Source organism: Malus sylvestris, chromosome 8, assembly GCF_916048215.2.
Source record: "Malus sylvestris chromosome 8, drMalSylv7.2, whole genome shotgun sequence".
NCBI classification, from domain to species: domain Eukaryota; kingdom Viridiplantae; phylum Streptophyta; class Magnoliopsida; order Rosales; family Rosaceae; genus Malus; species Malus sylvestris.
The window spans coordinates 12,976,282-13,119,470 of record NC_062267.1 but is presented as its reverse complement, the minus strand read 5'-3'; the positions used below and the strand labels follow the sequence as shown (position 1 = coordinate 13,119,470).

At 38.7% G+C, this 143,189-nt stretch overlaps 10 protein-coding genes and 1 long non-coding RNA gene across 13 annotated transcripts; 6 read left to right on the top strand and 5 right to left on the bottom strand.

The window, feature by feature from the left end:
* Nucleotides 1-3,711: 3,711 nt before the first annotated feature.
* Nucleotides 3,712-6,093, top strand: LOC126632077 (uncharacterized). The gene is made up of 3 exons (XM_050302304.1): nt 3,712-3,951; nt 5,108-5,230; nt 5,446-6,093. The coding sequence occupies exons 1-3, from the start codon at nt 3,798-3,800 to the stop codon at nt 5,655-5,657; spliced, it is 489 nt and encodes a 162-aa protein (XP_050158261.1). The 5' UTR covers nt 3,712-3,797; the 3' UTR covers nt 5,658-6,093.
* A 204-nt stretch (nt 6,094-6,297) lies between these two features.
* Nucleotides 6,298-8,393, bottom strand: LOC126632076 (uncharacterized). 2 transcript variants are annotated; one of them, XM_050302302.1, is made up of 7 exons: nt 8,059-8,380; nt 7,901-7,943; nt 7,715-7,807; nt 7,540-7,602; nt 7,221-7,316; nt 6,982-7,059; nt 6,298-6,631 (listed from the first exon to the last, which is right to left on the bottom strand). In XM_050302302.1, the coding sequence occupies exons 1-7, from the start codon at nt 8,178-8,180 to the stop codon at nt 6,545-6,547; spliced, it is 582 nt and encodes a 193-aa protein (XP_050158259.1). In that variant the 5' UTR covers nt 8,181-8,380; the 3' UTR covers nt 6,298-6,544. The 2 variants fall into 2 exon arrangements, with proteins under 2 accessions (XP_050158259.1, XP_050158260.1); XM_050302303.1 differs by lacking the exon at nt 7,540-7,602 and having other exon boundaries at nt 8,059-8,393.
* Nucleotides 8,394-8,515: 122 nt separating this feature from the next.
* LOC126632075 (uncharacterized) lies at nt 8,516-10,212 on the top strand. The gene is made up of 3 exons (XM_050302301.1): nt 8,516-8,841; nt 9,003-9,307; nt 9,405-10,212. The coding sequence occupies exons 1-3, from the start codon at nt 8,596-8,598 to the stop codon at nt 10,114-10,116; spliced, it is 1,263 nt and encodes a 420-aa protein (XP_050158258.1). The 5' UTR covers nt 8,516-8,595; the 3' UTR covers nt 10,117-10,212.
* Nucleotides 10,213-10,273: 61 nt separating this feature from the next.
* On the bottom strand, nt 10,274-12,226 carry LOC126632079 (V-type proton ATPase subunit c''1). Its single transcript, XM_050302305.1, has 4 exons — nt 11,897-12,226; nt 11,724-11,801; nt 10,849-11,019; nt 10,274-10,748 (listed from the first exon to the last, which is right to left on the bottom strand). The coding sequence occupies exons 1-4, from the start codon at nt 12,025-12,027 to the stop codon at nt 10,583-10,585; spliced, it is 546 nt and encodes a 181-aa protein (XP_050158262.1). The 5' UTR covers nt 12,028-12,226; the 3' UTR covers nt 10,274-10,582.
* Nucleotides 12,227-14,021: 1,795 nt separating this feature from the next.
* Nucleotides 14,022-15,823, top strand: LOC126633230 (protein ECERIFERUM 26-like). The gene is made up of 2 exons (XM_050303805.1): nt 14,022-14,512; nt 14,844-15,823. Exons 1-2 carry the CDS (start codon nt 14,090-14,092, stop codon nt 15,765-15,767), a joined length of 1,347 nt encoding a protein of 448 aa, XP_050159762.1. The 5' UTR covers nt 14,022-14,089; the 3' UTR covers nt 15,768-15,823.
* A 20,096-nt stretch (nt 15,824-35,919) lies between these two features.
* On the bottom strand, nt 35,920-134,351 carry LOC126631253 (uncharacterized). The gene is made up of 2 exons (XM_050301431.1): nt 134,034-134,351; nt 35,920-36,325 (listed from the first exon to the last, which is right to left on the bottom strand). The coding sequence occupies exons 1-2, from the start codon at nt 134,290-134,292 to the stop codon at nt 36,207-36,209; spliced, it is 378 nt and encodes a 125-aa protein (XP_050157388.1). The 5' UTR covers nt 134,293-134,351; the 3' UTR covers nt 35,920-36,206.
* On the top strand, nt 48,255-55,645 carry LOC126631248 (pleiotropic drug resistance protein 1-like). Its single transcript, XM_050301421.1, has 24 exons — nt 48,255-48,800; nt 48,945-49,065; nt 49,158-49,246; nt 49,335-49,419; nt 49,512-49,671; nt 49,765-49,841; nt 49,952-50,005; nt 50,102-50,192; nt 50,283-50,584; nt 50,690-50,971; nt 51,128-51,444; nt 51,532-51,692; nt 51,786-51,889; nt 51,967-52,123; nt 52,202-52,309; nt 52,395-52,558; nt 52,753-53,085; nt 53,183-53,473; nt 53,568-53,651; nt 53,768-53,901; nt 54,029-54,256; nt 54,352-54,523; nt 54,748-55,002; nt 55,107-55,645. The coding sequence occupies exons 1-24, from the start codon at nt 48,472-48,474 to the stop codon at nt 55,362-55,364; spliced, it is 4,356 nt and encodes a 1,451-aa protein (XP_050157378.1). The 5' UTR covers nt 48,255-48,471; the 3' UTR covers nt 55,365-55,645.
* Nucleotides 58,914-66,121, top strand: LOC126631249 (pleiotropic drug resistance protein 1-like). 2 transcript variants are annotated; one of them, XM_050301422.1, is made up of 25 exons: nt 58,914-59,389; nt 59,568-59,811; nt 59,910-60,030; nt 60,130-60,218; nt 60,308-60,392; nt 60,479-60,638; nt 60,726-60,806; nt 60,906-60,955; nt 61,050-61,140; nt 61,225-61,526; nt 61,635-61,916; nt 62,011-62,327; nt 62,393-62,553; nt 62,629-62,732; nt 62,844-63,000; nt 63,081-63,188; nt 63,281-63,402; nt 63,467-63,799; nt 63,892-64,182; nt 64,264-64,347; nt 64,497-64,630; nt 64,762-64,989; nt 65,085-65,256; nt 65,365-65,619; nt 65,710-66,121. In XM_050301422.1, the coding sequence occupies exons 1-25, from the start codon at nt 59,362-59,364 to the stop codon at nt 65,965-65,967; spliced, it is 4,257 nt and encodes a 1,418-aa protein (XP_050157379.1). In that variant the 5' UTR covers nt 58,914-59,361; the 3' UTR covers nt 65,968-66,121. The 2 variants fall into 2 exon arrangements, with proteins under 2 accessions (XP_050157379.1, XP_050157380.1); XM_050301423.1 differs by having other exon boundaries at nt 59,469-59,811.
* Nucleotides 71,293-74,253, bottom strand: LOC126631251 (probable protein phosphatase 2C 22). Its single transcript, XM_050301428.1, has 4 exons — nt 73,615-74,253; nt 73,158-73,364; nt 72,707-72,918; nt 71,293-72,075 (listed from the first exon to the last, which is right to left on the bottom strand). Exons 1-4 carry the CDS (start codon nt 73,762-73,764, stop codon nt 71,511-71,513), a joined length of 1,134 nt encoding a protein of 377 aa, XP_050157385.1. The 5' UTR covers nt 73,765-74,253; the 3' UTR covers nt 71,293-71,510.
* On the top strand, nt 75,933-76,905 carry LOC126631252 (protein CHLOROPLAST VESICULATION). Its single transcript, XM_050301429.1, has 2 exons — nt 75,933-76,132; nt 76,400-76,905. The coding sequence occupies exons 1-2, from the start codon at nt 76,029-76,031 to the stop codon at nt 76,722-76,724; spliced, it is 429 nt and encodes a 142-aa protein (XP_050157386.1). The 5' UTR covers nt 75,933-76,028; the 3' UTR covers nt 76,725-76,905.
* LOC126631259 (uncharacterized) lies at nt 103,486-104,548 on the bottom strand. The gene is made up of 2 exons (XR_007626341.1): nt 104,200-104,548; nt 103,486-104,096 (listed from the first exon to the last, which is right to left on the bottom strand). It is a non-coding gene; the product is annotated as an uncharacterized LOC126631259 (long non-coding RNA).
* Nucleotides 134,352-143,189: the final 8,838 nt, after the last annotated feature.

Below are 143,189 nucleotides of genomic sequence, written 5' to 3'. Positions count from 1 at the left end.
GATTCACCTCCGCTCAGACCAAGCTCATTAGTCGCGTCGTCCGATTGGGCTCCTTCCTCCTATACCTCAATTTTCGACCGCAAAGACTTCGAGTTCCGTCCTCCTTGACCTCTTCCACTGCTACCTCTACTCCGCTTTGCCCTTCACATCTCCTTCTTCCCTGCTTCTCACAACCAGAAAAACCATAAAAATTGAACTCAGAAAACCCAGAAAAATTGAACCTAGAAAACCCAGAAAAAGGAAAGGGGAAAGAGACAATGGCACAAATAAAATGGCAGAGAAAGAGGAGAGAGGAGAGAAGCAATGGGCGGACAAAACAAAAGAGAAATGAAGATGAAATGGCAGAAAAAGATGAGAGGGGAGGGATGCAATGGGCAGACAAAAAAATGAGAGAGGAATATGACTCTAGAAAGGAAGATAAAATGGCAGAGAAATAGGATAGGGGAGGGATGAAGTGGGCGGACAAAAAAATGAGAGAACAAGATGATTCTAGAAAGGAAATGATAATTTAATAATAAAATGTTAGTATATATAGATTAAATTAATGATAAAATATTGAAAATATAAATTTACTAATATAATATATGAGTCTTGCTTTTTAGTCTGACACTGCACCAAACGTTTCACTAAGTCAGTCCAACTTAGTCTAGTTTAAGTCAGTCCAGCTTAGTCCTTAAAGCTAGTCCCGTCCGAGATAATCCGGTGCAACAAACACACCTTAAGTTTACTACACCAATTAGACTATTACTGTTGTAAACTCAATTTTTAAAAGGGGTGCGAGGGGGCAACAAGAAAAAGAAAACTCAGGTTTAAGAGAAATTGTGTTTTCACCTCATGTGGTTGCACCTTTATTTATATTAATTATGATGACCTTCTTTGCTTTGCAATTAATACAAAGCCTATGAGGATTTGATCTCCAAATTCCATTGGGATCTTTTTTTTAGAGTATACACAATCACATACCTAATTAACAGGGCCGATCCTAAGACTTGAGGCCCGGGGCAACCCTAAAAATGTGTCCTAACTTCAATAAGAAAAATTATTTGTTTTCATACGTAAGACTTTGATAAAATTATGCTTAGAAAAGCACTTCAAACTCAATAATTTAGACCCAAATTTTTTTTAATTTATTTTGTATTGAGATGAGGGAACCAAAAGACCCCAGGCTTACAAATAGATAGATGATGAGTTTTGTTTCCATTTTAAAGTGTTTTTATATAACTCGTGAGATGTTTTTTCTTATTTACTAACCTTGTCAATAGGGGACTAAAAAAATAATCATATTTTTGAATCTTTAGTTGATATATATATGCAATGAATGAGACATGCATCCATTATTTTCTTCATGCTAATACTAGGGATACCAAATTTTTAAATCAAATTTTGTAAACTGTATAATGTGATAGTTGATAATTGGATTATTACTTAAGTGTTGATTAACGTGCTTATTTCTTATTAGTGGCAAGTCATATGTGTTGCAAATTTGGTCTAAAAATTTGGTCTACACATTACTCTTTGTTGAAGGTGGTTAGATCTTGAATTGGAATGAATGTCTAAAAATTGCAACCCACACAGCTACTAGTTAGCAATTAAAAATAAATTAACAACCAAACAGAAATTGGTAAAAATAGGAAAGAATGAAAAAAAGCACATAACATTTCAAACTTAAGACCTTTCGTTTATTTTAAACAACAAAAATAATTGGTTTTGATTAAACTTCTCGATCATTTAACCAAAATTTTAAAAATTTATACTCTTATGAAAAGAAATTCCAAAATTTGAATTTTTTTATACTCTTATGAAAAGAAATTCATAAAAAATGGAAAATAAAAAAACACACATAATGTTTTGAATCCGAGACCTCTTTGTTAATTTCAAACATAATGAACCACCACTTCTAGTTAAACTTTTTAATCATTTGACCAAATTTTTTAAATTTATACCCTTATAAAAAAAATTCGTAAACATTAGAAAGTAAATAAACCTATAATAATTTGAACCTAGGATCTCTTTGTTAAATTTAAACAACATACACCACTAGTTTTAGTTAAACTTCTTGATACAACAACAACAACAAAGCCTTTTCCCATTAAGTGGGGTCGGCTATATGAATCCTAGAACACCATTGCACTCGGTTTTGTGTCACGTCTTCCGTTAGATCCAAGTACTCTAAGTCTTTCCTTAGAGTCTCTTCTTTGAATGTGTACAACTTAAGAAGTAGCTGCATCAAGTCTTCATGATTAGAAGATGGCGGTTGTTGTCATTAGTTCTCATTAGGTACAAATAGTTGCTAACAAGAGTCTCTTAGTAGCGGCACATATCAAAAGCAAATCTCACAAAACCTGGCTATGGTAAACCCAGTGAGACAAATCCATAGTCTAAGGAGAAAACTAAGTTAATGTAGGATCTCGATATTGTTTCACATCTCCAAGATGATCATTAACATACAAAAGGGTATGACCAACCCAAAGTAGATGTCTCGTCAAAACTTCGTCAGATTACCAAAAATCCTGTTAGGAAAAGTGCTCCTAATTGTAGGGATATAGTATATTAAGATCATGTGAGTATTCATTAGGATACTCCCCCTGAGTTTGACAAAACTCCCCAAGAGAATACCGGTGATGCAAATCTAAAAGTTTATAGAATCCAATTTCATGAACAACCTTCTAAAAGGTTGACTTCGGCAGTGATTTTGTGAAAAGGTAGGAAACATTCCTGGGATTGGATATGCTTGACTTCAATCTTCTGAACTTGTTATTGCTGATGAATGAAGAACTTCATAGCAATAAGTTTGGCATTGTCTTCTTTGATGTATCATTTCTTTAATTTGTCAATACAAGCATCGTTGTCTTCATGAATCATTGTTGGAACGTCAATGATAGAAAAGCCACATGAGTTTCTTTTGTGATCAATCACGTCCCTCAACCAAAAATATTTGCGCGATGCTTCAGGTAGGGCTAGAACACGAATGTTATTTGAAGACGTACCAATCAACTCTTGTTTGATTGATCTCGAGATATTGTAGCATCTTCAACGGTACAGACATAACCAGTTTAAGAACACACCTTGTGTTGGTCAAGTGCATTGAGCCAAGTACAATAAAGTGCTGATTGCACTTAAGTATGGAACTATAGGTTCCAATATCCCTTTATCCTCGTATGTAGAACAAAATAGGTCTCATTTTGCATTTAGAGCTCGAACAACCATGTGAGTACTCAAAAGCTTCGCTTTATCCTCATTAAAGCAGCGTAACACATTTTAGGTGTCGTTCAATTGGTGGACTTGTATACCAAAGAATGCTTTACTCCTTGCAATTGGTCGAAGACAAAACTATCTCATCCATCAAACACCCCCTTTAATAATTTTATGAAAATCATAACTAAATTTCGGATTTGTTTTCAGTAGTCTAAACTACTAGTAGTCCAACTTTTTATCCATTAGATTGATAAGTTAAAAAAATAGTATTTCATCAATTCAATCATGACTGTACATTTCTGAACTACTAATTGGTTCGGACTATTGCTGTAAAATTGTTGAATACCACTAGAACTTTATAAACGTTTTAATAGTTCACTCTAATTAACCGCATTTATTATTAATGGGCCTAATCTCAAACTTTTACAAGCATGGGCCAAACCATCAACACTATTACTTTCATGACCCGACCCGAATCGTCCCGACCACCCACCGCATAAACCAAAGACGCTATGTCAAAATTACAATCCCAACCCTCCCCCTTCCCCTCTCTCCTTCTCTCTCTGCTCGTCGTCCCTGCAAGCAAAACTCTCGGTGGAGAAATGGGGGCTGGGCGCGAAGTCCAAAGCTCGCTGGACGGGCTGAGAGACAAGAACGTGATGCAGCTGAAGAAGCTCAACACTGCCCTCTTCCCAGTTCGCTACAACGACAAGTACTACGCCGATGCCCTCGCTTCCGGCGATTTCACCAAGCTAGGTTAAGCTTCGATTCTGGGTCTTCCTTATTTTTGCATAATATATCTGGGTTTTGTTTAATCTTGCATCATGTTTTACGGCTTTTGTTTAATTTTGCATAAAATTTTTTGGGTTTTGTCTAATTTTGCACAACATTTTCTGGGTTTGCTTATTTTGTGTTACTAGTGTAGATTTTGTGCAAATTCCCTGAAATGTCTTGTGGTTCCTGCTTATTTTGTAAAATGTTTGATGGGATATAAAATTTGAGCTTCTAATTAAGTTCTAATTACTGTTGTCTTTGTGTATTTCGAGGTTTCTGTTCGTTCTGCGTATTTCATAGTCTTTCTTGTTGTTTGTTTGCTTCGGGTCATCCGAAATGGAATTTGTTTATGGGTCGTGCTGGGAAATATTGGGCTTTAGCTCATTGCATTTGGAAATGCTGGGTTTGGTCACTTGGATTTGGATACACTTTTGAAGAATGTCGACAACACAAATGTACAAGTAAATTGGGGATGAAAACTTATTGGTATGTCATGGATTTGGGTAGTTTTAGTTCTGATAGTAATGATTGGTTCGATTGTTATGTGTTTTAAGTCAATTTTTCTCCTTTTTGGTGTTCCAAAAAAAAAAAAAAAAAAAAAAAAAACGAGAGTAACTACATATTTTTAAAGATAAATGACGATGTTCTGGTGCAGCATCAGTGAGGTACTTAAATGATTAGCTATCCCCTGGATTTTTATCGGTTCTTCAACAACAAAATTAGATGTCTTCTTTGATGAGTTATGTTCTATTAGGCATGCAAAGAGGGTCATTATGAATGGAGAAGTGGGTGGGACAGTGGCTTGGGCATTTTTGAAGGTATCCTGTTATGAATTGTATGTGCTGAATGCTCGTGAGAGGACCAAATTGAGACTATTATTTAACAAACTTATTCGCTGAGCCATCAAAGTCCATTTCTTATGATTTCTAGATGAATCTGCATATATTGTCTAAAACTAGATTGATAATCGTATGTAAACACGATTACAAACTTATTGTGTAGGTATACCCTTGATTTATCATCCTTTGGATTTTTTTTCCTTCTTTAGCACTCGTGTCTATGCTGGAGTTGACTACTTGCCAAAGTGACAAACAGTATGAAAGTTTAAAGTTTAATTCCTGCTATTATTTGTATACAGCATATTTCAGTGATATATGCGTTGGTGCAATTGCATGCCGGCTTGAGAAAAAGGAAAATGGAGCTGTCCGCGTGTACATCATGACATTGGGAGTTTTAGCACCATACCGTGGACTAGGCATTGGTAAGCAAGCAATGTTCTTCATATTATAACTTTGGTGTGGCATTGTGGTCGAAATACATGATCCATGCTTTGATTAAGTTTGCCTTCTGAATACAAACTTGAGTTGTCAAGAAGTCTCCTGCTTTGTGGTGGTTCTGTTGACTGGTAAATATTGGCTTAATCTGGATATTTGCAACTGTGCAAATTTTCTGATCTAAGTTCTGGGATTTTTGCAGGTAAAAAACTGTTGAACCATTCTCTTGATCTGTGCGCCAAGCAAAATATTTCCGAAATTTACTTGCATGTTCAGACAAACAATGAGGACGCCATAAACTTCTATAAGAAATTTGGGTTCGAAATCACGGAAACCATCCAGAATTATTACACGAACATTACCCCTCCAGACTGCTATGTGCTCACCAAGTATATTACTCAGACAAAGAAATAACATGTCCAAGCTATCAAATGGGGTGCTGTTCAATTAAATTTTGGTCTGTTTTATTTCTCAATTATGCTGGATATTGTCTAGTTGTTAAGAGTTATAAAAAGGTCGTACCCAGTGCATAAGGCTCCCGCTTTACGCAGGGTTTGGGAGAGGTGAATGTCGGCTAGCCTTACCCTCATTTATGGAGAGGCTGCTCCCAAGTCTCAAACCCGAGACCTACAGCTCATGGGCGAAGACACTTGCCATCGCACCAAGTGCGACCTCTTAGTTGTTAAGAGTTATAAACTAACTAAAATTTATTGGAAGCTGAGTTATGTGATGGTTCATATGCGATGTTTCCGGTGAAACGATTGTTGGTTTTTTATTGGATTAGCTTATGATCATATGGAAAATTTTATAATTTCGGGGCCAAGTAAGGGTTTCCGGCACGTTAACAAAACCCTTTCCGGCTTTTCTTTATGAAGTGTGTTGATATTTTGGAAATGCAATTCTGTAAGCAGGCAGCATGCATACAGGGATGAATGGACATCACTCTTTTGATGATTTATTTTCTGCTTTGTTCTCTCTATTTTTGCACTCGGTATTACAGGTGGAAGAAACGTAAACTGAATGAATAACGTAAAATCTCTTCGGTTACAATGCATTACTATGAATCATCTGAAGTTCCTTTATTACTTCAACTATTTCTCAAGAGTTGGGGCAGACCAGACGTACGAGAAGGAAAGATACATGCTGCTTCCGGACTTTACAATACTTGATATACGAACTACATCATATTAGACATTACAACAACTTTGCTTATTTTTCCATATGTACAAATTGGAAGGTTGGCAGTGCGTGAGCAAATGTCTCTGTTAGAGTGATCGTCGATCGATAGCTGCCTTGAATGTTCAATAAGCCAAACCACCGGCAAAAGCATCTCCGTCGTGAAGTACACTCTCTGTCAGCCAATAACCATCCCATGACCCTCCAACCCTCTGCCAACAAGAAGCTACAGATCAATACAGGTATAACTATGGTTCCCATAGTTCAATCGTATAAAACGCATATAAGGCTACCGACTATACAGTTCCATATTACGCTTTACAGACCGTGCCTGCCGTGAAGCATTGCAGACGGCAGACATTATTTTTCGGTTAGATACAGCAACCAGTGGATTCCTATACTTTTTCCGTTTCGGCGGGGTGTGAAATCCGGTATTCAGAATATGTCCGTAGGTTTTACAACACAACTTATATGCATGTTTTGTTGCCTCGTAAATATGACATGTTCATCATTCATCTATTCCCCTTAAGAAACTATGCAAAGCGAAAACATCTTCACTAACCTGAACCATTGTGAATTGAAATATTTCTTCTTCCTCCGGCCGACATCCTCGTATCCAAACCCGCTGCTTGAATAGGTTCTAGTTCCCAGTCGCAATTCATTCAACAAAGACATCGAATTAGAAACGCAATTAAACGTGTAACAACACCAGAGGACTCGGGTCTAGTATGGCAACTCTAAGTTAGCTCAAAGTTACATCACATATAAGTTAGTTAGTGGAATCAATCAACGTACTCATACCTCCTCCACATATAAACTGCTCAACATCTTCCTCTCTTTATGACCTAACAACACTCTATATGTTGAATGGTGAAAAATTCGCCTAAATCGTTCAAACTGCACACATAGCGAATCACCCAACCAAAGAGAAAACCATTAGCTACAAATATCAGTAGGGGGAGTAATTTCCGCAGATTTTTCCTTCCCATGCACACCCCTGTTTACCTGGACTTTGGAATGAATAAATCCAAGGAGAACTAGGCGACAAGAATTAACAGGGTTATGCAGAAGGAGAAAAAAGGCGTGCGGAAATCATTTGATAAATACAGCTTGCACCAACCTGCCCCAAATCAAAGAATGGCCCGAAATAGGTGGACCTCTCAAAAGGATCAAACCCAGCAAACTATGAACACAATAAACCAGGAAACAAAACATTAAGAATCCAAAGCCAACCCATTTCTTCGTGTCAAAAATAAATCCAACCCAAAAAAGTAGAAGAAATTGAGAAAGTTTACCCTGTACATGACCTCGATGCCATAATCCGGGCGGGGTTGATCGTTGTACTTGAGGGCATCCAGCTGATGCTGAACAGCTTCTTCTGCGCTAAACTAGAACACAAGTCAACAAATTATATCACATAAGCAGAGAGAGGAACTTCAACGAATGAAATCATTTAGTTTTCCATACGATCAGATGATTACATTTAATCTGGGGCCAAAGGGCCTCTTCTTCCGGGATTCCAGCCTGCAAATTCCAAGATCGTCATCAGCTATGTATCAATCAATAGGAGTGAGAGATATATATATATATATATATATATATATATATAGAGAGAGAGAGAGAGAGAGAGAGAGCGAACCAATCGGCTGAGAGGAAATCAGGAACATCAGCAGCGCAAGCTCTGAATCGAGAGCTTGGAGATTTGGTTTTGGAAAGGAGAAACAGAGAGTGCGGAGATGACAGGGAGGAGCAAAACGACATGCTTTAAGCCGAGATAGATACTCTCTCTATCTCTCTCTCTCTCTCTCTCAAGTCTAATCTCTACAGTAGTAATGAGAATGGTGGAAATTTGGGAAAGCGGAGAGAGGATGGAGACTCCAATGGAGAGGGCGAAAATTCAGTGTTTGAGGATGAGGATGTTGGATGTTGGATGTTCGTAACCGCTGATTTGATGTCCACCGTTGGATTGACCAAAATACTTTTAAATTTGACAAATTAAAGCAAAATTCCAGATTTAAAAAAAAAAATGTTTGCTGGCGTACCCGTTATTTGTCTTCATACCATATGTCCGATTGTCTTCTGCTGACTACCCATCTTTCTTAAGTTCACAAGCAACAGAAGAAAAAAGGGAACTCTCTTCACCTCTAGAGAGAGAGAGAGAGAGAGAGATAGAGAGATGAGTCTGAAGAAAAAACCCAAGGCAGTAATAGTGGGAGGGAGCATAGCAGGGGTATCATGCGCCCATACGCTCGTATTAACAGGGTGGAACGTTTTGGTGGTGGAGAAATCATGTGCTCCCCCAACTGGAAGCCAAACTGGGGCAGGACTTGGCCTTGACCCTCTCTCTCTCAGACTCATCCAGTCATGGATTCAAGACCCTGAGCTTCTTCACCAGACCACTCTACCCTTTACAATTGATCAGGTACAAAACACAATTCCTCATTTCTATTTTGTTGGTCTGTGATTAGAATGCTGCTGATGCGTATGAAAAAGTAACTCGTAAATTTTTTTTAAAAAAATGTATACACATGTTAATCTGTGATTTGTTAGTTTTCTGACAAGCTCGAAAATTTTTGTTGCTAGAATGATGCCATAGATGGTGAGAAAAAGGTGAAATGGACACTAACTAGAGATGAGAAGTTGAACTGTAGAGCAGGACATTGGGGTGACCTACATGCTCTTCTATACAATGCACTTCCACCAAACCTATTTCTTTGGGGTCACCGTTTCCTATCTTTCTCCATTTCTAGTGACAAGTCTTCAGTTATAGTGAAGGCTTCATCCCATGAAACCAATGAAGGCATTGAAATCATCGGTGATTTGCTCATTGCAGCGGATGGATGTCTCTCTTCGATCCGCCAAAGTTTTGTTCCTGACCATAAACTGAGGTTTGTTACTGTCAAGTGTCAACCATTTTCATGAAAGCTTTCATATTTTGAGCTTGTAGTGTGTAGTGATCTTTTGATATTGTCTGTGCTGCTTTAGGTATTCGGGTTATTGCGCATGGAGAGGGGTGCTTGATTTTGCAGGAAATGAGAATTCAGAAACCATAATCGGCATCCGAAAGGAATACCCTGAGCTTGGAAAATGCTTGTACTTTGGCTTAGGTTCTGGGACTCACACTGTGCTGTATGAGCTTCCGAACCAAAGGCTGAATTGGATTTGGTATGTCCATCAACCCGAACCTGATCTGAAGCCTAACTCGATGACCATGAAGGCGAGCAGCGACATGATCCAGAGTATGCACAAAGAAGCAGAGAAAATGTGGCTTCCGGAGTTTGTGAGAGTGATCAGAGAAACAAAAGAGCCCTTCATCAATCCTATATATGACAGCGACCCCTTGGAAAAAATCTACTGGGACATTGTGGTACTAGTTGGAGATGCAGCACACCCCACAACTCCTCATGCCTTAAGAAGCACGAACATGTCGGTGCTAGATGCTGCGGTGTTAGGTCAATGCTTGAAGAAGTGGGGAGCAGAAGATTTACAATTTGCTCTTGAAGAATATCAATCAATTCGATTACCAGTCGTGCGTAAACAAGTCTTGCACGCAAGGCGAATGGGTCGGATTAAACAAGGCCTTGTTCTTCCTGATCGCCAGCTTTTCAACCCCGAGACCGCTAACCCAGAAGAGTGTCACGAGCTTCAGCAGAAACTCATGCCCTTTTTCACCGATGTTCCATCCATACTACTTTAATTCAAATGTTATGCACCGGATAATCGTCAAGACAGATCGTCCTGATTCCGATTCCGTTGCTCTGTAGCCAATAAAGCATGATATCCGTTCTGAGTATTGTTCGATCTTTGTATATGCACGTATTAACGTTTGAACCTGAAACTATTTGAACACAATATTGAGCATTCGAAACAAAGCTGTATAGAAACCGACCTTAATCGATGCATACAAAGATCATTCTGTTATTCGTTCAAAACTAAGATAAAATTGTTTACCACCATGAATGAGGAAATGCCTAACTTCCCACAACTCGCTCCCAACAGATTAAATACAGCCTAAGATTGATACAATAGGGCAAGATGGTATCTCCACGGCAGTTTTAACATTCCTATCACTAATGATGAAAAGAACAAATTACAGAATTCATTTGCGCATGCACGTAACACTGTCGTAATGTGATGCCAAGTTTTACCGAGCAACGGAATCATCATTTTGAAGGCCATGTTGCTTGAGCTGACATTATGATTCCCACGATGACTCCGAACAATCCAAGTGCGCTGCCGAAGATCTCAATCACAAGGATCTTCACAAAAAGTGAGGAGTTTTGGGCATCAGACAATGCACAGCTGCTTCCAATAATTCCCACACATAACCTGTCACAAAATCACAACAAAATCATCATATTGTATAGTCATCAAAATTTTTCAAAACTCCATATACAGGAACGTGATAGAGAAGGATAAAGATATTAACCCGCAGACAAGGTTGGCAAAGCCCACGATAATCCCTGAGGCAAAGATTGCATATCCAGCTCTAAGAGACTCGGGCGCATATATCTTTGACGTTGGAACACTCTCCAACTTTGTTTGTAGAATAATTGCAACAATAACACCATATATAGCAACAGCTTCACAAAAAATAACACTGCAACAGAAAATGCATCCATTCCAAGTCAGTCCCAAATCAGATCATCTTAATGTCACACTTCAAAATTTACAACCAGCAGTGCTACATTAAAGTAGAGAAATTCAAGGTCCATCGTTAACAATAAGCAAATTTCCTACATTTGTGTTAAGAAACAGGTTTTACGAGGGTTTAAATATATAGCATAATTCTCCATCCATCAATCAATTAACACAGCTAGTTTTAAGAATTTCCGTTCACAAAAGATAAAACTGAGACAACCAATGCATCCAGTCCAAGTCAGTCGTGAAACATCATCATCTTGATCTCACACTAAGTAATTCACAATCAGCAGAGTTACGTTAAAGTTCAAATATTCAAGGTGCATCGTTGAGACAAGCAAAAATCCCACATTGGTGTTAACTGTTAAGAAACAGTTTTGGGCGTGTTCGAATAGACAGCACAATTCTCCATCCATCAATCAATTAAACAAGATAGTTATTAGTGCATTTGCGAATAAAAACACGACCCAATTTTCAATTAAGATTTTTAATCAACTATCGATTTCAATTACTGGGATGCTACTCCAGACCATCGAGATAATCCCAATTGTCTGGGATTCACATTTACTATAAGTTTGCTATATTACTCCAAATCTAATAGCAGAAGCTAAAATTTAACGAAAATGCATGCAAAATTGCAGTAAATTCCGGAAATTTCATCACCTAATGAGATTCTTAGAAGTGATTCGAGGAGCCTTGATTGCTGCACCGATCAAACTGCTCCCAGTTATATAAATCCCCCTAATTTCCATCCAATAATATTCATCATCAGTAATTAATCCAAAGATTAGAACTTTAATTAAGAAATGGAGAGGAAACAAGGAAAAGGGAAAAACCAGGCGGCGCCGAGGACAGAAACGCCGATGGCGACGGCGATGCCGATAGCGGAGAAAGTGTAGGGAGAGATCTGGACGAGGGCGCGTGCCCAGGAGCTCGAGTAACCCACCGCTACTGCTGCACCAGACATTTTCAGAAACCCTAATCGTAGACGTGAAATTGTGGGGGAAGATTTGGGGAGGGGAGGAGAGAGTCGGGAGGGTGTCCGATCTGATTCGTGTGATGTGATGAGATGTGGAGGACGGAGATTGCTGCTTGACACGTGCTCGATGAGTGCGTGTTTTCTGCCAGCCGCTTATCTTTGGGCTGTATTTTTGGGTGTCTGGTCTGCTAGCTGAATGGGACTTACTTACCATCCCATGAGGATTCTCTCCATTCTTTTTTTGTCTTATTTCCTCTTTTTCTATTTGAATAGTTATAATTAAGTCACGTTAATATTTTATGTTAACTTGTTTATATAAAAAGGACAAAATGAAGAGTGTGAAAGGAGTGGAGGAAACGGGATGGAAATAGAGGAGAAAAGAATCCTAGACCCTTACCAACATGAATGTAAATCTTGAAAGTTTTGATAGGATGAGTCATCCATATTTCATTGGGTAGAAGACAAGTTGAAAACTAAGAAGTGGGAACCAAGTGAAAAGAGAAATAGAAAATAAAAACGTTGTTCAAACAAACAAAATCAATACATTTACTGACAAATTTCAATAGAGATGAGACTTCCTATAGCATGATTAGTTTTATGTGTTTAAATAGCAGTACTTAACAAAAACTCAGGTTGAGTTAAGCATACTCAAGCTCGAAGTGATGACTTCCACTGCATTTAGGTGTCAATCTATCGCTAATTTATGTCCCTCCCCTTGCCCTATATCTTAAGCTAAAGGGTAGTCATAGACCACTTAAAACATAAGTGAGAATTGAGATTTTGCATTTGCACTTTGGAGCACAATTATAGGAGTGTTAAGGTTTATATGGAGTTTTGTTGAGTTTTTAATTAAATTCATACACTTTCGCGGATTTAGTAGGCTTTTACTAACTATTATAAACTCTATAAAATTTTGTAGACTTTTATAAATAGACTTTTAGGGTAAAAACGAGTAAAATGAATGACTTATGCATAACTCTAAAGAGATAAAAAAAAAATTAAACTTTGTGGATTTTCATGGAATTTTTATCATTTGTTGTAAATATCTTTTTTTTTTTTTGAGTTTTTATTATTGAAGTAGTGATCATGACCATGACAAAGTAGTCTTATCAAGTGATAGTGTGGCTATGATGGTGGTGGAAGTGTCGCGTGGTGATTTTGGCAAGATGGTAGTAGTAAAAATGGTGTCTTTGGTGGCGGTAATAATATTAGGGGTGGTGATTGTGTGAGTGTCGGGGTGGTGGAAGAGTAGGGATGGGGGTGGTGATGATGGTTGTGACATGGTGGTAGAAGTGGTGATAGTGACAACCATAACGTTACGCTGGGTGGTGGATTATCATTAGAGAATTGAGAAAAAAGTGAAATCCACCAAAATTTTGGGGAGAGATTGGATTTGCTAGGACAAAAAACTTACTATAAAGCCACTAAAAGTTTATCAAAATCCATAACTTTTTAAAATCATTTAAAGTACTTAATTTTGGATACACCTGCATTTTTGTACTCACAAAGTGTCATAATTGAATACCACAAGATTTTCATGTACTTTTTAGAAGTCATAAAAAGTCTATATTCAATACAGGCTAACTTTTGTTAACTCAAGTCTAAATAAATCATTTTGGTGAACATTAATACAAGTTTACTTAATGACAAACTATTAATTTTTAAACATGAATGACAAATTAATCATTAGTTAGGGAATGAAATCTCTCTCAAGAACAAATAGCTGCAAGGTTTAGCAGAAAACGAAAAGAAACTATACAGCATAAGAGTTTTCTATATATGCTAAGGTAACCCCAATCTAGTAACCCTGTAAATCAATGGGGAAACAATTTCAAACGAACAGATCGTAGAAAACATAAGAATAATTTAATGGATCATGAGATTTTCATTTTCCTCAATATAGAAGAATTAGTTTTTCTGGTGCCTGTAAACATGGACACCCTTTCTCTTACTTACTACAAGGAACACACGTAACACAAAACCAACCAATAAATAATAGTACTCATCGTTATCAAACATCCCAATTTCTGTAATCTTACATCCTAACAATATGGCCGAGCTTATCACATTCATCTGCAAACGAACCGTGGTGAGCACGAAGCCTGTCCAAGCCGGAAAAACCTACCCCCTATCCGTTCTTGACCGCCACATGGAAGTGAACCACCTTAGGATGGTGTTGTACTATCCATCAACTGGATTGCCAACAAAGCCTGGTGAAATCACAACAAAGCTCAGAGAGTCCCTCGCGGTAACGCTTACTAATTATCCGATAATCACAGGCCGGTTGCAGAAGAATGACAAAGAGCAGTGGATGATAAAGTGCAATGATGCGGGCGTGAGAATGATTGAGGCTAAGGCCAGAGGGAGTTTGGAGGAGTGGTTAAGAAATGTGGATAGGGAGAAGGAGCTTATGCTTGTTTATTGGGAGGACATGTACCATAAGCCTTATTTTTGGTCTACATTTTATGTTCAGGTAATCATGTTAGTACTCCTCTGCAATTGAGAATAGCTTCTCTATCTCCGTTTGTACACAATTACGTGTATTTCTTTTTCAGCATGTAGATTAATCACGTGATGAGATAGATACGTAGTTGTGTACAATTGATTACACTTAAGATTTTCTTCTTGTCACAGAAAAATATTCTCTTAGTAAGTAGTTCGATATGCTATGTAATCTAATTGAACATTAGTAGGATCGGTTTCTTGCTACATAGTGTTCAGATTGATAGCCGGACAATATATCATTTTCTTCGTAATAACATGTAGAAGCATTGTCTCTTTTTCGTGTGTTTTCTTGTGTGCAGCTTACTGAATTTGAGGATGGTGGACTAGCAATTGGGCTAAGTTGCACTCATCTCCTTGCAGATCAAACTTGTGCAACCATGTTCATCAAAGCTTGGGCCAACACAACACTCTTCAGCAAAATGATGCACCCTCCATTTTTTTACCCGTTGCCTCAGCGGAGGCCGGGAAACAGAAAGCTGAACCAAAAGCCCTACACTGCCTTGATCAACCACTACAAAACCTCCATCAGCAAGTCAATTCACATCGTAGATGCAAAACACACGACTGTTACTCTCGTTTTTTCGGACGACATGGTTCGGGCTTGCATTGCCATGGCCCAGCCCATTGATGGAACTGACAAATCAAGCCCAACACCGTTTGAGGCCCTTTCTGGGCTCTTTTGGGTTTGTATTAGCAAGGTAAAAGGAGTGAGAAATGGGCTTGTTGACATGTCTATACGCATGGATATGAGAAAAGTTTTGGGGTTAGATAAAGGCTTCTTTGGAAATTGCATGGTTTATAATAAGGTTCATCTAGAGGGTTTCCAAGAAGATAATTTGTCACAAGCTGCAAGTTCTATAGGTGAAGTAGTGGCAAAAATGGACCGTGAGGGAATCATGGATTTGATCGAGTGGCTTGTATGTAAGGATGATCGATCTCAGTCCTTCATGAACGGTTGTGATCTCATCTGTGCTAGCCTAGAGGGCGTAGACCCATTCTCGATTATTTTTGAAGATGTGATAGTACCAATTCGTGTGTCGTGTTATGTTGAGCCGGTGTCCGGATTAGGGCAAGTTTTGATCCTTCCGGCGAAGCCAGGCGATGGTGAGCTAAGTAGGGTGGTAATGGTTACGCTTCCACGTGATGAGGCCATAAAAATGTGTGAACACGATCTTATTTTACGCCTCTCACCGACCATCTTGATGGATGTGAATAAACCCTAGCTGGGTTTAGTACAAGGGTCGCACTGTTTCCCAATAAACATTGACAATTGCTAGTCTTTAAGTAGAATCCCAATACATAATGTCGCTAAAATGATAATCCATGGTCATAATTTGATTTAGTAGTCAGTACAATTTATCTGAGTGTCAAATAATACACATTTATGACAAACCGTTCAACTTTTTATTTTTTTATGTTTTTATTTATTTTTTAAAATTTTGTAGGCCGTATTTCGTATACACTAAAAACAACTGAAGTATAATACATACCACGAGACTATATTTCAGATACACCCAAAAATTCCTCTCCATAAGATGCTTATGATCGTAAAGATTGTGACAAGCAGTATAAAGCAGTATAAGTTAACCCATGAAAATGACACATTTCATGCTGCTACTAAATTAGTGCAATTGGAATATATTGTTTTACCTGCTCCTCACAATTAATTAAAGGATAGCCGTAGCATGGAAAGCATGCAATATTTTATCAAATCCGCCCACCAATTTCGTTATTTTTCTTGTAACATATTGTGTAATTTCTCCTTAGAATATATACCACCTCACAATTCATCGTTCTATTCCACATTTCCACAGCATGACGTGTTATATATTTCTACCACAGCAGGCTACATGCAATGTATTTGTAAATTAAACTGGTATTTATTTATATTTTTTGTTATAAAGAAAGGTTTCGAATGCTGGTTTTCTAGTATTTCTGTTAGTTGTTTTTATTTTTCTCTTTATTTTATTATGTATGGCGACTAAACTATATACCTAACCCTAAACTAACTGCGATCATTTGGGCAATCTAATCAATCTAATAACATTTAGCATCACTATTTTAAAGGATGTTTAAAATTCAAATCTACGGATGTTATTAAACAAGAATAAATCCAAGTATTGAGGCATTCAGTTCACCAATCATCCGGCCATACTCATATACTTTTAGAACTAGAAGAGAATAGTTTATAGAAAGCAAAAGCCCATACAAAAGAATTAAACTTAATTAACGAGTTAATTAATGCCCCTGATTCAAAAGGAAAATTGATTATATAATACCATATTAAGACAGAGTTTCCTGAAATTACTAATATTTTGAACGAGACATGCAGACAGCACCTGCAACTGCAACTATGATGTGCCACTTCTCCAAACACAGCTTAAATAATCTAGTTGGTGTTGCAGTTGAAGGAACATCTACTTGTTTGGAAATTAGGAGTTTTGAATATGCCATCTTCTCTCCATATCCTGAGCTTAATTTACGCCTTCCAAATCCAAAGACAAATGAATAAGACATGAAGCTAAGTTAAACAGACTGACCTATATATATTGACCTAAAAAAAGTTTAAAAAAGAAGGCTGATCTTATGATATTTATATAACTAGAGGTGGAAAAACTTTAAAGCCGCAAACTTGATGAGCCGTATCTTCAGGAGTACTAGCTAGGACCACTTACTTTGAATTTCTATCGACGAAATTTATATTTTAAACTACTTTAATATATTTACGAAATGAGTTATTAAACTCGTGCGTAGAAGGCATACAAACTCATTTGACCTAGCTAACACACATTTGCAGACATTATTCTTTTTATTTATCTTACATCTTACATAATCTCTTGTTTTAATCAAAACATCTTGCTAAATCTAATATAAAGAACTTTAACTATATATATGAACCAGAAAGGTATAGTTATTAGTCAGCAGCTCGCTAAGAAATTGCTTATTTACTAATTTGTTATATTTTCTGGGTTCATCAACCAGCTCCATATATAGTGGCCTGAAAAAGAGTAAGCAATTTAAATTAAATGAAATGTTAAATGAAAAAATTGCATCAACCGTTGGACTACTGACGCAACTGCATCTTTGAGCCCCGATTGCAGAGTTTAATAACCTAAATGATCATAGGGATAAGATGAGGTGTAACTAGTAGGATTACTCTCATAGCTGCTTTCTGTGTACCCATCAATAACAACGTTTAATGGTGGCCACTTTTGTTTAGAAGCGACGTCATTTTGGTGATGAACAGTCTATTTCTACCGCTAACAAAACTTGACTAAACACTTAATCATCGCGATTACCTCATATTAAATGGCAGTTATATTGAATCAATCAAATTCTGTTTGTAATACAAACAGCCAGCTGGCTGAGTATTCAAGTTGGTCAATTCTGTAGCCAGTAAGAATAATTGAGCTCTATATTAATCGAAAACTTACTTAATTCACTAATTGAACCTCAAACAATGTCTCTAATCGTGAACAAAGCGACCACGCCTATGACAACAATGATAAATTATCGTCCGGCTAATGAATAACGAATTCAATATCTATATTAAAGTCTTGATTTCCGTAGTATTGTGTCATCCATGATAACTCATGAGCATAATGTAGGTTCTGTAAAACAACTAACTTTCCCACGACAAGAAGATTCCATGGTTTGTCGTGTATATAAGTTTGCAGCTGTATACAATGCGCAAATTAATCACACAAGTTGTAGTTAAAGATAATTTCAAATTGAAGAAGCATGAAACTGTATGCAAGTGTAGACTCTAAAAACTACAAGACTTACGTGGTGCACAAGCCGAGTAATCAATGAGCTAACTATGTTCTTCTATGGATGGTTGTTGATGAGGGCGTGCCAATTTGCCATCGAGCTCGGTTGGGTGAATGAGATGGATGTGGTAGTGTGGTGATAAGACGCGATGCTAACTTCTACACCGAGAGACTTTGGCCGAGGAAGGAATACTCTCGGCCTAGGGTTTTGGAACCTGAAGATAATGTTATGCCTTCGGTTGCGAAGTTCAATATTATGCACTGAATTTGACTGCTTCAACTATATTTGTGAAAATATTATAAGTTTGCCAAACAATAATCAAACTAAAGGGACATATATACTCAAAAGAAATGAGTGGCTCTACGGAAAAAGTGGTTCGGCCGTCTAAATGCCGAACTATGGAATGAACTTGTGAGTAATCGATTATAGAACACCTCACTTAATTGGGGAGGCTGATGAAGTGACCTCTTTCGGCAAAAGAATCGAAGACTCTTCGCTGGCTGAGAATTGGGACAGATAACCAACCGAACTAGAACTAAGGTTGTTTAACCAAATTGAAGGTATTCCAAGCTGAGTGATTACACCGTTCCAGTGATGTTCACTCAAACTGAATATGTTACTAGTTTGTCAACCTAATGATTTTTATCCAAACTAAATATGTGTTGACAAATGAATTAATGAAATATTTTTACAGAGTATGAGAGGGTTTCACATAAAGGGTTTGTTTGTGTGTTCAGTTGAATGTCCCTTTACGTTGCAAAACCAGTTAGATTCATAGGGGTGAGTTTCGTGATAACCAAGTCTACCGAAGTAGAGTCTCAATATAATTGTGACACTTCAGCATGCACTTGGATATTCTTTACATTATGTCATCAGATGCAACAAAGTGAGCTCAGCATGATACAATACATGGGACGGTTGGCATTTGTGGCCATTAAGTTTGTGCGACGAACATATGGCATAGGACACTAGTTGACGTAAACTTTGCGCGATGAAAGTTTCGTTGCCCGAGGTCAATTTTTTAAATTAATTATAACATAAAAAATATTAAGCAATTGTCGATATTACTTTATGCGATGAAAATTTTGTCGTGTAAGGATCAATTTTTAATTAATTTTTTATTCATTTTTTTTGGTTCTGGTTACATAATTTATTTAATTAAAATTGCAACTATAATGAATGAAGGAAAAAAATAACATTTATATATCAAAGAGAAATGTATGTACAAGTAAAAAGTTTAAAACTAAGGAAAAAGAAACCTATAATATATTTGGTCATTAAATGGGGTTGTTTACGGGTTGGGGTGCAGGTCGGGCTGGAAGTGGGTCCGGAAGTCGGGCTGTTGGACAGGTTGCAAATCGGGCGGCGAGTCGGTATGCTGGGAAGGATGGTGGACATACTCGGAGGTCGACGAGTTCTGTTGCTCGGAGGTGGAGGGGACAACAACGTGGGTGGGAGACGGATGCCATTCAAGCTGAGGGTGATCAACGCGAGCTTACTCCTCAGTTCGGGCACCTCATGCTTCAGTTCAGTGGCGCCGGGACCCTGTGGTTGTGTTTATGAGGCCCCATTAGCATGTTGACGAGTCTGCCCCATCCCCTGACAATACTTCTCTGGCCTCTGCCCAAGGGTCGCATCCAAGGTCTTAGTCAATATCTGAAACCCCACATCCTCGAGCAGAGCCAAGGACTCAATAAGAGTGTCTAGGGGAAGCTGGGAGGCAGACTCTTAAAGTACGATATGGCTCCTCTCCACCATCGTCGCCTATGACAATAAGACAAGAAGTGTATAAGTAGAATTAATATTAAATTAAATTTTGTAACATTTGGAAGCATAAAATACTAATTTCAAATGAAGTTGTACTTATGTGTAGTTGCTTGGTGAGCTCATCCCCGGGGCGAACATAAATGTACTTAAAGACGTCTATCTCAGGGAATTTAAAATCCCCCTGAAAAAAAAAACATAAAGACAATGTTGGACGTCTAACTTGGAAGCACGAATATTAAACACTCATTACCTATCGTCACACCTCCATCCTATAGAAGAAGGGTCTTGAACCAGAATGGTGGAGAAAAGTCTTCTTCTCCTAGTTGATCTTGTTCGCATTCGCCTTCTTCTGTGAATATAAAATAAATGTATTAGTGTAATATTTAAAGAAAATGAAACAAACGCATAACCTAAAGTAGCAATAATTAAAAAAAAAAATTTAAATAAGTAATACATATATAAAAACGTCTTCTTCTCCTGGTTGATCTTGTTCGCATTCGCCTTCTTCTGTGAATATAAAATAAATGTATTTGTGTAATATTTAAAGAAAATGAAACAAACGCATAACCTAAAGTAGCAATAAATAAAAAATAAAAAAAAATTAAATAAGTAATACATATATAAAAACGTCTTCTTCTCTTGGTTGATCTTGTTCGCATTTGCCTTCTTCTGTGAATATAAAATAAATGTATTAGTGTAATATTTAAAGAAAATGAAACAAACGCATAACCTAAAGTAGCAATAATTTAAAAAAAAATTAAAATTAAATAAGTAATACATATATAAAAACGTACCACATAGGCGGGCCCATGAAAATGGCCACATAGCCACGCCCACTCGTCCGGCCGATCCTCCAACTTCAGCGAGCAACCCTCCTCTAGAGCGATCGCTGGATCATCAAACAACTCAAAATGTCTATGGAGGTCGCTCTTCCACTGCTTGTATCGCTTGTAAAACAACCTGTCTAGGTAGCTGTCCATCGACTCGTTTATGTCGTCAAAATTGTAATTTGTCTACAATTTACTGAGTATTAAATTAAAATAATAAAAAAACCAAAAATAAAATTAAAGTTAAAGTTGAAAAAAAATAATATAAAAATATGAACTTGATATATAATTGAATAAAACAAAGTTACGAACTTACCGATAAATAGTTACGGACCAGGGTCTTCGTTTCCACTAGGATCTCGAGCCATGATTTCCACAACATAGGGCACTTGGACCTAACAACATGTCCCACGTCGTGCACTGATGCACTATGCTACTTCGCTATAGGTGCATCTTGATGCCTTTCATCGTATAGGATCGTTTGTCACTCAGGTGACCTGCCCCGTCTTCGGTTGTTGGCAGGGTCCCCAGGTGTTTTTCTTAGCTGCAAAAAAAAAAAAAAAAAAAAAAAAAAAAAAAAAAACAAGCGTCAAACATACAATTAAAAATTTACGAAATTTCGGCAAAACCTCCCCAACATTTATACCATTTCCCAAAACCTACAAACAATAACAAATAATAAAGCACAGTCAAGCAACATTGTGAACAATTTTATAAGGGACGAAAATTAGATTTAAATCTTACTCAAGGTTATAATCTAAAACTCATATTTTTTAAGATAAAAATCAAGTTTTGTAAATATATTTAACGAGTCATTTAGCTAGGTTCAGATTTTTCTTCTCCATATTTTTTTGTTAAAGTAGCAAAAAGCTTCATTTTGTTTAGACGTGTCGGGAGCCTAGGCACGCCGGTGAGTACGACGTGCACTAGGCGGAAGCGCCATCGAAGTTATCGATGATGCCAGCACCTATGCCACGTCGAGTCTTCCTGACGCAACCACTGGATGCTCCACTGTTGGTGAAACGCTTCACACAGTAGGAGGTGGTGGAGGAGGTGTGGGGGACCCACTACTCGCAGCACTCCGGGTAGATATAAGGTGAGACATCTACAAAATTAAAAATGAAATAAAATTAAAATTGAAATAATAATTCAAAAATAATTAAAACGAACAACTTTGTGCGACGCAGTCTTCGTTGCGCACTCGTCGCTTTTCCTTACACGTGAAGCAAAACTTTGCCACGCAAACCATATATTCGTCGTGCGTTTTTTTTTAAATTTTGAAGAAAAATTTAACAATGTGCCAAATATTAGATATTGCATGACGAAACAGGGATACTTGTCGCGCAAGTAGGCTTTGTGTGACGATTTATTTGTATTCATCGCGCAAGAATGTGTATTACTTAAAAAAATTCGAACTTTTTCCTAAAAATATTTTTAGGAAAAAAATGAATTTGTTATGGTGTCCCCGCAAAAATTAAAACCCTTACATGAGTGTCTGAACTTATATATTTCGTCGCGCAAGGGCCTGAATTAAAAAAAAATTGAATTTTTTTGGAAAACCCGGCATTAAATAAAAGGAAAACTAATGAAAAGGGCTTGCAAACTTTGAGTTTTAATGATAAGGACAAAATAAAGGGTAAAGTGAATAGTACCAGAATTGACTTTTTAGTGTAAAAATGTGGTTTTTCGTTAAAGTGAACAGTACCGGGTGCTTTTCGTTAAAGTTCCCTTAAATAAAAGGTAAACTAACGAAAAATTCAAAAAATCTTCTCTTTTAATGTAAAGCCCTTTTTAAAGGTATAGTGAATAGTGCCAGTTAAAGGTAAAAATATGGTTTTTTGTTAAAAGTGAATAGTACCGGGAGTATTTTGTTAAAACTCCTTTAAATAAATACATAAAATTACATATATTTCATTAAAATTATTTTATGATAAATACAATTGCATTTAATTTACAAAGCAATTCAAAATTATATTACATTAATATTAATCCTCATCTGAACTAAAATAACTTTCACTATCGTCGCTATCATCATCTTCAGTGTCCCATTACCAAATCCCCCTTTACTTTAGAGTGTCTAATTAGTTAGAATCTGTCCTAGTTGTGTTTTTAAGTGTTTTGAGTTAAGATAAAACCAATTTTCGTCCAAAATTGTGTTTAGTGTCAGAAACTGCCTAGTTTGTGTTTTTAGGCAGTTTTGAGTGTTTTTAGCTTATTTTGAGTCTTGTGAACTTGTTTTGAATCTTTACGTTTTTAGTTTGTTTTTGTGTCTTTGAGTCAGTTTAGAGTGTTTTAGCAATCCCTCTTAATCCCCAGTTTAAGAACGATCCCTACTTACATATATACTACAATTGTCAAAAGAGGGTTTAATTTGTGTGTTAAGTTAATTTTCGCATCATGGTTTCGCAGCCATGGCCTAAGGGTGGATGACAATGAACGTTTATCTCTCATCCAATGGTTAGCAAATTTAAAACTACAGGTATCAACTGTTAGGTTTGAATTTTGTTTGATGATGATTTGGGCATTATGGAATCATAGGAATGAGGTTCTTTGGGAAGGCAAGGTGATACACCTGCAAGAAATTATGCTTCGAACAGAAGGATGGATGTAGGAATTTCATAAATGGCATAAGCCAGTAGTAATGAGGGCTGCCCCAGAGTTGCAAAAGTGGAGAAATCCAAATGAGGGGTGGGTTAAGTGTAATTTTGATGGGGCCTGGAATCAAAGTGGTCGACGGGGTGGTTATGGGGTGGTGTTGCTTAACCATCTGGGGGAGTTTCTAGTTGCTGCCGCCGATCCAATTGTGAGCCCACAATCTGCACTACGCATAGTGCTCACTACAGCTCGCCAAGCAATGGTGTTGGCAAGACACCATTTCCCTGAGGGGCTAAAGGTTATCTTTGAAGGTGATGCCACATTGGTTTTAGCGGCCATGAAGGGGCAAGGAACTGATTGCTCGGGGTTTGGACCAATAATAAATGATTTAAGGTGGTTCATGGCAAGTTGGTCGGATTCTATGGTTAATCATACTCCGTACGAAGGCAACTCGACGGCACACTAGTTAGCTCGAATGGGGATTAGCTGTGATCAGAAGGTGTTGTGGTTTAAGGAGCCACCATATTTAATTCAAGATATTTTTTTTGAGGATGGTTTGTAAGTTTATATATTGTTCATTTGAGGATAGGTTTTCTGTTGTGTGGGACTCTCTTTTCCTTAGACCGGGTTGAAAGCCCTAATAAGGTTTTTATCGAGGCCTATTATGCACACTATCCTCAGTTTGTACGTATTCTACTTTTGCTTAATGAATATCGTACCTTTGTTTAAAAAAAAAAATGGGGATTGGTTGTGGGGTCCACTGACACACCCCGACCCGGATTGTCCACTAAGGCTCCGAATCGAGCTGTGTTGGCTGACACCTGGAAGGTGACGAAGCCATAAAGTGTAGTGATGTGGAAAATGTGAATAAATTTAAACCTAAAAATGCCTAAATATGAGAGTGCATTGTGAGCGGGAATGAACCCATTTCACACGTGACGTCAAAACATAAGTAAAGTACAGTAGAGTGGATTGAAAATCATACCATCGAAGGTAATCTCCAATACCAAGTTTTTCCATGAATCCTCATCGATACGAAAACTCTACTTCTAGAACCTGGAGGGATAAAAACAAGAGTGAGTGGGTTTGAAAATAAAACTTTAATAAAGACCTTCTAAAATATATAATCCCTCCCTGTAATACCTGTATAGGGTCCAGGAAATCATACTACATATAAGTATGAAATCAAATGTAAATCAACAGTAAATCCAAGAATATTCCAATCACTACATATCGGCAATATCATAATAATCAAGTGCTCATCAATCTATAGTAACCTATGAGTCAGAGTTGCCTAACGCAACCTGTACTACTCATAAATCAATCTATGATAACAAATGATTCGGAGTTGCCTAATGCAACCTGTACGACAGTGTCAGAGTTACCTATTATTGCAACCTGAACGACAGTGCCGGAGTTTCCTATTATTGCAACCTGTACGACAATGTCGGAGTTGCCTATCATTGCAACATGTACAACAATGTCGGAGTTGCCTGTCATTGCAACCTGTACAACAGTGTCGGAGTTGCCTATCATTACAACCTGTATGACAGTGTCGAAGTTGCATAAAACATAAATATAGTCATGCCATCAATCAATCATTTCAAATAACACTATAAACTCACCTGAACTTACCTGTACGTCCCGCGTTCACCTTGGCACTTCAAGGCATTCACAACATTGATATGTAGGTAATATGCATATGGTTATACCATAATGCAATCTAAAACTCAACCATATCATAGTATTTTATAATATGCAAATATATATATATATATATATATATATATATATATATATATATATGACATGGCATAAAATGCATAAATCAATTTAAAAGCGTTTGTGGAATTATCAATGATATACATATGATAAAAAGGAAAAGACCCACTCACTTAAGGTCTGAGCTACGACTTCCTAGCACGAACATCGAGATGTCACGAACAATCCTCACCTAGAACAATTATTCAATCCTAGGACAATTATTCAATCACGTCTTAGAACGCTTATCAATAGAACACATAACCTACATAAAACACATCCCAATGACGTTCTAGAATGATTTGAGACCCATTGACCAAAAGTCAACCGTCGGTCAAAGATCAACGGTAGGGTCTTGATAGGAATTTTAACGTCTATGCAAATAAGGTCAAAATCACATGAGATACTTGCAAGAATACAAGGATGTTGTAGTATAGATGCTCATGCAAGGTCGTTTTCCTCAAGGACTATTTGGATAATTTGTGTAGAAACAATTCCTAATTAAATACTTAGAATTAAAACTTGAGAAAAGAGAGTTTGAGATTAGGTAATATTAAAAACGAATTTTAAACAAAAACTAATATAATCAAAGAAAAGGGTTTTAAATACCAATTTATAAAGGCACTAGGGTTCCACCATCACCTATCAATCCTATGAATTTATACCAATTACTTATGATTTACACATGCCACTTCGAAGGTTAGGTTTTCCTAATATACATTCTCCTCGTGATATTAAAGCAAGAACGTGTATCTAACATACAATCCGTCTATGATATTCAGATCAAATATGAACATGCAAGACTCATTAAGTTTTATGAAAACCTTTTGAAGAACCATGCAACCCCTAAGAACGTGATGTTCGCCTTAGATGAAATTACAATTATTAATCACAAGAAGCAATACTCAATCCTCCGGTGATATTCCGATCGAATTGCATCCAATTACTTGTCTAAACATCCTAATGGTGGCCAGTCATCAAGACAATTAGATAGTTTAAAAAAAAAGTGATCAATAATTCAAAGTGTGCATGCAATCAATCATAAGCAATTAAATAAAAATTACATATTCATGCTGTTTGTACCATACTTAACCAATCCCGAAACTAATGAGCACCTGTCAACGTTATACCGTCAAGGACCCAGAAGAGTTTCCCTCCAACCAAGAGGCCAATCACAGCGCGACATGTGTCAACATCAGAAGCCAATCATAGCACGACACGTGTTAACATTAGAAGCCAATCACAACACGACATGTGTCAATGTCAGAATGAAACTAGAAACTCTCTTCTATAAATAGAGATCATTATCTCACAATATTTCCTAATGTCATTTGTACTAAATCATTCACTAGTACTCACTAAATGAGAGCTTGAACCAATGTACTTGTGTAAACCCTTCACAATTAATGAGAACTCCTCTACTCTATGAACGTAGCCAATATGGGTGAACCACGTACATCTTGTGTTTGCTTCCCTGTCTCTATCCATTTGCATTCTTATCCACACTAGTGACCGGAGCAATCTAGCGAAGGTCACAAACTTGACACTTTCTGTTGTACCAAAGTCTTCACTGATTTTGTGCATCAACATTTGGCGCCGTCTTTGGGAACGACACTTATTCCCACTCTCTTCAGCTTTGTTAAGCTGGTTTCCACCATTCATACACTCTCTTTTGACCAGGCATCCATTTCCAACATGGGGAGCGAAGGAAGCCACAACACACAGAATGACACCCCTCTTGCACCTGGTGCGAAGTAACGAAAGAAGGAACAAAAGAAGTTTTCTCTTAAGGTTAAAGTTGATGAGCTGGAGGCTCAGAACAACAAGATGGCGATAAAGAATGAGATCCTCCAAAAGCAATATGAGAAGGTCTTCGAAATGCTCAACGAGGCTAGATATACTAAAACACACGAGCTCATCACCCCGGTGGAAGTCAACCATCAACTGGGTGCCCCCAACATGGAGGGTCATTTGCCATCGACATGGGTATTCCCGTTGAGGAGTGAGCTACTCATCAAAATGGCGACCAACATGAGACTTCTTTCAACCCAGCTGCTTTGACGCGAAGCAGGAGGAGTGGAGGAAGGCATCTCCTTACAGAAGGAGTGGAAGGATCGAAAGCCGTCTTTCGCGATTGTCGAGACTTCCTAAAGCAACGTCAAGACAATCCCATCCATGTAAGCTCGAAGATCAATGACCCAAGGGTCCTTGAAAGACTCAGTCATCTCCCATGTCCCATACCGGTTACCAATTTAGGGAAGGGGCAATAAGTCCTAGAGAAACACGAAGGTATAGGGGACTCAGAGATGTACCGACAAACATACCTTAGAAGTCAGTATGACGAGTCCAGGGAAAAATCACATGCTCTTGATCAAACCTTCCTACTTCCAAGAGGAGATGGAGATTTACAAAAGAAAGCTCCAGTGGTACATGACTCCACTCAGGACCCTCTTGTCCTACAGCTCCTTAAGGAAGTAAATAATTTGAAGGCCGAATGACAAGCTGAGATACCTGATTGGAACCAACCTAGGCCTGGCCCTCTTATAAGGAGGATCCTCGACACCCTTTCCAAGCAAAGACAAAGCAGAAGCTTGGCTTGCAACTCTGTACTGGAAATGAGGACTCGATTGAACACCTTAACCTCTTTGAGTCCATAATGGCATACCAGATGCGCACCGACGAAAAACGATTATTCTCTTCCCCTCTACCCTCTCTGGCGAAGCTCTAAACTGGTATTGTTGTCTTCCATCTAAGACGGTAGACTCATTTGAGGAATTGAGGAAACTGTTTGTTTCTCAACACATTTTCCAGACCGATCGCTTTCACTCTGCGGATGACTTGTACACTATTCCCCAGAAGCCAGACAAGTCATTACGTATGTATGCTGGGTGCTTCAGCCATAAGTATTCCCGTTGTGCCGAGGCAGACAATAAGATTGCCTTCAAAGCTTTCACGGCAGGCCTACGTGATTGTTTCTTCAAGTACATGATCAATGCCAACACTTGGAAGACTTACTCTGAGGTGATGGCACAAGCTTACAACTATGCCTCCGCTGAGGCAAAGACATATCAAGGGAAACCCCTCACAGCCACCCCTTATCAGCAAGTAGGGAATGGAAGCCAGATCCAACCAAATAAGAAGACCTCGACCTTCCAAACGGCAGTGGTGCCTCCCCCTGCCTTACTTAATACTTCGCCAAGTCAACAGACATATCAACCTTAGAGCAAAAGGAAATATTTCTATCCTCACCAGTCTCATTTTAGTAAAAGGAGTAAGAGACACTATTGCGATAACCAAGGGTATTGCCACGATAATGCCCGCCCCCTGGCAGTCAACACAGTGGGCCAAGCACGTGTTAGGACAGCCCTACCCCGAGGTATGAGACATACACACCTTTAAACGCCACATGCGTGGCCATTTACCCCAGCATAACACACCTAATATCGAAGCCAATACCTAGGCAGTCGGGTTACAAGCCCACGAATAACACGGGCACATTTTGCTACTACCACGAGCATAATGGCCATGACAGTGAGAAGTGTATCACCCTTCCTGATCATATTAAAGCTTTGACGCGTGAAGGAGAAATTGATCAATTCATCCTTCATCCTTCAAGGGATAACCATAACCAACGCCAAGTGAATGTGATTTATTCCATAAGCGGCGGCATACCTATATCTGAATCTTTCAACAGAGCCATGAAAAATAGCGAACGAGCTTTAAGGCCTGGTCACCAAGTGTTTCACGTGGAAGACATCAGGGGAGGCAAGTATCAAAAGCTTAACTAGGATCCAATATGTTTCTACCCTGAGGAAGAAAGAGGTATCATCTACCCTCACAATGACCCACTGATTGTGGAAGGTCACATAGCCAACTTTGAAGTACGACGAATCCTGGTAGACATGGGGGCTTCGGTCAATATCATGTTTGTTGAAGTTTTCAGGGCACTTAATGTAGCTGAACACTTGCTCGATCGCTCGATTTCTCCTCTGATAAGCTTTTTTGGTGATATCGTGCAACCCTTAGGGAGCATACACTTACCTTTCACCATTGGTATAGGCCCTTACACAGCTACCATTATCACTAACTTCCTGGTGGTTGATTGCCTAATGGCATACAATGTCATATTTGGGCACACAGGCATCAATGATCTCAAGGCCATGGTATCCACACATATGTTATTGATGAAATTTCCAACCCCTTATGGCAATGGTTACATTATAGGAGATCAACTTAGTGCACGGTCAAGTTACAACACTTTGGTCAAGCAACAACACATGCCTGTGCCCAAGGAAACCCTTTCTATACATGACCAAGTCATAAAGACCAGCTCGAACGAAGCCAACTTGGATCTTCATGGTGGCAACAGTCAACCTGACGATCCTTGAGATGACTTTTTCACCCAGCAAGCACAACCCGCTGAAGAGTTGGAGAAGGTTTCGATCTCAAAAGATTATCCAGATCGCATGGTAAAGATTGGCACCACCTTGTCACCACCCATTCGGTTGACATTGATCTCTTTTTTGCAAGAGAACACTGAGGTCTTCGCCTGTTCATACGAGGACATGACAATCATCTCTTCTGATATCATATGTCATCGCTTGAGTATTGACCCCAAGACCAAGCCGGTGAGACATAAGCGAAGATCTTATGACGTTGAACGATATGAAACAATAAAGGCAGAAGTTGAAAAAGTCAAAGGTATAAGCTTATTCCGCGAAGTCAATTACCCAACATAGGTAGCAAATGTGGTCCTTGTTAAGAAAAATCCTACCAAAGAAAGTCTCATGCTCCAAAAGGTCTTGTGGAGAATGTGTGTCGATTACACCGACCTAAACAAAGGATGCCCAAAGGATAGCTTTCCTCTTCCTCTCATAGACAGACTTATAGACTCTACGGCAGGGTGTGAACTCTTGAGCTTCATGGATGCTTACTCAGGATACAACTAAATCCTCATGAACCCTCCGGACCAAGAACACACAGCCTTCACTACTGATAGGGGACTATATTGCTATAAAGTCATGCCTTTCGGCCTAAAGCATGCAAGAGTAACTTATCAGAGACTGGTCAATTCAATGTTCACCGAACAGATTGGGAAGAACATGAAAGTTTACGTTGATGATATGTTAGTCAAGAGTAAACATGTTGACTAACACATCACCAACCTATCTGAAACTTTCACCATTCTGAAAAGGTATCGAATGAGGTTGAACCCCAACAAATGTGCATTCGGCGTAGGCTTTGGCAAATTCTTAGGCTTCATGATAAGCCAATGAGGTATTGAGGCTAATCCCGAGAAGATCAAAGCAATCCTCGACATGAAGGAACCGATAACTTCAAAAGACATCCAGAGCCTTATTGGCAAGGTGGCAGCCTTAACTAGGTTCATCTCTAAGGCCACAGATAGATGTGCTCATTTCTTTAAAGCACTTAAGGGAAGTAAGAAGTACATTACATGGACTGATGAATGTGCCAAGGCATTCAAGAACCTCAAAGACTACATGAGTAAAGCCTCTCTGCTTTCCAAACCTGAGGTTGGTGACACTCTCATTATCTATCTGTCGGTATCAGCTTCAGCAGTAAGTTCCGTTCTCATTCGAAATGATGGTAATGTCAAACGGCCTGTCAACTACGCTAGCAAGGCCTTACAAGATGCGGAGACATGATACTCTAACATTGAGAAATTAGCTTTAGCATTGGTCATGTCTGCTCGAAAACTTCGCCCTTACTTCCAAGCACACTCCATCATTGTGCTTACCAATCATCATTTTCGACAGATACTCCAAAGTCCTGACACTTCTAGGCGAATGATCAAATGGGCGATAGCATTGGGTGAGTTTTACATCTCCTACCAACCAAAGCCAGTTGAGAAGGGCCAAGCAGTGGCAGACTTCATCGCCGACTTCACATATCCTGTTAACATTGTTTCTACGCCTAAAGAAGTGGTTTCAATTACCCTCGGAAGCTCAGAAAATAGAACCAATAGCCTCAGCATGGAGTCTATATGTTGATGGCTTGTCCAACCAATAAGGTTGTAGAGCAGGACTAGTCCTTACGACCCCTGACAAAGTGGCGATGGAGTATGCTCTTCGTTTCAAATTCAAGGCGTCGAACAATGAGGCTGAATATGAAGCCCTCTTAGCAGGCTTACGTTTGGCCAAACACCTTGGGGTTAAACGAATTGATATCTTCAGTGACTCCCAATTGGTGGTTAACCAGGTCACCAACAACTTTGACGCTAAGGATAGCTTCATGGCTGCATATCTAGCACAAACACAATTGTTGCTCAAGCACTTCCACTACTAGATCACCCAAATTCCTCGAGCGGCAAACAATCATGCAAATGCTTTGGCTCGCCTCGCCTCAGCAGTGGAAGACAAGATTGGGAGAAAAATTCAGGTCAAATTGTTGGCAACACCAAGCACCATGGCTGCGGAAGTGTGCAACTTACAATAGGGGGATAGTTGGATTACCCAGATTTATAGATTCCTTGCTCATGGCACCCTTCCAAATGACAAAGTCCAAGCTAAGCAGATTCGATACAATGCTACCCGTTACTTGATCATTAATGACCAACTCTACAAGCAGGGTTTCAACCTACCATACCTAAGATATCTTACGCCCGCAGAGGCAGAAACTGTCATTCGGGAAATACATGAAGGAGTCTGCGGAGATTATGCTGGATCTCGATCCCTAGCACACAAGGCTTTTTGCCAAGGATATTACTGGCCAATACTCTACTAAGATGCCATCAGAATATCTCGCTCATGTGATAAGTGTCAACACTACGCAACTATTCCTCACTCCCCTCCTGAGTTGCTCACTGCTATGATCAGCCCTTGGCCGTTCGCCCAATGGGGACTTGATTTGATCGACCTAATGCCTACAGGGAAGGGCAAGGTTTGATATGCAATCGTTGCAGTTAACTACTTCACAAAGTGGGCCGAAGTATAACCCTTAGCAACCATTACTGAGGCAAAAATAGAAGACTTCGTATGGAAGAACATCCTTTGCAGATTCGGCATTCCCAATGCGATAGTCACTGACAACGGGCGACAGTTCGACAACAATAAGTTCATGATGTTCTGCTCTAAGTTAAACATCAACTTATGTTTTGCCTCCCCAGCTCATCCCCAGTCTAATGGACAAGTTAAAGCCATCAACAAAATAATCAAGCGAACTTTGAAAACCAGCTTGGACAAAGCTAAAGGTTGTTGGCCAGAATTTGTACCCCAAGTTCTTTGGTCATACCACACTTCATATCGGACATCAACAGGAGAAAGCCCATTCTCACTTGCCTTTGGTACAGAGGTAGTTGTCCCAGTTGAGCTTGAGCAAGCAACGTTCAGAGTCCAGAACTACATGCAAAGCGAAAATGACAAACAACTTACCCTCAACTTAGATTTAGTCGAGAAACACAGAAACCAGGCTCACTTGAGGAATGTCGCCTATAAGTAGTGCATCTCCAACTACTATGACTTAATGGTCAAACCTCGTTCTTTCAAAGTGGGGGACTGGGTATTGAAGAAAAGATTACTCTGCGACAGAGTCCCGAGTGAAGGAACATTTAGTCTAAACTAGGATGGACTGTTTGAAGTTGTTGGCATCAATCGCCCTGGCTCCTACAAGCTTAGAAGCTCCGATAGCGAGACCCTTGGCCATCCATGGAACACTGATCACTTGAAGTACTATGACAAGTAAACTCACATTGTACAAGTGTTAAGTTTTAGCCGTTCGACATCCTATGTAACGAAGACTATTTGGCATGAATTCAATAAAAAGGTGATTTAGACAACTCGGTCCTAATCCTCTTACATTCCTAGCAATGAAACACTTGGGTTCAAAGCTTCAACATGAATGCTTCCAACATGAAACAAAGTCTATGTCAACAAGACTATACAAATAAACGAACAGCTTCACAGTATATTCGTTCAATCATACATTCCAACACATTCATACATATGCCAACTGTGCTTCGAAAGGGTTCAACATACTTTGTGTCAGTCGACACTTGCTACAATGTGCCTTGACACTTGCTACTATGTGCCTCGACACCTTGCCCTTATTCTCACCAACTAGGTGATGAAATGTGAAAAAGAAACTTATCTTCATGCCACCAACCAGGTGATGAAATGTACAACCCGTACTCTAATATCATTTGGCAACTTACCATTCATGCCACCAACCAGGTGATGAAATTTACAACCCGTACTCTCCTTTATGCCACCAACCAGGTGAAGAAGGAACTCATCTTCATGCCACCAACCAGGTGATTAAATGTACAACCCGTACTCTCTTTCATGCCACCAACCAGGTGATGAAATGTACAACCTGTACTCTAATATCATTTGGAAACTTGCCATTCATGCCACCAACTAGGTGAAGAAGGAACTTATCCTCGTGCCACCAACCAGGTGATGAAATGTGGTGAAAAGTGATGAAAGAACTCACCTTCGTACCACCAACCAAGTGATGAAAGCAACTCACTATTTATTCCACCTAACAGAAGACGAGTGGTACAACTTGTACATATGAACTCCTAGCATTCACAAATAATCAAAAACCTTCAAGCTTAACAACTCAACTAGGGGAGCACTTATGCCCAACAATAGTTATAGTTACCAACAAAGTCTTATTGCAAGCCAACAACAACTTCAGTGCATAACATACGAAGATTAAGCTATTCAGCCTTCTTGCATCTGCTTCAGACATTTCCCCTCTGTAAACAATGCAAACACTACAACTCGTAGAAAGCTTCACACACTCTTGATCAAGACAGTGTGAAGCAAAACCAATTTATGGTGCCAACAAGAGCTTCATCAATGGAGGGCAACCACAATTCTCAAAAGCTTCACACACTCTTGATCAAGACAGTGTAAAGTAAAACCAATTTATGGTGCCAACAAGAGCTTCATCAATGGAGGGCCATCACAATTCTCAAAAGCTTCACACACTCTTGATCAAGACAGTGTGAAGCAAAACCAATTTATGGTGTCAACAAGAGCTTCATCAAAGGAGGGCAACCACAATTCTCAAAAGCTTCACACACTCTTGATCAAGACAGTGTGAAGCAAAACCAATTTATGGTGCCAACAAAAGCTTCATCAATGAAGGGCCACTGCAACTCGTAGAAAGCTTCACACACTCTTGAACAAGACTGTTCGAAGCAAATTCATTTTATATGGTTCGTCTAAACCTTCGACTACTACAAGGTGTGGCTTGCATCACAATCTCTTGCTCAACAATGTGGAAGCAAAATTTGTATATGTTGTCTCTCCCACATTTTCAAATTTCTAGTTTCCCCAAAAAAAAAAGAAAAGGGAAATTCAACAAAACTTCATCAATGGAGGACAACTACAAATTCTCAAAAGCTTCACATTATCTTGATCAAGATAGTGTGAAGCAAAATCAATTCATGGTACCCAACAAAAGCTTCAACTTCAAAGATTCACCAACAAAGCTTCAACTCCAAAGCTTCACCTACAAAACCTTCAACACAAAAGCTTCACCTATAAAGCTTCAACTCCAAAGCTTCACCTACAAAGCTTCAACACAAAAGCTTCACCCACAAAAGCTTCAACTTCAAAACTTCACTACAAAGCTTCAACTCCAAAGCTTCACCACAAAAGCTTCACCAACAAAAGCTTCATCAATGGAGGACAACTACAAATTCTCAAAAGCTTCACACTATCTTGATCAAGATAGTGTGAAGCAAAATCAATTTATAGTACCCAACAAAAGCTTCAACTCCAAAGCACCTACAAAGCTTCAACACAAAAGCTTCACCCACAAAAGCTTCACCCATAAAAGCTTCACCAACAAAAGCTTCACCCACAAAAGCTTCACCCACCACAAAAGCTTCACCTACAAAAGCTTCACCAATAAAAGCTTCACCTACAAAAGCTTCACCCACCACAAAAGCTTCACCTACAAAAGCTTCACCTTTAAAAGCTTCACCTACAAAAAGCTTCATCAACAAAAGCTTCACCCACAAAAGCTTCAACACAAAAGCTTCACACTATCTTGATCAAGATAGTGTGAAGCAAAATCAATTCATGGTACCCACTAAAGATTCAACCTTAAAGCTTCACCTACAAAGCTTCAACACCAAAGCTTAAATATATATATATATATATATTTTCGGAAATTCAAAAATTCCAAAAAAAAATTCAAAAAAAAAAAAATTCGAAAAAAAAAATCGCCTAGGCCTCATCTTCTTTGGGCCTAACAACTTTCATAACAAATATATATGAAAGATGAGTTTTGGGCTACCACTTAGAAAGGAAATGCTTCCTTCATCAACTCCATCGACCGGAGACTTGGGGGACTCCTACCATATGCTACTGCACCTTGATACTCGGAAGTCTCATGACCACTCAGTGACTTGTAGTTTTCAAGTCTCCAACCGAGAAGTTTTCCTCACTAGGGAAATTAAAGGAGCACTACCTCAACATACATGCTTCACTCACAAGGCTTCAACATACAAGTTTCAACAAAAGAAAAATTCAAAGAACTTAGTGAAGAAGGATTTGGTGTATTTAACACAATACGTTGAAATGAAGCAAAGCTTATTTATTGATATCTCTGATAAGTTACAAATATGTACATATACATGAATCAAAATAAACAAACAAGAGGGAGCCTCCACAAAGGTTGCTCAGAAGAAGTCTCAGCAGTCTGCAAAGCCCCAGAAAGAGGAGGCACCGGAGGGTGATTATTCGGAGCCTCAGTACTAGGCAGAACCCCAGAAGGAGGAGGCACCAAAGGTTTATCATTTGGAGCTTCATTACGCGGTACAGCCCCAGAAGACGAAGGCAATAAATGCCTTTGGAACAAACCCACAAACGTCTGATGATCAAGTAAAATCTAACCATCAGATTCCTGCAGCTAGTCGAGCTTCCTCTTCATGTTTGTAGCATAGTCATGTGCGAGCCTGTGCAACTATTTATTCTCATGCTTGAGCCCTCTGATCTCCTGTTTGAAACTTATCACTTCAGCCGCCAATGATTCAACTTGGCGGGTTCGAGCAAATAGGCGTTGGGCCATATTAGACACAGAACCTGCACACTGAACACTGAGAGCTAGAGAATCCTTAACAGCCAACTCATCAGACCATTTGGAAAGTAGTCTGTTATCTTTGGGAGTGAGAAGGTTTTTAGCCACCACCGCAGCTGTCATATCATTCTTCATCACAGAGTCCCCAACGGTAAGAAGACCAGTAAGGGATAAGAAGGATGGGCGTCATATGTTGTCTTAAGAGGGCATGGCTGCCTTTTCACCAATGTTCAAGTCAAAACGACGGTCGGACGGGCCAGACATTCTCAGAAATGATGAAAGAGAAATGAGGTGCAATAAATCTCTGAAGTATAAAAATAAGGGGAAAATTCCTACAAGCAATAACTCTCTGAACGTACTTCTTGCACACAATTGGTGCCCCTATAAAAAAAAGGGCAACAGGGCCGTTGGTTCAAAAATCGAAGAGGCACCACTCTCCGGATTTCGAGAAGTAGATTTTCCTGAGTAAAATATGTCGACAATCCACACACGCAACATTAGCTCTTCAGGTACCATAGATAACTTTGTCAAAGATATCTGACAAAGTTTAGACATATAAATTTTGAAGGTCCAGCTACCCTACTATTACCCACAAGGGTAAAGGAATAGCACCACTGCTTGATAACTGAAAAGTCCCTATATGTGTCAACCTCCATGCTTCATGGCAAGGCAGACTGGCAAAAAATGCCCAACCTTTACTCACATTCGAGAAAACACTCCCAATAAGATTGCTTGCTCAAAAATCGAAGAGGCACAGCTCTTCGAATCTTGAGAGCCAGACTCCCAACAGGATTACTTGCTCAAAAAATCAAAGAGGCACTGCCCTCCGAATCTCGGGAGTCAGACTCTCAATAGGATTACTTGCTCAAAAATCAAAGAGGCACATCACTCCGAATCTCGAGAGCCAGACTCCCAACAGGATTACTTGCTCAAAAATCGAAGAGGCACTGCTCTCCGAATCTCAAGAGCCAGACTCCCAAAAAGATTACTTGCTTAAAAATCGAAGAGGCACCGCCCTCCGAATCTCGAGAGCCAGACTCTCAACAGGATTACTTGCTTAAAAATCAAAGAGGCACATCTCTCCGAATCTCGAAAGCCAAACTCCCAACAGGATTACTTGCTCAAAAATCGAAGAGGCACTCATCTCCGAATCTCAAGAGCCAGACTCCCAACATGATTTCTTTCTTAAAAATTGAAGAGCCACCGTTCTTCGAATCTCAAGAGCCAAATCCCTGACAGAATTGCTTGTTCAAAAACCAAAGAGGCACCGCTCTCCGAACTTCGAGAGCTAGATTTCCTTGGATAAAGCTTGTCTGCAATCTTCACACGCAACATCAGCTTTCCAAATACCACAGACCACTTTTTCAAAGTGCTTTGACAAAGTTAAAACACGTGAATCTTGCAGCTCTCACTACATTGCTATGACCGAGAAGGGTAAAAGAACAACATTACCACTCGCTGTTAGGACAATTCCTATATATGTCGACCTTCATCCTCCACAGCCAGGCAGACCTACAAATAAAAAAAATGCTCAACTTTTCTTCACATTAGAGAGGGCACTCTCAGCAGAGTCTCTCGAAATACTCAGCTTCTTTTTCCCCCGATAATACCTCTGCAAACAAGCCACACCAGAGCAAGAGTATCTCATATCATCAGGGTTAAAAGCAAGAGTATCTCATATCATGCTTTTTCTCTGTCTTTTCCTTTGACCTTGTTCTTACCTGCAAGACAAATAGAAAGAAAGCAATCAGTCAACACTTGGAATCAAGCTTCCAGTCAAGAACTGACTGCCTGGAACCCCTTGCTTGATTACTTACCTGGTATTGCTCTCTAATACTCATCTTCACCATCTTATGCTTCTAGAGAAGATACCACATCTGCCTGAGGAACATATAGGGCAAGTGAGAAGGATACAAGGAAACATGTGGATACAAGCATAACAGAACATGTGCCGATACATCTGATACTTTGTCAACAGCAAAAGTATCCCCTATCATCAGGGTCGAATGTACTCTAGATTTGATGGACTTGTTTTGACCCTCAAATTCTTGAGTCGGCCTTATACTCTAGAGGAAACCAGAAAACCCTCCAGCCCAGTTCAAGAATAAACCTGTGGAAAGTTACTTCTTCAAAAGCAAAAGTATCTCATATCATCTTTTCTCCATTTGCTTATCCTTATCCTTGTTGCTGTTTACGACACAAAGAGAAAGAGAACAATCAACCGGAAGCTGAAGTCGAACCTCCGATCCAGGTTGCTTGCTTGGAAGTCTGATTGCTTACCTTGTCTGTTACCTCATTCGACAAATCTCCTAGCTCGGCAACTTGGGGGACTCCTACTATAGTGTTTGTATTGCACTTGACCAAGCCCGAAACTACAAGTAAGCTTCAAGTGAAATTGATACATTACCTTGTGCATCTTCATCGGTTAAAGATACCACCCAAAGATGCCACATCTACATATGAGACAGATAAGGCAAGTGAAAATGATACCACACTTCGGTACTTAGAAGTTTCATGATTACTCAATGGCTTGGATCTTGCATGTCCCCAACCGAGGAGTTTCCCTCACTCGGGAACTTAGGGGAGCACTGTTTATACCATACTTAACCAATCCCGAAACTACTGAGCACCGATCAACATTATACGATCAAGGACCCAAAAGAGTTTCCTTCCAACCAGGAGGCCAATCACAGCGCAACACGTGTCGACATCAGAAGCCAATCATAGCGCGACATGTGTCAACATCAGAAGCCAATCACAACACGACATGTGTCAATGTCAGAATGAAACTAGAAACTCTCTTCTATAAATAGAGATCATTCTCTCACAATATTTCCTAATGTCATTTGTACTAAATCATTCACTAGTACTCACTAAAGGAAAGCTTGAACCTATGTACTTGTGTAAACCCTTCACAATTAATGAGAACTCCTTTACTCTGTGGACGTAACCAATCTGGGTGAACCACGTACATCTTGTGTTTGCTTCCTTGTCTCTATCCATTTGCATACTTATCCACACTAGTGACCGGAGCAATTTAGCGAAGGTCACAAACTTGACACTTTTTGTTGTACCAAAGTCCTCACTGATTTTGTGCATCAACACATGCTAAGGCTCAAGGTTTCGTCCTAGCAAGAGGAATTAGTTACTCATATTCATAATTGAAATCATAGAAAATATTATTAAAAATAAAAGGCATGAAAGCACCTTAAAGTAGAACATCTCTAAGAACCCTAGCCAAGTTCTTTGTCTCTGAAGTTGAATAATGATAAGCGTAGAGAAAAACTGTAGATGGCCAAAGCAATATATTTGCTCAGACCTTACAAACCCTAAGACTTAGGTTTCTTATTCCAATTAGGGAACTAAAAAAAAAAAAATCTTAGAAAATAAAACCCTAATTAACTAGGAGAATCTGCCAAGTACTTGTCCAGCCACGTTTTAGTCTCATATCTCCTCCAAATCCGGCCCAAGATAGCTTGTTTTAAAGATAAGGACGTTCTGAACACATCTCCAGAAGGCCACGAAACCATCCGAGGTCATCTTGGGCTCTAAAAACGTAATCTAAGTCCAGAAACATCATTTTCTAGTATTGCACATTACTCCTTTATTTTATCGCCAGAAAATAACCGCTTGATGGAAAAATCCCAATTTTTGTTACGATCAAGCTAAGTGACTCACGAACGTCTTCCAACTAGAATTACTCCAAAATTCATCCATTTGACCACGTTTTTCTCTAGAGGAAGTCAAAAGTCCTATATTGAAAATACAATTCAAAGTATCAAAATTCTTCCAAAATATTAACCAAAATATACTAAAAATATGGTTAAATATATAATATAAAATTCACTTATCAGGTCTACAAACCTACGTAACTCAATCCGAAAGATCTGCATCTCGGATTTCTGATCCGTAACTTCCAAAGATCCACATTGTGCTTGTAAAACATCATACTAAAGTTTAACTACGATCCAACAATTGGATCTCCGCCAATTGCCAATTCAAATGGCGGACAACGTTTTATTTTGCGAACTTACAAATCCAATTCGGGAAGATCCGTATGTCATATTCCCAATCCGTAAGTTTCTGGTATCCTTAAATATTACATAATATAATGTATTAAAGTTTGGTGACGATCCAACTGTCAAATCATCAACTCACATAATGTTCAAGTAGCGGTCTTTATAAAAACTATGTTCAAACGATCAGATTTTATCAATTGGACTTCACCTATGGAATTGGGGTGTTGAACTTAGCTTAGAAAGGTCAGAGGGTGACTCGGCTCATGTGCTGCCGCACACGGCGGTCGGCTGCCCCGATTCGCCGGAAAATACAACTATTTCCAAAAATTCTCAAATTTTATAGAAATGAATATCTCAAAGGGTAGAGCAAGTTTTATACATGTGTCCAAGTCCAATTTGGCCGGGAAAGGCTCCAATTCCAGTCAAACCCGCCGGAACCTTAAAATGGGTGAACTTCAATTCTCATTCCTCGGTGTTCCAACGTCTCTACCATTGGTTGGGTCTTGTTCCTGGGTCCAAGGGCAGTTGAATAAGTGTAGTTTTAGGTGGTGGAATTCACCGGATCGGAGGAATCACTGTCAAGCACCTCTGGTGCTTCGATGGGGTTCCTCACGGTTTTGGACCTAAAAATCCTCAAATATGGGTGGAGATGGTAGAGGGAAGGTCACTGAGTGTTTTGCAAGTTTTGGATAGTAGTGGTTCAATGAAAAAAATGACGAAAATCACCGGAGTTTGATCAGTTTGGGTGTGGGGGTGCATTGCCCGACGGGAAGGTTTCTTTTTTTTTTCTTTTTTTTTTCCTTCTCCCTTCCTATTTGGTTCTCCTTTATCTATCCTTGAAGCTGATTGGCTTCTTTCCCACAAGGTGGGAGTTCAAATAATTTATAAACTAAAATATAAATAACCACTTTCAAACGTCTGTAACTACACCGTTATAATCCGGACTTGCGAACGGTCTTCGCCTATGCGTTCGTACCAACGAGTACTACACAAATACGCCAAAAGAATAAGTCATATGTTTCTCTAGACGATGGTCAACAGAAGTCAAAATCCTTGCCTTTAGGGCATTTTCGTCAATTCCCTCAATTAAAATAAATAAAAATGTAATTTTAGGGACGGGTTGTCACATCCACACCATATCGAACTTTAGCGATCTGAACTGTTTATTTTTTAAGTTGCACCTCATAAATCATCCGTACAAAATATTAGCCAAATCGGAAATATTTAAAACATCTAATTAGATTAAAAAAAATTAACAAATACTTCGTTATATAAGAAACAATGAAATTTTATCTTGATAATTAAATAGACAAATGGTTTTGGATTGAATTGAATTTTTGCAAGGATGATCTATGAATCGAGACTTACAAAATAGACGGTTTGGATCGTTAAAGTTCGATGTAGAGTGAGCCTCACACCTAATACCCATTTAAAACAAAAAAAAAGGAATCCCTTTGCATAAATGACCTATATATATGGCTAACAATAATGTGGTTTGCCTTTGGAGAGAATCAAATCTAAGATCTCTCACTTACGAGTGAAGAGGAATACCACTAAACCGTAAAACTAAGTGGCTAAAGAGTTTCTTGTTGAATCTTGACTTTTTTTTTTTTATTAGTTTGAAGATTTATAAAATGCTTAAATAATCTTTTGTTTATCCATCTATTGAGAATAGGTAAACGTTTAAGTAAGCAATGACGTCAAGTATTGCTCAATCGCTTGTTGATCAAGGAACTACTAAACAAAATCTTTAATTAAGCAACCGTTCTCTGTTAATTTAATTCAGACAATAACATACCGGAAAAAAATAATGCACACAATGAATTGAAAATGTTCAAGAAAGTGTTGGTGGAAGTTGGAATTCCCCTATAGCATCACCAACGGCCTTGCCAAAAGAGATTGTTTTGGTTAATTTTAACGCAAAAGGTAGCAAAACAGAGAAAAATAAGTTTCCAACATACTAGCTATCATAGGTTTTGGAACAGTGCCTCGCCAAAATTTGAGAAGAAATTAACTGGCTAGCTAAACGTTTAATATTATTATCATTTACACTGTACGAGCTCCTATTCCAATCCTTGCATTGAGTTCTCGAACATATGAGGGAGTAACGAGGTCTGATGGTAGGGCAACAAATCAACGTGGCGGAGCGATGAGATCTGAATTCTAAGATTGCACACTGGCGGATGTGATGGCAACACGGAATTCTTCAACAGAGAGATAGGGAGATGGTCTGAGAAAGAAACCACACAGAGTTTGAGAAAGCGAGTCTTGGTCTGTTCTGCTTCAGGTGGATTTCATTTTTCTTGGTGAAGCTTATGGACTTCTATGGCAGGAAAATTGAAATAGATGGGCAGGGCACGGAGAGGAGAGAAAGGGTAAAGTGGATATGTCAAAAAAAAAAAAATAAATAAATAAATAAAGGGATTAAATTGTTAATTAATAAAATATTATAGTGTTTGTTAAAATAGAGAAGTTAAATTGGCTAGCTATTTTAACTTTTCAACACTGTTCACTAGTTAAAAGTAACAAAAAATTTAACATGGGTAACGCTAGAGAGATCAAATTTGAAACTAATTTTGTAAACCAAATGGTGTGCTAAAAGAAAAAGTAGTTTATAAAAATCATTTATCAAAGCAATATTAAATTTACCAAGAGAAATTATATTCACACACCCCAATTTACTTTTCTCCGACTTTTTTAATTTTTTATTAAAAATGTGTGGGAGAAGTTGTCACATCCCGACCTGAGCCCCAACCACACTGAGCTCGACTTCACCATAGCACAATATTGTCCGTTTTGGGCCCCGACCACGCCCTCACGGTTTTGTTTTTGGGAACTCACATGAGAACTTCCCAGTGGGTCACCCATCATAGGATTGCTCTCACGCGAACTTGCTTAACTTCGAAGTTCCAAAGGAACCCGAAGTTGGTGAGCTCTCAAAAGGTCTCGTGTTAGGTAGAGATGAGAATATACATATAAGGCTTACAGGATCCACCCCCTGGGCAATGTGGGATGTAACAGAAGTAATTTGGAATGTGTGAATATAATCTCCCAATTACCAAATGATGTGCTATAAGAAAAAATAGTGTATAAAAATCATTTCTCAAAGCAATGTTAAAATTTCTTTGTAGCTTTTTCTTATTCCGAAATTTATAGCTTCAATCATCATGTTTGCATATTTTTTCTTTAATACAGCTCTATATTTATACTAAAGAGTGCGATAATTTATGTTAAGTTACATAAAACTTGTCATATACAGGAGTTGAATATAAAACTTTTCATTTACAAATAAAGAGGAATATTATTATGTTGTAAGTAGTACCCACCATTCCTTGTTGGAATTGCTATGCTATCAAATTAAAATTCAACATTTTGGTACTCCTATATCATCCCCTCTGTTTACAAATGTAGGCATAATAACCACCATTCCTTGCCACTTGGACCCCAAGAAATTATGTTCAGCAAGTTTTTAACGTATGCCAAAGAGTCAAGGACCATCACAGATTCTATTTATTTTGTCCAAGTGGAAAGCCACATGAAAAACATGCATTGCAATTTGCAAGTAAACGCATGATCTTTTTCAAGATTTAGATTCCCTTGCTGGGATGATCCGAACCCTTGATCTGCATATATACTCCATACAAACGTCCAGGTAAATTTTGATCCAACACCGTTAACAACGAGAGAGATTTTAATTCGTTTGTCATGATTTTCTTTTGACTTCATGTTATGTTTTTCTCCTATTTTGAAACAGATGGAAGAGATTTTCTGTTCCATTTAATTTATTTTCTCTAAATGGGAATTACTCAACTCTCCTTTATTTTCTAGCACATGATGAGTAATTGAACTATTTTGATTTTCTTACTTCTCTTGCATTTAACTAACACAAAAAGAATTAAAAATGATGTGGCTCTCACATTAAAATTTGTAATTCAATACCACAAAAGTCAAGTTTTAGATTGATTAGGAGGTTAGAGGAATTGATCTCTTCTCTTACGATGAAATTACTCAAAATTATGGATTTTAGAGTACGTGCTATTTGCTAATTTATATCCTTGTTCAGTCACAAAGTGCTATTTGCTAATCTATGCGGCACCTTGACATGAATTTTAAATAGCTATTTTTAGAAGGATGTTCTAATTTATCTTTTTATTACAAATTATAGCATTAATCGGTTAAATTGTTAAATGTTAGGAGTGGAAAAGCAACTTTTAAATAGCTAATATCCTAATAAAGTTACCGTTTAATCATTGGTGGACATTTATTACCTCAAAAAAAAAAAAAAAAATTGGGTGGACATTTATTTATGTGTCAAATTTTTTTTTTTTTTTTGCTTTTGGTCAATTGGATTTTATGGATACTACATGACACAATTTTTGCGTATGCACTTGCCTCATCCCTGTGAAGTGCTTTGAACCTATATTCCACACCTTTTTCAGCTTGATACGTGGATCGAAGCATGCCTTGGAGGTGGTCAAAGTTTGATTGTTTTCCAAGAAATAGGAACAAACTTCCACTTTCCTGGAAATTAGAAGACTGCCAGAAACTGTTGTTAAAGGAGTGGAAACCCTTTTTGGGGCTTTGAGTGTCTGCCAAGAAATAATGACTATATAATAAGAAGAGAAATGCTAAAGATACTATTTCAAAGTGAGATTTTTCATGGATTATCTGATACCTCATAGTTTAACGTTAATTTTCGTGCCAACTTTATAAAACATTGTGCAAAAAAATGAAGGGTTGAGAGTCTATGAAGAGTTCCACTTTTAAGAGAATATCCTTAGTATTTCCCATAATATATAGGAAATAGGTGGCATAAGATTTACAGTCTCTAACCTAGGCCTAAGTTGACAATAAAACTTGGGGAATTGTTATTAGCACTAAAAAAATTTTATAACTAGAAAGAAAAATACTTACAAGGATTGTAGAATGAGATTTTTTGAGTACTAAGAGCAAATCCACCCCTAAGGACTTTGCGCCAGCACCCAGCGCATTTATCTACTCAAGTGAACAGTAATAGACTGGAGTGAACAGTAATAGGCCAAGGCATCTCCACCCCTAAAAAAATGCGCTAGCACCCAGCACATTTATTTGGTGTGTTTTTTTTTTTTTAAGTTTATTTCGGATAAGATTTTTAATCAATTTCGGATAAAATTTCAAATAAACTTAAAAAAAAATACACACTAAAATAAAATTACATACTCATCAAATAAACTTAAAAAAAAAAACACTAAAATAAAATTACATAAACTCATCAAATAAACTATAAAAAAACACACTAAAATGAAATTACATAAACTCATCAAATACACTTTATTCTTCAACCACAAACCTTATTATTTATAGAGAAAAAAATAACATTTTTAAAAATTTTCTGTATTTTTTTATAATTTTTCTGTATTTTTTTTATAATTTTTAATAAATTTTAATATAGTTAATTAATCTGGACCGTTGGATTTGAAAAATATTCAAATCCAAGAGCCAGCAAGTTGCCACGTGGCCACTTGCCCAGCTTCTTGGTCAGTCAATTTTGAGCTGGCCCAGAGACCAGCATGGGCTGGGCCCCAGGCTGTTGCGCGGGCTGGAGGTAATGGACAGGGTGCTGGGCTGTTTTTTGGACTGTGTGCTGGGCAATGTCCACTCCGGTGGACTTGCTCTAATAACAGTTCCTTAAAACTTAGGGAATTATTATTAGCACTCAAAAAATCTTATTTTACACTTCTCACAAGTGTATTATTATTATTTTTTAATTATAGAAAGTTTGGAATGCCAAATGAATTTTTTGAAATGCTAATAATAATTCCCAAAACTTATTCTATTTAGTGCTGTCTGGGAATTAGTGTGAAGAAGAAACAATACTTTTGGCCCAATCATTTCTAATGTTTTTGTTTGCTGGATAGTATCTTTCCTCTTCCTTACCTATTGATTATTTTTCTTATTAATTCTCATTGGTTATTAAAAAAAGTCGGCTAGTCATACCATATATAGTAGGTTTGGATTCTTGGACAGCTCAAGTAAAATGCCACTTCATTAATGATTTTAAAACTCCATTGTCAAGGGTTCTCAAAGAAATACATAGCCCATCATAAAGATTTAACCAATTTAATTAGATCTAGAACAATGTACTCTCATGTTCGTACATAATTCGAAACTTACTCCTCATAATTTAAATAAATTCAATGTAAAGTATTACTTGTATATAAAACACAATCACTCATATTAATATTTCGCAACCGAAATCCAATTAAAGTAACTTCCACCCATTTTGTTGGATAATCTTTCCACAAATTCTGACATGCCCTGATCCTGATGTCTGTGGGACATCGGAATGGTCACGTGCTAGCCAACATCCGAGAGTGATGAAAGCCATTTATTGAATACAAATGCTGAGAACAAGAATAAATAAGACTTATAAATATAGGAACGTGTTTAAAGCATACAACTAATTTAGAACACTAAAAGAAATAATATAAAATTGAATGAACTAAGGAGTGGGTCCTATACCAAGATGACTCGAAGATGCCGATGCGAGAGTGCCCTGACGCCGGGATTGTACGCATCGATTCTAAATCCTGAAGGGGTGCAAAACAAACATGAGTGGACCAAGTTGATATATATATATATATATATATATATATATATATATATATATATATAATATTAAAATAGTTATTCAACATACTAACCCCTAAAGTTTTATGAAAGGGAGACTTTGGATGTGGTCTCTAGCTATGAATATTCTTTGATTGAAATTTTGTTGGTTTTCAATTTTTGATCGAAGTTCCTGAAATTAATGTGATAATTTATTTCTATGTACGTTACTATATTTTTTAAATTAAAAATTAAAAATTATAGTTGTTTATATAAATGAGATTTTAAATAAAAAACCATAATTTGTGGGATTAAAAATATTAAAATATAAATATACTATTGTGTATGTGTGTGTGTCGCATGCTCCTCACGGGCCGGCCACACGCGGTTGGGCTGGGGTTTAGACCGGGTTTAGGCCTGGGTCTAGGTTCTCTGGGCTTGGGCCTAGGTTCACATGGCCCGAAGGCCAAAGCCTCTAAGGGTTTTGGGTTGGGTTTAAACGGGCTTAGGGCCCGAGTTCTATATACGGCCCAAATGGCCTAGGTTCACTCGACTTGGGTCACTGACCCATTCCTCACCGGGGAAGGAGTCCGGAGCCTTCCGTGCTCCGGTTGTCGGCAAAACTCCCATATACCCTACTATCTAACTAGGAAATTGAAGGTAAAGACAAAATGAAGAGGTTGCTACCTGTGATTAGTAGTGAAACGGCCGGAGGTGGCCGGACCTGAGCTCGCATACCCATGGTTTGCCGAACCTAGGTTGGGTGTCCTCTGGGTGCCCCGGAACTTCATAGATGGGAGGGAGGAAGTGAGAGAGAGAGTCCCCGGTGGTAGTGGTGGTGCTGCGCTGTCGTCGGGGTGAACGGATTTGGGTTGGTGTGTTGATCGACAAAATGAGTGAAAGGGAGAGTTTCGAGATAGTGAGAGTTGAGAGCTGAGAGAGTGAGAGACCCGAGAGAGACTCAGGAAAAGAAAGAGAGAGGGATAAGTGAGTTAGGAGGTTGCCATGTGGCAGCGTAGATGGAGGGTCTGGATTAGATAGGAATAAAGGGACCAAAATGAAAACTTCAAATACTTTTAGAGAAAAAATAAAATTACAAACTAAATTTGGAGAGGGGTTTTACAACTTCTATTTTCCTTTTAAATTTTACTTCAAGTTGAGCCATGTATGTGTGTGTATACATATATGATGTATGCTCTTACATCATATTACAACAACAATATACAGTACTATACATGTTGACTATTCATTTAGTTTGTGTATACCGCTAAAGCTATATAAATACCCTTGTCTCAGTTCAAACTCAAAAATTCAAAAAGCCCCCACAAAATCCTCTCAATGCAGGAACACAGAAACCCGCTTCATGCATTATTAATGTTAACTCTGCTGTCTGTTCATCCATAAATATTCAGTCCCATCTGGGATACCGAGCTGCTTTCTTCTCAGAAATCCACGAATACGTGTTTTTTTGCATGAGATTTACACAAGGCCTTGTGGGTTGTTGTGCTTGATTGTATTGGAAGTGAAAAAAGAAAGTCGTAAAAATGGATAACGGTAGTGGTGATATAATTAGAGTGAGTAGTGCTCGTTTGAGCAGTTCTAATATTTGGAGGAACAGCACCATGGATGTTTTCTCCAAGTCTTCACACGATGAAGATGATGAGGAAGCTCTGAAATGGGCAGCCATTGAGAAGCTGCCTACTTATTTGCGCATTCGGCGCGGAATTCTCACCGAGGAAGAAGGCAAAGGAAGAGAGATTGACGTCAAGAATCTTGGGTTGCTTGAAAGAAAGAATGTGCTGGAGAGGCTGGTGAAAACTGCAGAAGAAGACAATGAGAAGTTCTTGTTGAAGCTCAAGGACCGGATTAATCGGTAAGTTTTGCATCTTAATTAACTTTGTATTGTGAAACAAGATGGAACTTTTGTGCAATAGATTTTCATAGCTTTTCTAAAGAAATTTGTGGTCAGATTTTTGTTTTGGAAAAAAATTGATGTATGTGGTTTGGTTTGTCTCAGGGTTGGACTTGATATGCCAACAATTGAAGTGCGTTATGAGCATTTAAATGTTGAAGCAGAAGCTTATGTGGGAGGCAGGGCTTTACCTACAATATTCAATTTTGTTGCGAATATTTTGGAGGTAATTCAACAATTCCTTCTTTCTTTAAAATCATGCAATTGAAACAATTTATACTTTTGAAACTTAATGTGGATGATATTTTCTGTTTGAAGGGGTGCCTGAATTTTGTTCACATTCTTCCAAGTAGAAAGCATCCGCTACCAATGCTTACTGATGTTAGTGGAATTATCAAGCCTAGAAGGTAACTGGATTGGACTAAGTACTGGTGTAAATCATCACACACACCTTTTAACTGTCCACTTCTGATTTTTCGGATTCGGCTTCTGCAGAATGACGCTGCTTTTAGGACCCCCAGGCTCTGGGAAAACCACATTACTATTGGCTTTGGCTGGAAAACTTGCTAAAGATCTAAAAGTAAGGATATAAGATTTCCAATCCTGTGTCCAACCCTTATTAACATAGTTGTTTCACCTCATGATTTGATAAAATTGTTCATAAACTTGTAGTTTTCTGGGAGAGTTGCATATAACGGACATGGGATGGAAGAGTTTGTGCCAGAGAGGACCTCGGCTTATATTAGTCAGCATGATCTCCACATAGGGGAAATGACAGTGAGAGAAACACTGGCTTTTTCGGCAAGATGTCAAGGGGTCGGACCACGTTATGGCAAGTTGAAATCCCAAAACATTTGACATTTGTGGTTTAAACTGAAGTATTCTCATGAATCTGAATCTAATTTTTCATTTGTAAAATTTTCAGAAATGTTGGCAGAATTATCAAGGAGAGAAAAGGAAGCAAATATCATGCCAGATCCTGATCTAGATATCTACATGAAGGTAAACTTAATATCCACAGAACTTTCTGTTTATAACATATTTCAGATAATGCAAAAGTGTTGTTGAAAAAATCCGTTTCAATATCTTGGAATGCTTTTCAACTTTTGCAGGCAGCATCGCTGGAAGGACAGGAGACCAGTGTAGTTACAGATTATATACTCAAGGTGGATTCGTTTTCCTTCTAAGTTTAAGCTCAAAATGGATAAATGTATCAGATTTTGGGACCATTTTTCTTTCAGATGCTAACACAAACTTTGCAGGTTTTGGGACTTGAGGTTTGCGCAGACATCATGGTGGGGGACGAAATGGTACGAGGTATTTCTGGCGGACAAAAGAAGCGAGTCACAACAGGTAAACCGTTGATTACCATACTGCCGTAACTAATATTGGACATACTTTCTTTGCCTATTGGTTATTGAAAATTCTGATCCATAACTGCAGGGGAGATGCTGGTTGGACCGGCAAGAGCACTTTTTATGGATGAGATATCAACTGGTTTAGACAGTTCAACAACATTTCAGATAGTGAAATCACTCAGAGAATCCATCCACATCCTCAGTGGAACTGCTGTTATCTCTCTTCTCCAACCGGCACCAGAAACCTACGACCTATTTGATGACATAATTGTGCTGTCTGATGGGCAAATCGTGTACCAAGGTCCCCGCGAAAATGTTCTCGAGTTCTTTGAGCACATGGGATTCAAATGTCCAGAGAGGAAAGGAGTAGCTGACTTCTTACAAGAAGTAAGAATTTGCACTCCTATTGTTGTGTTACCACTTTTTTGTTCTTCAGAGAGGTCCTTTTTCCTAACCTCAGGTTTTTTTTCCCGCTTGCCCCCTGCGTTATAGGTAACATCAAAGAAAGATCAGGAGCAGTACTGGGCGGATAAAGAAGAGCCATATAATTTTATATCTTCCAAGGAATTTGCTGAAGCATTTCAGTCATTTCATATTGGTCGAAAACTTGGTGATGAGCTTGCTACTCCATTTGACAAGTCCAAGGGTCACCCTGCAGCCTTAACAACTCAGAAGTATGGTGTTAGCAAGAAGGAATTGCTTAAAGCTTGCATTGATAGAGAATTTTTGCTTATGAAGAGGAATTCGTTCGTCTACATTTTCAAGATGACTCAGGTAAGTGGTGTTTGTAAATTGGAATCATACTGTGGATTTCTATAATTTGTTGGAAAATAATAAGAAAAAAGTGTTAACACTATTTGAAAAGAAGATTTGTTCAGCGAAGCTCAATGAGTACTAGGCATACTAATTTCTTGTGGTTTTTGGTTTCAGCTCACTCTATTGGCTTTTATATCAATGACACTATTTCTCCGGACTGAGATGCATAAGAATACAGTTGACGATGGGGGTATTTTCATGGGTGCTATGTTCTTTACAGTGATCATAGTTATGTTTAATGGGTTCTCAGAGCTTGCCATGACTATCATGAAACTTCCTGTATTTTTCAAGCAAAGGGACCTTCTCTTCTATCCTGCTTGGGCATACTCTTTACCGACATGGATCCTTAAGATCCCTATCAGTTTCGTAGAAGTTGCCGTTTGGGTGGTCATGACGTACTATGTAATTGGTTTTGATCCAAACATCGAAAGGTGAGAAAGAAAACATCATACACACTACAAATCCTATTTATAATTCAGACCTGGTTTCAGAATTTGATGACGTCTCTCAAATGGCAGGTTTTTTAGACAATATCTTTTACTCCTATTGCTTAACCAGATGGCATCAGGACTATTCCGATTTATGGGGGCATTAGGGAGGAATATAATTGTTGCAAACACATTCGGGTCTTTCGCGTTGCTTGCAGTACTAGTTTTGGGTGGCTTTGTCTTGTCTCGAGGTGAACTATGCATGGAAACAATATAATCTAAGTAATAAGAAAAATAATCACATTTCTTTTGGCTGATGGTTTTAAATATGTCTTTTGAATCAGACGATGTGAAGAAGTGGTGGGTATGGGGTTATTGGGCCTCACCGATGATGTATGGCCAAAACGCCATAGCTGTCAATGAATTTCTCGGAGACAGTTGGAGCCATGTAAGCGGAAAAATTAGTGTTTCAGGATTTTATTTTGAAAGCATTAGCTGATACATATGGATATATTTGTGTTATAGGTTCCTCCTAATTCAACAGAATCGTTAGGAATTATGGTCTTGAAGTCTCGCGGGGTTTTCATAGAACCATATTGGTACTGGATTGGAGTGGGAGCTACAGTCGGATATATTTTTCTATTCAATTTCTTCTATACTTTGGCCTTGAAGTTTCTCAATCGTAAGTATCTGTGCACATATGTTTTTTGGTATTTCCATATGAACATTATAACTAATGACCCGAACAACTATTTTGCAGCATTTGAGAAGCCTCAAGCAGTACTGTCCAAAGAGGCCTTGGCTGAGAAACTTACTGATCAAACTGGGGATTCTGTTGAGCTATCATCAAGAGGGAAGAACTCTTCTGGTGAGTTGAAAATTTCCCAAGATTAAGTCTCCCTTGTAGCTTGCATATTTCGATCTATAACATGATTTCTTGGTTAACAATGCAGACCCAAGGAATGAAAGTCGAAGAAGTGTCTCATTGAGAACACTGTCTGCAAGAGTGGGTAGCATTACTGAAGCCAATCAAAACAAGAAGCGAGGAATGGTTCTTCCTTTCGAACCTCTTTGGATTACTTTTGATGAAATCAAATATGCTGTTGACATGCCCCAGGTATATTTCAGTTTTATGTAAGCGAAAACAATGTTTGAGATTTCAGGCTTGAAGAGCTTTTCTGAAGAAAATTCCCATTTTGTTTTTGGTTATTCATGAATTTGGTTTGAGATTCAGACAACAATGTTTCTCTTTACTTCTCTACAAGTAGCACTGAATACATCTTTAACCTCAAATTTATTACATGGCTTCAGGAAATGAAAACTCAAGGGGTAACTGAGGATCGGCTACCACTTCTGAAGGGTGTGACCGGTGCTTTTAGGCCGGGAGTCTTAACAGCTCTGATGGGTATTAGTGGCGCTGGAAAGACTACTCTAATGGATGTGTTGGCAGGGAGGAAAACGGGTGGATTTATCGAAGGAAACATCACAATATCTGGGTATCCTAAAAAGCAAGAAACATTTGCTCGCATATCAGGATATTGTGAGCAAACCGATATACACTCTCCTCATGTAACAGTTTATGAGTCTTTGGTTTACTCTGCATCCCTCCGGTTGCCTCCTGAGGTTGATTCCGCTACCAGAAAGGTAAAGCATATGACAGTAGGGTTGCATATTTGTCAATTTAGTGTGGTCTGTTCAGTCAAGTTGTTGACTATAATTCTGATGCTAAAATTGTTTGCAGATGTTTATTGAGGAAGTCATGGAGCTTGTGGAACTGACCTCGATAAGAGAAGCGCTTGTTGGATTGCCTGGAGTGAATGGTCTCTCAACTGAGCAGCGTAAGAGGCTAACGATTGCAGTAGAGCTTGTTGCCAATCCATCCATAATATTCATGGACGAGCCAACCTCTGGCCTTGATGCCAGGGCAGCTGCAATTGTAATGAGAACAGTGAGGAATACAGTGGACACTGGGCGAACTGTAGTCTGCACCATCCATCAGCCAAGCATTGACATATTTGATGCTTTCGATGAGGCAAGACAATCTTTATGCTATAAAATAAAAAATAAAAAAATTGAATGTGCTACTTAATATTACCATAACTGATCAATTCAATCTCGCACTGCAGCTGTTTCTTTTGAAAAGGGGAGGTGAAGAAATATATGTCGGTCCTGTAGGCCGTCATTCTGCCCATTTGATCAAGTACTTTGAGGTAAGGCTTATAAAAGCATGTTTCCAATATCTGTTTAACATGTTTACGAATTCCCACTCTCTCAAACGTTGTCATACCTAATTGTATTTACTGACATGGTTTTTGTTTTAACAAAGGATATTGATGGAGTTCCTAAAATTAAGGATGGTTACAATCCTGCAACTTGGATGTTAGAGATTACTGCAGCAGCACAAGAAGCAGTTCTTGGTGTTAACTTCACCGAAATATACAGGAACTCAGAACTATACAGGTAGGGTTCCGCTGAAGTTTCTAATTCTAATTCTAAACGCCCCTAAAACCTGGAAGTTGAAGAATTTTCTAGTTGAATTTTAGCACATTTGGTTTCGTAACTACTAATAACATCTTGAATGGTTCAGGAGAAACAAGGCCATGATCAAGGAGCTAAGTACTCCTCCAGCCGGTTCAAAAGACTTGTACTTCCCTACTCAGTACTCTCAGTCTTTCTTCAGCCAGTGTATGGCCTGTCTATGGAAACAACATTTATCATACTGGCGAAACCCGCCATACAGTGCAGTGAGACTCTTGTTCACAACTTTCATAGCTTTAATGTTTGGGACAATATTCTGGGATCTGGGCTCGAAAAGGTAAATGGCACCCCAAGTTTAAAACATACAACAAAACATAGTGTGAAAATGGAAACTTTTAGTCCTTAATTTAACAATAATTATTGAAAATGCAGGAGAAACCAACAAGATCTTTTCAATGCAATGGGTTCCATTTATGCTGCTGTTCTCTTCATTGGGGTTCAAAATTCCTCATCAGTACAGCCGGTTGTGGCTATTGAGAGGACAGTCTTTTACAGAGAAAGGGCAGCTGGAATGTACTCGGCATTGCCGTATGCCTTTGGACAGGTATTTCACTCAATAAGGTTGCCTTTCTAAAGGGTAGATGATCCAATTAAACTGTGATTCTTCTTTATTGAAATGTTCAGGATTTCAAAAAGAACAAATTATTGAAGCATGTTTCAGTCTACTTGGTTACTCTTACCCATGAAGTTGTATAAACAAGAATTTTTTTAGTTTTTGTTGAATTCGCCATGATGGTATGTATCTCACCAAATTCCAATGATTTGCAGGTAGTGATTGAGCTCCCGTATATTTTTGTTCAGACAATCATATATGGAGTTATTGTGTACACCATGATCGGATTTGAGTGGACAGTCAGCAAGTTCCTTTGGTACATCTTCTTCATGTACTTCACTTTCTTATACTTCACATTCTATGGTATGATGACCGTAGCCGTGACTCCCAATCATAACATTGGTGCCATAGTCGCCTCTGCCTTCTATGCAATATGGAATCTCTTCTCAGGATTCATCGTTCCAAGAACGGTAAGTTCCTATAGCTCTTATGTATGTCTGGTTTGTGTTTAAGAAACTTCCGTGTATCACGATGAACCATTACTTACAATGTACTAAATTTGTTTCTATCACAGAGAATGCCAATTTGGTGGAGATGGTACTACTGGATTTGCCCGGTTTCATACACGTTATACGGATTGATTGCTTCGCAGTTTGGAGACATAAAAGACAAATTTGATTCAGGTGAAAGTGTGGAACACTTTGTCAGGAATTACTTTGGGTATAGACGGGACCTTTTGGGTGTAGTTGCAGCTGTGCACGTTGGCATTTGTGTGCTCTTTGGGTTCACTTTTGCCTTCTCAATCAAGGCATTTAATTTCCAAAAGAGATGAAAGGATATTGAAGAAAACATAGAAAGCCAATAACATGGCTTCAAGTTTTGATCCTTGGTTTTTAAGGAATTCCAAGATATTTGTATGTATGAATAATATACATGTTATGGGGTATGCCATAGCCTACTCTATATGCATGGAATTTGATCTGAATTTTGTAATTGCATTTTAATTCAACATGTAAATTTCGTTTCCGTTTAATAAATGTGTTTGGGCCCAATAGGGTCTTGTATCTCAGCTATGTGTAAATCAGGAGTAGTAATTTTTGCACTCTTCTTTTTTTTCTATGCATTCCTCTAGATTGAACAAATTAAAGGAGTATCAAGGGGGCAAAAAAAGAATGGAGGACTATAGAAAGAGAAAACGAAAGTGTGGAATCACTATCCCATTGTCCTTAAAAAGACAATGTTTTGTACCCGTTTTGGTTTATTACGGATGAATAAGATCTTAATTACGTTGTCAGTCATGTGAATTTAAAAGATAAAATTGATAATTGAAGAAAGTTGAGGTTCAACTTTAAAATTAATATTGGCAATATGTGGAGTAGCTCCAGTACTACCCATATAAGGTTTATTCTTTTTCTGATATCGGATTCATACGCTCAACACGCTCTCTCATGCGTGACAAATTATTCCAAGTCTAACTCGTGAACAACACAAATCAGGTAACATAAAGCACGTGTGGCCATTAGGCTTCACATTTGGGATAACATGCTCTAATATATAAAGAAATTTGAGGTTTCACCATAAAAGTAATTGACAATATAAAAAGTACCAACTACTTAGAGCAAGTCCACCGTGTGCTCTAGCCTGAGGGACAAGCGCAGGAACAGGGCCACGTAGCCCGAGTGATGAAGCCCAGCGTGAGCTGGCGAGCGAGCCCAAGCAGGCCTGAGGGAGAGACCTAGCGATTCATGCCAGCCGAGCGCCCAAAGGGAATGTGACGTGGGCCGACGTCAGGGCGACGTCATCCACAATATAAAATTAATAAAAAATAAAAAAATTAATTAAAAAAAATGAAAACACAGTAGGCTTTGAACTCAACGGCTCTCGCCGGAGTTCTTCGCCGAGGGTGATGATACACCCACAGACAAATGGCAGAGACTAAACCCAAGGGTTTCAACTCGAAACACATAAAAAACCAAAGAATAACTTAAGCAATTGAAGTAGGGCAATAACCTCATATGGGTTTGAGTAATGGAAGCTTGAAGCTCTCAGCTTCAATGGTGGATCACCCAAATAGTGCTCTAATGATGCATGCAAGGATATATTCGAGTTCCTCTCATCCAGGGGATTGAGATTTCAGAGTTTGTTAGTTTGATTTGCTTCGATTTCGAAGAAGAGGAAGGATGAGAGCTCTCGGAGCTGTAGAAAGAGAATGAGAGAGATTAAAGAGAGAGAGAGGTTTCAGAAATGAGGAGGAATGGTTGCGTCGGTAGAGAGAGAGAGAGAGTGTGTGTGTGTTCTGAGGAATTCAACGTATGGAAGTAGGGACTTGACCTAGTATTTATATACCATTGGGGTTCCTTTTTAGCCGGCCTATTAACAGCTACGAAAATCAAACCCTAACACTTAAGTGATTGAGTCCTACCACGATTCTATATCTTTGTAGAGAAACCTATTAGATTTCTTTGAGGTCAATTGCAAAGGTTAAGACTCCATATCCTCATTTTACTAGGACTGCCAGATTACTTATGTCGTTAACAACTCGATAAACAAGTGGCTTACAACACAAGTAGTCCAATACATTATTCATTGTCATTCACAACTTTACATGGATCTTGTAAGCCTTATATGTATATTCTCATCTCTTCCAAGCACGAGACATTTTGGGAGCTCACTGGTTTCGGGTTCTATCAAAACTCCGAAGTTAAGTTGGTTCGCGCGAGAGCAATCCCATGATGGGTGACCCACTGGGAAGTTCTCGTGTCAGTTCCCAGAAACAAAACCATGAGGGTGTGATCGGGGCCCAAAGCAAATAATATCGTGCTACAGCAGAATCGAGCCCGGGATGTAGTGGGGGCTCGGGCCGAGATGTGACAATTTAGTATCAGAGCCAATCCCTGATCAAAAGTGTGTCGACAAGGACGTCGGACCCCTAAGGGGACCCATTGAGAAGTTCGTGTGTGAGTTCCTAGAAACAAAACCGTGAAGGCGTGGTCGGGGCCCAAATAAGACAATATCGTGCTACGACGGAGTTGAGCCCGGGATGTGGTGGGGGCTAGGGCCGGGATGTGACATAAGTTACAAAGGTAAAGTAAGATTAAAATGAAGTTTCAGGAAGTGCAGTTAAAAGTAAGTCTCAATTTTTTTGATAAACAGGTAAACCACCACTCTTGTTACAATTGTGCTTGTTGGGATTTCATGCCTCTTTAGATTCGTCTTTGCCTTCTCAAAGTGTTTTTTTTTTTTTTTTACCTTCTCAAAGCGTTGAACTTCCAAAACAATGAACACTTTTTGTATGTGAATAACTGACAAGTAAATGCAAATTCCATGATTTCTTGTTTCGATCCGTGTTTCCGTAAAACTCGAGAATCATGCAAAGAGCATAGGTATAATAAAAGAAAATATCATGTCTTGACCTACTCCATACTGCAATGCGATCGTATTATTCCAACGAGCAATGCGATCGAATTATCTGTAAAAGTCAATAATCATGCAAAGAGCATAAGACATATGATGATGCCTAATAATTTCATTGTATTCACGAGTTTTGAGTTTAAAATTTCTCCCAACAAAATAGAAGCTGCTTCACTAGAATATACCATAGTTTACAAAATTTTCTTGAGAAATTTAAATTATTGTTTGATGAAAAGAAGAGAAAATGAATATTATAGTTTGGTGGTCAGTAGATAAATTCTGGAACTTATTTTTTCCAAAAAATAAACGTGAATGGTAAAATGATAGAAAAGACTAAACAATTGAACTAAAGAAACTTGTCACGTTGATTTCTTCCGCAAACTTTAAGTCACTATCATCTTTTATGTTTTTGAAATATAATTGTTCACCTTCTCACTTTATGAGAGCTTTACCAACTTTAATTTTTGAAATATAATTGGTCACCTTCTCACTTTATGAGAGCTTTACCAACTTTAATTAAGTATACATCCCTTTGATTTTTTTTTTTAATTTTTTTAATTTTTTGTTGGTCAAAGAGTATATATCCCTTTGATTAAATTGCCTTATTATTTCTTCAAAGTTAGTTAAAGTTACAATTAACTCATAACAATGATGATTAAATGATGTCACTAGTCTCACTAATGCCCCTGTATAAATTGACATTAGGGCATCCTCACTTGACAGTTCATCCTGTTGGGCCCCTCTTCGTTGTCCTTTCCATTTCATATATTCCTTGACCATTGCCTTATGCTCCAATCATATTTTTTTTAATGCACCAACCTTTTGTCCGTTCACTTTAAGGGTGCTTCAACTGCAATTATTAAGCAACGTATAAGCCTTCTTTGGTATTAAAATATGCCAATTTGATATATATGAGTCGCTTGCGCTTAAATTATTTGAATCTCATATGGTAAATCTTATATCGATGGTATTTTGTTGTCACTGACTTAACCGATGCAGCATAATCATGCACTTGCGAAAGCATGAATTACGCCAAGGGCTCTAAATTCAACTCTCCAATAATCACACACTTCGGACAAGACAACCCATTACTCAACAATGACATTTCCTCTCTCATTTTTCTTAATCAACTTTTGACAAATAGAACCAAACTCCACCGCACTTCAAGTTTGGATAGGAAGTCTTATTGAGAATGGATTTGTAATCCATGTTATGCTGAAACACTATGTTGGTTGTCTATAAGGATTCTAATAGGGGAATCCTTATGGGATTTGGCGAGGATTATGTTGTGTACATATAGTGACCTCTGCTCTCGTAGTTATATGCTCTATCATCGAACTAAGACCTATTATTAGTTAGAGCAAACTGATTACTGGAGAGAGGAGAAGGTGCACTGCTTGTTTGCTGCAGAACCTGGAATGGCTGCTTCTTCAAGTTCGTATGCAGGCAAGTTTCTTCTCTGCGCTACACGCTATGAATTGGGTTTGTGTTTTGTTCACTGTGATTCATAATTACATGTATATAGGAATATGTTCATGCTAACAAAAAGCGCATCAATGGTGATATATGAGTTGTGATCCTTGTATAAGTCATTTTGACATCTGGTAGAACAACATCATGGAAGTTTTTTCGAGGTCTTCGCGAGCTGAAGATGATGAAGAAGCTCTGAAATGGGCTGCGCTTGAAAGGTTGCCTACTTGTTTACGTGTTGGAAGAGGCTTATTCATTGATGGTGAGGGACAAGCTAGAGAGGTTGATGTGCAGACTCTTGGCTTGTTGGAGAGAAAGACTTTGTTGGAGAGGCTGGTGAGCAATGCAGAGAAAGATAATGAGAAGTTCTTGTTGAAGCTCAAGAACCGCATTGATCGGTGAGTTTCATGCCATAATTCTTGGGTGTTTAACTCTTTGGGAGAATTTTATTGAGGTTTTTGTGTTTATCTCTCTTTTTTTTCACATTTGAATACAGAGTTGGTCTTAATGTGCCAACAATTGAAGTCCGCTTCGAGCATCTGACTGTGGAGGCAAAAGTTTATATTGGCAGCAGAGCACTGCCTACATTACTCAACTTTTCAATCAACATGTTGCAGGTAAATCTTTTGAATGACATAAAGAAAGAAAAAATTCTATTCCAAGCTCAACAATTTATATTTCAATGTGAATAACTTACAAAACTCCTCCTGGTATAGGGAATGCTACATGATCTTCGAATTTTTCCGAGTAGAAAGATACCTTTAAAAATCCTTCAAAACATTAGTGGAATCATCAAGCCTCAAAGGTGAGTTAAATTTTCTGTTAAAACACTTCATTGTGCATTTCCAAACAGTTCTTGACTTCTTATCTAACTAACGAATGTAATTTCTACAGAATGACTCTACTCTTAGGTCCCCCAAGCTCTGGAAAAACCACATTACTATTGGCGTTGGCCGGAAGACTTGGTAGAGATTTAAAAGTAAGAAAACTAAAGTTTAGTGTTTTTTTTTCCCTTCTTTAGTTCATATCACCTCTGGCCTAATAGGGTAATTGATGAATCTTAAGTCTTCCGGGCGGGTTACATATAACGGACATGGGATGGAAGAATTTGTACCTCAGAGAACATCGGCTTATGTAAGTCAAAACGATCTCCATATAGGAGAGCTGACAGTGAAAGAGACATTTTCTTTCTCGGCTAGATGTCAAGGAGTTGGATCAAATTGCGGTTAGTCAAAACACCATGTGCTCGATACAGTTCATTTTTCGTTCCAAACAGTTTCAAGGGTTTTATCTTGTACTTGGAAATTTGTAGACATGTTGGTGGAACTGTGTAGAAGAGAGAAGGAGGGAAATATCAAGCCTGATCCTGACATTGACATATACCTGAAGGCAAGTAAACAGATTGAAGAGAAAAAAACATAACATGCCCTTTTTACGTTGATGAAGTTTTCATTGTATAAAAATCTTCTGACACCAAAAATTCTGCAGGCAGCGGCTCTAGAAGGGCAGGAGACCAATGTAGTTACTGATTACATTCTCAAGGTATGACATTTGGAATTCATTTCAGCTTTGAGATATGCACAACAATTGGAATCCATCCATTTAACTTCATGTTTCTACTTTTGATATATTGCAGATTCTCGGACTTGAAGTCTGTGCTAATACTATGGTGGGAGATGATATGGTAAGAGGCATTTCTGGTGGAGAAAGAAAGCGAGTCACGATAGGTAAAACATAGAAGAAATCATTGTGTGTCGAAAAGTCCTTTTAATATCACAATCTTCTGAGGTTTCCGTGTACTAATGATGCAGGGGAGATGCTTGTTGGACCGGTAAAAGCTCTCTTCATGGATGAGATTTCAACCGGCTTGGACAGTTCGACAACTTTCCAAATAGTAAATTCAATCAGGCAATCCATCCACATTCTAAGTGGAACTGCAGTTGTCTCCCTCCTCCAGCCAGCCCCTGAAACTTATAACCTCTTTGATGATATAATTCTTCTATCAGATGGACAAATCGTGTATCAGGGTCCACGTGAAAATGTGCTCGAGTTTTTTGAATCCATGGGCTTCATATGTCCGGAGAGAAAAGGAGTTGCTGACTTCTTGCAAGAGGTGATATCGCTTTTGAATCTCTTCACCTTTCTTGCATGCATGTTTTCGAGTACTCTCCATAGCTTGTCGTTTATTTTTAACACTTTCCTTCTGGTGGGGGTGTGATAGGTGACATCAAAGAAGGATCAAGAGCAGTACTGGGCATGTCGAGACAAGCCTTACAGATTTGTTACTGTCAATGAGTTTGTCGAAGCTTTCCAGTCATTTCCAATTGGTCAGAAACTCGGCGACGAGCTTGCTACTCCCTTCGACAAGTCCAGAAGTCATCGTGCTGCTTTATCATCTAAAAGGTATGGCGTTAACAAGAAGGAGTTGTTCCGAGCATGTGTTTCAAGAGAGTTCTTGCTCATGAAGAGGAACTCATTTGCCTACATTTTCAAACTTACCCTGGTGAGTAAATCATAAATAGAAATTATTTTGCATAGCACTTTACCTAATGTGGTAATTCTAGCTTATAATTCTTCCTCTTTACCTTGATTTTCAGCTTATTATCTTAGCTTCTATAACATCATCGATATTTCTACGAATCAAGATGCATAAGGACTCAGTGGTGGATGGTGGAGTTTACATGGGAGCTTTGTTCTTCGCAGTCATTGTAGCGATGTTTAACGGAATATCAGAACTCAACATGGCAATTATGAAACTTCCTGTCTTTTACAAGCAGAGAGACCTTCTCTTCTTTCCTTCCTGGGCTTACTCACTTCCTGCATGGATCCTCAAGATCCCAGTCAGTTTGGCCGAAAGTGCCATTTGGGTTGTCATTACTTATTATGTAATAGGATTTGATCCATATGTTGAAAGGTGAGAAGAAGTAAAGCATCAAACTTTTCGGTTTATCAGGGTTTGACGGAAACATCTTGTTGCAGGTTCTTCAAGCAGTACATTGTACTCTTGTGCATAAACCAGATGGCGTCTGGGCTGTTCAGGTTGATAGCAGCCTTAGGAAGGGATGTAACAGTTGCAAGCACAACAGGATCCTTTGCACTGCTTATAATTATGGTTTTGGGCGGATTCGTCTTATCTCGAGGTGATTTAACTATAGAAGCAATAAGATTCCTAGTTATCACTCCTGGTGTGATTTAAATTTAAACGGTTGTATCAGATGCTGTTCCAAAATGGTGGCTGTGGGGTTACTGGGTCTCGCCGCTGATGTATGGACAAAATGCTATTACCGTGAATGAATTTCTTGGAAAGAGTTGGAGACAAGTAACCATCTCTCTCTCTCTCTCTCTGAGTTTGTATATCCCACAAAAAAAATGATACGAGATAGATGGTTGTGATCAATGCTTATGTAGAGATACCACGTGTGTTATATAGGTTCCACCTAATTCTACAGAATCCTTGGGAGTTCTGATCCTTAAGTCTCATGGAATTTTTCCAGAAGCAAAATTGTTTTGGATTGGAGTAGCAGCATTGATTGGATATATTTTTCTATTCAATCTCCTCCTTACTTTGGCTCTGCATTATCTTGATCGTAAGTATCGTCATCATTTGTATGCTCTTTGTGCTTTGATTGTTGGACTTATTTTTCTAAAAAATTGACGAATACTGCAGCACTCGGGAAGCCTCAGACAGTACTAACCAAAGAAAGCATGGCTGAGCGAAATTTTAGCAGAAATGGAGAGTTCATTGAGCTAATACCAAGAGGAAAGATCTCTTCTGGTGAGTCATTCAGTTAATCTCAATCATTTCCCATTTATTTTCTGCTTAACATACCACATTGTATTCAAGCGTTGTGTGCAATAACAATGCAGAATCCGAAAGAGTGGGAAGAACTGATGAAGCTAATGGAAAAAGGAAGCGAGGGATGGTTCTTCCTTTTCATCCCCTTTCCCTCACTTTCGATGAGATCAGATATGCCATAGATATGCCACAAGTAAGTTGCGGGTTTAATTAATCAGTGAATAATACCTGCATACTGAATTATCCATGTACTTCAGGAAATGAAAGCGGAGGGTGTTCAGGAGGATCAGCTTGAACTTCTGAAGGGTGTAAGTGGTGCTTTTCGGCCAGGAGTCCTAACAGCGTTAATGGGAGTCAGTGGTGCCGGCAAGACCACTCTAATGGATGTGTTGGCTGGAAGGAAAACTGGTGGACATATCAAGGGAAACATCACGATCTCTGGCTATCCTAAAAGGCAAGAAACATTTGCTCGCATATCTGGATATTGTGAGCAAACTGATATCCACTCTCCCCATGTGACAGTCTATGAATCTCTACTTTTTTCTGCCTGGCTCCGGCTACTACCTGAGGTTGATTCTGCAACAAGAGAGGTATGAGTTGTGTACTCTTCTTTAACAGACGCTAAAAAAAAAAAATCAAACATCAGCATGTGCACGTTGATCTGATATTTTTCCGGTTCAAGATGTTTATCGAGGAAGTCATGGAACTTGTGGAGCTGACTTCATTCAGGGGAGCTCTTGTGGGATTACCTGGTGTAACCGGTCTGTCAACTGAGCAGCGCAAAAGGCTAACGATCGCAGTTGAGCTCGTTGCAAATCCATCGATAATCTTCATGGACGAACCAACATCTGGCCTCGATGCTAGGGCAGCAGCGATTGTGATGAGAACAGTGAGGAACACAGTGGACACGGGAAGAACCGTGGTTTGTACCATCCACCAGCCAAGCATAGATATATTCGATGCTTTCGATGAGGTTAGATTTATAATATTCAGAAAGGAACTGATTACCTGTTTTGCCTTGTAAATGTTCTAAGCAGTTCATGTCGTATCGCAGCTTCTTCTTCTGAAATTGGGAGGTGAGCAAATATATGCCGGTCCATTAGGCTCCCATTGCTCCATTCTGATCAATTATTTTGAGGTCAGTACTATACAGAAATAAATCATAAAATATATTTTCTTCGTAGCATCAGAAATTCTCTGTGCAGGATGTCTGTTCTACAGCCAGACTATCCATAACATTGTCAATAACTAAATTTTGTATTCTTCTTTTTCTTTTGCCGCTTGAAGGGAATCAATGGAGTTCCAAAGATTAAAGATGGATATAACCCGGCAACCTGGATGCTGGAGGTTACTTCAGCCGCACAAGAGGCAGCTCTTGGGGTTAACTTCACAGATGCGTACAATAACTCGGAAATATACAAGTAATGTTCCATTTCAATTATCTTTCAGATAGATTGTTAGTGAACACGGTAAAACCTTATATTTATCAGCCTGCACAGTTGATTCCTATTGCTCTTTAAAACCATTAAAACTATTAAGGTGAATATTTCAGGAGAACCAAAGCAATGATTGAGGAATTAAACACACCTCCCTCGGGTTCTAAAGATCTATACTTCCCTACTCGCTACTCACAATCTTTTCTCACCCAATGTATGGCTTGCCTGTGGAAACAGCACTGGTCATATTGGCGAAACCCATCATATAGTGCAGTAAGGCTGTTGTTCACAACGTTCATCGCTTTATTATTCGGTTTGATATTCTGGAACCTTGGATCAAAAAGGTACGCACATAAGTAAACTTAAAGCATAGAAATGGTCTGCAGAACTTCAATTTCTTAATCACCAATATGTTCAAACTTTTTTGGGGAAACCACAGGAGTAAGCAGCAAGATCTCTTTAATGCAATGGGTTCCATGTACGCTGCTGTAATCTTTATCGGGGTACAAAATGGTGCCTCAGTGCAGCCGGTTGTGGCTGTTGAGAGAACAGTCTTTTACAGAGAAAGAGCAGCTGGAATGTATTCCGCTTTGCCATACGCATTTGGGCAGGTAAAAGACTTGCAAGAGTCCATGAAGTTCAAATTAAATCTAGACTTCTCATGTCAAAAAATTCAAAGAACACATGCTCTCTACTCACCAAGTGATATTGTGTTGCAGATGATGATTGAGGTTCCCTACATCTTCATTCAGACCATTATTTACGGAGCTATAGTATACGCCATGATGGGATTCGATTGGATAGCTGCCAAGTTCTTATGGTACCTTTTCTTCATGTACTTCACCTTGCTGTACTTCACATTCTACGGCATGATGACCATGGCTCTCACTCCCAACCACAACATTGCTGCCATAACCTCATCTACCTTCTACGCAATCTGGAACCTCTTCTCGGGATTCGTTGTTCCCCCAACGGTAAGCCTATACATACATGTACATGCATACGCTCATACATATATTCTTGCGTGCCTTGGATGCAATCTGACTAAGTTTTGGTTATCGCAGAGGATTCCGATATGGTGGAAATGGTACTATTGGGTCTGCCCTGTTGCCTGGACCTTGTATGGAATGGTTGCTTCGCAATTTGGAGACGTAAAGGAGAAACTGGAGTCAGGAGAATCGGTAGAGCATTTTTTGAGAAGTTACTTCGGATACAAGCATGAGTTTCTGGGCATCGTTGCAGTTGTGATTGTTGGGTTTTCATTGCTGTTTGGCTTCATCTTTGCCTATGCAATTAGAGCATTTAATTTCCAAAAAAGATGAGAGATGTTATACAAAGAAATATCTATGACTCTAATTAGTTTGTAGGAAGCAGATAGCATTTGTCACTTCGATTGTACCATTCATCCATCACTGTTATAATATTGTAATATTATTGGGAGTTTTTTTATTTATTTATTTTTTATCAAGAAATAAACTTCATTCAAGCTTAAAACTTTTTGTACAATCGTTTCCCATACAGTCAAATATAAAAGCTTTATAAGCTAAGTTCGTGATGTTCCACTTAACATGGTTGAAATCAGACCCCGGCTATCTTATATCTTCGATAATGGATTTCAGGTTCTATGAAGCATCCCAGATTTCCTGCGCCGATTGGATAATCAGTCTTGAATATCCCTCCACCATAATGTCCTTGATTCCTTTAAATACTTCAGCCCTTTCCTTGGAGCCATGGCTAAGCGTTCCTTAATCACCTCATTATTTCTATCATTCGAAATTTGACAGCAGTTAAGAAAAGCCTTACATAAGTCACAACATAATTCCTCCCTTTCTGTGGAATTCAAAGTTTCCATCCAATCTATCATATTGTCAAATTGAATAGCATTATTACTGAATGGACTTACTGGAGGCAAATTCCAATCAGTTTTTGCATATTGGCACTTAAGTGGCCTTGATCCTCTTCATTTTGTTTAGTGGGTAATGAAAAGTTGCTAAACAAATATTACAAAGTCTCCTAGTTCAAACTTGTCGGCTGACTCTTTGGAATTAATTGGTATAGTGGGTAATGAAAAACTCATTCATGGGTCCAAAATAAGCTATCTACCTCATACCCTTATGTATGATATTCCTATTATTGAGGATGCCCTTTCAAGCCAAAGATTAAGGAAAAACTCATTGATGAGTCCATAATAAGATGTCCTTCCAGGCCAAAGAGTGATTTCGTTTAACATTACAATCTATAAAATTATCCTTCCTAAGATATTTCATTTTGACAATCTGAACCCACCAACTATCATCGATAGTCAGCACTTTCAGTTTAGCTAAACAAGCATTGTTAAAGTGATCTAGCCTTCTAATAGCTGGTCGTCCTTGCTCTTTCGAGGAACACGCTTTAATCCACTTGGTTAAATCCATGTCTGAAACAATTAAAACTTGGAAAAAAAACAAAAATAAGGCAATTGGAAGTCCCTTAAGAAGCACATAATAAGTACTTAAACGGTTGGAACCCAAATACATTTTAACTTGTTTTCTGCCATAGAGTTTCCAAAGAGATTTTCACCCCTTTAGACCTACTCCAACCCTGGGCTAAATGCCAAATATTTAGCCCAAAATTCCCCCCAAACACCCCCCAACCCAAGCTAAAATATTGGGCTAAAAGGGGAATGCTAAAGTTGGGCCAAATTCCCCCCCAAATTCCCCCCCCAGCCGCGTGGACTCGCCAGGTTTTGGGCCACTCTCGGCCCGTGGACTCGCGCACGCGCCCCACGCCCAGAACGTGCAACCGAAGCCCGACAAGAGGGGGTCCCACCGTCAGGCCCTGTCGGCCACGCTTCAGAGCCCCAACGGCTCTTTTCGAAATCCAACGGGCAGGATTTAAGGACCGTTGGTTGATCCAACGGTCCAGATTCAAACTTTATTTTTAAAAAATATATTATTTTAAAATACATTGAATCCAACGGTTGAGATTGAATATACTCAAATCTAACGGTAAAAAAAAAGATCTAACGGCCCAAATTTAAATCCAACGGCTAAAATAATTAAATAAATTTATTTAACACAAAATTTACCCAAAAAATCTATAAATACCTATCTATTTGTTCAAACATCCACACAAAATTCAATTTTCTCCTACAATTCTTCCAATTTATCTTTCTATCATTTCTTTCCATTTCCAAATTGTTCAACATGGCAAGAGAGCATGTTAGAGGTCGTAATTGGACCTTTGAGGAAGATGTTTCTTTATGCTTGGCATGGGTGTCTGTTAGTGAAGATGGTGCAGTTGGCACAAATCAAAATAAAAAGGTTTTGTGGGATAAAATCATTGCAAAGTTTCAAGAAAATTGCAACGGCAGCGGGCGAGACGGTGGTGGTGTTTATGATCGGTGGAAGACTATCAACAAAGCATGCACTTTATGGAAGGGAAGCTTAGAGAGAGCCATGGTTGGCATGCCTAGTGGAAGGAGCGCCATAGAAATTGTGAGTTTTTTTCTTGATATTTTATTTGTCATGTACATAATATTATTTTGCAACTAATTATTTTTATGTATTTTTTGCATAGGGTGACAAAGCAATGGAAATTTACAAGACAAGAGTAACACCAAAAAATCAAGTTTTTAAGTTGCAACATGCTTGGGACGTCCTCAAGGATTGTCCAAGGTGGGCAACCGATGCAGACCAACAATGGGGAAGATTATTTCAACGTGAAGCCGCACCGAGAAATGAAGGTGGCGATGAAGGTGTCGATGAAATGACCCCATCTCCTTCTCTAGCAAGGCCCCCGGGAAGAGATAAGCAAAAGGAAGCAAAGAGAAAAGGGAAGTCCCAAGATTCCCCGAGTGGAGACTTTGCTATCGGAATTGCAAAATTGCATGAAACTCATAGCGCTCGCCAAGAAGAAGCGGCCCGATTGCGTTTGCAAATGAAGGAAATCTCAGATAGGGAGGAAAATAGGTTTGAAATTGAATTCATGATGAAGGACCTCAGCAAATACACTCCAGAGAGGAAGCAGTTCTTACGTAATAAGCAAAAGGAAATTATGCGAAAGTCTGCCTCAAGGCGTATGTTTCAAGATGATGAATCCTCTGAACCCTATATCCCAACATTTCAACGAAGTCCATCACCAAGTGAAGATGGTGGATATGATTGTTAAGTTTATGTAGTGTATGAATTATGTGCTTTATTAATTAAGTTTATTAATTGTCGTTTGTCTTAAGTTTATGTTGTTTATTATGTTGTTTATTATGTGGTTTATGTACTTTATTAAGTTTATGTCTTATTATTATTGTTTCTATTTAATCTAAATGTCTTCAATAATTATTGTACTTATTATTTCAACCTCCATTCAATAATTCAACCTCTATTCAATAAATTATTCAACGTAGTAGACAAATAACAACATAGTACACTTAAAATTATTACATAAATGCTCAACCAACATCATCAACGTTCACCTTCTCGGCGCCACACATGCTCAACCAAATCCTTGCGGAGTGTGTCATGAATTTGAGGAGCTTGAATTCTATTTAAACGTCTCATATACTCACCCAAGGTGACCCTATCATGTCGGGTCTCATATGTGGTTGGAGCGAGATATTCAACATCTCTTGCAATAGCTCTCGCATGTGTTGGTTGGTCATCATCCACATCTTCGTCTGAATCTTCTTCAATTTCGATGTACTCATCTTCCACAATCATATTGTGCAAAATTATGCACGTCATCATGATTGAATGGAGGTCTTCGGGTTGCCAAAATCGTGCAGGCCCTCTAACAATGGCCCATCGAGCTTGTAAGATCCCGAATGCTCTCTCCACATCTTTCCTGTAAGACTCTTGCCTCTGCGAAAATAATTTCTTCTTTGCACTATCGGGATGAGAAAAACTTTTGACAAAGGTAGACCAACTAGGATAAATACCATCAGTTAGGTAGTAACCTAGCTCATACATATTACCATTTACCTTGTATCGAAATTCTGGTGCCCATCCATTCACAACCTCATCGAACAGAGGAGAAGACCAAAGAACGTTGATATCGTTGTTTGATCCGGGTGAGCCGAAGAATGCATGCCAAATCCATGTGTCGTAAGATGCCACAGCCTCCAGCACGATGGTTGGCTTGTTATGACGGCCCTTGAATTGGCCAGCCCAACCAGTAGGACAATTCTTCCACTCCCAATGCATACAATCGAGACTTCCTATCATGCCAGGGAAGCCTCTTTTGTCTGCCTTGCGTAGAAGCCTTTTCAAGTCTTCACGAGTTGGCTTGCGGAGGTATGTGGCTCCATAGATGGCTTGAATTGCTTGACAAAAGCGCTTCAGGTTCTCAATAGCAGTACTCTCCGCAAGTCGGCAATATTCGTCAGTTGAATCAGCAGAGCACCCATTAGCTAGCATTCGAAATGCAGATGTGAGCTTTTGATGAGGTGATAGACTTTGTCGGCCTACGGCATCTATCTTCCTTGCAAAGTAGTGGTCATGATTGACAATTGCGTTCAAGATGCCTTCAAAAAGCTCTCTCCTCATCCGAAACCGCCTCCGAAAATCATGAGCAGGAAATCTCGGCCGCTCAATGAAATAATCTTTCATCATTTGCTCATGACACTCTTCTCTATCACGCTGCACGAATGAACGCCCCGTGAGAGAACCACGACGGCTAGATTCGCCATGGTGCTCATATTGCATAAACGAGTTTACAAGTTCAGCTTCGGCGTTGATCAGTTCTAAATCCTCAATGTCAAGCCTTGCTTGATATTGTGCCATCTCCATTGCCCTGCTACGCCTTCTTCTATCACTCATTGATGAGATATTGAGAATTTTTAGGAAACAAAAAACTCTTTGAAAGTTGAAAGATTGGTGAATATAGAGGATGATTGAAGGTTAAAAGATTGTGTGATCAACTAATATTGGACCTGTGTTTATATAGAGGATGATTGATGAACGGTTGGTGAAAGTTGAAAATTTTGTGTTGAACGGTTGGTGAAAGTTGAAAGTTTGGTGTTGAAAGTTGAAAGTTGAAAGTTTGGTGTTGAATGGTTGGTGAAAGTTGAAAGTTTGGAGTTGAACGGTTGGTGAAAGATGAACGGTTGGTGAAAGTTGAAAGGTTAGTGAAAGTAGTTTGCTTTGTAAAAAATTTAATGATTTTTCAATATTTATCAGAATTTAAATTTTTTTAGATTAAAATGTTCATAAAATTAATTTACAATAATCTACATATTTATTTTTAAAAAAAATATTGATTTAAGAAAAAAATTAGCCTAAGTTCATTCTTCAATCATTCCGGGCTAAAATTTTAGGCCAGAAGGGTTGGAGCAGAAAAGATGTTTCTGGGCTAAAAGCCAAATTTTCCGGGCTAAAAAATTTGGCTTTTAGCCCAAGGGTTGGAGATGGTCTTATAGAAGCATTCCCAAAAAGCGCTTAATCAACCTTAACTAAAAAAAAGTCTTATATATCACGTGTACACTACCATGATGACGCCCTCATGCCAATAAAATAAAGATATGTAAAAGTTTTTGTCCACATGTCCTTTCATTTGCAACACCACGTGGTTGTACACCCGTGCGTAAGTTGTTCTCCTTAATAAGGCTACCCGTGCGGAAGTTGCTCTCCTTGGACATCCAATAAAATAACGAAGGTAAGTTCACGAAAAAGTAATTCCACTGTAAATCCCATCCACTAATTAAAATCATATCAAGGACTGTCTACACGAGTTAAATCAGAGGTTATAAAATAACAACAAATTAGGTTACCGACTTGGCCGCCACCTATTTTACAGTTGGAACTCGAAATCTCAGTAAAACTACAATGAAAATTTTCAATTAGACAAACACATCACGTAGAGGGGAAAATAGGGTAAACCATTCGTCATCATCTCAAGTTTTCAAATCATCCAAGAAGCTCTGCAACTCTTTCAAACTTTCTGCGGAAAAACTCCGGTGCACTCTTGAGCGAGGGGCAATCAAATTAGGAGGAGGCTGTGGTTGGAAGCAAACGACGACTACAGCTAAGTTGTCCCCGCTCTTCCTCTTCAAAGCCTCATCAACCAAATCCTTGCTACATGCGGCTGGGTCATTGTGCTCCTGAAGCCTCCGACGAGCAAAATCCACAGCATTTTGACTCCTGAACACTTCCCAGATCCCATCACAGCCAATGATAAGGAACTCATCCTCCTCTGTCAGTTTTGCAGTCGTAAGTTCCGGCTCTGCACTCAGTGGCCCACCCTGCCTGCCCTTCATCCCTTCCATATGCCAATCTCCCAATGCACGAGCAACGTTAAGCTGCCCATTAAGGTAACCATCATACACGTATCCTCCAGATGCTTCGATACGTTGTTTCTCTTTGCTACAAATCGGTTTGTGATCTCTTGACATTTCAATTGCTTTGCCACGGCGGCACAGCACCGCTCGACAATCTCCAGCATTTGCTACCACCAACAACCTGGGAACACAAACTAAGATCAACATATGACTAATCAATGGCAGACATCTTATGTTACGTCTGTTAGTACTATTTTGAGACTCGTGGGACAAATTAACAGGACATCCACGAACAGAATAAACAGAGAAAATCCAGATCAAATCACAATCAACTAAACAAGTATGATTGGCCTAACAAACCCACTCACTAGCCCTCTGTAGTAGATTATGACCGTGTTAGCATAACTTGTGCACAGCTAAACAGGTCAACTAGATCATAGATTAACCACACCATAAGGAAATAATTTCAACAGAATATGACTAGGTTGCTTAATACTTTCCAAGTATTTTCTCCAGTCTTTAATTAAAACTCCAAGCTTTGCTTCAAAAGGCAATGGACCAACCCTTACAATTTAGGGTACTAACCCGATTATGCTTATAGTGTCATTGATCAACAATGAATCAAGTCGACAATTCATTCAGAAAAAACAAAAGAATTCAGGAATGAGACTAAAATTCCACAAACATCACAAATTCGGGGGAGTACAATACACAGTAGAAAAAAAATGAAAGACAATAAAATTGATGTACATTGAACGGTCATGATACATGCATCTATAGTTCAGAGGTAGAGTAAAAAAAAAAAATCCAACCTTCCCATTAGAAGAGCTGTCAATGCAGTGGTACCAGAAGCAAGCTTGGCATCCAAGGTGCAAGCTTCCTCAAAGGCAGTGTCAGTATGCAGAAATGCTGAAGTGATGACCCGTTCAATATCTGTAGGAAAGTCTTCATCCTCAAAAATGAACTTTGGCAGATGAGAGGAAGCAAAATCAGCAGCATGCTTTCCTCCATGTCCATCAAACACCTGACCAACCAATACGGTAGGAATGTTCAAGTAGGAAATGCTGAATATATATTAGCTAGCAAGTGCAATACATATAGATCACCATGTTTAATATAAACAACAATACCACAGGACGGAAAGCTACCTCTGAAGAACTGACGCATATAATAAATGAATGAAAACCAAACAATTCACAGTAGAATGTAATTGCACCGTGTGTAAGGAAATTCGTAAGAACATATGTAAGAGAAGATAAATACCCCATAGAAGGCATTTGGACCATCGGTACGATTCTTGAGCCCGTAATCGTTCACAAAATTGTCAACGCAGACATATACATCTTCCATGTTTAGACGAGACCCAATGTCATCCCATGCTCCAGAGCGGACAATTGGAATGAACTTAGATTCAAAGTTCTTTGCTTGAACTCCTGGTTCAACGTTGATCTCTTTTGTTTTCGTCTTCATCTGCAAAATCCCATTCATACATTCAAAAATTGCACCACGGCCATAAAATTTACATTAGACAATTTAATCGCTACGAAAACAGATCTTCAAAACTCTGAAAACAGAACCACTAATAGCAAGTAAGCATAATTAATCAAAACTCTATAATTCAGTTATACACAATTAAATGCCTAAACATACAACTAATGACTAAACATCTAAGAAATCCAAATGGGAAAATGCAGAAGCAGAGGAATGAACGAAAACATACAAGAGATGGGTGTCGAACGAGCGATTTCTTGCACGGCATAGGAACGCCATCGGCGCGGCTGAATCCACACTGCCAGTACGCGGAGGTCGAAAGAGGGTTCGGAGGCCGACCCTCGCTTGAGCTTCCATTCTCTACTTTACTTCCCTCCATAGTTCTCTACCATCAACATCCTCTCCCCCACCAACCCACCAAAATTCAAGTCTCCAAATGTGACTCACTGATCTTGTTCTGCTGAACGATAAGGGATTTGGCTGAAATGGTTATGTGGGTCGGTGCTTAATTTCGAAAAAAGTAGGGCTTTTGGTAGAGAAATGATTTGGGCTTACTGGAGGGGATGACTAATCAGTTGAATCCCCTGGGAATTGCTGTTTCTGAAACGAAGAGGTTCGATTTTTGTTTTTACAATTGGATTTGGGGATTTAGGGTTTCGCAGGTGCAGACATTGAAAAGAATGGGAATTTTTGTGTCTAGGAAAGCAAGTACAAGAACAGGATTTTAGAGAGAGAGAAAGAGAGTTAGGGTTTTAGAGAGTGACGAAATCTCAGTGAAAGCGATGCACTGTGAGAGTTTTTGGGCGATCTGCACGAAGACACTGGTTTCTGCTGAATGCTGAGATTTAACTGGTCGGTTTCTTAGGGAAACCAAAACTGCGTCGTATAGGCAACTAGCAACAACTGCGTTTTTGACTTAAGACTTCATAAGTCGCATGCTTTGGTCATTTTCGAGGAAGTACATCTTTTTTAATAAATATCTAAAAGTAATTTAATTTAAAAAGAAGGAGAAAGAGACAATCTGCATCTCCAATATTTAGAAAAGGATCTGGCCAGCGATTCTGTAATCATATATGTTAATTGTATATTGTGTGGTTAGTTTTCGTTAAATACTATTTATATTTAATTTAAAATTTAAAATAATTTTTAATTATACGATGAACTGACATGATTACGAGATCCTTCGAATTCCCAAAAAAAGTGTCAGGCATGTGAATGAGTTAATTTGGGGCGGGCCTATGTCTTTTGAGTTGGGTGAAGTCCGAAGCACGTGAATGAAACTCTCAGAATGTTGTGCAGCTTTTAATGGGTGAGCCCGCTACTTTTTCTTTTGTTTATTAATAGAAGATCAAGGTTGTAATAGTTTTTTAAGTTTTTTTATTTTTTTATTTTTGAATAAAGAATATTATCTACGCTAAAAAAGAAGTATAGGCTTAGCTACATAATGGGTTAGGAATAATGTGGTTCAAAGCCTTTGGTGATAATCGAACTTAAGACCTCTCATTTACAAGTGAAGATGAATATCATTAAATTTAAGGATTATACTATAAAGACACTCTCATTAGACCTAATATTCTTATAGGAACATGTGTATTCCCATTAAATCCCTAAATGAGTCCTCAAAGGTGGTTGCGGGAATTCGTGAATGGAGACTCTCATTGGAGATGTTCTTACGATCAAATTGGGGACTCCTTATTTAGGAACTCTCGCCACTGCATTTGAGGACTCATCTAGGACTTTAAAGGGAATCTTTGTGTTTCTAAAAGAATATTGCCTCCAAACAAGAGTACTTATAGTAGAATTCCTATATTTGAGATTTTTATGATTTTATGTGATAATTTGATTAGGTGCAATTTTTTTTAGTTAACTTTTTTTTAATTAGTTTAAATTTTGTTGCCGTAAAATATTTTTGTGAACATTTGAACCAAAAAAATTCAAATTCTAACACCAAATTTTTTTCTTCACACAAATGTATCATGTCTATGTCATGATCAATTATGTAATTTTCATGCTTGGTTGGAGCCTCCCTTGAACCCGCCCTGGTAGCATTTGCTAATTGGTCCAAAGTCAAACCAAGGTTAAAGCACTCAGCACTCCAACCAATACCAACGAAATTTAAACTTAAGATTTTTGGGTGCTATAGTACTCCGGTTTTTTAAACATTAGATTTTGATTTTGAGTATACGTACAAATATAGTACCGAGTACGATCTAGAATATTAATTAAAGAATTTTTGTTGTTCCAACTTATACTAATACGCAGGTGGAATGGCTTAATTGTCACCAGCTTCTGCTGAAAGAGAGAGGTTTTGCAGGAGTAGTTGGTTGATTTTTTTGAATGTATCTGCAGAAAAAGAGAGCGACAAACAATATATATATTCTCTCTCTAACTGAGAACTGGAAACTCATTCCCACACGCATCTACAAGAGAAAATCGTGGCAAGAGACGGCAAGCAACTATTGGTTCATGATGGAGGGTCCAACCCCAGATGGCTTGTTTTAGAGGGTCACCATTGAGGTCTTTGTCATCTCTTTTAACCTTATGCAACCAAACCCACCTTCCTCTTTTGATATATACGATCCCTCTCCTTCTGTCATTGCTTAAATTCAGAGAGAAGAGAGAGAGAGAGAGAGAGAGAAAGAGATGACTGTTACAAACTTCAATTGCTGCCTCAATCCGCCACCTTCAAATCAAAACCATGGTTCAAGCCCTTCTTTGCCCTTAAAGAAAAACCAAGCACTTGCATGGTATGTGTAATCAAACCCAAATCTCATGCCTCGTATTTGTTGCGACAAAATTTGTCTTGTTATCCTTGTTTACGTGACAGTATTGAGTGGCAAAACATTCATCGTGAAAATTTATAATTGAATAGTTAGATCATTCAACACTCTCACGTAATAGAAATACCTCATCCAATATTTTTTTTTTCTCTCTTTTTTTATAATGACCAATCGGAAGTTATGCATGAAGAGGTCATTTTGGTGTTTAATTATGTCAAATATTTATGTGTGTAGGAACAAATATGCTCATGGATCATGGACTAATCGATGCGTTTTAGGTATGAGTTGCGCAATTGGATTGGAAATGGGAACCCTAGTAAGCAACCAAAACTATGAGGCCATTGCTAATGGAGTGACATATAGTGATCAGAGGGTTGAAAAATGGAGTGACAAAAGAATATGCCCACAATGGAGCCCTAATTCACAAGAGACCATTGTGCCTGAAAATCTCCCAAGATCATCTGCTCAAAGGAGATGGGAAACAGTTGGTTTTTCTAACGAGGATGCTCCGGCGGTTCAAATGGTAGTTAGAAAAGGTGGCAACTGCTTTGCTATGTAGATTTACAATTTGATACACCATGTATATGAACCATCTTGATAGCCAAAATACAGAATCAATGAAATATCACCAAGTAGGCATTTTATCTGTTGGATTCTTCTTCACTTTGGGAAAATTGTGAACCAGATATTTGTAAAAATTTCGAAGCTATGCGGTAAAACATTTGATTTTTAGAATTATAGAGATTATAGTTTAGTACGTAGTACATGTAGTACAAACTTTGGAAGTTGTTTAAAGAAAAAAAAAACAAAAACAAAAACACAGAAAAGTACTAATAGGAGCCTCCTTTCAGATGGTCAACTACTCGAGGAGAGCTAGTGTCATAGCGGAAATCAGGCCAACTATTCGAGGAGGGCTAGTGTCCTAGTGAAAATCAAGCACCCTTGTCGCCTTCCTTGTTATAGGCTTTTCCACTTCCCTTCTCCCTCATAATCCCACCTAGCTATTGACAAAAAAGAAATGGGTCAACTATTTTTCCTATGACCTCAAATGCGTCGTTGAAGATTTTTTAGTATGTTGCTGTGTATACATGTTTATTATTAAATTTTTTATGAATGATTCAATCCTTAATTCTTTTAGTATGCTCCGTTACATTTTATACATCGAGTATTTTAGTAGTTAGATTCTTGGTTAAAAATTTAATAATCAAAATTGGTGCATCATACACTGAACAATGTAGAATAAAACGTACATGCCCAAAAGACCAACAACAACAACAACAACAACAACAACAACAAAGCCTTTTCCCACTAAGTGGGGTCGGCTATATGAATCCTAGAACGCCATTGCGCTCGGTTTTGTGTCATGTCCTCCGTTAGAACCAAGTACTCTAAGTCTTTTCTTAGAGTCTCTTCCAAAGTTTTCCTAGGTCTTCCTCTACCCCTTTGGCCCTGAACCTCTGTCCCGTAGTCACATCTTCGAACCGGAGCGTCAGTAGGCCTTCTTTGCACATGTCCAAATCACCGGAACCGATTTTCTCTCATCTTTCCTTCAATTTCGGCCACTCCTACTTTACCTCGAATATCCTCATTTCCAATCTTATCATTTCTTGTGTGCCCACACATCCCACGAAGCATCCTCGTCTCCGCCACACCCATTTTGTGTACGTGTTGATGCTTCACCGCCCAACATTCTGTGCCATACAACATCGCTGGCCTTATTGCCGTCCTATAAAATTTTCCCTTGAGCTTCAGTGGCCTACGACGGTTACACAACCCGCCGGATGCACTCTTACACTTCATCTATCCAACTTCTATTCTATGGTTGAGATCTCTCTAATTCTCCGTTCTCTTGCACGATATATCCTAGGTAGCAAAAACGGTCGCTTTTTGTGATCTTCGCTAGATTGCTCCGATCATTAGTGTGGATAAGTATATAAATGGATATAGATAGGAAAGCAAACACAAGATGTACGTGGTTCACCCAGATTGGCTACGTCCACGGAATAGAGGAGTTCTCATTAATTGTGAAGGGTTTACACAAGTACATAGGTTCAAGCTTTCCTTTAGTGAGTACAGGTGAATGATTTAGTACAAATGACATTAGGAAATATTGTGGGAGAATGATCTCGTAATCACGAAACTTCTAAGTATCGGAATGTGGTATCGTCTTGACTTGCCTTATCTGTCTCACAGGTAGATGTGGCATCTTCTCTGGAAGTACTCTTCCTCCATCCAGGGGTGGTATCTTTAACTGGTGGAGATGCACAAGGTAATGTATCAATTTCACTTGAAGCTTACTTGTAGTTTCAGGCTTGGTCAAGCGCGATACAAACCATGTAGTAGGAGTCTCTCAAGTTGCCGAGCTAGGGGATTTGCTGAAAGAGGTGACAGACAAGGTAAGCAATCAGAGCTCCGGCTGATTGTTCACATTCTCCCTATCTTGCAGGCAGCATGAAGGATAAAGAGAAGAAAAATGAGAAGAGATGATATGGGATACTTTTGCTTTTGAAGAAGTAACTTTCCACAGGCTTATTCTTGAACTGAGCTGGAGGGTTTTCTGGTTTCCTCCAGAGTATAAGGCCGACTGAAGAATTTGAGGGTCAAAACAAGTCCATCAAATCTAGAGTACGTTCGACCCTACTGATATGGGATACTTTTGCTTTGACAGAGTAATGGATGTATCGGCACGTGTGCTGTTACGCTTGTCTCCACATGCTTCCTTGTATCCTTCTCACTTGCCCTATCTGTTCCTCAGGCAGATGCGGTATCTTCCCTGGAAGCATAAGATGTTGAAGATGAGTACTCGAGAGCAATGCCAGGTAAGTAAGTTCCAGGCAGTCAGTTCCTGGCTGGAAGCTTGATTCCAAGTGCTGACTGATTGCTCTCTTTCTCCTTGTCTTGCAGGTAAGAACAAGGCCAAAGGAAAAGACAGGGAAAAAGCATGATATGGGATACTCTTGCTTTTAACCCTGATGATATGAGATATTCTTGCTCTAGTATAACTTGTTTGCAGAGGTATTATCGGGGGGAAAGAAAGCTGAATATTTCGAAAGGCTTCGTTGAGAGTGCCCTCTCATATATGAGGAAGGGTTGAGCATTTTTGCAGGTCTGTCTGTCCGTTGGGGATGGAGGTTGACATATATAGGAGTCTCCTTAACAACAAGTAGTAATGCTATTCCTTTACCCTGTCAGAGCACTTTGAAAAAGTGGTCTGTGGTATGTGGAAAGCTGATGTTGCGTGTGAAGATTACAGACAGCTTTATCCAAGAAGATCCGGCTCTTGTAGTTGGGAAAGTGTTGCCTCTTCGGTTTTCGAACAAGCAATCCTATCAGGGATCTGGCTCTCGAGATTCGGAGAACGATGTCTCTTCGATTTTTGAGAAAGCAATCCTGCTGGGGGTCTGGCTCTCGAGATTCGGAGAGCGGTATCTCTTCGATTTTTGAGAAGGTAATCATGTTGGGAGTCTGGCTCTCGAGATTCGGAGGGCGGTGCCTCTTCGATTTTGGAGCAAGCAATCTTGTTGGGAGTGTTTTCTCGAATGTGAGTAAAGGTTGGGCATGTTTGCTAGTCTACCTTGCCACGAAGCACAGAGGTTGACACACAGGGACTTTCCAATTATCCAGCAATGGTACTGTTCCTTTACCCTCTTTTCGATTTTTGAGAAAGTAGTCATGTTGGGAGTCTGGCTCTCGAGATTCGGAGGACGGTGCCTCTTCGATTTTGGAGCAAGCAATCTTGTTGGGAGTGTTTTCTCGAATGTGAGTAAAGGTTGGGCATGTTTGCTAGTCTACCTTGCCACGAAGCACAGAGGTTGACACACAGGGACTTTCCAATTATCCAGCAGTGATACTGTTCCTTTACCCTTATGGGTAATAATATGGGATAGCTAGACCTTCAAAATTTATGTGTCTAAACTTTGTTAGTGCTGTTTCTTTGCTATTCTTTTACCCGTCTTGGTCAGAGCGATGTAGTGGAAGCTGCAAGCTTCACGTGCTCAACTTTGGCAGAGAACTTTGGCAAAGTTATCTGTGATACACATGAGCTACTATTGCGTGTGGGAAGTGGGTGATTGAACAGTAAGACTCATGTGCTTTCTACTTCACCAGAAGTCTTCGACAGAATGCCCATAATTTCCGCAAAGCTGAGTGTGCGTGTGACAGGTGCTGCCAAGGCTGGAAAAGTAGGTGCCTCTTCGATTTCTGAGATCGGCCCTCGTGGTCTCTGAGCAGCCCAACTTTTGAGAAAGCAAGCGCCTCTTCGATTTCTGAGATCGGCCTTCGTGGTCTTTGAGCAGCCCAACTTTTGAGAAAGCAGACGCCTCTTCGATTTCTGAGATCGCCCCTCGTGGTCTCTGAGCAGCCCAGCTTTTGAGAAAGCAAACGCCTCTTCGATTTCTGAGCAGGCGCCTCTTCGATTTCTGAAGCTCCGTCGAGTGCAGATTTTTATAGGGGCTGGCATTAAGTTCCAAAGCACACTTGAATCTCCACCAGTAGAAGCTCCATTCTTACACTTCTAAGATCTTGATTTGTTCGACCTCTTCTCTCTTCAACACCTTTGAAAATGTCTGGCCCCTCCGACCGTCGTTTTGACTTGAACCTTGTTGAAGAGGCAGCCCCGCCTTCTCCAGACAACATATGGCGCCCATCCTTCGTCTCCCCTACTGGTCCTCTTACCGTTGGGGATTCCGTTATGAAGAATGATATGACCGCTGCGGTGGTGGCCAGGAACCTTCTCACTCCCAAAGATAACAGACTACTTTCCAAACGATCTGATGAGTTAGCTGTTAAGGATTCTCTGGCTCTCAGTGTTCAGTGTGCAGGTTCTGTGTCTAATATGGCCCAACGCCTATTTGCTCGAACCCGCCAAGTTGAATCATTGGCGGCTGAAGTGATGAGTCTCAAACAGGAGATTAGAGGGCTCAAGCATGAGAATAAACAGTTGCACCGTCTCGCACATGACTATGCTACAAACATGAAGAGGAAGCTGGACCATATGAAGGAATCTGATGGTCAGGTTTTACTTGATCATCAGAGATTTGTGGGTTTGTTCCAAAGGCATTTATTGCCTTCGTCTTCTGGGGCTGTACCGCGTAATGAAGCTCCAAATGATCAACCTCTGATGCCTCCTCCTTCTAGGGTTCTGTCCAGTACTGAGGCTCCGAATGATCCCCCTCCGGTGCCTTCTCTTTCTGGGGCTCTACCGACTGCTGCGACTTCTCCTAAGCAACCTTTGTGAAGGCTCTCTCTTGTTTGTTTATTTTGACTCATGTATATGTACATATTTGTAGCTTATCGGGGATATCAATAAATAAGCTTTCCTTCATTTCAACGTATTGTGTTAAATACACCAAAGCCTTCTTCTCTAAGTTCTTTGAATTTTCTTTTGTTGGAGCTTTGTGAGTGGAGCATGTAGGTTGAGGTAGTGTTCCCTTAATTTCCTGAGTGAGGAAAACTTCCATGACAGAAAAATTCCGAGTCTTAACCCAATATCATATATAGTACAGAGAAAATGCGCGTCAGTTTTCCTTCCTATCTTCTCCTTATCATTCAGTTGCCATGCACAACGACAATAGCGACAAAAGAAGCTATAATGTGAGCATATAATTCTCCCCCACTTGAAGAGTTCCAACAATTCTCATCATCATCTTTCTTCAGTAAGAACAACATACAGTGTAGCTGATTCATGAATGTGCACTAGCGTGGAGCTAGTTCCGTAATCGAAACGATGAAACATTTGATCCTATGACCGCGGGCATGCCCGATCTAGGTGGAAATTTTTTTGGTTCCGAGGGTACTGGAAGAGTGATGGAGTTGCTATTTGTTCATGGACGTCCTGCTAAGGCTCCAAAAATTATTGAGGTGTTGTGGCGCCTGCCTTCTTAGTCTTGGATCAAGGTAAATACTGATGGTGCTACAAGAGGTTCCCTTGGTGTGCCTGCATTTGTTGGTATTTTTTAGGATTACAAGTCATTCTTTGGGTTGTTTTGCGGGTTCAATAGGCTTGGCCTCTTCTTTGGACTCCGAACTATGCGCTATTATTCATGAATTCTTTAATGGTCAGGGTTTGGCCTTAAGCCCCTTGAGATATTGTATTTTTCTTGTTTATCAATAAATTTTACTCAAAGTCACTTCTCATGATAGCAATGCTAGAGTGGGATGGACTTTGTGGCCAAATTTAATTATAAAATAAAATAAAATGTTTGGCCTTTCAACAATCCAATCTGAATGCTTCTTATTGCTTCAGTATTTGAGTCCGTTGATCCATGAACTTTAAAGTTGTACCTATTAACACTTGAAGATAGAATTAGGAATTGCAGAGAAACAGTGAAAGGAGAGAAGAATGTATTAAGCAATCTGATAGAAATGAGTACAACGAAAACTTAATGAAATACAAGCTACACAATCCCTTATATAGCTATATATCCCAATTACAATAATACCTTTCTAACAATATTAACAAACTCCACTACTCAGATGATGCCATGTGTCATTTCTGTTATTACTCCCCCCTCAAAGGAAGCTTGGAGTATCCAAGTGAAGTTTGAATCAGTGAGTTGTCTGAAGTTGATCTGGAACTGCAAGGCCAAGATGCCTGCAATGCTTCAAAAATATTGGACTATACAGCCCTTTTGTAAAGACATCTGCAATCTGATCTTTAGTGGATATCTATTGAACAAGTAGATCTCCTCGTTGTACCTTTTCTCGAACAAAATGGTAGCCAGTGTCGAGATGTTTAATTTTTGAATGAAAAACAGGATTTAAGCTCAAAGCTAATGCACTCAAGTTGTCACAATGAAGTAATGGAGGAGTTGAAATCACTTGATGCATGTCTTTAAATAGAGATCTAATCCAACATAAATGTGCTGTAGAGTGAGCTAAGGCCTTATACTCGGCCTCTATAGAACTTCGAGAGACTGTAGACTGCTTTTTAGATTGCCATGAGATCGGATTATCTCCCAAGTAAATCACAAAACCAGTTATTGATCTTCGAGTGTTAATATCAGCTGCCCAATCCGAGTCTGAGTAAGTAGTTAGACTGAAATCAAGGCTCTTTTTGTAATGCAGACCATAATCCAGTATACCTTTCAAGTATCTTAAAATTCTTTTAACCAGATGCATGTGGAGATCAGTGGGAGATGTCATAAATTGACAAACCATGTTCACAGCATGAGCAATGTCTGGCCTAGTGAAGGTTAGATATTGAAGAGCCCTCACTAAGCTTCTGTAATGACTAGGATCTGAAAAGGCAGTACCTTGTTGTTCAAGCAATTGTGTATGTGGTTTTGATGGTATGGTGGTTGGTTTACATGTCTCCATAGCTGCCTTTTTCAATAGATCTCTTGCATACTTCGATTGATTGATGAATAAAGAGCCATCTTCCTTGTACTGTATATGCAATCCCAGAAAGAATGATAATTTTTCCATATCTTTAAGATCAAATACTCCTGCAAGATCACTTATAACTTCTTGAACTTTTGTGGGATTAGAACCAGTGACTATGATATCATCTACATATAGTAGAAGAATAATAATATCCCTATCATCCACTTTAACAAATAGGCTAGTATCAGATAAAGAAACTTTAAAATCAAGATAGAGCAGGTAACTTGTGAATTTCGAATTCCAAGCTCTTGGTGCTTGCTTCAGACTATAAAGAGACTTGATAAGTTTGCACATATAACCTGGACATGTAGGATCCACAAACCCTTAAGGCTGCTTCATATAGACTTCCTTTTCAAGATCACCGTGTAAAAATGCATTTTTAACATCCAATTGTCTTAGATTCCATCCATATTGGACAACTAAGGATAAGATAATTCTTACAGAAGTGTGTCGCACAACTCGACTGAAAGTTTCAAAGTAATCCAAACCTTGTTCCTGAGTGAAACCTTGGGCTACTAACCTAGCTTTGTATCTGGACACTGATCCATTAAGATGCTTCTTAACTTTGTATATCCATTTACTCCCTACAATAGTTCTGTTAAGTGGAGGTGGAACCAAAACCCATGTCCCTTGTGTCTTCAATGCATCATACTCTTCTTGCATAGCCAATTGCCATTCAACTTTAGAAGATGCAGCTTTGAATGTCTTAGGTTCCTCAACTTCTGTTATATTAGCTAGAAAGGAAAAACCCCATAGATTGTACCAGAGAATTCACTTGGACAAGAAACAACTGAGTTGGAATCAAATAATTGTAGTGAACTCATTTCAAGTAAAGTAGCTAGATAAGCTGCATAATTCTTTCTTGAAATTACACCTGTTTGTAGCCTAGTTTGCATTCCATGATGTCTTTGTTGTTGAACATGTGATACAGAGATATCAGTACCAGAAGACATTTCAGAGATAGGTAATATTACCTGAAGTTGTGCTGAATCGAGGACAGGAAGCAAAGGAGGTGTGAGTGGTGTATCACTAGAAGCAGAAAGAGTATGACTTGTTCTTGATGCAGAACCAGAATTCTGAAGCTAGGGTGTATTACTAACATGTGTGCCTGAACTGGAAGATGATATCTCAACCTCTGATGTATCATACACAACATGATTTGTTGCTGTTGTATTATTAGTCCCAGATGTAGAAATTGTATGATTTATCCGAATCGGAAATGGTACAATGATAGAAGTAGGAGTACATAGTGTCTTCACAAATTGATCCCTTATCTGAGACATTCCTAATTTTGCAGGAAAAAATTGACTCTTCAAAAACAACATGTCTTGATATAATACATTTCCTAGACTATGTATCATAACAAATAACTCCCTTATACCCCATTGCATGGCCTAGGAAAATGCACATCTTTGATCTTAACTGCAACTTATTAGTATTATAGGGTCTTATCCAAGGGAAAACTGCTGAACCAAAAATTCTGAGGGATTGTAAGTCAGGTACCTTCTTATATAGAAGAAAGTATGGGGAACTAAAGGACAAGATTTTACATGGCATCTTGTTTATCAGAAAAAAACTGCATGAGCACATGCAAAGTACCAGAATTCCCTATTTAAACCAGCAGCATGTAATAAAGTAAGTGCAGTATCCACAATGTGTCTATGCTTCCTCTTAGATATGCCATTCTGTTAAGGAGTGTAGGGACATGAAATGAATTTCATAACCCTTTGTAGCAAAAAAATGATGTAAATCTCTTACTAGTATATTCTCCCCCACCATCTATTTGTAATCCTTTAATTGACATCCCAAACTGAGTTTGAATCAAAGTGTATAATTTGACAAAAATTTCATATACATCAGATTTAATGCACATGGGAAATATCCAACTAAATCTTGTATATTCATCAACAAACAGTACATAATATCTGTATCCTTATAAGGATTTTACATGTGTTGGACCCCAAATGTCACTATGAACTTTCTCAAAAGGAACCAAACATCTGTCATTTGTAACAGGAAAAGGTAACATAGACATCTTTCCTTGAACACAAGAAATACAAGTAGTATGTATATCATCTAACTTGTGTACAACTCCAGACTGTTACAACATAACACTCATAGTATCATTAGCAAGATGTCCCAACCTTTGATGCCAAATACTGGATTTCACCATTTTTCCCAAGTAAGTAATTGGATCTCTTGCAACAAACTGTAACCCTTTTGTCTTCTGCATAACAGGTATCTGAAATAACTCTTCTGGTTTACTTTTTCCGTGATACACCATCTCCCTTGTCTTCTTGTCCTGCACAAAAAATTCACATTCATCACATATAAACTAGCTATTATTATCTGCACATAACTATTTAACAGAAAGTAAACTTCTGGCGATATTTGGAACATGAAGTACTTTACTGAGAATATGTGAATGATTATTGGTTTGAATTATAGTAGAACCAATATTTTGAATTGGTAAACTGGAACCATTACCAATGGTTATATTCTCAGAACCTTGAAAAGGAGTAACTTGACTTAATGAAGTGACATCTGCAGTCATATGGTGAGAATCACCTGAGTCTACAATCCACGAGTCCTGAGGTAGCACTTGGATTGTTTGTTGTTCTTGCATGGCAGAGAAAGATGATGGAGGTGGTTGACCTTGAAAGGCATAATTCCCCCTATGAAAACAGTTTCGCGCAGAATGCCCCATTCTTCCACAAATTTGACTCTCCACAAGAAAACCAGCTGAAGGATTATGTGTGTTTCTGTGAAAACAGTTCGCAGCTGCGTGACCTTTTTTATTACATATCTGATGTTCAACAACAACAGATGTTCTTGCTTCTATATTGCCCGTCCATAAAGTAGATCAATTCTGCACTTGTTTAGACCATGTAGAATAGGAATTGTTGCCGCCATGGGTATACCCCCTTCCTCTGAAGTTATTACTCCTATAATTGTTGTTGTAATGCTTGAATTGATTACCATTGTTAAACCTGGAACCAAAATTCTGAGATTTGAACCCTTGCTGATGTCCTGAGTTAGACTGTCCCACAAAACCATAGCCATAAATGTCAGAATGTCTTGAACCAAATGACTAAGGCTTAAAAGAAGCAGTTCCTTGACCATGAGGACTGGAAAAGGAATTATGTGATTGTTGAATGATTGTACCCCCTGTAGTAGCAGATATATGACCAGAATTAGAGGAAGATGCCCCATGTGAAGATCTAGATCCGTGCCCATATGTAAGAAAACCCGAACCAGAAATCTGACTAAAATTAGGACCTTGCATTAAAAGAGCAGACATATTGTGAGACAACATATTCATTTCCCCTTCAATTTCCTTTTCAGTGCCAAGCAATTGTGCCCAGAATTATCTCAGAGTAATCGAAGACTCTCTCACCAAGATAACAGTCCTAATAACAACATACTTTTTAGGCAACCCTGCTAACCCAGCAATCATTATATCATTATCAGAAATTGTTTCCCCCGCAGCAATCAACTGATCCATAATATTCTTCAATTTCAACAAATACTTATCAATACTATATGTGCCTTTCTGTATTGTATGCAATTATGTCTTCAAATGATTAATTCAGGACTTTGAAACAGATGCATATCTTTCAACAAGATTTGTCCATGCTTCAAAAGCGGTCCTACAACCAAGAACATATTCCATCGCTTCATCTATTAAAGTAGCAAGTAACAGACTGATAAGAGCTAAATCAGTCGATTCCCATTTAAGAAATTCTGTAGAAACTTCCTTCGTGATCCCATTTTCTTGACTTACAACATATCTTGATGTACACACAACCGTACCATCAAAATGACCAAAAAGTTTATACCCTCTTAGCACAAACTAAAATTGGAACGCCCATTTGGCGAAATTGTCATCCTTGAGTTTTATAGTCAACATACCCAACAAATTCTCTATTTTAAACGAAGAAGACGCCATTGATAAACACTCAACACAAATCACAGTATAATACACTAATCCTAGAGATTGATACTCCAAGAATTTCACAATCTTTAGAGACTGATACTCCAAGATTCACAGAAAGAGTGACACTTTCTATCGTCACATCCACAAATCATAATTTTGAATCAAGAAATCCAACTCCTAGAGAATAAAACTCCAAGATCTATATAGAAAGAATGACACTTCCTGTCTTCATCTCTACAAATCGTAATCTTCAAACCAAGAAATTCAACTCTTAGAGAATGAAACTCCAAGATATACTCATAAAGAATGACACTTTCTGATATCAACACATCAACAACTGAAACCCCAAATCCTTTACTTCATGCACACCAAAATTTCAAGAAAAACCCGATTCAAGAAAAAAACCCAATTTAAGAAACCCGATTCAAGAAACCTAAACAATATTGAATCATTAATGAAAACAATTTCACCTGATTCAGCACGCAAACTTCACCCAAATCTTCGAACTGCATGATTTCAAACCAGCAACCCACTTTTCAGACCTTCGAACTTCCAACTCAAGCGGCAAACAAATCAGCGGAAAGCATCTTCAGGATCGGAAATGGCGACTAGCCAGAATCGGCGATGATACCATATTAACACTTGAAGATAGAATAAGGAATTGCAGAGAAATAATGAAAGGAAAGAAGAATGTATTAAGCAATTTGATAGAAATGAGTACAACAAAAACTTAATGAAATACAAGATACACAATCCCTTATATAGCTATATATTCCAATTACAATAATACCCTTCTAACAATATTAACAAACTCCACTACTCAGATGATGCCATGTGGCATTTCTGTTATTAGTACCTTCCTTCCAAGCTTTCCATGCCTTCATGATTTGTGAAAACAAGATGAAACAAAGCCCAAAGATGATTAAAAACCATGAAGCCCCAACACTTATTTTGTTTAATTTACATAGCTTTGAAGATCTCGCTCTCTTGGTGTTGGAAAGAATTGTTCTTCTGTCCACTTATTATCTCCAAAATTATAATCCCAAAACTATAAATATCAAACTTTACAGAAAAATGACCAATACATATTTGGAGCCATAAATCTGTTGCACATGAATATCAACAAGAAAGGAGAACTTAATTCTAAGGAACAGTTTATAGTTAGTATCTAATTCTTTTATTGCTCGACATTGCATGTTCTTCAATTGCATTGCCAATTAATCAAAACTTTGATAGCTGGGCCTCAACAAGATTAAGGGGAAATATTAATTCACTACCATGGTAAAGTTCTATAGTTTAGTTTAGATTATCTTGATTCTTGTTCTTTTGGATTGTTCGAAGCTAGCTAATATCTTAAATTTTATCAACAAAAGTATTATTTAGACATACAAAATTGATATATTTGTTGACACACTCTGTAATAGAAGTATGCACTACTTTTGTATGTGAGAGCACTTTGTACGTCGCAATGGTATTCGTCAATCAATTGTGTGCTAGCTCATGAAAATCGTAATCTATATACAACGTACATACATAAACACGGTAACTATTGCAAGGTGTATATACATCATAGTTTTTTTTTTTTTTTGGGTAGAAGAAGCAATTCATAGAACTAGCAAGGCACAAGGCCAAGAAGCAAACAGAAGGGTGCCCAGCACACCCAGAAATAGGATTAAAGATAAATAGGATACAATTGATGTCGCCACACAAGCCCCCAATGTCATCCCATATATCCAAGACAAAACTCCCCCACCTACGCAGGACATGGGAGACCATCTTTGTTCAAAATACCCACAAGCGAAGATGGAGGTTTCACCACCCAGCCTAAGCCAACCATCTCCGGAGACAAGTTTCTCGCGACAAAACCTCCTGCAGCTGCAAGTTTCTCGCCAGTAAGCATCATTACAGGACCGCTAATGCCTTTGCCATCGCAGCCGTAGAAGCATGCACCCTCACACATTGCACTTTTTTGCAACCCGAATTCCAATCTCTGGCCACAACCCCAATCTGTCCACACAAAGAGTCCCTATTCCAACATGCATCAACTTTGATCTTATTCCAATTAACAGGGGGAGGTGACCAAATAGTGAGACGAAACATATCTCTAGGGTGTCCGGTGTTAAGAGAAGCCATCATACTCCGAGGAGTAGAAGCCTCTTGAAAGAAAACCAAGGCAATGGCCATAGAATGCAAAGTTCAAAAGGGAGAAGGATTTATCCCACCCTCCAAATGAACCAACATGAGAAGATCACATAAGCCAAAATACGGTCAAAATTCTCCTTACAACCCAAATATTGATTGACAACCAAGCACAACCAATCGGCCAAGGTGGTAATAGAGCTTCGATTAATTTGAAGGCGAAGAGGACCCCACAACCACACCTTGGTAGCCCACAAACACATAAGTAGCATGTGCTCCATGGACTCCTCCCTTTCAGCACAAATTGGACAGAGTTGGGACATGGTTTTAGTGTACATATACTAGGTTCCACAAATTTGAACAGTTTCTCCTCTTGTTTGATCAAGCAAGCACAATAAAATTTGCCATGCCGAAATTTGCAATTTTGGGGTTCATGTTTTCATGTAACAAAATGTTTCCAGCTTTTAGGTTAAGGTGAATGATTCTAAGAGGAGACTCTTCATGAAGGTAACGAGTCCTCGCCCAATGCCAATTATGATTTTGTAATGACAATCCCAATCCAAGCGTGTGCATTTGGATTGACCTGCATATTTGTTAAATTTATGTAATGGTGTTTGTTATGATGAGAATGAATCTCATATCGGAGAAAGAAAGGTCCTTGCATGTGCTTATAAGTAATTTGGTTACTCTCCATATTGTCAAGTGATTTTATGGTGTAGACTCAACTTCTTAATAAAATCAGTGCAAATTGGCCCAAATTTGAAGCCCAATGGTAACGTGCATCACGTTAGCTAATTTGTGTTGTCCACGTGTTTGGCTTTAAAATTCGCCACATGTAAGAATGTGAAGGTTAATTAAATAGTCCCACATCGGTGAAAAGGAAACCTTCTAAGGGCTTATAAGTTGAGTTGCTCCCCTTGTAAGGACTTAAAAGTTGAGTTACTCCTCATATTGCTAATTGGTTTTATGGTGAAGCCTCAAGTTCTTCATAGTATTAGACCAAGTTATCCTATGCTTGAAGCCCAAAATCCCCACGTGCTCCACGTCACTTGATTTATGTTCTTCACGTGTTAGGCTTGAAAATTTCCCACATGTGAGGCTTGAAAATGCCCCACATGTGAGGGGGCATGTTGAAAGTGAATCCCACATCGAGAAAAGGCAGACCTTGCATGTGTTTGTAAGCAATTAGGCTACTCTTGATATATCAATTGGTTTTATGGTGAAGCCTCATTTTCTTCATGTTGACGTATATAAAGTTCTCTAGGGGTGGGCATAAAAACTATGAAACCGCGAAACCGAATTGAATCGCAACAAAATAAATCAAAAACAAAATTGTGTTGACCAAAAAAGTCAACGTAGGTTCAAGAACCAGATCGAGCTGTCCATACCAATTCTGGTTTTCATGTTAGTAGAATCGCTTAGAACTGAATCGTGACTATAAATAATTAATTAAATTTAATAGTTGTATACAGGTGTCATCAAATGAGTGGTTAAAACCAAACTAGTTCCACCTAGTGTGACTACATAGGAGCACTTCTTGATTAGATCTTTCGCTTGCACAGTTCACCTATTGAGATAATCCACATATTTGAAAAATGAGGTCATTTTCTCTCCTAGATATCCAAATTTGACATTCAGGTTTTGATTTCATATTTTTCTTGGATAGAATGATTTTAAGGTGTTCAATTACATCATGCTTTTTTCTTTCCCTTTTTCCTATGCATTTTTTTAATCTCTTGATAAGTCCTTATTACGCTTAAATTATTTTATTCGTACTAACATTCTTACTGCATAGTAGATGTATCTGTATGTGTAGATGTATATTTGTATTATCAATGTATCTATACATATGAATTGTGTTTCTTTTTTTTTTGTTTGCTTGGTGTCAAGGATATTTGCATTTTGATTTAGTATTTGAAAAATATATGTTTTGTTTGTAACTTTGTATAACAATTTTAGAAGTAGTATTTGAATGCAAGCATGCAAAAAACAAGGAAAAAAACAAGTAAACTTTGAATACCATTTTGATTTGGTACTCAAATGATTTAGTATTCGGAACCATAAACCGTCATGAACTGAACCAGAACTGGTGTAAACCGAACAGTATGGTTTTATTAGTAAATTTAAGTGGAACCACACTAAACTGAACCGTTGATATTTTTCGGTTTCAGTTTGAGGGTGGAACTGCACCAAACCGCACCATGCCCACCCTTAATGTTCTCTATTTGGATGAGAGAAATAAACTTGGAATTTTGACAAAAGGCATAATATATAAATTGGCATGCATTAATTCCATTGTTTGGATTTATAAACATGAAAATTTAATTTAGAATTTCTGCATGAAAAAAAGAAAAAAAAAACTTGCAATTTGAGACCTCCTCATGCAAATAGATGTAAGTTCTAAATTTCCATGAGTGAGAGTTTAAAAATAAAAAAATTCGTATTCAAATTTCATTGTTCTTTTAGGTTAACTAAACAAGAAAATTCACAAATTCAAGAAAATAAAATTCAATCATTTTAAAATTCCTCGTCCAAAAACAATGTAAATAAAAGCAGGATTGTAGTCATGATAAAAAAGTCTTTGAAATATGCTCACCAAATATGAGTTGATGGAAACTTCCATTAGCCGTATGGACAGTCTTTCATCTCCTTCCAAACAGAAACAAAGGAGCGTGACTAAGTTCCGGTGTTGAAGTCGAGCCACTAAGGAGACCTCATTTTTGAATTCTAAATCTCCTTGTCCAGAATCCATAAAAAAGCCTTTTCACAGCATTATATTCCTCATTGGAAAACTTACCCTGCAATCAAGGAATTTAAGAATAATTAATATTCATTTAGGCCCATTAATTATTAATTGGTCATGCAATGATGTTTCACTACCTTGTGAACAGTATCAAATCCACCTCCTCTGTTCGGCTTCGATCTCTGACAACAAAACTTTCTATGAGTGGAAGGAGGAAGACGATGATTCAAATTCTTTTGATCTGAGCTCGGAAAAGGAGGATGAGGAGGAGGAAGGGAGACGAGGAGGGGGATAGCAATTCGGATTTGAGCTTGGAGGAGGAGGACGACGAGGAAGGGATCTGGGCTAATCTATTGCTATTATGAGTTTGAGAAGTTTTGTTTGTATCTCAATGGTAACCCTTTGGGACTCCATTTTCCCCTCAAATGTGGATGAAATCCTCAAAGATGGTAGTGACTATGAGGAGCACGACTACATAAAGGCTGCTCACAAGACCCTCTAGGATCCTTAGTGTAAAATTTGCCTTTTTAGTGATTTAGGTCTTGTTAATTTGTACACTTTTAAGTATATTGTAACGTAAGTCTCCGGACTCGTTTTCAAATCAGGATGTATTTACGTATGCGTTCCTATAAAATTAGTATCTAATTTCAAGGGTCATTCACTGATACAGCTGTTATTTTCACAAACTTTCATAAGTTATCATAGAAATTCATATACATTCATCACAAGTCAAATTTAGTGTATCACAATATCCAATAGTGCTATCACACAATACATTCCAAAACAACCAGCTTTGGCCATTGCAAAACAAAAGTATATCACTCCGGACAGTTAGCACTGATTGTCTAATAATGTGCCTGCCACAAATGACTTTTCATAACGTGCTTAATCGTTCATCGAGCATATATTCGTAACAAGTGTCTAGCACTACCGAACATCTAGCTGTCACATCATTGTTATTTTTTTGAGTTGGCTGAGAAGTTGGCACAAGGTAAGCACTTTCAGTTGTCTCGATAACAGCACCGGCAACGACGCTCGGTGTGACCTCTGTTCGTTCTTCGGGATCTGTAGGACAAGACCTGAAAAATTACAATACAATTCAAACTTGTTTGAAATATTACTACCATTAAAATATAATGAGGTAGTGCATAAGTGATAATTACTTTCGTTGTGTGCATTGTGTTTGGTAATGGACAATTCAGCTTCTCACTGCTGTGTCTCCAACATTGATTTCGCTTATCTTTTTGACTTATTTTGGACGCCCCTTTGCTTTTAACTTGAATTGGATTTTAACCACATCAGTTTGAGAACTCCTACCTCCCTTTTCACTTGCTTTTATTTTTCGACCAGGGTTATCAACAACTAAAGAGTTTAGCTCTGTATCCAAGGATTTCAAAGTGCGGGCAGAATTGGCCACCTTTTATAGACATCACCACCTTGTCAATCAAATCTGAAGCATTTCTTGAAAACTAAGGTCTTTTCAGCACTACAAAATTGTCGGCATCTTTGCCATCTTCCCTGTCCAAAACAATACCGAATTTGGTGGTTTGAAACCACCTTTTCATTATGTAATCTTGAGGCAACAACTCTATTTGTTTTATTTTCAAATAGGCAAATATGTGGCGACAAGGAACTCCCCAAAACTCCATCTCTTTGTAGCTGCATTTAGCATATTCTGAGACCTTATCAACCACCAACGTCTTCATCTTTGTCACCCCTGCATGTCTCTTAAGTACTTCATACACCATCTCATTCCCATCTGCTGACTTCTCCCTCAAGAAACAAGTCACACTCTTCAATTCCTCCATTTGAAACCTTCAAACATAAACCGGGTGTAGAATTTGGCTATTTAATATTTCATTGGTGTATGAAGTTGCATAGAAGAGACACAAGTTTCATCATTGTGGTCACCAACCACCTCTTTTTGAAGTTGTTGTCCAAGGGTTGATTAAAGCGAATGAGCAATTCAATCAAAGAGTGTTTCCTATGCACATACTGTTCGACATTTGAACAAAAAAAAAAAAGTGCTTAAAAAATACGGGAACCCAATTTGCACACAAGCCATAAATGTCCTTAAGCCAAGATTTATCACCCAATCCGTGTTCTTCTGCCAACCCTTTCCAACTTGCCTCAAAGTCTTTTTTTCTTTCAATATCACGTATGCACTTATGCAAATCCTTGAAAATGCCCCCTATGTAATCCTTGTCATTGAATTTGTTAATAATATGTCATATCCAGTACCGATGAAAGGTTGTTAGTAGTTTGTTGCTAGTACCTTTAGTATGGCTCCATCTTGATCCGTAATTATGACCATGATTATCAACTCCTAACAAAGGAGCAAACATCATTCCGTACACATTGGTGTTGAACGTGGTGTCAAACACAATCACATTACGAAAATGGCCATAACCACATCATGACTTAACATCCGCCCAAAAAATTTGTCAAGTATTCCGCCTTTATTAACTCCATCTTAAAATAGAATTAGTATTTTTTATCTTTCTCATATGTGGGATCACAATTTTTCAAGGCCGAAGTAAGGTTGATCAGACTATGTTGATGCGAAATATATAAGCACACAAATTAAACCCTCTTTTATCAATTGTAGTAAAGTATGTAAGTAGGGATCGTTCTAGGCCAGGGATTAGGAGGGATTGCTAAATCACTTGGAAACTGACTTGAAAACGTAAAAACAAAGTTTAAAACACTAAACTAGACTCAAAGAATGCAAAACTATACTTTAAAACACTAAAACAAACCAAAAGACTCAAAACTGCTTTAAAAACACAATCTGGGCAGTTTTGAACACTAAGGAAGAATTTGAACGAAAATATGTTATAACTTGACTCAAGCCACTTAAAAACACAAACTAAATTGATTTCTAACTAATATGACTCAACAAAATAAAGGGGGATTGATTTTAGACGAATTTTAAAACAAAACAAGAACTTTGTAAAACAAAATAGGTTTTAAAACGAGATTGATCAAATTGAATGGATGAGAAGCTAGCTAAGGGGTTCTTCTCCACACATGTTATACTTGCATACAAAATGATTTCCAATTGCTCTTCGACAAACCATGAATACTCAACGCCCCAAATTAACCGTGAATTGCACTAATTAACCCTCAGTTTTTCCACAAGTTATTAGGTTGAATGATTGCATACGACAACCCAAAACATTCCCTACAAGTTCCCTACATGAATTGCATAATAGAGATACACGCAAGAATCATTAAGTTCTATGAAAAACATAAGCATTGACGAGGCACTCGTTACTATGAATTGCATGAAACTTATGCCAAGAATTTACTTAACACGATTGTGATCAACAACCTTTACTACTTATGAATATAAGTTCATAACGATTAGGTGAAACTTCCTTATATCCTAACATCAAACTTATGCATGAAAATTAAGCGTGCACTCTCAACCAACATACACAAATTAGTTTTAATTCATAGAGATAAGTAAATTAAATTCACAATTTATGAAACGCAATTGGAAGTAATCAAATCATATAGCAAGCATAAACATGGTTTTGAATCCCCTCCTAGCCAAGGGGGGTTTAGTTCCTCATACTCGCAATTACACAAAGATAACTTAATTTAAACATTGAAATCAAAGATAGAAAACACCTAGAAACGCTCCAACACTCCCAAGGCTTGGGCATAGGCACGGCACAAGATGTTCCTTCTCTTTCCTTCCTTGCAAGCAGCGGCATTAGAGGTTTTGGACGGTTTTGGGTGGTTTTTATGGTGTAGAATGGATGGGGAATGGTATGGAAAGGTTTAGGATTGATGGGTGGTGTGGCTAGGGGTGGTTTTTGGCTGAAATTAGAGAGAATGGTGGTGGGAAGTTTCGGCCAAAGCAAGGAGAAAATCTGTTCTTCTCTTTGATGAATATGGAAGGTGGTATTTATAGGCTTGAGAGAGAACCACTCCATTTCCTTTGCATGTGCATCTTGTGTGGGTGTGAGTTGTCATGTTTCCCCTTTACATTTACACACACATGCTTCATCATTTCAACCACCAAACACCCACAATTCCTACCCATGTGTGTGTGTTTCCTTTGCCCATGTGTGTGTGTTTTTCCTTTGCATTTGCAGACACATGTTCTTCATTATTTCAGCCAACAATCCACCCATTTTCTGCCCATGTGTGTGTGTTTCCTTCGCCCATGTGTTGCCTTTCTCTTTTTATTAGCCAAATCTGCTTAGCCCTTTTCTGACCTTTCAGTGTTACAATGTCCATAACTTCTTCTAGAAAAATGAGATTAACAATCCGTAAATTGGTTCAGAAAATAGACATCCGTACCTTTCAGTGTTCATTCTGAGCTGTTTGTAACATGCTTCCAAAGTCAGATAATCTGCACAGGTAGTTTTGACGAATTTGTTACTTAATAATTCACTTGTGCTACTTTTCTTTTCTTTGCTTGATAAATCACACAAAAAACAAAAATGTAGTAAATAGCTCAAAAATATAAGGAACTAACTAAGAAAAGACAAGTGAATTTTATGTAAAATATATATAAATATGAGCTTATCAAATACCCCCACACTTAGCTTTTGCTAGTCCTCGAGCAAAATAAAGAAAACAAAACACAACCTAAACCTTCCAACATTTGCTTTAGGGATTTCCAACGCACATGACAAGTTAAAAATCATCATTCCCACAGATTTTAGTCAACTTAACACTTGAGCACATACTTAATCACAGTCACCACTTACTAGTTCACATTTAACCAATTAAAACGATGTTTTGAATGTAGTAACATGCCTTAGAGAATTTGCTCAATTCCTTACAAGATATGCACTCAATTTTCACTCAGATTTTTTGACTACACACCTATACTAGTTATATGTGAGAAGATTGATGTAGATATGAAAACGAACGCTCACATATATGCATCACAAAGAAAGCAATTTCTGGAGTTAATAAGCATGTTTAGATATGATCTCATGAATGGAATGCTACTACTTAGATGCGAGAACCAGTGACACCATATGCTTATACCAAATTCAAACTCCACAAATTGAAACACATAACACTCAAGATTGAAGTCAAAGGTTGTAACGAGCTTGGGGTGTTGGCTAACAAATGAAGGATAGGGATAACAAACGTTCTTAAAGCAATAGCAAGCAAAGTAATGAACTTGAAACTTAGAATTCACTTAGATTGCAGAAATCAACTTTTAAACACGACGGGAAGATTCAAGAAATATTTAGGGCCGAATTCAAAGTTTTGGACCCCTTCTTCAACAAACAATACTTTAGGACTCTTTTTCACATCTTTTCAACTCTTTTTTTTTCATACTTTTCACACTTTTCTTTTTTCTTTCTTTCCACCCGTGCCTATGGCACACTACTTACATGAGAAACAAATTCCCCCACACTTATTTTCTGCCATACATAATCAAAAGGAATTAAATTTGAATCATGCTTTACTATGCTTTAAGAACAAGGGTATGGATGGTCCTAATCTAGGCTAGGTGAGGATAACGTGGGTTAACAAAGAACGTAGGCTAACAAGGCTCAATGGGGTTAACTTAAACAAATAATGAAGTAGGATACACGGCAATTTGGCTTTGGTGGTGGTAACTACACAACTTCATCTTGAATACGTGTTATGCAAATCAATATCATGCTTTGAATGAAATGGGCATGAGTTCTAGCATTTGGAACTAAATGATGAAACGCCTTCTAAGTAGTAACCAAGCAAAGAAAAATGAGATCATGCAACGACTTTAGAAAACAATAATGCACATATTATCAACTCTCCAAATAATGTTTAGGCTCAAGTCTCACAAGGTTGTAGCGTTTGTTTGAGTTCCTTCCTTCAAGCATGTTACAAAAACTAATTTTTCCTTTATGATTGCATGTGAATTCATAAATTATAACCACAACCAAGCATACACCAAAGAGTAAATCAAATGTTCATCCATGTTTATAACTCTCTTTAACAGTCATGTAATTAAAAACCAAATCCTCATCATTGTGTTGGAAGGTACCCTAAGACACAAACAAAAACAACTCTTTTTGGTTTTTTTTTCAAAACAATTTTTTCAAATTTTTATGAGATTTTCGGATTTTGATATCAAAACACACTAAAACACTTCAAAACAGCTTAAAAACACTTAAAAGAGCAAGGAACAACATTAGAAGTAATGGGTGATAAACTCCTACGAATTTCATGCAAAACAATGGTTACCCCCCCCACACTTAAATCAAACATTGTCCTCAATGTTTCAAGCATAAACTCACACAAAAACAAGCAAATAAACAAACAACGAATAAACATGACAAGTATGGCAAAGTAAACAAAAAATAGACAGAGTAGAGTTTAAGAACGCAAATCTGGTTTTGGAGATAGATGATCTTGTTGACTTTCCACAGCTTTGATCTCGAACTGGTTTGGAATTCTGAGCGAGGAATATCAGAGTTCCTTGGTTTCAAATCAGACTCCTTCTGCTGGGATGATTTGATTGTGCAGTCTGCATTCTTCTCTGCTTGTTTCTTCTGCACGGCGGGCAGGCACGAGGTAAAAGTGTTGGTCTGTTTCTTTCTTCAATCTTTCCAAGTGCCCACCTCTTGCTTTCTTTCTCCTTATCCCTAGCTGAGGATGAATTGGCAAATTGTCTCCACATGCTTCGAGGTATCATTTTCACTTCCCTTATGATGCGGTAGACGAAGCGAAAGCATAAGATGATGAAGATGAGTACTCGAGAGCAAGGCTAGGTAAGCAATCAGGAAGGGGTTCCAGGCAGTCGGTTCTAGATCGGAAGATTGATACCAAGTGCTGGCTGATTACTCACTTTCTCCTTGTCCTAAAACAACGACAAGGAGAAGGACAGGGAGAAAGCATGATATGAGATACTCTTGCTTTCAACCTTCATGATATGAAATACTTTTGCTTTGGATGGGTTGTTTACAGAGGTACCCCAAGGAATAAGGAACACTGAGTGACTCGAGAGGGTTTGTTGGGAAGGCATTCTCGGAGATGACGGAAGGTTATGTATGTCTGCCTTGCCATGGAAGGTGAAGGTCGACATTTATAGGAAATAATAACCGTTATTGTTCTTTCACTCATGTCGGCAACCGTTGGATGATTGAACAGTAAACTTCACGTGTTTTCTACTTCAACAGAAATCGTCGATAGATTGCTCGTGATTTCCTAAAAGCTGACGAGGTTGAGAAAAACAGATGGTTGGAATCGGCGCTTCGACAAACTGCCGGTGATTTTCTCAAAGCTTTCTCTGCATGTGACAAGTGTTGACGAGGCTGAGAGAGACAGGCGCATCTTCGCTATCTGAGATCGATGCTTCGACAAATTTTTCGTGATTTTCGCAAAGCTGAGTTTGCGTGTGACGGGTGCTGACGAGGCTGAGAAAGCTGACACTCTTCGATATCTGGAATCGGCGGTTTGTGAGCAAGCCCAACTTTTGAGAAAACTGGCGTTCTTCGATATCTGGAATCAGTGCTTTGTGAGCAAGCCCAACTTTTGAGAAAGCTGGCGCTCTTCGATATCTGGAATCGGTGCTTCTTTGATTTCTGAGCTCGCCTTTTCGATCTCTGAAATCCCATCGCGTGCTGATTTTTATAGAGGTATGCAGGACGTTCAAAGCACACTTGAATTTCTTCCTGTAAAAACTCCCGTGTTGCACTTCTACGATCTTGACTTGTCCGATCTCCTCTTTCTTTAACACCTCGGAAAAATGTCTGGCCCTTCCGACCGTCGTTTTGACTTGAACCTTGGTGAAGAGCAGTCCCACCTTCTCCAGACAACATATGGCGCCCATCATTCATATCCCCTACTGGTCCCCTTACCGTTGGGGATTCGGTGATGAAGAATGATATGACAGCTACGGTGGTGGCCAGGAACCTTGTCACTCCCAAAGATAACAGATTACTTGCCAAACGGTCTGATGAGCTGGCTGTTAAGGAATCTCTGTCTCTCAGTGTGCAGTGCGTAGGTTCCGTGTCCAATATGGCCCAACGCCTATTTTCCCGAACCCGTCAAGTTGAATCATTGGCGGCTGAAGTGATAAGTCTCAAGCAGGAGATTAGAGGGCTTAAACATGAAAATAAACAATTGCACAAGCTCGCACACAACTATGCCACAAACATGAAGAGGAAAATTGACCAGATGCAGGAATCTGATGGTCAGATCTTACTTGATCATCAGAGGTTTGTGGGCTTGTTCCAACAGCATTTGCCTTTGTCTTCTAGGGCTGTACCGCGTACTGAAGCTCCAAATGATCAACCTCCGCTGCCTCCTCCTTCTGGGGCTCCGCCGACTGCTGAGGCTCCGCCGACTACTGAGACTTCTCCTAAGCAGCCTTTGTGAAGGCTCCCTATTGTAATTTTCTGCTTAATGTTCCTTTTTTTTTTATGAATGTAAAATTACCTTGCATAACTGTCAGTGTTTCAAAAATAAACCCACACAAAAAACAATTAAACAAGCAACAAATAAAAATGATAATCAAGGCAAAATAGAAATGCAGAAAAGGGAAGGTTTTTAGAAACGCAAAACTGATTGTAAAGCGATTCATAGATCTTCCTTTTTTGAATACATGGGTTGCCTCCCAAGAAGCGTTTTCTTTAACGTCTTGCAGCCGGACGATACCTCCCGTCACATTCCCCTAGGTTCCATGGAAGTGATCTTCGAATGGAAGGTGATACTTGAAGTGATCCGTCAATGGTGTAAATTCTAGTATGGGTGCCTGAATCATCAAAATCAGCAAGTTAGTGGAAAACGTATGTAAAATTGGAGAAGATGACTTACTTGCTTTGTCCGACAAGAACTCAATGACAAACACCACATTTTTGAAAGTTTCAGGGATATTGGACTTGGCCAGATTGAATGTGATGGTTGGGACTTGTCCCATGTCATAAAATTCAACTTCTTTAGGAATGGTTGTCTCAAGCACATCCTCTTTGATGCATTCTACATCTTCTCCAGCCACTACTTTCTCTTGAATCATTCTTCTTAGTGTACAAGGTCCTTTGAACATTTCAACACAATCTGGAACTTGATTTGTTGCACCAAGAATTGGAATATCATTTTGCACCTTTGGGAAGGCTTCCACGATGTCTTTTTCAGTCTCTTCTTTCTTGGGAATAAAAAACCTACGAGGAAAAGGGACGTTCGGAGGAATAACATTAGAATGAAATGAAATTAGGACGTCCTTACTTGTGGCGGGTGGTTTAGAGGGCTTAAGGGGCTGCGGCAAGGGTTGTTCTACCCTTTCCGTGTGTATGTCTTCTTCCTCCTCCTCAATCAGCAGCTCCTCATTCACTTCTAGGCTATGTTTGGATGTTTTTAGGTTAGCTTCAACCTCCATAGCACTTCTCAAAGTGATAGCATCATGGATTTCAAAATCTTCCTTCGAATTTTCAATAGTTGAGTTGGGGAGTTCACTCTGCTCTTGAATTTGTGCCATGAACTCCATAATCTGCCCAGGTAGTTTCTCCAATTCACTTGCCTTCTTGGCTTGATTTTGTATCTCTTTGTTTTGATTTTCTACTTTTTGGTTCAAAGAGGTGAGTAACTTATTAAACATATCATCATCCAAAGACGTACCTGAATTGAATTGGGCAAATTGTTATGGTGACTGTGATGGTTGATATGCCAGTGATAGAACTCTTCCGATGGTGGCAGATATTCTTCTTGTTGTGAGCCCTGCACCATAGAGTTTAATTCATTAAGAATTTGATTGTAATCTATTGATGAGTCTGAGTTTGATTGGGCATATTGTATATGAGGTTGTGGTGGCTGCATAGGTCCTGAATAGAACTCCTCATATGGTTGCCAATATCCTTCATGTTGAACTTGTTGAGCTTCCCACCACATAGAGTTTGAATGATCACTCTAATCTCTTTGTGGGCATTGATTGGCTTGATATCCTTGCTTATAGGACACACCATCTGTAGGGACACTTTGCATTGTGGTCCCTTCAGCATATTGTGACAATTGAGAAGTAAGTTTCGCCAATTGAGCTTGAATGGTAGCAAAATCCATGTCTTACTTCTCTAGTACTTGAAATCAAGGAAACAAAACTAAATCAAATATCATAAGTAAAAAATAAAAGACACAAATAGACACAAAGTCAGTAACTAAAACAAAAAAAACATGAAAAAGAAACAACGGGGGATTAGAAAAGTTGCTAATCCCCGGCAACGGCGCCAAAAGCACACAAATTAAACCCTCTTTTATCAATTGTAGTAAAGTATGTAAGTAGGGATCGTTCTAGGCCGGGGATTAGGAGGGATTGCTAAATCACTTGGAAACTGACTTGAAAACGTAAAAACAAAGTTTAAAACACTAAACTAGACTCAAAGAATGCAAAACTATACTTTAAAACACTAAAACAAACCAAAAGACTGAAAACAGCACCTAAACACTCAAAACTGCCTTAAAAACACAATCTGGGCAGTTTTGAACACTAACGAAGAATTTGAACGAAAATATGTTATAACTTGACTCAAGACACTTAAAAACACAAACTAAATTGATTTCTAACTAATATGACTCAACAAAATAAAGGGGGATTGATTTTAGACGAATTTTAAAACAAAACAAGAACTTTGTAAAACAAAATAGGTTTTAAAACGAGATTGATCAAATTGAATGGATGAGAAGCTAGCTAAGGGGTTCTTCTCCACACATGTTATACTTGCATACAAAATGATTTCCAATTGCTCTTCGACAAACCATGAATACTCAACGCCCCAAATTAACCGTGAATTGCACTAATTAACCCTCAGTTTTTCCACAAGTTATTAGGTTGGATGATTGCATACGACAACCCAAAACATTCCCTACAAGTTCCCTACATGAATTGCATAATAGAGATACACGCAAGAATCATTAAGTTCTATGAAAAACATAAGCATTGACGAGGCACTCGTTACTATGAATTGCATGAAACTTATGCCAAGAATTTACTTAACACGATTGTGATCAACAACCTTTACTACTTATGAATATAAGTTCATAACGATTAGGTGAAACTTCCTTATATCCTAGCATCAAACTTATGCATGAAAATTAAGCGTGCACTCTCAACCAACATACACAAATTAGTTTTAATTCATAGAGATAAGTAAATTAAATTCACAATTTATGAAACGCAATTGGAAGTAATCAAATCATATAGCAAGCATAAACATGGTTTTGAATCCCCTCCTAGCCAAGGGGGGTTTAGTTCCTCATACTCGCAATTACACAAAGATAACTTAATTTAAACATTGAAATCAAAGATAGAAAACACCTAGAAACGCTCCAACACTCCCAAGGCTTGGGCATAGGCACGGCACAAGATGTTCCTTCTCTTTCCTTCCTTGCAAGCAGCGGCATTAGAGGTTTTGGACGGTTTTGGGTGGTTTTTATGGTGTAGAATGGATGGGGAATGGTATGGAAAGGTTTAGGATTGATGGGTGGTGTGGCTAGGGGTGGTTTTTGGCTGAAATTAGAGAGAATGGTGGTGGGAAGTTTCGGCCAAAGCAAGGAGAAAATCTGTTCTTCTCTTTGATGAATATGGAAGGTGGTATTTATAGGCTTGAGAGAGAACCACTCCATTTCCTTTGCATGTGCATCTTGTGTGGGTGTGAGTTGTCATGTTTCCCCTTTACATTTACACACACATGCTTCATCATTTCAACCACCAAACACCCACAATTCCTACCCATGTGTGTGTGTTTCCTTTGCCCATGTGTGTGTGTTTCCTTTGCCTATGTGTGTGTGTGTTTTCCTTTGCATTTGCAGACACATGTTCTTCATTATTTCAGCCAACAATCCACCCATTTTCTGCCCATGTGTGTGTGTTTCCTTTACCCATGTGTTGCCTTTCTCTTTTTATTAGCCAAATCTGCTTAGCCCTTTTCTGACCTTTCAGTGTTACAATGCCCATAACTTCTTCTAGAAAAATGAGATTAACAATCCGTAAATTGCTCCAGAAAATAGACATCCGTAGCTTTCCATGAATATAAGGCTCATTCTCCTATTCATTCTGAGTTGTTTGTAACATGCTTCCAAAGTCAGATAATCTGCACAGGCAGTTTTGACGAATTTGTTACTTAATAATTCACTTGTGCTACTTTTCTTTTCTTTGCTTGATAAATCACACAAAACACAAAAACATAGTAAATAGCTCAAAAATATAAGGAACTAACTAAGAAAAGACAAGTGAATTTTATGTAAAATATATATAAATATGAGCTTATCATATGTTTACCTCAAAAGTCTGGTCATGGACTCAACAACTTTGAGTGAATCTGGATCAGACGAAGTAGTGGTGCCACCACCATCTTGTTCCGTGGTAATAGGCAAAGTCTAGGTGACTCTGCTAATAATGACCATGCTTGTTCAGCAAGATAAGAGGATCTAATCCAATACTGAATCAGTTGGAACTTCTATATATCTTGGAGTTCCTACAATCTAGGGATTGACATGCGCTGTAAGTAATCACACTCCTAAGAGGATGCAAAATCTACTTCTAGATATATTCACCCGACTTAGTACAAGGATTCTACCTAAAAAGGTCTCTCCTTCGATTAGTATAAATACACCCATCTAAGGTTTATCTCTAGTAGTGCAATCATCACACTGTTATTCTCTTGCACACCGCTTGAGTCTCAAACTTGCTTACTAACTTGATGGTCCGAGAGCCTTTGTCCGGTACCCCCCCTCCTTAATAATTGCCCACAGTTGTTTTCTGTTTTACATGTTATTCGAATTTGTACCTCTACCACTTACGGTGGTGCGCGGATTTGGTTCCAAGTTCGCATTTTTTGTTCGACATTATACATATCTTTGGGAGTGTAACTAATATTTCCAATTCCTCCAAGTTTCACCTCCATGAACCCCACTTGTTTACTTATGAAAATATTAGAATGCGCACATTGTTCAATCATCGTCTTCTTTGCCTTCAAAACTTGACTATGAAATCTAAATAAGTGTGAGGCATTTGCCATAGGATGATTGTGTCCATCATTAAAAACTGTTACAATAAACTTTTCACAACCAATTCCCTTATATAGCGTAAGTTTTGCCTTACAGTCACTTCTAGCATCTCCCTTCCTAACTTTCTGATTGGATTTGGGATTAACATCCATTATATTTTTGTTTTGTTTGCAACAAACAAATTCTTTCCTTACCAAATGATTACCATCACTGCACTTTTTACTATTGTGCTCCTGAATCCCAAAACCAACTGCAGATGCTTAATTGTTATAAAAAATTATACCCTTCATCCAACGAATCAAACTCCATTTTCAATTTGGGTTTCAACTCATCTTCTAGCGTTGTTACCACAAATGTAACCCTTTCTACACCAAATTGATATCCTGCAACTACATCCTCTCTTCCTTCCATAATTTCTTATATTTCTAACTCATCCCCCATCGAATTACAATTCAATAACTGCCTGCTACAAATCTATACAACTACAACACAATTTATCATAACCCAGCACAAGTTTTACACTTGCATATCTAAAATAGAATTTTAGGAATTTAAAGAAGTCTAGTGGTAACCACCCAGCATTATGGATTCAAATCCCACAAATAAAAAGATCTTACACATGTACCCAAAGTTGGTTTTCAAAACCAAAATGGAACAGAAATGGAATGGGAAATAAAAAGATTAAAAAAAAAAACGTAGAGCCTGCAACACTTCACCCAAATGACTCAACCACACTACTACAATATTAACTTTAGGTGGCGGATGATGGTGGCGGATATTAGAAAAATCATGTCAGATAAATTATATCTGACACATCATTTAATTAGTGGCGGATATTAGAAAAATCATGTCGGTTATATCCGATATAAATTCCTGGCGGATATCAAAAAAATATTGTCGGTTATTATGACAACCCGTCCCTAACTTTACGTTTTTATTTATTTTAATCGAGCGAATTGATGAAAATGCCCTAGAGGCAAGGACTTGGACTTCCGTTGACCATCCTTAGAGAAAAGTATGACTTATTCTTTTAGCGTATTTAAGTAGTACTCGTTGGTACGAACTCATAGGCGAAAGCCGTTTGCGAGTCTAGTTTATATCGGTATAGTTACAAACATTTGAAATTGGTTATTTTAAGTTTAGTGTTAATTAAATTGAACTCCCATCTTGTGGGGAGAGGAACCAATCAGTTTTTTAAAAGAAAGGAAGAAAGGGGAGGCTGCTGGATGACATCGAATAAGAGGGGAGGAAGAGAGCACAGGAGGGAGATGGACGAATTGGGAGAGGGGAGAGGAAGAAACTGCCCAAACAAAAAGAGAAGAAAGGAGGGAAAGGAGGAAAAGAGAAAAGGAAGGGGAAAACAGGTCATCATATGACCCGCGCGACCCGAAGAGAACCATGGCCAAATTCGGTCATTTTTCTAGCAAATCAAAGCAAACCACTACCTAGAAACTACTCCCTAGTCTTCCCTCTTCCATATCCACCTAAAATTTGAAGGAATTTGGGTGCAAATTCATCCAAGGGCCGACGGTGGGGCTAAGGGTTCGTAGTGGCCATCCCTCAAATTCTGAAACAAAACCCTCAAATTACCACCACCAAAATACTCTCTAAAGCTCAAGAACAAAGCCCAAACAAGTTTGGGGCCGTCGGAGTTGCTATAGAGCCGAATTGAGGGCACCCAAAACTAGGGTTTCTGACAGGTTTTAGCAAAATTGGGGCTCTTCCAGGGCTAATTTGGCCTTAGTCGCAGGTATGAAAGTTACTCTACTCGCTAAGATATTTATTTCTATAATTTTTGAGAATTTTTAAATATAGTTGAGTTTTCCGACGATCCGGGGCCGCCGACCGCCACCCGCGGCAGAACACGGCCATGGAGCCGACATGGTGTTTTTATGTGAATTTCATTATTCTAATTATTCTTTTGAAACCTAACTACAGTGGTTTGGATATTCGTACGAGTATAATACATGTTAGATTAAATGATTATATATTTGGTTTTGGGTTGAACTTTGGAAATGTGATCTACGAATAGCTTGATCCCTGTTTAGGGTACGTAGGAAGTCTAACATGATGTTAGATGCAGCCATACAATAAACGAGACTAAATAATTGAGACAATAGCCTTGTTTGGGGAATTGAGCAATGTAAAGGGCTGACATGCCCCGACCCTGATATTCCCTGAATACTAGGATAGACACGTGATGGCCGACACCCGAGGGTGACGAAAGCCATTAATTGATACAAAAGCTAAGAATAAGAAGTAAATAAGGGTTATGAATTTAAAATTCAAAGAATTAATAATTTAGGAACGTGTTCAGAGCATACGACTAACTAGAGTTCTAAAAGAATTAATATAAAAATTGAATAAATAAAAGGATGTAGGTCCTACACCGAGAGGACTCGAATATGCCAAAGCGAAGACGTTGAGGTCGGGATCGTATGCCTCGATTCTAAATCCTGAAAGGAGGCGCAAAACAAGGGTGAGTGTACCAAGTTTATATACATACATAATACAAAACAGTTATGAACATACTAACCCCCAGGTTTATATATAATGAAAACTACTAACATAATAAGTGATAGGTTTTTCTGAAACTCTAGCATGCCATAAAATATCTCGATAGGTATAACGCGGAAAACATCATATAAATCATCGCGTGTATCATCTCGTAGATTGTCTCGTAAGCGCGGTGTGCTGCTAGTAAAATCAATGAATAATAATATAACTCCCGGCCCAATGCCTGCACCTAAGTCTCTGTGCCCGTAGCCCGAGATAACTCCCTTCCGGCCCAATGCCTGTCTCCGTGTCCCTCAACCTTTCGCCAGGGATTATTTCTCCCGGCCTATCTGCCAACACCAGATCCTCGCCCTAGGCGGCATAGTGTCCACTAGGTACGCACAAATAGTTACGCCTCTAAAAAATAATCACTTCATAGTATAAAGTCATCCATCGTCTATACTATAAAGAGGGGTTTCTAAAACATGTTCTAGCATCCTATCGTCATCCATTAGATAGTCTACCAGTTCATGGTTTTTATAGAAAATACGACATATTAAAATATAGCTCAATATAGGCCAATAATTAATTCCTCACCAAAAACACGAGACAAAAATCAACATATTCAATAAACATGCTTAACATAAAATCAAAACATAAACTCGTAAGGCATGCTATTCATTTATGCAATTGAACCATGAAATCATGTAAATTTTAGAAGGGGTCCACTCACAGTACTTCGCCTTCGAAAAGTCACGCAGCTAGCGAAGACAGAAACACCACTATAATTGCCCCTAAGCACATAAAGAGTCCCATAAATAAAACTATATAATAGAAATTGAATTTGGGAAAACGGACATTGGAAACGGATTCAGAACGTCGAATTATCCTAAGAAGGGTCCTAGATAAATTTCGTAAAATGTCAACAGAATATCCTTAGAATATTCCAAAGAATATTTCCTAACGGAATATTTCACATAAAGGGTTTGGATTTAGCTAATTAGGTGGGCTAGGTTTAAAGGAGAGGGCTTAGGGCCCTGGTTCAAAATGCCTGAAGGCCTTAAGCCTAAGGGTTTTGGGTTTCTAGATAAAAAGGCTTAGGGCTTTAGCTAATTTGGCCCAAAGGCCTTTAACTTAAAACAATTAATAAAATAAATAATAAAACTGAAATGGGTTTTGGGTTGGGCTCGGCAGGAAAGGCCCATAGGGCTTGGGTTTGGTGGGTCGCCAGACCCAAGGATGAAGAAGGCCGGAATTTGGCCAGAAATCCACATCAACTTTAAATGGCCATAACTTTGTCAAAACTCCATAAATCGAGTGATTCAAAAACGAAAGTTGTAGTTCTCGAAGAGACGAAGAGAATCGTACCTCACATGATGTCTAACTTACCGTGGTTTGGCTGGAAAATGCCTTGAAAGCCTCGGAGGTCGTCAGAAACTGGGTAAGATTCAAATGAGTATAACTTCTTCAACACTCAATGAAATTGAGTGAAACAAAAAGGAAAATTGTAGTTCTCAGTGAGAAAAAGAGATTGATACCTTGTCCGTCAGCCAACTCGTCGTGGTTTGGCCGAAAACTGCCTCGAAAGTGGCGGTCTGCGTCGGAGCTCGTGTATGGGGCTTCATGGTTCGACTTCCAAGATGCCAAGACTATGGTTGAGTTCATAGCGACGAGATAAAGACGATGGTGATGTTTGTTGGTAAGAAAAGCCCTCAGAGGGGTTGAGATAAAGAGAGCCAAGAGAGTGTAAGGGAGAGTGAGGGAGAAGAGAGAAAGATGAAGACTTTCAGAAAAATAAAAGAAAAAGGAAAGGGAACCGGGGGACAAAACAGGGGGGTAGGCCCTTTGGGCACACCATTTAAGACCCAAAAATTATTTTAAAAGCAAGATAATCTCAAATTTAGTGAAAATACAATTTAAATTAGAGGTGGGTGTAACAGGGGCATTGGTAGAAAATGTGAGTTTTAACCTTATTAATTGGTGGTTAAATATTGGTCATAAATCAATGTGTGAGGAATCTAGAAATTGAAATAAAGAAACGTAAGTATTGATAGTTAATTGAACTAGTGTCTAGTTGGGCTTATCACCGATAACTATTCCCGAAAATAAATAGTTCGGGAGTAAGGCGTTACAACTTATACATTTATGTCATATTATATATATATATATATATATATATTTGGAAATACTACAATATGGTTAAGTTTCAGATGGCAACGTGGTATATCCATATGTATACTACCTGCACATAATTACTGTAAATGCTTTGAAGTGCGAAGAGGAACATAAGATACACAGGTAAGTTTAGGTGAGTTTATGGAATTAGTTGAAATGATTGAGCTATGGCATGATTACATTTATGTTTTAGGCAACTCTGACACTATCGTACAAGTTGCTTATGAGTTGCACATGTCATATTAGATGTATTTATAACTCATAAACCTACACCCTGGTGTTAGTGCTCCCGCCTGAGGCCAGGGCCTAGCCTTCACGTGATTGTTCACCTACCACACCACACACTCACCTTGGATCCAAGGCAAGTGTCAGCCTGTCGTACATACCACATTAGGTGGTTCTGACTTGTAGGTGACTTGCGATACTTCGCACAGCCTTCGCTTGATCGTAGCACTTAAGCATCCTTATTTACACCCAGCCTGTCGTACAGACCATTATAGGTGATTTCGACTCGTGTGCAGGGATATTTGATGAGCTACAAGTTTAGCCGTATAGGCCACATGAGATGGATCCGGCTAACACGTTACTTGGATATTTGATAAGCTACAGGTTCAGCCGTACATGCCACAAGAGGTAGATCCGGCTGATACATTACTTGGATATTTGATGAGCTACAAGTTCAACAGTACATGCCACTAGAGGTGGATTCGACTGACACATTACTTGGATAATGGATGAGCTATAGACTCAGCCGTACAGGTCACGTTAGGTGACTCCGGCTGATATGTCATTTTATTTTGATTCATTTCACTTGGCTTACTTGTGCATTGTGGAGATGATTGACATGGCATACATGAGGTTTGTGCTAATCTCGAGCATGGTTCTTATATACGTATGTAGTACTATTTTCTAGGAAATTATACGGGTTTTATGGTGAAGGGTTATTACTTTTGGAAAGATTAATGGTTTTTGAAAAGCTTTGCTTTCACCCACTCACATTTTCTATTTTGCACCCTTCCAGGTTCTAGTAACAAAGTGTCCGTATCGACGAGGATTCATGGCACTCCCCAGTGCAGGTGGCTTATTATGATGGTATAATCATTATCTTACCTTACAGTACTTTACTTATGCTCTGTATCGTGTGTGAATTGGTTCATGCCCGCTCACCAGCGCACTTTGGTATTTAGGCACTCTTAGGTTCAAATGTATTTACATTTTTTTTTTATCATCATCACACTTCATGGCTTCGTCACCTTCTAGGTGTCGGCCAGCACAGATCGATTCGGAGTCCTAGTGGACATTCCCGGTCGGGGTGTGTCAGTTATATCTGACAATATTTTTTAATCTTTTTTTTTTAAATATTTTTGATAGATTCTGGCGGTTTTTAAGTTAATGGTGGCGGTTATAACTGACAGAAATTGACTATTTTATTATTTTACTTTTTGGCAGTTACATTATTTTAAAATGAAAATAACCGACATAAATTGACTATTTTAGTATTCTGACGGTTATAACCGACAGAAATGAAAATTTTATTATTTTAAAATGTTATATTGATTAAAAATAAATAAATAAACACATATTGTAAATATTTTTTTTCACTCATGACCCTAAAGTCTAATGAACCAAATTCCCACGAGCCATAAATTTTTTGAGGAAATCATAACAACATACTACAATTTGAAGCTCTATCATTTTTGTAATACGGATTATGCTCCCTCACAGGCAAGCAACAAGATACAAAGAAATTCAAACAACTTTTTTCAATGTGTCACAAAGCACATTGTTTGGCACATAAACACACATTATCTAGTGTACTTCCATTAAGTATAAAATAAGATTTATCCACTAGTGTAAATATTTTAAATTGAAGATCGAATTCATTCATTACATTCTTATAGGATTGAGGATTGTAGCTGCAAAAAATCATTAAAATCAGAGCTAAAATAACCGTTAAATTGTGATTTTTTGTTTATAACCATATAAAACTTTTGTTTCGTTACCTAATCTCTAAATGTTTGTTTTTTGCGATTTTTTATGTATGCGATCTTGGAGTGTTACAAACAAGTTTGACAGTTGGATTATTGAAAAACGTTTCGTAGAATGCGTATCGCATCAAAACGATATATTCAACCAATACTTAGAGTTAATGTTATACTTCCTCATCAAGTATAAAATAAGATTTTGTGGTATCCACTAGTGTAAATATTTAAATTGAAGCATTCAATGCATTCTTATAGGGTCAAGGAGTGTAGCTGTAAAAAAATCATCAAAATTGGAGCTAAAAGAACCGTTAAATTGTGATTTTTCATTTATAACCGTCGAAAACTTTTGTTTTGTTACCTAATCTCTGAATGTTTGTTTTTTGTGATTTTTTACGTATGTGATCTCGGAGTGTGTACAAACAAGTTTGATGGTTAGATCATTGAGAAAAGTTTCGTAGAATGTGTATCGCGTCAAAACAGTAGATTAAATAAACACTTAAGAGTTAATGTTATACTTCCATTAAATATAAAATAAGATTTTGTGGTATCCACTAGTGTAAATATTTTAAATTGAAGATCAAATTTATTCATTGCATTCTTATAGGGTCGAGGAGTCTAGCTGTAAAAAATCATTAAAATCGGAGCTAAAATAACCGTTAAATTGTGATTTTTCGTTATAGCAGTCAAAAACTTTTGTTCCGTTACGTAATCTTTGAAAGTTTGTTTTTTACGATTTTTTATGTGTTGGAAATATGCCCTGAAAGTCAATACTTGGAAGAAACCTTTCAGGACAATGAATGTGTGTATAGATGACTCTTATACATCAAAAGGCAAAGATACTAATTAGGACTATCTCTATAAACGATATATGTCCTAAATAGTGAATCCATGGACAATGGATCGATGGAAGAAGTAATCTAATGATGTTAGACTACAGAGACCTTCTTCACATAACCATCATGTCCAAAAAGGTTCCTGGTCATATGATTGTCAGAGGGATACTGACAATGCAAAAGACCAGTACATACTATGTCACCTTCAATTGGAAGGATGGAAAGTCTCATCCCATTCGTGTAGCGACACTAAGACAGGTATGTAGGTGCTCATTAAGGGAATGAGTTCACTGAACACAATCGAACGAAAGTACTTGCATGGAGGTCTACTCACATGTCAAGCAAGTAACTCTAATGATTGGAATAATGTAAGTAGTCCTTTGACCTGAGGCATTATAGTTGTCTTGTGGTTAGGTCCTTGATCTTTGATTATGTCAAAGTCACTCCATCCGCGGGTGTCCACGACATACTTGGGGTTAAGCCACTTAGCCATGGAGGCAAGTAGATGCGCAACAAAGGATCTCTAATCCACGTTATGAGAAGATGAATACTCTAAGATATGATTCGGGAATCTTCGGCCGAAGTATCGAGCGTAATAAAGGAAAGCGTTCCTATACGACTCAATTGAATCATATAACATGAAATAATCACATTAGGGGTTTGACATAATATATCCATACCTTGTTTTAGAGAAGGATCGAATGACATTGTAATTCCAACTGAATAGGTTCTCCGAACAAATTCTACATTAGCTTGGGTAGCCATGATATATGGTTAGATGTCACTCATGGCTTGTGAGTTCTTCTAGATGATTAAATAAGTAGTCGTCAAAGAAGAAGGAGAATTAAAAGTAAGTTTTAATTCACTAAGTGATTGGATTAAATATAATCAATTGGATTGGTGCCAATCACCTCACTGCCTTGCTAATTAGAACCTAAAATGATTGTACACCGATACACTCTTGTAGTGAGACAACTAATGGATGATGGAAATAATTAATTGGATTAATTATGTATTGTGATTAATTAGAAAGTCTAAAGAAATCATAAAAAACGATAAAAGATCGTTTTGGGCTTAAAGAAAAGTTCGGGTTTATTTGGGCCCATTGGGCCTAAACCCATTGGGCTTTTATTCAAGCATAGGATGACTTGAAATGATAAAAGCCCAAAGCCCAAACACAACACAAAGGGCCGGCCAAAGTGAGGGAGAGAGAAAGTCAAGTTGTTGACTTGTTTCTTTGTGTTATAAAAGGAACTTTATAGTGAAAAAGTTCATTAGGGTTTTGTGTGTTCTTTCAACAAAAGAAGAAAATATCTTTCTCTCTAAAATAGACACACAAGGCCGGCCACCAAAGGGTTAGAGTAGCTAATCATCTTTATTCCTCCATCCATCTCACTACACTAGTGAGTGTGGATCTTTAGAGGTCTTCAACCTTGGAGACTAAAGGAGAACCAAGGAGCACTCATTCTAGCAAGGTGGAGGAAGCAAGGAGGGAGGCTAGGCTCAGGGAGTTCCAACAACGAAGGGCTTGGAGGTGGTCTATCCTTGGTCTCAAGTCTAGATCAAAAGGTATAAATCTACTCCTACACTTTGTTCTTCAATAAAATGTTTTGATGCATCTTATATAAACCTATGCTTCTTGAAGGGGATTTGCATGACTATAGCTTTGATATTATGTGATAACATGCTTCCGTTGCGTATGTATATGAATTTTGAATTGTATATGCATGCTAGTTACTAAAAATCCCACATGAATCTCATTACTTCCCTTCAAGTGGTATCAGAGCCAAAGGTTTATATTTGATGTGTCCTTTTGGATTTTATGCATATGGGTTTTAATTTTATGTTTGACATAGTATTTCTTCATTCAAAATATGTTTATCTTTTGTTTTTCAAATGTTGAAAAATATGAATCAAAAGTTGAAAAAGATATGCATGCAAAAAGTGTTTTGGATGCATGAATGAAGATTGAGTTTTGAACAAAATTTGGGGCTAAAGTACCATAGGGGAGGGCACGGTTTTGGGGGAGGTTTTGGCTTGTGTTTGTGTTTTATTTTAAGTAACACACACACACACACACACACTTTGAAGCTAGAAAATCTAGATCTTGTCACTTTTGTTTTTTTTTGGTTTGAAAAATCACCAAGAATGTACAAATCTTGAAATTGTGTTCATGGTTTTGTTCTTGGTGTTCATGGTTTTGTTTTTGGTGAAAATGGTTTTGTTTTGTGTTCATAAATTGTTTTATGGTTTTGGATGATAAACTTACCATCCATAGCTTTCCCAAAATTTAATCAATCCTAGACTTGACTAGGAGAATTTCCATCACCTTTACTCTAAAGTCCTTAAAGCATATCAAGTGGCAAGAAATAGCATGGGTTTCTACTACTTTAATTTGACTTAATGCATGTGTAAGAAACCTCCCATCCCCATTAACATGGCCGACCACCCCTAGTGGATTGGCCACTTGTGGGGCTATTTTGTAATTTTTGAAAAGTTGATAATTACTTTCAAGTATTTACGGTTTGACCCTTAACTTTTCATATTTGCATATTAGGCCCCATCTAACTAACAAGTTAAAAAATTTTATTTTAATTTTGTTAGTTGTTTAAACTCATAATACTATTATGCCCATATGCACTAAATCTAAATGTTCATGTTGCATTCCAATTAATTATTTAATGTGATTAAGTAGTTAGAAAATGGTTGACTATGGACTTATGCCTTAAACGATAATTGTGCTATGAGAAAGGGCGCTAAACTCAAATTGTTTGAACCTTGGGAATGTGTTTTAATTACTATTTCAATTGGACCTTGTCATGATAGACATTAATCTTTCTCTCCCTCTTAGTATATGTAATTTGTAGGAATTTATACAAATCGGTTTGTAATTCTTATTACTTCTTAATCTCTTTCAATTAGTTGATTCCCTCTAGTACTAGACTAAAGTTTCTTTAACTATTGGTAAGGTGACATGATTAAAAGAGGGTTTTGTCATGAGATTAAAGATTAATTGGGTCCAACGCCCTAATTAGCAATGAATGATTGTCTTTCATTTCTAATGGCTCAATGAAAAATGTTTTAATTGGATTGAAAGCACGTAATTAAAACGACACAACCTTCCCTAGATCTTATTCAACAATGTTGTCTCGTTGTTGAATTAACCCAATAAGTCCATGGTCATCCAAAGAGCCTAAAATAACTATAAAGTCCAATTTCAAAGGAATGCAAAAACCATAGTAGTAGTAGTAGTTACTTCCAATATTTGAAAAAATTCGTTTTTGATATTGATTTGTTTTTCTCAAAACAAATAGTGGGAGTATCATACGCTACTAAACTATAATGAATACAATTAGTAATTATATATATCTCCAATATTTTGAAAAATGTTTTGATATTGATTTGTTTTATGAAAACGAATAGTGGGGATATCATATGCTACTAATTTCATTAACTTTGGACTAATAGTTATAATAGGACACAATTTATTTTAATGTGATTAAATAAATAAAAGTGATGTGACCTTCAAATCCCTTAACCAACATACAATATTAAGTTGAAAGCGGAGAGGTGCTATTGAACACTTCTTCATGGTCTTCCACCATGGTAGACTCCAATCGTTTATGACTCGTACACCGCCTTCACCCTATCATGGGGGAGTGCAAAGTGCGTGCTTATACTCAGGAGGAGTCTATTTAAACATTTGATGTGGTTAAGGTAGGCAACGAGTGTGGCCAACATCGTATCATCGTGAGGTCATACTTGAACCCCTATCTAAACCGGCATGGTGGGACAAAACTTAACTAAGAGAAATGGTGCCAACATCATATCATTGTGAGGCATTGTTCTCTAGAGACCAACTAGATGGGTAATCACAAGAGGTTGTTGTGAATGGGTAGTCATACCCTCTCATTATTATTTTTGCTAGCCAACATCGTATCATCGTGAGGTAGGCTTGGTAATAGTGAGCCTCCCATAACCCGCTAGGAGCTTTCATTGAAATCTCCCGGATTCCATCTTGAGGGATATGGAATTTGCCAAAAATGGTGGGTGATGTCATTTGGTTTAAAGACCCAAATCGTTTGACTTAATCAACAATCAAACTAATTTATTTTATTGTTTATGTATTTAGATATGGTTGGAAGCACACTCGCGAAAATACTCGACAAACATTGCCTAGAGGGGCACAATTTCCCATCATGGTTTCGTAATGTCAAGATTCTCCTAACCTTGGATAAGATTGTTTACGTACTAGACAAGGCTCCACCTCACATACCCCTTGGCCCTGAGGCCACTGAGGATGAACGTGCTAAGTATGACAAGCACATTGAGGATGATACACAAGCCAAGTGCTATCTGTTGGCTTCCATGAATGAGGAGCTACAGAGACAGCACAAGGGCATGGACAATGCATCTTCCATAATACTCCATCTTACGGAGTTATATGGTGAAGGGACGCGCAACCGTCACTTTAGCACTGTCAGCGAACTTGTGAAGACCAAGTTGGTCAAGGGAGCTCCAGTGCATCAACATGTACTGAAGATGATTGGACTCATTGAACAACTGGAGAACCTAGGGACTCCACTTGACAGGGAATTGGCCCAGGACTTCATCTTGGCTTCTCTTTCTGATTCGTTCTCGCAGTTCGTTATGAACTACAATATGAACAAGATGGATAGTACTTTCTCTGAGTTACTAAACATGTTAGTAACTGTCGAGAAGACTATGAAGAAAGAGAACGTTGTAGGGACTGCTGCAGTAGCCTATAACAAGGCATCCTCTTCCAAGGCCAAGCCGCAAGGCAAAGGCAAAGGGAAGGAGAAGAAGTCACCCACTCCTAAGCCGCAAGGAGGAGTGAGGAAAAAGAAGGCAAAGGAGCCTAAGGGGACTTGCCACCACTGTGGAAATGAGAGGCATTGGAAGAGGAATTGCAAGTTATACCTTGCAACTCTCAAGGACAAGCCACAAGGTATGGTTTATGTTATTATCTTCAATTCTAATTGTTAGATCTTCTAAATATTTATATTTGATATAAATAGCTAATCACTTATATAATTGTATATAGGTGGAGGAGCCAAGTAGAAGATGAACAAGTAAGGAAAAGGTTGGAGAAGGGTTCGGCCACCATATTTTTGCTAACTACTTAGGAAGTTTGTTAGGCACTTAAAGATAGTCTTTAAACTTTCTTATTTTGTTAAGAACTTATTATGTGGCTTCATATGATGGAAGACCACTATTGGTGCCTAAATGAAGGTATATAATTAGTCTCTAAATGTATAGAGCTAATTCTTTTTGTATTAAACATTATGAATGTTTGAATTATCATATCAATGTAATGTGATGAATGCCTTCTACTATATTATTTCCTTAAAGTAGTGTTATGAATTGAATATTGTCTTGTTGTATCCTAATTGAGATACAAGATTTATATCACTTATGTAATGCGATATCCAAACTTTAGACTTATCAATTATGGATAGATCTCACGTGTAGGACATAGAAGGATACAATGAATCTTTAGATTTGGTTCCAATTGTCTACATATGAGTTCTATATGAATTGAAAAGGTCTAGAGATTCCTTTCTTGAAGAAAAGGAAGATCACATTATAATGATATAAGTAATAAGAAAACGTTTCTTATATGGTTATCACTTACTTAACCGCAATAACCAAGATCACTCTTGATTCAATTAGTAGTTTTGAACAACTAATTGGGCATTCTTAAAATTGTTTTAAAATGTCAAGTGTGTTAGTGATTAAACCAAGAATGATGTGTCTAAATCTATGAAATGTTTAAAGACTTTAGTCACTTAATAGCAAGACATCGACTTAGTGGAGATTGAAACAAATAAGCTTGAAAGGTTTTAAAGCTACTCCACAATGTCCTCTACCCGTATACTCCACGTTTATACATTTTGAATGTATGAAGTGATTTCTCATTAAAGTCATGAGAAATAGTGGGAGGTGAGAAAAAGGATATAAACTTGAATATGATTGGTTTATAGTTGTCTAAAGAATAATAGTACTTCACTATTATTAAGAGTTTGTAATTTTAATTGTTAAAAGACTCAAGCTCTTCAAAACGTTAAAATTCTATGTTGTGTAACATTCTAAAGAATAGTCTATGAATGTTGGTTTCGTCAACCTAACATAAAATGGTTATATGTTGGGATTTGTCCATCATTCTCTTTTATGAGAACAAGCTAATAACAAAGCATATGGACAAGTTGATGAAACAAAAGGGAATAGTTTCAAAATGAGTCACAACATATGGTTTAACAACAAGACAATCCACATTCGGCACCTCTTGTAACTATAACGCTCTATGTAGTTTTGATAAAGAATTATATCAACCACCTAGAAGGAATGGTTGAGTTTCTATATCCTTAGTAGGAGTCATGCTTCCACTAAAGACTTGGATAATTCTTATATGACTACATTAAAGGTCTTAGTATGACTAAAACTTGAAGTATGGTGTATGACACCATATAATTTAAATGAATAGACTTGATAAAGCAAGTCACACATTTCAAAAGGAATTACTTGAGAAGAAATTCTTTTATGTATGTTTGTTTAAATAACTTGTGTTAGCTAGAGTTGTTGATAGTCCCAAAATTGTTGAGACATCATCAAATAAGCTAATGGATCTCAATGATTGTCAATAGATCCAAGACAAGTTAGTGGGAGCAATATGCATTCAAATCAAGAAAATGTAAGTGTTAATTTTTGAATGAATGCTAAGTTACAACAAGGCCAGTGGGAATGATGTCATAATTTGGGCAACAAGATATGAATAAAGTCTATTTGATAGACTTGATAAAACATAGATGTTACTCAAAAATGAAAAAATTGTGACACGGTCAATTTTGAAGTATAGACTTGAAATTGGACTTGATGATATAGCAAGGCTATCTCAAAAATGTTTAATGGGGAAATTAAATCTCAAATGTTGAAGATTTGAGAAGGTGTTTTCCTATATGATAGAAAATCACTTTCATAACCCTTATAATGAATGTGTCATAAAATCACAAAAAGGACACATGTATGGACTTGTGAGATGATATGAATAAAGTCTATTTGATAGACTTGATAAAACATAGATGTTACTCAAAAATGAAAAAATTGTGACACGGTCAATTTTGAAGTGTAGACTTGAAATTGGACTTGATGATATAGCAAGGCTATCTCAAAAATATTTAATAGGGAAATTAAATCTCAAATGTTGAAGATTTGAGAAGGTGTTTTCCTATATGATAGAAAATCACTTTCATAACCCTTATAATGAATGTGTCATAAAATCACAAAAGGGACACATGTATGGACTTGTGAGATGATATCCAAAGGTGAAAAACCACAGGGGTTGTCACTTTAAGATATTACTGTATCCCAGGATCAGAACAATTGCAACTGATAGAGTATTATTGCCTTTAAGAAAGGAACATCAGAGTAGGACTATGGCAGCGTACATTCACTTAGGTTATTAACCAAAGTGAAAATAACCCATTTTAACAAATGGAAATTCATAATGGATGAAGTACTAATCATATGAATGTATTGTTAGTATTGTACTACAATGGTCTCAAAGTTGGAGCAAAGTATGTATAAAGTATACCAACGAAATATATGACGATATATTGTTTTAGAAACTACCTCAAAAGGTGTTTTGAATAGAAGAGGTTCTTATAGAACCAATGATTGAATCCAAACCATAAGGTCGTTAGTTGGACACTACGACGTAATGGGGTGATAGCTCAAGCCATGGAATCAAGGTCTCATCAAAGTATTTGAACACAAGAAAGAGACATCATCAATTGTTTTAGAAACATTTGATAAGTAAATCCCTTTTAAATAAAAAGGGATTAATACATAACCAAGTTAACCTACGAGCATAAGTTCACTCAACTAGCATCTATGAGATACACTAGTGATTGACTTTAGTGCAAGTGGGAGATTGTTGGAAATATGCCTTGAAAGTCAATCTTTGGAAGAAACCTTTCAAGACAATGAATGTGTGTATAGATGACCCTTATACATCAAAAGGCAAAGATACTAATTAGGACTATCTCTATAAACGATATATGTCCTAAATAGTGAATCCATGGACAATGGATCGATGGAAGAAGTAATCTAATGATGTTAGACTACATAGACCTTCTTCACATAACCATCATGTCCAAAAAGGTTCCTGGTCATATGATTGTCAGAGGGATACTGACAATGCAAAAGACTAGTACATACTATGTCCCCTTCAATTGGAAATGAACATATTATGATTATTATCTTCTTTTTTAATACAAATTATATTTGATTATTATCCAAAATAAATTAAACTAAAAACCTGGTCTAAGATTCAAAGTGGAGTGGTTGAGGAGAGTGAGGACAGGTTAAGAACTTGCAAGGTTTGGGTTCTGCCATTGACCAAATGACCACGCGGTTGCAACAAAATTGAAATTAAAGGAAAGGAAGACAAATAAAATGGAAGAACACGAGTAAAGGATAATAAAATGGAAGATTATAAAACATAGAAGAAAATGAAATTTATAGTCCTTGTACTTAGAGCTTCACAAAGTAATATTGTCATGAATTTAATATCCCATTAGCACAGAGTATATTCTTCTCATGTCGTTGATGTGTTAAATTGGTTTCCATTAGACAATGATTCGACCGTCCGATAAAACATAATTTAGAAAAGGTCTTTGCATCTCAAATCCTCCTTCCCATAGCTTAAAATGTACACTATCGCTCAAATAACATAAAAGAAAGGGCAATTGATCCCAATAACTTGAGATTAATCGGAACCTGTATACCTAAACAATGAATCGCATAAAAAAGAATGGACAAAAAGTGATACAAAACACCAACGTAAACATTTTATTGTACAGAGTTGCTTTTATACCGATCTAACCTTGTCAGAGAATTATCCTCCCATCCCAAAGACATGTCAGATGAGGATTCAATACACTGCCAAGTTGCAAAAATGGATAGATTCGAAGTGATGCTAAATTGCACTGCAAACATCTCACAATGGAGTGCCCATCAACAAGCTCTACTGAAGAGATAGTTCGGTAATTGAAGCCACATTTACTGATTGTTGGATAGAGCTGCCTTGAGATTGATCCAACCCTCCGACAGCGGTCAAGTCTGATCTAACAATAATAAATGCTAGTTCTGAGGGTACTGGAAGATCAAAAAAGTAGCTAGTAAGCATGTGAATAACAGCAGCCATGGTTGGCCTATCAGCTATATTTTGTTGCACACATAATAATCATATGTGGATGCATCTCATTATTTCTGGTATTGAACCATTCTTCAACATGGGATCTACCAGATTTGAAGCTGTGCCCTCCTTCCAACTTTTCCATGCCTGCATAAGTTTGTGAATAATTAGAAATTAACAAAGTCAGATAAGACCTTTCTTCGTTAGTTTAACCTTAACAAATTTCAGGGATATCTATAGCCCAACTTTTTGTGTTACTTACGTAGCTTAGAAGGTCCTCCACGTTCCCACCATGACGGAAAGAACTATTTTTCTGTCCAATAATTATCTCCAAAACTTACACACCAAAGCTATACACATCGGACTTAACAGAAAAGTGCCCACGCATTACATACTCAGGTGTCATATAACCACTGCATATCAACATAAGCAATGCTAACTTTAGTTATTTAATTTGAAACTCGTCAAGGTTATGTCCAAACTATCTTCTTGTGTGTTCTTAATTTAATTGTATTGTTAAATGGCATGAACTTTGAGATTATAAGCCATAAAAGATCTGCTAGTACTTACTACGTCCCTACAACTCGACCGGTATCACCTTATGTTTGATCAAGAGCAAACTGTCTTGCCATGTCAAAATCTGCAATTTTGGGTAGCATTTCTGCATCTAACAATATATTACTTGCTTTCGTATCCCAATGAATTATTCTTAGACAAGAATCTTCATGAAGGTAAAGGAGTCCTCGCCCAATCCCAAATATGATCTTGTAGCGACTATCCCAGTCCAAATGTGCACACTTGATTGGATCTGCAAATTCAAGCAAGAAGACTATTTTGTAATGACCGTTAATGATGTTTGTTGCAGTGTACTCTTTTTGGAAGGCATGTACATAGATGAATTTAAAATACATTCCAGAATAAAATCAGGAATCCAAGTTCCCAATCCTACCAAATATGAAATGGCCGAGGCTTGCATTAGGAACAAATTCATAGATAAGAAACCTTTCGTTTCCTTCCAAGCAGAAACCAAGGAGCCTAACTAAATTGTGGTGTTGAAGTTTGGCTACTAACGTGACCTTATTTTTAAATTCTATATCTCCTTGTGCAGAATCTTTAGAAAGCCTTTTAACCGCTATATCTTCTTGGTTCAAAAGCCTACCCTGCACTGAACCGCCATCAGAATGTTAACTTATTTCTCACAATAATCACTTAATGGACATCGTTAGTGATAAGATTCATTACTCTGTAAACAGCACCAAATCCACCTCGTCCAAGCTTATTTGCTTCAGAAAAGTTATTTGTAGCCCTTCTTATGGAGCCAAAGTCGAACTGCAAGGCTTCTGTATTAAGAATTTCATCTCCTTCTTTGCATGAGAGAGTAGCAATGTAAAAACAAAACTAAATAAGGCCATTGCATGCATATTTAATTAAAAGGATACACATATGTTAATGTTTGAGTCTACGCTTAAATCAACAGTACATGTTCCAAGAAGTCAATCAGTTTCAGGGGAAGTAAAAATTAACTGATCTAAACTTACCTCCAAGTTTTGCCTTCAGCTTCTTCACTCTCAGATAAATGCAGATCGACATAGTTAGTACCAGGGAAATAACAACTGTGACAACCGTAATGATGACAGTCCGAGAAGTATTACTCTTCTTTTCTGCACAAATCAGAAATATAGCTTCTCTGATCATATCGGATTATAAATCTTTTCTCTGACTTGGTGTAACGAATGATAATTTATTAAACTTTGAGAACCAAATTACAAATTAATTTGTTTCTAGTTGGTGCTACAATCCGAAGGAAAGAATCAGATATATTACTCGGATAGAAAAATGATGCCAAGATGTAATACCTCCTGGAATCGCAGTATTGGCCGTTGGTGTCTCAGTTGTATCATAAAAAAAGGTGTAATTTTCATACCTTAAGCCACAGCTTGGTGTTACAATTCTCACACCAATTGATGCATTCCAACATGATCCAAACACTCCGACAGTATAATTTAAGCAATCAATACAACTTTGCTCGGATAATTCTGTGGTGCACTCAACAAGTCCATATATTGTTATATCAGTACTTGGAATGCTTGCATTTCCTGTTGTAAATTTTAGAAGATCACCACCTGTTGCTGCTTTTTGTGCTAGTCGATTAAGTGAGAGCGCTCCTGACTGAACGCATCCAAGCCCGTTGATACATTATAATCATTTTTCAGGTGGAAAACTGGATTAGTTTCCATCATGCCATATATGGAGCGGTTTGAGTAGCGTAACATACAATCATTCTGCCATCCAATTGCCTCCTTCTGATTAGGACAACCTTTCCCTTATATAGTTTGCAGCGTCAGTAAGGCACATACTGCAAACGTCCTTTCTAATTAGTCCTCGACAGAGCCCCGATTGTATAAACTCTGTCAATGTTTTCGCCAGGGGAGGAATTGAAAAATCCGTAGCCGTTGTTGTAAGAGAGTAAGTCAAAGAGGAGACCATTGAGGTTTGTTTGATAGGTGCTGCTGTTAGTTTATAAGTGTATATGCTGAAATGTAATAAGAATTCAGTTTAAATGTCAGCCTTTGGATCATAGTTCAAGTGTGCAGCTAAGATGTAATCTTAGAGTAAGTGATAGTTTATGTCATGTGTCATTACCTTATAGGGTAAATGAATGAAGGGCTAGATTTAAATGATGTGATGAAGGAGTATTCTATTCCTAATCGTTACATGTGCTCAGTGTGCCTGTGAATGAATTGAAATCATCTCAGTTTTGCTTCTTCTTCAAGCTCTAGCTTTCTCTCTCTAAAATTCTCACTTTCTTTCTCTTAAACTCTTAATCTCCAGTTTCATAGATTATTGATTTGAAGAAACTTACATACAAGATAACAGTCTGTATGCTAACAGCTGCCAGTGGTGTAGTTACCTTTGTCGTTAGAACAGTAGGATATTGGATCACCACGAGATCCAAGCAAGGCTTGAGTGAAATTAACTTTGATGATGAGTAACAAAATTTGTGTACAAAGGAAAAATAATCTGATTAATCTTGAGGAAACCATGGCAAAAATAAAAAGAACGATGTGATCGTTAACTGCATGCTGGCTAATAGGGGTGGGTTCGGTTTAAATCGGTTCGGTTTTTTGCCAAAATCGAAACCAAACCGAAATTTCGGTTCAGTTCGGTTCGGTTCATTTTTTTTTTGTTTTTTTCGGTTCGGTTTCGGTTTTTTGTTTTTTTTTTTTTCAAAAAATGAAAAACAATGAAATTTTAAATTTTAACATATCAAACACAATCATAACATAAGCATTCTAACTAGAATCAAAGACAATGAAAATAAACATTTAAAGTTGAACTAAAATCATCAATCAAGTCTTCCAAAGTCCAAACTAACAACCTCAACAACAACAACAACAACAACAAAGCCTTTTCCCACTAAGTGGGGTCGGCTATATGAATCCTAGAACGCCATTGCGCTCGGTTTTGTGTCATGTCCTCCGTTAGATCCAAGTACTCTATGTCTTTTCTTAGAGTCTCTTCCAAAGTTGTCCTAGGTCTTCCTCTACCCCTTCGGCCCTGAACCTCTGTCCCGTAGTCACATCTTCGAACCGGAGCGTCAGTCGGCCTTCTTTGCACATGTTCAAAATCACCGGAGCCGATTTTCTCTCAAATTTCCTACAATTTCGGCTACTCCTACTTTACCTCGGATATCCTCATTCCCAATCTTATCCTTTCTCGTGTGCCCACACATCCCACGAAGCATCCTCATCTCCGCTACACCCATTTTGTGTACGTGTTGATGTTTCACCACCCAACATTCTGTGCCATACAACATCGCTAGCCTTATTGCCGTCCTATAAAATTTTCCCTTGAGCTTCAGTGGCCTACGACGGTCACACAACACGCCGGATGCACTCTTTCCATCCAGCTCGTATTCTATGGTTGAGATCTCCATCTAATTCTCCGTTCTCTTGCAAGATAGATCCTAGGTAGCGAAAACGATCGCTTTTTGTGAGCTTCGCTAGATTGCTCCGGTCATTAGTGTGGATAAGTATATAAATGGATAGAGATAGGAAAGCAAACACAAGATGTACGTGGTTCACCCAGATTGGCTACGTCCACGGAATAGAAGAGTTCTCATTAATTGTGAAGGGTTTACACAAGTACATAGGTTCAAGCTCTCATTTAGTGAGTACAAGTGAATGATTTAGTACAAATGACATTAGGAAATATTGTGGGAGAATGATCTCGTAATCACGAAACTTCTAAGTATCGGAGTGTGGTGTCGTCTTGACTTGCCTTATCTGTCTCATAGGTAGATGTGGCATCTTCTCTCGAAGTACTCTTCCTCCATCCAGGGGTGGTATCTTTAACTGGTGGAGATGCACAAGGTAATGTATCAATTTCACTTGAAGCTTACTTGTAGTTTCAGGCTTGGTCAAGCGCGATACAAACCATGTAGTAGGAGTCCCCCAAGTCGCCGAGCTAGGGGGTCTGCTGAAAGAGGTGACAGACAAGGTAAGCAATCAGAGCTTCGACTGATTGTTCACCTTCTCCCCATCTTGCAGCAGCATGAAGGATAAAGAGAAGAAAAATAAGAAGAGATGATATGAGATACTTTTGCTTTTGAAGAAGTAACTTTCCACAGGCTTATTCTTGAACTGAGCTGGAGGGTTTTCTGGTTTCCTCCAGAGTATAAGGCCGACTGAAGAATTTGAGGGTCAAAACAAGTCCATCAAATCTAGAGTACGTTCCACCCTGCTGATATGGGATACTTTTGCTTTTGACAGAGTAATGAATGTATCGGCACGTGTGCTGTTACGCTTGTCTCCACATGCTTCCTTGTATCCTTCGCACTTGCCCTATCTGTTCCTCAAGCAGATGCGGAATCTTCCCTGGAAACATAAGATGTTGAAGATGAGTACTCGAGAGCAATGCCAGGTAAGTAATCAGGTAAGGGGTTCCAGGCAGTCAGTTCCTGGCTGGAAGCTTGATTCCAAGTGCTGACTGATTGCTCTCTTTCTCCTTGTCTTGCAGGTAAAAACAAGGCCAAAAGAAAAGACAGGGAAAAAGCATGATATGGGATACTCTTGCTTTTAACCCTGATGATATGAGATATTCTTGCTCTAGTATAGCTTGTTTGCAGAGGTATTATCGGGGGGAAAGAAAGCTGAATATTTCGAAAGGCTTCGTTGGGAGTGCCCTCTCAGATATGATGAAGGGTTGAGCATTTTTGCAGGTCTGCCTGTCCGTTGGGGATGGAGGTCGACATATATAGGAGTCTCCCTAACAACAAGTAGTAATGCTATTCCTTTACCCTGCTTGGTCATAGCACGGTAGTGGGAGCTGCCAGTTTCACATGTTTTAACTCTGTCAGAGCACTTTGAAAAAGTGGTCTGTGGTATCTGGCTCTCGAGATTCGGAGAACGATGCCTCTTCGATTTTTGAGAAAGCAATCATGCTGGGGGTATGACTCTCGAGATTCGGAGAGCAGTGTCTCTTCGATTTTTGAGGAAGTAATCATGTTGGGAGTCTGGCTCTCGAGATTCGGAGGGCGGTGCCTCTTCGATTTTGGAGCAAGCAATCTTGTTGGGAGTGTTGTCTCGAATGTGAGTAAAGGTTGGGCATGTTTGCTAGTCTACCTTGCCACGAAGCACAAAGGTTGACACACAGGGACTTTCCAATTATCCAGCAATGGTACTGTTCCTTTACCCTCTCTTCGATTTTGAGAAAGTAGTCATGTTGGGAGTCTGGCTCTCGAGATTCAGAGGACGGTGCCTCTTCGATTTTGGAGCAAGCAATCTTATTGGGAGTGTTTTCTCGAATGTGAGTAAAGGTTGGGCATGTTTGCTAGTCTACCTTGCCACGAAGCACAGAGGTTGACACACAGGGACTTTCCAATTATCCAGCAGTGGTACTGTTCCTTTACAGTTGTGGGTAATAATATGGTAGCTAGACCTTCAAAATTTATGTGTCTAAACTTTTGTTAGTGCTGTTTCTTTGCTATTCTTTTACCTTTCTTGGTCAGAGCGATGTAGTGGGAGCTGCAAGCTTCACGTGCTCAACTTTGGCAGAGAACTTTGGCAAAGTTATTTGTGGTACCCATGAGCTATTGTTGCGTGTGGGAAGTGGGTGATTGAACAGTAAGATTCATGTGCTTTCTACTTCACCAGAAGTCTTCGACAGAATGCCCATAATTTCTGCAAAGCTGAGTGTGCGTGTGACAGGTGCTGACAAGGCTAGAAAAGTAGGTGCCTCTTCGATTTCTGAGATCGGCCCTCGTGGTCTCTGAGCAGCCCATCTTTTGAGAAAGCGAGCGCCTCTTCGATTGATTCGGAGAACGATGCCTCATCGATTTTTGAGAAAGCAATCATGCTGGGGGTCTGGCTCTCGAGATTCGGGGAGTAGTGTCTCTTCGATTTTTGAGAAAGTAATCATGTTGGGAGTCTGGCTCTCGAGATTCGGAGGGCGGTGCCTCTTCGATTTTGGAGCAAGCAATCTTGTTGGGAGTGTTTTCTCGAATGTGAGTAAAGGTTTGGCATGTTTGCTAGTCTACCTTGCCACGAAGCACAGAGGTTGACACACAGGGACTTTCCAATTATCCAGCAATGGTACTGTTCCTTTACCCTCTCTTCGATTTTTAAGAAAGTAGTCATGTTGGGAGTCTGGCTCTCGAGATTCGGAGGACGGTGCCTCTTCGATTTTGGAGCAAGCAATCTTATTGGGAGTGTTTTCTCGAATGTGAGTAAAGGTTGGGCATGTTTGCTAGTCTACCTTGCCACGAAGCACAGAGGTTGACACACAGGGACTTTCCAATTATCCAGCAGTGGTACTGTTCCTTTACCCTTGTGGGTAATAATATGGTAGCTAGACCTTCAAAATTTATGGGTCTAAACTTTGTTAGTGCTGTTTCTTTGCTATTCTTTTACCCTTCTTGGTCAGAGCGATGTAGTGGGAGCTGCAAGCTTCACGTGCTCAACTTTGGCAGAGAACTTTGGCAAAGTTATCTGTGGTACCCATGAGCTATTGTTGCGTGTGAGAAGTGGGTGATTGAACAGTAAGATTCATGTGTTTTCTACTTCCCCAGAAGTCTTTGACAGAATGCCCATAATTTCCGCAAAACTGAGTGTGCGTGTGACAGGTGCTGACAAGGCTGGAAAAGGCTGGAAAAGTAGGTGCCTCTTCGATTTCTGAGATCGGCCCTAGTGGTCTCTGGGGAGCCCAGCTTTTGAGAAAGCGAGCGCCTCTTCGATTTTTGAGATCGGCCTTCGTGGTCTTTGAGCAGCCCAACTTTTGAGAAAGCAAACGCCTCTTCGATTTCTGAGATCAACCCTCGTGATCTCTAAGCAGCCCAGCTTTTGAGAAAGCAAACGCCTCTTCGATTTCTGAGCAGGCGCCTCTTCGATTTCTGAAGCTTCGTCGAGTGCAGATTTTTATAGGGGCTGGCATTAAGTTCCAAAGCACACTTGAATCTCCACCAGTAGAAGCTTCATTCTTGCACTTCTAAGATCTTGATTTGTCCGACCTCTTCTCTCTTCAACACCTTTGAAAATGTCTGGCCCCTCCGACCGTCGTTTTGACTTGAACCTTGTTGAAGAGGCAGCCCCGCCTTCTCCAGACAACATATGGCGCCTATCCTTCGTCTCCCCTACTGGTCCTCTTACCGTTGGGGATTCCGTGATGAAGAATGATATGACCGCTGCGGTGGTGGCCAGGAACCTTCTCACTCCCAAAGATAACAGACTACTTTCCAAACGGTCTGATGAGTTAGCTGTTAAGGATTCGCTGGCTCTCAGTGTTCAGTGTGCAGGTTCTGTGTCTAATATGGCCCAACGCCTATTTGCTCGAACCCGCCAAGTTGAATCATTGGCGGCTGAAGTGATGAGTCTCAAACAGGAGATTAGAGGGCTCAAGCATGAGAATAAACAGTTGCACCGGCTCGCACATGACTATGCTACAAACATGAAGAGGAAGCTTGACCAGATGAAGGAAACTGATGGTCAGGTTTTACTTGATCATCAGAGATTTGTGGGTTTGTTCCAAAGGCATTTATTGCCTTCGTCTTCTGGGGCTGTACCGCGTAATGAAGCTCCAAATGATCAACCTCTGATGCCTCCTCCTTCTAGGGTTCTGTCCAGTACTGAGGCTCCAAATGATCCCCCTCCGGTGCCTTCTCTTTCTGGGGCTCTACCGACTGCTGAGACTTCTCCTAAGCAACCTTTGTGAAGGCTCCCTCTTGTGTGCTTATTTTGACTCATGTATATGTACATATTTGTAGCTTATCGGGGATATCAATAAATAAGCTTTCCTTCATTTCAACGTATTGTGTTAAATACACCAAAGCCTTCTTCGCTAAGTTCTTTGAATTTTCTTTTGTTAAAGCTTGTATGTTGAAGCTTTCTGAGTGGAGCATGTAGGTTGGGGTAGTGTTCCCTTAATTTCCCGAGTGAGGAAAACTTCTCGGTTGGAGACTTGGAAAATCCAAGTCACTGAGTGGGATCGGCTATATAAATCTTAGAACGCCATTGTGCTCGATCCTGTGTCATGTCCTTCGTTAGATCTAAGTACTCTAAGTCTTTTCTTAGAGTCTCTTCCAAAGTTTTCCTAGGTCTTCCTCTACCCCTTCGGCCCTGAACCTCTGTCCCATAGTCGCATCTTCTAATCGGAACGTCAGTAGGCCTTCTTTGCACATGTCCAAACCACCGTAACCGATTTTCTCTCATCTTTCCTTCAATTTCGGCTACTCCTACTTTACCCCGGATATCCTCATTCCTAATCTTATCATTTCTCGTGTGCCCACACATCCAACGAAGCATCCTCATCTCCGCTACACCCATTTTGTGTACGTGTTGATGTTTCACCGCCCAACATTCTGTGCCATACAGCATCGCCGGCCTTATTGCCGTCCTATAAAATTTTCCCTTGAGCTTCAGTGGCATACGGCGGTCACACAACACGCCGGATGCACTCTTCCACTTCATCCATCCAGCTTGTATTCTATGGTTGAGATCTCCATCTAATTCTCCGTTCTTTTGCAAGATAGATCCTAGGTAACGAAAACGGTCGCTCTTTGGTATTTCTTGATCTCCGATCCTCACCCCTAACTCGTTTTGGCCTCCATTTGCACTGAACTTGCACTCCATATATTCTGTCTTTGATCGGCTTAGGCGAAGACCTTTAGATTCCAACACTTCTCTCCAAAGGTTAAGCTTTGCATTTACCCCTTCCTGAGTTTCATCTATCAACACTATATCGTCTGCGAAAAGCATACACCAAGGAATATCATCTTGAATATGTCGTGTTAACTCATCCATTACCAACGCAAAAAGGTAAGGACTTAAGGATGAGCCTTGATGTAATCCTACAGTTATGGGAAAGCTTTCGGTTTGTCCTTCATGAGTTCTTACGGCAGTCTTTGCTCCTTCATACATATCCTTTATAGCTTGGATATATGCTACTCGTACTCCTTTCTTCTCTAAAATCCTCCAAAGAATGTCTCTTGGGACCCTATCATACGCTTTTTCCAAATCTATAAAGACCATGTGTAAATCCTTTTTCCCATCTCTATATCTTTCCATCAATCTTCGTAAGAGATAGATTGCCTCCATGGTTGAGCGCCCTGGCATGAACCCGAATTGGTTGTCCGAAACCCGTGTCTCTTGCCTCAATCTATGCTCAATGACTCTCTCCCAGAGCTTCATTGTATGACTCATTAGCTTAATACCCCTATAGTTCATGCAATTTTGTACGTCGCCCTTATTCTTGTAGATAGGCACCAAAGTGCTCATTCGCCACTCATTTGGCATCTTCTTCGTTTTCAAAATCCTATTGAAAAGGTCAGTGAGCCATGTTATACCTGTCTCTCCCAAAAGTTTCCACACTTCGATTGGTATATCGTCTGGGCCTATTGCTTTTTTATGCTTCATCTTCTTCAAAGCTACAACCACTTCTTCCTTCCGGATTCGACGATAAAAAGAGTAGTTTCTACACTCTTCTGAGTTACTCAACTCCCCTAAAGAAGCACTCATTTCATGTCCTTCATTGAAAAGATTATGAAAATAACCTCTCCATCTGTCTTTAACCGCGTTCTCTGTAGCAAGAACATTTCCATCCTCATCCTTGATGCACCTCACTTGGTTTAGGTCCCTTGTCTTCTTTTCCCTTGCTCTAGATAGTTTATAGATATCCAACTCTCCTTCTTTGGTATCTAGTCGTTTATACATATCGTCGTAAGCCGCTAACTTAGCTTCTCTGACAGCTTTCTTCGCCTCTTGCTTCGCTTTTCTATACCTTTCACCATTTTCATCAGTCCTCTCCTTGTATAAGGCTTTACAACATTCCTTCTTAGCCTTCACCTTTGTTTGTACCTCCTCATTCCACCACCAAGATTCCTTTTGGTGTGGGGCAAAGCCCTTGGACTCTCCTAATACCTCTTTTGCTACTTTTCGGATACAACTAGCCATGGAATCCCACATTTGGCTAGCTTCCCCCTCTCTATCCCACACACATTGGGTGATTACAAAAATCGTACAAATGACTTAGAAAAGTTAAATTGTATGATGTTGTTCAAAGATCAAGGTTGTTTGCTTGTAACTGGATGTTGACAACTTGATTAGTAAAAAAGTAATGCGTGGGTGGATTTATTTAGTGTGTGTTGGATTCTTTTCCATCACAAATTACCCAAGTAATCTACCCGAAATAAATGTTTATGGATTCTGTTACATGTTATATGAGAGTAGATTTGGAAAAGAAAGCTGGGCAGAAGTAGACAGTGCTATGGAGATGGATGTAGGTACTTCAGGAGGAGGTTTGGTTCCGGAACCTTATATGGGGGATAAATAAAGATGGATGAAGTGGAAGAGTGCATCCGGCGTGTTGTGTGACCGCCGTATGCCACTGAAGCTCAAGGGAAAATTTTATAGGACGGCAATAAGGCCGGCGATGCTGTATGGCACAGAATGTTGGGCGGTGAAGCATCAACACGTACACAAAATGGGTGTAGCGGAGATGAGGATGCTTCGTTGGATGTGTGGGCACACGAGAAAGGATAAGATTAGGAATGAGGATATCCGGGGTAAAGTAGGAGTAGCCGAAATTGAAGGAAAGATGAGAGAAAATCGGTTACGGTGGTTTGGACATGTGCAAAGAAGGCCTACTGACGCTCCGATTAGAAGATGCGACTATGGGACAGAGGTTCAGGGCCGAAGGGGTAGAGGAAGACCTAGGAAAACTTTGGAAGAGACCCTAAGAAAAGACTTAGAGTACTTGGATCTAACGGAGGACATGACACAGGACAGAACACAATGGCGTTCTAAGATTCATATAGCCGATCCCACTCAATGACTTGGATTTTCAAGTCTCCAACCGAGAAGTTTTCCTCACTCGGGAAATTAAGGGAACACTACCTTAACCTACATGCTCCACTCACAAAGCTTCAACATACAAGCTTCAACAAAAGAAAATTCAAAGAACTTAGCGAAGAAGGCTTTGGTGTATTTAACACAATACGTTGAAATGAAGGAAAGCTTATTTATTGATATCCCCGATAAGTTACAAATATGTACATATACTTGAGTCAAAATAAACAAACAAGAGGGAGCCTTCACAAAGGTTGCTTAGGAGAAGTCTCAATAGTCGGTAGAGCCCCAGAAAGAGAAGGCACCGGAGGGGGATCATTCGGAGCCTCAGTACTGGACAAAACCCTAGAAGGATGAGGCATCAGAGGTTGATCATTTGGAGCTTCATTACGCGGTACAGCCCCAGAAGACAAAGGCAATAAATGCCTTTGGAACAAACCCACAAATCTCTGATGATCAAGTAAAACCTGACCATCAGATTCCTTCATCTGGTCAAGCTTCCTCTTCATGTTTGTAGCATAGTCATGTGCGAGCCGGTGCAACTGTTTATTCTCATGCTTGAGCCCTCTAATCTCCTGTTTGAGACTCATCACTTCAGCTGCTAATGATTCAACTTGGCGGGTTCGAGCAAATAGGCGTTGGGCCATATTAGACACAGAACCTGCACACTGAACACTGAGAGCCAGAGAATCCTTAACAGCCAATTCATCAGACCGTTTGGAAAGTAGTCTGTTATCTTTGGGAGTGAGAAGGTTCCTGGCCACTACCGCAGCGGTCATATCATTCTTCATCACGGAATCCCCAACGGTAAGAGGACCAGTAGTGGAGACGAAGGATGGGCGCCATATGTTGTCTGGAGAAGGCGGGGCTGCCTCTTCAACAAGGTTCAAGTCAAAACGACGGTCGGAGGGGCCAGACATTTTCAAAGGTGTTGAAGAGAGAAGAGGTCGGACAAATCAAGATCTTAGAAGTGCAAGAATGGAGCTTCTACTGGTGGATATTCAAGTGTGCTTTGGAACTTAATGTCAGCCCCTATAAAAATCTGCACTCGACGAAGCTTCAGAAATCGAAGAGGCGTCTGCTCAGAAATCGAAGAGGCGTTTGCTTTCTCAAAAGCTGGGCTGCTCAGAGACCACGAGGGTCGATCTCAGAAATCGAAGAGACGTTTGCTTTCTCAAAAGCTGGGCTGCTAAAAAACCACGAAGGCCGATCTCAGAAATCGAAGAGGCTTGCTTTCTCAAAAACTGGGCTGCTCAGAGACCACGAGGGCCGATCTCAGAAATCGAAGAGGCACCTACTTTTCCAGCCTTGTCAGCACCTGTCACACGCACACTCAGCTTTGCGGAAATTATGGGCATTCTGTCGAAGATTTCTGGCGAAGTAGAAAGCACATGAATCGTACTGTTCAATCACCCACTTCCTACACGCAACAGTAGCTCATGGGTACCACAGATAACTTTGCCAAAGTTCTCTGACAAAGTTGAGACACGTGAAGCTTGCAGCTCCCACTACATCGCTCTGACCAAGAAGGGTAAAAGAATTGCAAAGAAACAACACTAACAAAGTTTAGACACATAAATTTTGAAGGTCTAGCTACCATATTATTACCCACAAGGGTAAAGGAACAGTACCACTGCTGGATAACTGGATAATTGGAAAGTCCCGGTGTGTCAACCTCTGTGCTTCGTGGCAAGGTAGACTAGCAAACATGCCCAACCTTTACTCACATTCGAGAAAACACTCCCAACACGATTGCTTGCTCCAAAATCGAAGAGGCACCGCCCTCCGAATCTCGAGAGCCAGACTCCCAACATGATTACTTTCTCAAAAATCGAAGAGAGGGTAAAGGAACAGTACCACTGCTGGATAATTGGAAAGTCCCTGTGTGTCAACCTTTGTGCTTCGTGGCAAGGTAGACTAGCAAACATGCCCAACCTTTACTCACATTCGAGAAAACAATCCCAACAAGATTGCTTGCTCCAAAATCGAAGAGGCACCGCCCTCCGAATCTCGAGAGCCAGACTCCCAACATGATTACTTTCTCAAAAATCGAAGAGAGGGTAAAGGAACAGTACCACTGCTGGATAATTGGAAAGTCCCTGTGTGTCAACCTCTGTGCTTCGTGGCAAGGTAGACTAGCAAACATGCCCAACCTTTACTCACATTCGAGAAAACACTCCCAATAAGATTGCTTGCTCCAAAATCGAAGAGGCACCGCCCTCCGAATCTCGAGAGTCAGACTCCCAACATGATTACTTTCTCAAAAATCGAAGAGACACCGCTCTCCGAATCTCGAGAGCCAGACCCCCAGCAGGATTGCTTTCTCAAAAATCGAAGAGGCATCGTTCTCTGAATCTCGAGAGCCAGATCCCCGACAGGATTGCTTGTTCGAATACCGAAGAGGCACCACTTTCCCAACTTCAAGAGCTGGATCTCCTTGGATAAAGCTTGTCTGTAATCTTCACACGCAACATCAGCTTTCCAGATACCACAGACCACTTTTTCAAAGTGCTCTGACAGAGTTAAAACATGTGAAGCTGACAGCTCCCACTACTGTGCTATGACCAAGCAGGGTAAAGGAATAACATTATTACTTGATGTTAGGGAGACTCCTATATATGTCGACCTCCATCCCTAACGGACAGGCAGACCTGCAAAAATGCTCAACCCTTTCTCTTATCTGAGAGGGCACTCCCAACGAAGCCTTTCGAAATATTCAGCTTTCTTTCCCCCCGATAATACCTCTGTAAACAAGCTATACTAGAGCAAGAATATCTCATATCATCAGGGTTAAAAGCAAGAGTATCCCATATCATGCTTTTTCCCTGTCTTTTCCTTTGGGTTTGTTCTTACCTGCAAGACAAGGAGAAAGAGAGCAATCAGTCAGCACTTGGAATCAAGCTTCCAGCCAGGAACTGACTGCCTGGAACCCCTTACCTGATTACTTACCTGACATTGCTCTCGAGTACTCATCTTCAACATCTTATGCTTCCAGGGAAGATACCGCACCTGCCTGTGGAACAAATAGGGCAAGTGAGAAGGATACAAGGAAGCATGTGGAGACAAGCGTAACAGCACACGTGCCGATACATCCACTACTCTGTCAAAAGCAAAAGTATCCCATATCAGCAGGGTGGAACGTACTCTAGATTTGATGGACTTGTTTTGACCCTCAAATTCTTCAGTCGGCCTTATACTCTGGAGGAAACCAGAAAACCCTCCAGCCCAGTTCAAGAATAAGCCTGTGGAAAGTTACTTCTTCAAAAGCAAAAGTATCCCATATCATCTCTTCTCATTTTTCTTCTCTTTATCCTTCATGCTGCCTGCAAGATAGGGAGAATGTGAACAATCAGCCGGAGCTCTGATTGCTTACCTTGTCTGTCACCTCTTTCAGCAGATCCCCTAGCTCGGCGACTTGGGGGACTCCTACTACATGGTTTGTATCGCGCTTGACCAAGCATGAAACTACAAGTAAGCTTCAAGTGAAATTGATACATTACCTTGTGCATCTCCATCAGTTACAGATACCACCCCTGGATGGAGGAAGAGTACTTCCAGAGAAGATGCCACATCTACCTATGAGACAGATAAGGCAAGTCAAGACGATACCACACTCCGGTACTTAGAAGTTTCATGGCTACGAGATCATTCTCCCACAATATTTCCTAATGTCATTTGTACTAAATCATTCACTTGTACTCACTAAAGGAGAGCTTGAACCTATGTACTTGTGTAAACCCTTCACAATTAATGAGAACTCCTCTATTCCGTGGACGTAGCCAATCTGGGTGAACCACGTACATCTTGTGTTTGCTTTCCTATCTCTATCCATTTATATACTTATCCACACTAATGACCGGAGCAATCTAGCAAAGATCACAAAAAGTGATTGTTTTCGCTACCTAGGATCTATCTTGCAAGAGAACGGAGAATTAGATGGAGATCTCAACCATAGAATACAAGCTGGATGGATGAAGTGTAAGAGTGCATCCGGCGTGTTGTGTGACCGTCGTAGGCCACTGAAGCTCAAGGGAAAATTTTATAGGACGGCAATAAGGCCAGCGATGTTGTATGGCACAGAATGTTGGGCGGTGAAGCATCACACGTACACAAAATGGGTGTAGCGGAAATGAGGATGCTTCGTGGGATGTATGGGCACACGAGAAAGGATAAGATTGGGAATGAGGATATCCGAGGTAAAGTAGGAGTAGCCAAAATTGAAGGAAATATGAGAGAAAATCGGTTCCGGTGGTTTGGACATGTGCAAAGAAGGCCTACTGACGCTCCGGTTCGAAAATGTGACTACGGGACAGAGGTTCAGGGCCGAAGGGGTAGAGGAAGACCTAGGAAAACTTTGGAAGAGACCCTAAGAAAAGACTTGAGTACTTGGATCTAACGGAGGACATGACACAAAACCGAGCGCAATGGCGTTCTAGGATTCATATAGCCGACCCCACTTAGTGGGAAAAGGCTTTGTTGTTGTTGTTGTTGTTGGTTCGGTTTCTAGATCACTAAAACCAAACCGAACCAAAAGAATTCGGTTCGGTTCGGTTTTTTCGGTTTCGGTTCGGTTTGGTTTGGTTTTCGGTTTTTTTCGGTTTTCGGTTTTTTGAACCCACCCCTACTAGCTAAGTAAATGTCAATGGGAGGAAAATTCTTACCATTTTCTGACTATTTAAATTAATTTAAATATTAACTGGAATGCATCTGGTGTAACTTCTAACTGAGGTTTCGCCTCCGCGCTTGAAATTATCCAAGTTCTTGCGCGTTGAAAGTGCTAATCAGATAGATCTAGTGTAGTTGTAGTCAGCAGGATTAAAATGCAGTGAAGAATGACAATTAGAAAAAACAAAAAGCACTTTATTTTATGTGGCAAAACAGCATACACAATAAAAAAGTCCATTCACTGACTGATTCCACTGAGGGACTTTTACACATGACATAAACTTAATTTATCATTGTACTCAATGTGACAACGAGTCTGTAGAAATATTCAAACTACTTTTCTTGACTTTTTAATTAAAAAATTAAAAAAAAAAAAAACACATGCTGCAGCAAGCGACAAGTTCACATACATGATCACAAACACAAAGAGCACTACATGCTGCCATGTATTTTCATTTTGTGATTGTTTTCATTTTAATAAAATACTACACATCCCACATTTGTTCCACCTCTTATATAGAGATGAGTCTCACATGTGTCAGTGATCCTACTTATGTTAAAGAGGTAGTGCAAATGTGGGATGAAAACATGACAAGAGTAGCATTACCCTTTCTTTTTATCTTTTGATAATCTAAAGTACTCTTAAGGTAATGAATAATTCTTTAACACCAGTCCAGTGTCTGCATGTAGGCGTGTTGCTACATAGTGCTAAACGATTGACAGCGAAGGACATGTACAATCTAATACACTGAGCTAAGTAAAATAAAGCGTCAATTGCACTAATGTATGGAACTTCAAACTCCAAAACTAATTCTTCATTGTGTATTTTGTGAATAACGTGTTTAACAAACTCGGAAATCAAAAACAAATAACCAAGATAAATTAACATCAAGAATTAACATGGTTTGGCTATATGTACCTATGTCCACTGGGCAGGAATAACAATCTTTCACTATATCAATCATGAGTGCAATGGATAAATCTTGCCAAGCTTGTCGAATTATGATTGACGAAAAACCTGAAAGAACAAGAATAGAAATTTGCCCTTCTCTCACTTTGACTCCTTGAGTGGTGTACAATTTATTGTTTTTCTCCAATTCAAAACTAGTACAATAGTCCATTTACATAGACATAATAAAGGTCTTCTTTAATAAGGATTACTAATCATAATTAGAATCTAGTTATGAATCCTTCTATAGTTGAGATACTAACTCCAATTGGAAAAAAAAAAACTTAAATGGATAAATAATTTAAATTGGGTAAACAACTCCAATTGGGAAAACAACTCTAATTGTGTAAACAACTTCAATTGGGTAAACAACTTCAATTGAGAAAACAACTCTAATGGGTACTTCAATTGGGAAAACCACTCTAATTAGGAAACGACTCTAAATGGTAAAACCACTCAATCCTCTAAGTCTATAATTCCTAATAGACTTAAGACAACTCATCATGGCTTGGAAAATCCCAACAATCTCCCTCTCTAGATCATGAGGAAGGTGTACCAAAATAGGATTGCTCCTCTTGACCAAACTCTCGTTGATCAAACTTCTCATAATCAAGCTCCCCCTAATTGAACTATTCATGACCAAACTCCCCCTGATCAAACTACTCATAATCAGGTTCCTCCTGATTAAACTACTCATAACCAGACTTCTTATGATCGAACATCTCTTGACCAAGTTCCTCTTTATCAGACTTCTCTTGACTAGGTTCTCTTTGATTAGAACAACACATCTTCATTAGAGAATGCAATTATAGACTTCTTTGTCAAAAAATCTCACTAATCTTTATTTGGTCCAATCAACATACTCACTAATCTTCATTAGCGAAGGAAATTATAGACATTATACATACTTGCTGGCTTGTTCTTAACATCTTTAATAAAGCATGTCATCTATTCTTGATTTCTACGTAACCAGTTGGAGTGGGTGAGTTTCATCATAGTGCTAATCACAGTGTGGGGTCATGATTTTCAAGGGCCAGAAAGGCTGATCGGAATGCAGGTACCTCAGAAGTCCGGTAATGGACTCAGTAGCTCTGAGCAGAGGTGTATCAGACGGAGCAACAGTGCCACAATCACCTTGCTCCGGGGCAATAGGGAAAGTCCTAGCGACTCTGCTGGAATAACCATGCTTGTTCCACAACACACGAGATCTGATCCGGATAAAGACTCAATCAAATTCCTCATAAGTCTTGGAGTTCCAACAATTTAGGAATTGGCGTTCGCCAGAAGTTATCACACTCCTAAGAGGATACAATATCTACTCTTAGGTATCCTTACTCCTAGGTATCCTCTAGGATTCTTCTGGTTTAGTACAAGGATTCCATTTTGAAAAAGGTTTATCTCTTTGTTGGTCCATATAGGGTTCATCTTTATCAATGCAATGTTAACCCCATCAATGGGGACAATCCACTATCTGATGCATATGTTTAAGAACAGATAACCGCTACCTAATGACTTCTCCACTTCTGGAGTTAATAATGAACTCTAAAGAGTAGCAGCTGCACCTAGGAATAACGAGAAGTAGATCAACAAACCCTTTAGGTAGATGTGGCATCTTCTCTGGAAAGCTTTAAAATCTGAATTTGTTTTTGGGTGCTCCTCCTGATGAGTTTCTCCCCTTGATTTCAAATTCCTTAGGCTGATGTTTTCCCCCAAAATGATGTATCATTTTCACTTGCCTTACTTGTTGTTGACTTTCCACAGCTTGATCTTAAACTGTGCTGGAGGGCCTTCTAATTTCCTCCAAAGGTTTGAATTTACTTCATTTATCTGGAGCTAAATTTGATTCAAGGGTGGTGAAAACTTGATCTTGAATCGAACTTGTGATTTTTTTAAGGGTTGTCGTGGCTTGATCTTGAATGAAATTGGACCACGAGGAGCTTCAAGTGGCAAGTGATATTCGGCTTTGTCGGGGATGAATCGACACGTGTTTGTTGTGCTTGTTGATTCTCTACGAGCTTCAATGTATCATTTTCACTTGCCTTATTTGTTCCCCTTGCAAAAGTGGTTTTTTCCTATGCAGGTGTGACATCTTCTCTTGCAGTATTTGTCCTCTGATAAAAGAGTGGAATCTAACCCTTGCATTTGAATGGTCTTTCAGAACATCACTTCTCAGCGACTTATCATGTTTGGCAACTTCAATGTAAATAGCCAACATCATATCAACAATTGAAGATGAGTACTCGAGAGCAATGCAAGGTAAGCAACCAGGCAAAGGTTCTGGGCAACCAGTTCCAGATCGGAAGCTTGATTCCAAGTGGTGACTAATTGCTCTCTTTCTCCTTGTCTTGCAGATAAGAACAAGGACAAAGGAAAGAATAGGGATAAAGCATGATATGAGATGCTTTCGACCCTGATGATATGAGATACTTTTGCTTTGGTGTGACTTGTTTTGAAGAGGTATTCTTGGAGAAAAAGAAAACTGAGTATTTCGAGATGCTTTGTTGAAGATGTATTCTCAGAGAGGAGGAAAAGTTTAGGCATTTTTGCAGGTCTGTCTTGCCATGGAGGACAAAGGTTGACATATATAAAGTTCTATCAATAGCAAGTTGTTGATGCACAAAATCAGCGAGGATTTTGGTACAACAGAAAGTGTTAAGTTTGTGACCTTCGCTAGATTGCTCCGGTCACTAGTGTGGATAAATATGTAAATGGATAGAGACAAGGAAGCAAACACAAGATGTACGTGATTCACCCAGATTGGCTACGTCCACGGAGTATAGGAGTTCTCATTAATTGTGAAAGGTTTACACAAGTACATAGGTTCAAGCTCTCCTTTTGTGAGTACTAGTGAATGATTTAGTACAAATGACATTAGGAAATATTGTGAGAGAATGATCTCTATTTATAGAAGAGAGTTTCTAGTTTCATTCTGACATTAACACGTGTCGTGTTGTGATTGGCTTCTGATGTTGACACGTGTCTCGCTATGATTGGCTTCTGATGTCGACACGTGTTGCGCTGTGATTGGCCTCCTGATTGGAGGGAAACTTTTCTGGGTCTTTGACGGTATAACATTGAACGGTGCTCAATAGTTTCGGGATTGGTCAAGTATGGTACAAACAGTGCTCCCCTAAGTTCCCGAGTGAGGGAAGCTCCTCGGTTGGGGACTTGCAAGATCCAAGCCATTGAGTAATCACAAAACTTCTAAGTACCGAAATGTGGTATCATTTTCACTTGCCTTATCTGTCTTATATGTAGATGTGGCATCTTCTCTAGAAGTACTTTTCCTCCATCCAGAGGTGGTATCTTTAACCGATGAAGATGCACAAGGTAATGTATCAATTTCACTTGAAGCTTACTTGTAGTTTCGGGCTTGGTCAAGTGCGATACAAACCCTATAGTAGGAGTCCCCCAAGTCGCCGGACTAAGAGATTTGCCAAAGGAGGTAACAGACAAGGTAAGCAATCAGACTTCCAAGCAAGCAACCTGGATCGAAGGTTCGATTTCGGCTTCCGGTTGATTGTTCTCTGTCTCCTTATGTCGTAAACAGCAACAAGAATAAGTTGAAGCAAATGGAGAAGAGATGATATGAGATACTTTTGCTTTTGAAGAAGTAACTTTCCACAAGCTTATTCTTGAATTGGGCTGGAGGGTTTTCTAGTTTCCTCCAGAGTATAAGGCCGACTCAAGAATTTGAAGGTCAAAACAAGTCCATCAAATCTATAGTACGTTTGACCCTGATGATATGGGATACTTTTGCTGTTGACAAAGTAGTGGATGTATCGGCACGTGTTCTGTTACGCTTGTCTCCACATGCTTCCTTGTATCCTTCTCACTTGCCCTATTTGTTCCTCAGGCAGATGTGGTATCTTCTCTGGAAGCATAAGATGTTAAAGATGAGTACTCGAGAGCAATGCCAGGTAAGTAATCAGGTAAGGGGTTCCAGGTAGTTAGTTCCTGACTGGAAGCTTGATTACAAGTGCTGACTGATTGCTCTCTTGCTCCTTGTCTTGCAGGTAAGAACAAGGCCAAAGGAAAAGACAGGGAAAAAGCATGATATGAGATGCTTTTGCTTTTAACCCTAATGATATGAGATACTCTTGCTCTGGTGTGACTTGTTTGCAGAGGTATTATTGGGAGGAAAAGAAACTGAGTATTTTGAGAGACTCTGCTGAGAGTGCCCTCTCGGATGTGAAGAAAAGT

Excerpts from the sequence above, each read along its gene's own strand:
- LOC126632077 (XM_050302304.1), top strand. The coding sequence starts at position 3,798 with ATGGGGGCTGGGCGCGAAGTCCAAAGCTCGCTGGACGGGCTGAGAGAC. Across the intron at positions 3,952-5,107 it reads CGGCGATTTCACCAAGCTAG|CATATTTCAGTGATATATGC; the intron begins GTTAAGCTTCGA and ends ATTTGTATACAG. Across the intron at positions 5,231-5,445 it reads ATACCGTGGACTAGGCATTG|GTAAAAAACTGTTGAACCAT; the intron begins GTAAGCAAGCAA and ends GGATTTTTGCAG.
- LOC126632076 (XM_050302302.1), bottom strand. The coding sequence starts at position 8,180 with ATGTCGTTTTGCTCCTCCCTGTCATCTCCGCACTCTCTGTTTCTCCTT. Across the intron at positions 7,808-7,900 it reads CCTTTGGCCCCAGATTAAAT|TTTAGCGCAGAAGAAGCTGT; the intron begins GTAATCATCTGA and ends CTTGTGTTCTAG. Across the intron at positions 6,632-6,981 it reads TTCAATTCACAATGGTTCAG|AGGGTTGGAGGGTCATGGGA; the intron begins GTTAGTGAAGAT and ends TCTTGTTGGCAG.
- LOC126632075 (XM_050302301.1), top strand. The coding sequence starts at position 8,596 with ATGAGTCTGAAGAAAAAACCCAAGGCAGTAATAGTGGGAGGGAGCATA. Across the intron at positions 8,842-9,002 it reads TACCCTTTACAATTGATCAG|AATGATGCCATAGATGGTGA; the intron begins GTACAAAACACA and ends TTTTGTTGCTAG. Across the intron at positions 9,308-9,404 it reads GTTCCTGACCATAAACTGAG|GTATTCGGGTTATTGCGCAT; the intron begins GTTTGTTACTGT and ends GTGCTGCTTTAG.
- LOC126632079 (XM_050302305.1), bottom strand. The coding sequence starts at position 12,027 with ATGTCTGGTGCAGCAGTAGCGGTGGGTTACTCGAGCTCCTGGGCACGC. Across the intron at positions 11,020-11,723 it reads ACTTCTAAGAATCTCATTAG|TGTTATTTTTTGTGAAGCTG; the intron begins GTGATGAAATTT and ends TTTCTGTTGCAG. Across the intron at positions 10,749-10,848 it reads TTTGCCAACCTTGTCTGCGG|GTTATGTGTGGGAATTATTG; the intron begins GTTAATATCTTT and ends ATTTTGTGACAG.
- LOC126633230 (XM_050303805.1), top strand. The coding sequence starts at position 14,090 with ATGGCCGAGCTTATCACATTCATCTGCAAACGAACCGTGGTGAGCACG. Across the intron at positions 14,513-14,843 it reads GGTCTACATTTTATGTTCAG|CTTACTGAATTTGAGGATGG; the intron begins GTAATCATGTTA and ends TCTTGTGTGCAG.
- LOC126631248 (XM_050301421.1), top strand. The coding sequence starts at position 48,472 with ATGGATAACGGTAGTGGTGATATAATTAGAGTGAGTAGTGCTCGTTTG. Across the intron at positions 51,445-51,531 it reads TTTGATCCAAACATCGAAAG|GTTTTTTAGACAATATCTTT; the intron begins GTGAGAAAGAAA and ends CTCAAATGGCAG. Across the intron at positions 53,652-53,767 it reads ATTTGATCAAGTACTTTGAG|GATATTGATGGAGTTCCTAA; the intron begins GTAAGGCTTATA and ends GTTTTAACAAAG.
- LOC126631249 (XM_050301422.1), top strand. The coding sequence starts at position 59,362 with ATGGCTGCTTCTTCAAGTTCGTATGCAG. Across the intron at positions 61,141-61,224 it reads AAGAAAGCGAGTCACGATAG|GGGAGATGCTTGTTGGACCG; the intron begins GTAAAACATAGA and ends CTAATGATGCAG. Across the intron at positions 64,348-64,496 it reads TTCTGATCAATTATTTTGAG|GGAATCAATGGAGTTCCAAA; the intron begins GTCAGTACTATA and ends TGCCGCTTGAAG.
- LOC126631251 (XM_050301428.1), bottom strand. The coding sequence starts at position 73,764 with ATGGAGGGAAGTAAAGTAGAGAATGGAAGCTCAAGCGAGGGTCGGCCT. Across the intron at positions 73,365-73,614 it reads TCGTTCGACACCCATCTCTT|ATGAAGACGAAAACAAAAGA; the intron begins GTATGTTTTCGT and ends GGGATTTTGCAG. Across the intron at positions 72,919-73,157 it reads GTCCAAATGCCTTCTATGGG|GTGTTTGATGGACATGGAGG; the intron begins GTATTTATCTTC and ends TTGGTTGGTCAG.
- LOC126631252 (XM_050301429.1), top strand. The coding sequence starts at position 76,029 with ATGACTGTTACAAACTTCAATTGCTGCCTCAATCCGCCACCTTCAAAT. Across the intron at positions 76,133-76,399 it reads AAAAACCAAGCACTTGCATG|GAACAAATATGCTCATGGAT; the intron begins GTATGTGTAATC and ends TTATGTGTGTAG.
- LOC126631253 (XM_050301431.1), bottom strand. The coding sequence starts at position 134,292 with ATGTCTGGCCCCTCCGACCGTCGTTTTGACTTGAACCTTGTTGAAGAG. Across the intron at positions 36,326-134,033 it reads TCTCAGTGTTCAGTGTGCAG|GTTCTGTGTCTAATATGGCC; the intron begins GTTCTGTGTCTA and ends TTCAGTGTGCAG.